This window comes from Peromyscus eremicus, chromosome 16_21 (assembly GCF_949786415.1).
Source record: "Peromyscus eremicus chromosome 16_21, PerEre_H2_v1, whole genome shotgun sequence".
Taxonomy (NCBI): Eukaryota; Metazoa; Chordata; class Mammalia; order Rodentia; family Cricetidae; genus Peromyscus; species Peromyscus eremicus.
Genome location: NC_081432.1, coordinates 10,374,132 through 10,492,430, shown reverse-complemented (window position 1 = coordinate 10,492,430; position 118,299 = coordinate 10,374,132). Strand labels below are relative to the sequence as shown.

Genomic DNA, 118,299 nt, shown 5'->3' with positions numbered 1-118,299 from the left:
GGCCTGGAACTCAGAGATCCACCTGACTCTGCCTCTCCAGTGCTGGGATTAAAGGGGTGCGCACCACTGGCATGCAGAGCAATGCAATATTTCTAAAATGTTTGGGGATCATATTTTATATATTAAAAACTGGGGGACTAGAGAGAGAGCTCAGCAGTTAAGAGCACTAGCTGCTCTTCCAGAGGACCCTGGCTTGACCCCCAGCATGGGATGGTAGCTCACAATCGTCTGTAACTCCAATTCAGGGGATCTGATGCTCAGCTCTAGCTTCTGAGGGCACTAAGCACACATGTGGTGCATATACATACATGTAGGCAAAACACTCATAAGTTTAAAATTTAAAAACAACAAAAACAAAAAAACCTAAAATGAATAAGAGTCTCGGTGGAAATGGCAGATACCCTCAGAGGCCAGAGGAAGGTATTGGATCCCCTTAAGCTGGAGTTACAGGCAGTTTTGAGTTGCCAGGTGTGGGTTCTGGGACCTAAATTCAGCTCCTCTGCCAGAGCAGTAGGCTCTTAACCACTGAACCGTCTCTAGTTCCCGGGGTGAGTGTGTGTGTGTGTGTGTGTGTGTGTGTGTGTGTGTGTGTGTGTAGCTTGGAGCTGGGTGTGGTCACTCAGGCTTATAGCCTCAGCACTTGAGAGACTGAGGCAGGTGGATCTCTGTTAGTTTCAAGCCACCCTGATCTACATAGAGAATTCCAGGCTAGCCAGGGCTAGTGAGACCCTGTCTCAAAAATGAATAAATAATAGGAAATAAAAATATTGGAAGCTGGAAAAAATGGTTTAGTGGTTTAGAGTGTGTCTTAGTGTTAATGTCGCTATGATGAAATACCATGACCAAAAGCAAGTTGGTGAAGAAAGGGTTTATTTGCCTTACATATCTTGAATCACACACAGTTGATTAACTATGGCTGCCTGTGGGACCAGCCTCCAGCATCACAGGTCTCAAAAAGGAATCTATGGTATTAGTACATACTAAGACATCTATCTGAGGGGATAGGAAAAAAGACACTCACACTCTCTCTTGATGGTTTCCTCTTTCGAGACAGGGTTTCTCTGTGTAGTTTTGGCGCATTTCCTGGAACTCACTCTGTAGCCCAGGCTGGCCTCGAACTTACAGAGATCCGCCTGCCTCTGCCTCCCAAGTGCTGGGATTAAAGGCGTGCACCACCACCACCCAATGATGGTTTCCTTCTTTATTCTTTTGTGTTCTTCCCTTGTTCTTTCATTGTTGGTTAAAGAAAAAAGGCACTCCAAGATGAAATTTTAAGGCCTCTGTGACAGCAGGAAGGTCCAGCCTCTCTAATGGACTGAACCCCAAACAGCCATACAATGGTGTATTTATTGATTGTTACACAAAATATTTCCTCATACCAAGATCCTTAATCTTAATTTACGTGTCTTACTGAAGGAGAGCATCACATGTCTCCATGACTTTAGTCCTTTATTATGTATCGTGTGTAATACACAATAATACAAGAGCCTCAGGTGTGTCTGAGGCATCTTGTGACCAAAGTCATGAGGTGGCTGCAAAGCTCCTTCAGCAGAACAGCTACTGTTTTCCATAAGGATTCCTCAAGGTCAAAGCACCTCTTTAAAAAAAGAAAAAAAAAAAAGCTGTTCATTCTAATATCTATACAGGGGTTTTGTTTTGTTTTGTTTTGCTTTGTTTTTTGGTTTTTCGAGACAAGGTTTCACTGTAGCTTTGGAGCCTGTCCTGGACTAGCTCTGTAAACCAGGCTAACCTTGAACTCACAGAGATCCGCCTGGCTCTGTCTCCTGAGTGCTAGGATTAAAGGCATGTGCCACCACTGCCCGGCTACCCTATACAGTCTTAAAGGAATCACAAACCTAAACTTTTATACATTAAAAAAAAAAAATCAGTCAGCTGTACTTTAGATCTTTAGGGTGCATACCCATTCATCAATAGTTTTTTATATCAGGAGATTGAGGGCAAGAATGGGTACAAGGAATTAATCATCACCTTGAAAGGGAAAAATCAGTAGCCATCTTAAGAGATGCTTCACCCTCCCCTCCTCCAAAGGTATTTGCTGACCAGCAGCTTTAGAAGTGATCAGAAGTTGAACTTAAGGCTGGGACAATAAATCTATGTATCCTGGACTTGGCAAAACAAGATATGGCGAGTAATGGACTCAACTGACCAGAAATTGATCTTAGAGGAGAGTAGGACTGCAACAATAAATATGAATGTATCAACAAAAACAGGACATAAGGAATAAAAATTTATGTCTCTATAGATACCCTGAATCCTGTTAGCAATTAGTAACCTTATGCTTACCTCACCCCTAGCCCCCTCGTCGAATCCCAAGCTGCATGTAAACTTTTCCTATATAAACCCCTTAAAGTGAGTGCTCTGGGCTGTTCTCCATCCGCTGTGTTGGATGCTGGACTGCGGACCAAGCTTGCTTGTTTTTTTGTTTTGTTGTTTTGTTTTGTTTTTAAATGAAAACCTCTGTGTACTTGCTTGGGGGTCTTGTGACCTGGGCACAACAACCTTTGATCACCAAACAACCCTAGCAAGAAAATGTGTCAGCTAATAACAGTTGGGCTGTTTTATATTTTTGACCTCAGCTATGTGTCCTTGTGAAATGTAAATTTTTTTTTAGGCTTTTCATCTTAAGGCTCTTATCAAAACATCTGATTTAACCTGAAGTTAGTATAAGGCTTTGTTTCAGCTAATGATGCACACTGAAACCTGTGACTGTGTCTTTTAACATTAAGGTTAAAGGAATTTGAGCCAGCCTGGCTCGGGGACTCTACTGTTTCTCTTAATCATCAACTTGAGCTACAATCCCTGCAGCTCCCTAAGTGAAACTCATAGGCCCCAGCTGTGCAACACCTCCCTGTATCCACCTTCACTCATCAAAACTCTGCATAAGCCAATACCACCACTATCAATCAGTACAAGCCATCCCCACAATAACAATCCACAAGTCAAAAGACATTCCAGGGTCTGTGGTGCCCATGTCCCACCCAACTGAGATTGGGGTGGGTTGGGGCACCTTCCTGTGGGCTGACATCTCCTAAACTCAACTGCCACCCACTGTTCCTCTGACATGGCCACTGGCAGCTAACAGAAGCCAAGGCAGCAACTGAAACCGGATCCTGGGAGCAGGAGCTGATGCAGGGGTCATGGAGAAGTACTGCTTACTGGCTTGCTCAACCTGCTATATAATGCAGGGCCTTCCCCCATCACTCACTTATTAAGAAAATCCCTCCTGGGTGTAGTGGCACATGTCTTTAATCCCAACAGCGGGAAGGCAAAGGTAGGTGGGTCTCCGAGTTTGAGGTCAGCCAGGCTCCATAGAGAAATCCTAACTAAATAAAAAATAAAGACCTTCCTGCTTACAGCCTAATCTTATGGAGATATTTTCTCAACTGGGGTTCCCTTCTCTCAGAAGACTCTAGCTTGTACCAAGTTGACATGAAACCAGGAGCCAGAACCGATTACTTACTGCTCTTGCAAAGGACCAGAGTTTGGTTCCCAGCACCAATGTCAGGTGGCTCACAACTGCACACATATGATGCCAGCTTCAGGAGGAATTAGATGCCTCTGATCCTGACAGCACAAACTCATGTACAGACACATACATACACATAATTTGAAATGATAAAAATAAATCTTTAAAATATAACTAAAAAATAAAATATTCAAGGCTGAGCAATGCCTCAGGGGTTGGGACACTTGCTGTTCTTTCAGAATGTTATAGGGTTCTGGGGTAAGGGGTAGTCATCAAGGAGTACCACTCAGTTCAATCCACAGGATGGATAAAGAATTGAATGTCCTGGGAAGAAAACCAATGTGAAGAAAACGAAAGTGTAAGACTTGAGAATGGGGCAGCATTCGAAGCCAGGAAAGTGAGAATAACATACTGGAGAACAGGAAGTGGCTAGCTTCTTCCTCCAAGGGGTGAGGGGAAGAAGAAACCCCAACATCAAGCCGCAGCCACTCTGTTTTTGTTTCGTCTGACATTCTTTTGTTATATATGCAGAACTTTTAAATACACAGGATTATCCTGTCAAATAATCAGAACAAGGCATTCTACAGGCAATCTTCCCCACAAACAGATTTAGGTAAAACTTCATGTAGCACTCCACAGGCTATCAAAACTTAAGACTTCGGTATTGATTTCAGTTCTGAGACCACACACAAATAATTCAAAATACTAAATGCATTAAGGTGACAAGTGAGCAGAAAGACTACTTAGATGTGTATTTGCCTACATAGAGTAACAATGTGAATGGTGGATACTGTGCATTTCTTATAGTTCTTTGATATGGTGTGAGGGCAGCTGGATGTTCGGGTGAATGCATGTCAAGGAAGCAGCTGCTGTGACTAGCTGGAGCTTCACCAAGGACTCACTGCTTCTCTGTCTCTTGTAGGTGGAGTTTTCCTTTCCTGACCACCTGTTCCCAAATAACTGGCAGCCACTTCCCAAATAACTGACTTGGAGACTTAATATAAATTATAAATGCTCGGCTGATAGCTCAGGCTTGTTTCTAGCTACTGGTTACATTTAAATTAACACATATTTCTTACCTATGCTTTGCCATGTGGCTCGGTACCTTTTCTCAGTATGCCATGCTCATCTTGCTTCTCTGTGTCTCCTCATGACTCTCTTGACTCCCCCCTTCATCTCAGCATCCTTAGTTTGGTTGCCCTGCCTATACTTCCTGCCTGGCTATCAGCAAATCAGCTTCTTATTAAACCAATTTGAGTGACAAATCTTCACAGTGTATAAAAGGATTATTCCATAGCAACCTCTCCTTTCTTGGAGCCTTATTTCAGTGTGTAATCAGCCAGGGAGGCCTTGATGGGGTCCGCTGGTATTGAGCGCTGTAGTTTCATGAGTGGAAGGCAGAGCTCCTGGGCAGTATCTGTGTTTTTAATGATCAAATCTTCCTCCACTGCCTTTACTCTCGCCCATTTGGAGGCTACAGAGCTGGAGGCAATTGCAGAAAGGCAACCAAATGTTTTAAACCTAGCATCCGAGATCTTCTTTTCATACACTTGAATCTCCAATGACATCGCTGTTAGAGCCAAAGTCGGCCCCCAAGATGGCAGTGCCATTCACAATCTCGTAAATGACAGTCCAGGCTCAGCTCAGGCTGGACTCTGACCAGGTAAACAGAAGGATTGCTAGCAGTTAAAGAAAAGGCCTAGCTGGGCAGCGGTGGCACACATCTTAACCCAGCACTCGGGAGGTAGAGCCAGGTGGATCTCTGTGAGTTCAAGGCCAGCCTGGTCTACAGAGTGAGATCCAGGACAGGCACCAAAACTACACCGAGAAACTCTGTCTCAAAAAAAACAAAAAGTAGAAGAAGAAGAAGAAGAAGAAGAAGAAGAAGAAGAAGAAGAAGAAGAAGAAGAAGGGAAAAGAAGGAAAGGAGAAGAAAGAAAGAAAGAAAGAAAGAAAGAAAGAAAGAAAGAAAGAGCCTGAAAAAAAATAATTTCTCATAAACTTGTGAAGCAGGTTTGTCAGAGAGAGCAGTTACTTTCCTTGTCCACCCCTATAGCCATACCTCCAGCAATGGGGTATCAAGTTTCCTATTAACACATACCTGTAACCCCTGTCACAAGCTCCAAGGCTCTTCTGGCCTGCAAAACACCCCAGACCCTCCTACCCACCACCGTTCTAACTTATGGGCTATTCCCACTTACATGCTTCCTCACACCACAAACACACCCCTTTAAAACTGGCAAAGCTTTCTCCAACTTTTGCTATTTTCTGTCTCTCAAGAGATTGCCATCACACCATGAATTTCCCCAATAAACCTTTCTTTGCACCAACAGTGCCTAGTTCCGTGATTTCACTGTACCCTCCCTTACAATCAATACAGAAAAAAGGCCCTCTTTTTTTTTTCTTCTTCTTCTTTTTTTTTTTTTTTTTTTTTTTTGGTTTTTTGACACAGGGTTTCTCTGTGTAGTTTTGGTGCCTGTCCTGGATCTCACTCTCTAGCCCAGGCTGGCCTCGAACTCACAGAGATCCACCTGGCTCTGCCTCCCAAGTGCTGGGATTAAAGGCGTGTGCCACCACCGCCTGGCTGAGGGTATGGTTTTTAAAGTCAAAGGTCTATAATCACATCACACCTGGTGCAGTTGAGGGGGTAAAGACCTTTGATACTGTAAACATCACATGAAGCCATACCTTCAGACTGTTTTTACATATCAGGACCCTTTCTCAGCAGGGAAGGCGGGTCCTTTTGGTGTTGCAAAACACTTTATGAAGAGGAATGGGGAGCCATTTGTTTATTGGCAAGTGTAGTTCCTAGGGCAGGAGGGGTGGAGTCTGGGCACCCAACCTTTTTTAAGCTATTTCAGTACCTTTTGATGGTTTCCCAGTAAGGGAAAAGGTGAACATCCACAAAACTCAACCATGCTGCAGCCCTGGCTGGTGAAGCGAGCAGGGTAGCACAGCCCCCTATATGTCTGTAGTTAGATGACCTCGAAAGAAAGATGGGGGCACAGGAGGGCAGGCCTGAAATTTTTCCTCTCTTATTTCTTCAGATAAACCCCACTATCTTAATGCATTGAACGCCTTCTTGACAGTAGATCAGTGGGTTTGGGGTACTTTCCGCTCAGTTTACCCACACCTCCGGCTGAACACAGTTTGTTGTGGAGGTCTGCATGACTGGGTTTGCTCCCTCCTCTCAGACAAAAGCAGAAACAATTCCTTCCCTTAACGCACAGGAGTAACACTTCACCAACAGACTTGTCAGGCGGCCTCAGTGGAAACCACGCACCTAAGTGACTGCAATGTAAACAAAACCTGAGGAGGTTTTGGAAACCACAAAGAAGTACTCCTCTCTGGGCCGAATCGCAGTCCTCCTTGGCGAGTGGAATCCTCTCGACTCCCAGATTCAGAATTGGCAGTTGTGTGAAATGAGAGAGTAGACTCATTAGAAGAAGGGGCCAGAAAGACAGCAAGATCAGATTTCCCAAGAACCACCGAAGCCCTGAGTCATACCAGAATCTCGAGTTTTAAAGTTATTTTTTATCCATTTACTACTGGCAATGGGGGAGCATGTGCCCAGTTCACCTGAGCCAACGGCCGCAGAAAGCCGTTTATAAACGTGAAAGCAGTTCTGCAAGAACAGCACTTGGATCTTGTTTCAATTTATTTTTAGTATTAAAAGCTATTGAAGTGAGTTACACGGATGCTCTCACAGGCATTAGACATGGCTCCCTACCCTGTAAACATTTACTGTGCCTAGCAACTTCCAACCAGAGAGGCCAGTACAGAAAGAGGATGCGCATTTTGCAACAGAGAAACAGGTTAGCTGCTTCTCGGGTCAGCAGGGCAGGGCTAAGTTGTGTTGATAGGTTATGACTTCAGTACAATGTCATAAGAAAGGCACTAACTCCCAGAGAGCCACAGGCCAAGTCAAACAGAGGGAAAACATCATAGATGTCCCAACTGAGGATAGTTCCTGCTTTCCCTTATCGGAGTTTATGATACCCACTCCCATGCCTTGCTGTTTCTCCTAGCAATGTCTTCTGAGAAAAGAAGCCACCATCTCAGGGAGCCTGCTTCTGCTTTCCTTGTCTATGTCTGCCCTCTAACTCACCTTCAATCGGATGCAGTTTCCAGAGTTAGCTGGGTTCTGGGGGTGCTGACCCTACCCTGATTGTCTCTTAGGTTCATAGGGCTTAGACCCTGCTATGGCCTAGCTTCATCTCCTTCCTCAAGAGGAGGCACTGATTTACACCCCATTTGGTTTAGAGCCTCCACCCCCATATGTGACCTCCTTTTCTTTACTCTTGTCTGTACCCTCTGGCCGGGTGTCCCCTTAGGAGGTGCACTTGACCCATCTCTGGCCAAAGCCTCTGCTACAAAAAAATGTCCTGAAACCCCCAGGACGCTCCTTTCCCATGGTCCTCCTGGTGTCCAGCCACACTGCCTTTTTTCTTTGAAGGTTCCAAGTAAGGACAAAGTGTCACAGAGGCAGCTTTATAGGGCTGTGCACCAGAAGTACACTTGCTGGTAGGTACAGCCTGCCTCCCGACTTTGGAAACTGCTAGAACGTAGTTAGTTCTACGCTGTAGAAAAAAAGCAAACAAGAAGTCATAGCTCCTCCTTGTGAAGCCAGACCGGGGGGTGGGGTGGAGGTGGAGGGATGGATGGCTTGCTCTGGAAGCAGGAACTTCTCCTGGCAGTTTGCAGGGGCAGGAGATTAGCGAAGAGCAACAGGGATTGACTGTAACAACAGTGGGTGTGGATCTCAGGGAGATGGGGAGTCCTTCACTCATTCTTTTGCACTACTTCCCTGGGTAAGGAGGCTGGAGGAATCTGAAGTATGTCCCCCTGGCCTTTTACCTCCCCGCTGATATGTGCCTGGCCACACCTGTGGATCAGTGTTTACAGGCAACCCATTTACTGGACACAGAGCCCAGGAAGGACTCCCAGAGGCATCCTAGCAACCAACCCAAGACCTCCCTTCCACAGAGTGGCAACTGTCACAGACTCCAGGGCGGGCTCTGGCACTGGAGTCCAGGGAGGCACAGTCAATCTCTTACTTACTCTTCTCTTGTCTTGAGGCACCATGACCCCTAAGGAGGCTCTTTGCTGCATGTAACCGAGGGCCAAGGCAGAGTGGGACTTCAGCTCGCACTTCTCGGTGGCCTCTTATACAGTTGTTAGGATGCTGGACTCCTCGGTGACAGAACAGATGACCCGGCTGACATTGCAAGTCCTGGAACAGGTAAGACAGAGCCTACCCACTGCTGTTGTCAACCCCTGTTGCTCGCTCTCATCTCCTGCCTCAAAGTCAGGAGGCAGGCTGTCCCTCCAGCAAGCGTACTTCTGGGGCAGATCCCTGTAAAGTTCCTGTACCTCCAGACTCGTGTTTAAAGGAATACTCCTCACTGTGGAGATAGAGCCCAACATCCCCAGGGAAAAACCCGGTCATGCCGAGTCTTCTCCACCTTTTCGACCATCTATGAAATTCTGAGTGATCAATGACCAACATGCCTGCCCTGGCAAGCAATGAAGCATAGGGCCCTTGGGGACCCATGCTGGCCATGGTCAACTTCTCGGCATGCTCTGTCTGCATTGTTCCTCTTCTCCTTCCTACCTATTACCAACCCTGGAACCCCTAGTTCAGGGCCCCGCTGGCCCTGGATACCAACTGAGGGTTGTCTCTGCAAGGGTTGCTACTCAGAAATCTGTCCGGAGCATCCTTCTTGGAGCCCTTCAGGATGTCCCATTTGGGTTCCAGCAGGGAAACCCTTTGGTGCCCATCAGTGTACATTAGGATGTCCTACTGTGTCTCAACAGATCATCACCCCTTAAAGCACTTTGGGTTTAAGATGGATGGCATGCATTATGTTTGAGAACATGACCAGAATAATCCTTAATAGAATGGTGACCCTTGCCCCATCAACTCACTTGGAAGGTGCCTCTTGCCCTCCATACTTCCTTTGGGGTGCTGACCACTCCTATAGCTTTTGGAATATCAGCTACACAGGCAGGTGGGCAGCACAGACTCCACTCACCAACCTGGAGCCAAGTCACCATCGCAGTTTCCTCCTCACAGATGCTGGAACAGGAACGTGAAAGCATGGACAGAGCAGGTAAGAGCTTTAAGATGCTTGGGCACATACAAGTAGGAAGGAGAATAGACCAGAGGTGTGGCAGGCAGAGCACAGAGCAGGCCTTGGCTTTTGTTTTCACCTGTAAAACAGCACACACACACACACACACACACACACACACACACACACACACACTGGCATGCACACATGCTGCACCCTTAGCCAAAAGACTCTTAGGGGAAAGGGAATACATCTTGTAAATGAGGAAATATAGGCACAGAGGGGTCATGTGACAGATTGCTTGGTGTAAAAATTGTCCCAACCAATTCAGATTCATATTGCTCTGACTCCAGGGATGGGCAGGAGCTCAGTCTTATCCTTCTCAGTACCTGGGACCAGAATATGGGTTTATGGACATCTGAATGAGGATCCAAGGCCAGAGGAACATGTCTTATTCTTTAAAACATGGAGTATTCATACTGTGGGTAACTCTGGGAACACTGACTGCAGCTGGCCAGACCTGGGAGCCTCAAATCTTGATGGAAGTTGGCAAACCAGGCCACATGATCCAGGGCACCTCTACACAACCCAATGGCCACACATGTGCCAAAGGGTGTCCCAGGTAAAGCTTCCAGAGAAGCCTGTCCAGGCATCATTAAAATCCTAGCTCCAGTAGGATGCCAGGGTAAGCACGCTCTTTCCAGAGCTTTCTCTGGAGTAAGACCTTCTCCCTCCAGTTGGTGAGCATGCCTGTCTTTTCCAGACAGCTTGAGGCCAGGGCTATGGAGGCATGACTGGGCCTGTGGAGGCCTCCTGCAGTACAGAATGCTGGAGCACTAAGAGAGATCTGTTCTACTGACTTTCAGTGCCTTTCAGGACCAAGAAAGTGCACTGGGCTGACTAACCAAGTCCTCCCCTCTCTACCATAGCCCCCTCTCTCCCTGCCCCAGCCCTGGTCCCTCCTTCTTTGGAATGGATGTTAATGACAGACATGAGCTCAGCAGGCTCCAGACTACTCTGAATCCCAGGGTGCCGGGAAGTTGGGGCACTCCACCAGAGCTACCAGCCAGGATATACTCCTCAGTGATGTGTGCCTTCTCCATCCAGGACAGCAGGAAAAGCCAGACACTGCCCTGCAGAGTGCTTTGAGGAGAAGGAAAGACCTTCTACAGAAACTCTGGGTAGGCCTGTCCACCTGCCTAACCCGGGGCCTAACTCTCCATGGGCTAATACACTGGCTAGGAGACTCCAACAAATGCTTGTCTGTACTCCTGAGGTCAGTTAGCTAGTGCTTGCAAATTGGGGGCTGGTAACTGAACTGTGAGCATTTAAGAGACTAATACTCCCAGCCCATCACTTCTCTGAGGAAATCAGAGAAGGTAAAATGTCAGGTATAGGCAGTATGTGAGCTTAGAAACTGCTTAGGTCATTGTCACAGAGCAGGCAATGAATGAGTCAAGGCCCATTCCCACAGGACACAGAGCTCACATAAACTAAACTGGCCAGCAGCAAGAAGCGGCCCTGCGTAGAAGCATCCGTATGAATGTCATCCCCACAGTCCCATGGGACAAGAGGTTTGCTCTTTCTACAATGGGGTTGATGCCGACATGCATGAAAAACCATTATATCGTTGGCTGGGAAATAATAACAACCAGAAACTTATTACAAGTATTTGGTACACGTTAAGAGAAACAGAATTTCCAAGTATTTCCTAAGGAGTATTATTAAACTTGGGGTCATAACCTTTGTCCCAAGTCCAGTTTGGCCACCCATTCTCAATAAGCCAATTAGAAGTCAAATTAACAGTGGAGAGCAGAAAAAATTATTTATTCGATATGGTCACATTGGGAAGAGGGACAAAAAGATCCCTAGTTCCAGGGACTCCGCCCTGAACATTTGGGTGCCATAGTCCCTGGCAGGGGTGAGGCATGGGGAAACCATACTGGTGAGAGCCTGTTCACCCAGTGAGGTCCATAGGTTGAGTCAGGGTCCTCTGCTGATGGCTTTATAACCAACAGGGCTGTCAACCTTTTAGGAACAGCAGCTGATGAATGAGCACTCCCCAGCCCATGCCTGGAGGAGGACACACGAGAGAACCATGGTACCAGCCCTGAACCCAGAGGTGCCTCCCGTGAATGCCTTCCCGGCTGCTTCCCCACCTTTGCCCCGACCACCAGAGCCACCAAGGATCATCCAGGCCCCGGTAGGGCTCTTGGGTAACAGCAGCTTCTAGTGGGGTAGGAGGGTCAGAAGTGAGACTTCATAGCCATGCAGAAGTGCACCGTATTGCCAGCAGGCCATCCAGTCAGGGAGGCCAGAGGTGTCTCTCTCTTCCCTCCTACTTCCAGAAAGGGAGGCCGAGGACACTCTCATTTCTTTTCCAGGAGGTCCCAGCAGGATGCCAGAGCTCTGGAGAGGTTCAATCTGTTAAGAGCCAACAGCAGTTTCATTTGCTGCCCATGGCACCATGGGTCATCCGGGGAAATACATGGAGGACTGGCTTAGGGATGGCCAACTCTCAGGATGGACTCACCTCCTACTAGACCCACCTAACAGCTGCATTGGAAGGATCAGGGGAGTTTAGCACCAGTGGGCTCTGAATTCAGAGAAGCACAACCCTTTAACACATCCCTCACAGTGACCAGGGATGCTTAAGCCCTTGGCTTAGGGACAGAGTTACAAACAGCAGGGTATACCATTCTGAGAGCTTTATGTGGTGTGGCCTACACACAGCATTCTGAGTCACAAGCAACAGAAATCAACTGACGTCTTGGGCAAATGATATATACTTTTTAAATTGTATGTACTGTTAGTGTGTGTGTGTGTGTGTGTGTGTGTGCATGGAATGCATATGTGGGACACATGCACCACAGTACATATGTGGAAGTCAGAGAGCAAAACTGTGGAATAGGTTCTGTCTTTCCACCATTATATGGGTTCTGGGGATCAAAGTCAAGTTGCCAAGTCTCTTGGTGAATACCTTTACCTGCTAAGCATCTCGCTGGCTCAGAAAGAATATCCTTAAACAGAGGACTTAGGAGGCCCAGGTGAGACCTTTGTTTGGGACTTGGCAGGAATAAGGAGAATAAATAGGCACAAGAGAAAAAGTTCTGGACATGTTGATGACCTGGAAGACATCTGTCCTGTGGGCAGGAAAACAGGCAGCAGCACTTAGTGGAGGGAATGGATCCCACAGAACTCCCTTTGCTGGTGAGTTATCTGTACCCAGGTTCCAGATGTTTCTATCTGTTGTCAGGACCATCGTGTTTGTTTTTAAGACAGGCTCGGCCTCACTATGTCTGAGCGGGCCAGGCGGGCCAGGACTCACTCAGGCTTACCTCACTATATAGATCCTGCCTCCCATCCCTGCCTCCCAAGTGCTGAGATTAAAACCATGCACCACAACCTGGCCAGTTTCATGTTCTTACATGTTTGCAGAGAAAAAGAAGAGAAATACCTTGTAACACAGGAGGATGCATTTTGATTTTCATGAAATGGTTACTGATAAGGATGCATGTTGACATCTGTCTCTAGCTGTTCTCATTTTTAACAACTGAGCCCACGTGGTCCACGAGCCCCAGTTCACTACATCTCTGTGGAAAAAGCTCCCAAGTATGGTCTAGGCCACTGACTCCATGAATAGAAAGAAGGGGCAAGTTCATTCTAGACTTTTTTGTTGTTTCTGTTTTTCGAGACAGGGTTTCTCTGTGTAGCTTTGGTGCCTTTCCTGGATCTCACTCTGTAGACCAGGTTGGCCTCGAACTCACAGAGATCCGCCTGCCTCTGCCTCCCGAGTGCTGGGATTAAAGGCGTGCACCACCACTGCCCTGCTCATTCTAGACTTTTAAGGAGGATTAAACAAGTCTCTCTGGCGTTTGCTTGAAACTGCTGCACATTGACTTCCCTCAGAAGAGAATCCAGAGGTTATCTGTGCACAACAGGGTCCACATATGCCCTGCCGTGTATGTGAGAGCTGTAGTAATTAGCAGAGTTGGTGGTGGCGCTACAATAGCCAAGACCCTGGAAGATTTGTCACCTGGCTTGCATCAAGCAGGTCTACCCCTAGACTCCCCACACCACGAAATTCCACTACACATCTGCCCACATGCATAGAAGTCGAAAGACACATCAACTGTTAAATCTATTAAAGCAAAGTTAACCAGGCATTAACTACATTCCTGAAGGTAGGAAACATGAGAAACATTAAAAATATCATGTACCTGCTGGATGCAGTGGTATATACTTACATCCTATACTCTGGAGGCAGAGGCAGAAGGACCACCACAAGCACAAGGCCAATCTGGTCTACATAGTGAGTTCTATGCCAGTCAGAGCTACACAGGGAGACCTTGTCTCAAAAACAACAACAACAAAAAAAACAAGACCAAGTCCTAATGATAACCAGATGTAAAAAATTTTCTATTCAATTGTTTATTTAACTTAGAGTGTTAATAATTTAAATTTCTCTTCAGGAGGATGATAGATGGAGGGATGGGATGGGTGGATGGATGGGTAGGTGGATAGGTAGGAGGGCAAATAAATGGATGAGATATGTAGATGGATAAATGATTGGGTGGATGGATGGTTAAGTGTGCAGATGGATGGATGGAGGATACTTGTGAAGACTATACATTTATGTAACTAATCAACTGGCCTTTCTTAGGCCCCCCAGCCTCCTGCCACCATCATTCAGCAGCTACCCCAGCAGCCACTGATTGCACAGATTTCTCCTCCTCAGGCCTTTCCCACTCAAAGATCGGGAAGTATCAAGGAAGGTGCGTATGTGTTCTAGATTGCTATTACCTTAGGTTTGTGAAATTATATACTGAAAGGGAAAATATTTTTGTAAGTAGGTGTTGGGTGACACTTTACCTGGTGAGATGCAACATAAACATCTATTCACCCCAGATAGAGAACCAGTAACAGACAAGGGTAACAATACCACTAAAGTCTGACTTGGTTAATCAGTGAGTTTATTAGGGTTACTTACAGAAACAAGGACAACAGGCAGCCAGATCACCAGAAGTCCACCCCAAGGTGGATAATGACTCATGAAATCTGGAATCCCAGAGCTCTGCAAATCAACAGGCCAACTCTTCCAGGCGGCTTGGCTGGTCTGAACTCCTCAGCATTCCTTACTGCTTATATAACTGTGGAAGGAGGTACTTTGTATATCTGGTAGGTTTCAAAGACTTCCTGAGACTTGTGAGTTGTTTATTTTCTGCCTCTGTGGGTCTTTGATCGGCTGGAGCCTCGTCTGAATTAACAAAGAACTAGATGCCCTTTCCAGAGACTGAGGGCTGTAAGAGCAGATAAGAAATGGCTTTTTCAGGCTTAGTGGCACACACCTTTAGTCCCAGTGCTTGGGAGACAGAGCAGGTAGATCTCTAGCAGTTCCAGGATAGCCAGGGCTACATGGAGAGACCCTGTCTCAAAACGAACAAACAACAAAGCACACACAAACTATTTGTTAGATGTTGTCTTAGCTGGGGTTTCTATTGCTGTGAAGAGACACCATGACCACAGCGACTCTTATAAAGGAAAACATTTAATGGGGTGCCTTACAGTTTTAGAGGTTTAGTCCATTATCATCATGGCGAGACATGGCCCCATGCAGGCAGACGTGGTGATGGAGAAGGAGCTGAGAATGGAGAAGTAGCTAATTCTTGATCCCATAGACAACAGGAAGTAGTCTGAAGTAGGTGTAGCTTGAGCATAGGAGACCCCAAAGCCAGCCCTCATAGTGACATGCTTCCTCCAGCAAGGCCACATGTACTTCAACAAGCCCACACCTCCTTATAGTGCCACTCCCTGTGAGCTTATGGTAGCCAGTTACATTCAAACCACCACAGATGTACATTTCCGTGGTGTGAATTAAATGGTATTGTTGTACTACAACGAATAATTAAAAGAGTTTTTGTTTTTCAAGACAGGGTTTCTCTGGTAACTCTTGCTGTCCTGGAACTAGCTCTGTAGACCAGTCTAGCTTTGAACTCAGAGATCTGCCTGCCTCTGTCTCCCAAGTGCTGAGATTAAAGGCATGCACCATCACTGCCCAACAAGTTTTTTAAACACTTGAAATTCCCCCCTCCCCCAGTCTCTGTAGCCACCATTTTGCTTGGTTTTTCTGAATTTGACATGTCTGAGTATGTAGCTGGAGTCATGTAATTTTTGTCTGTGACTGGCTTAGTGTAGTTAGTATACTGTACCTAAGGCCAGGACCAACACACTGTAGCCAGTGATGGATTGAACGACATCACAGAGCATGGGTGATGACATCTGGTATCTATCTAGTCCTGCTAGACTCTAACAAGGGCGTCCAAACAGCTTGACTTAGGCGACCTTCCCTTCCAGAGCACCTCCCACTGCTACTGCTGGGTGGGGCCTCACCCAAAGCTCCCAGAGTCTTTGTTCTGAGTGGGACTGTCACTTAGCCTCTTGACTTGTCTTTGTCTTGCAGGGGAGTCACAGCAAAGGTCTGGCTTCCTACCTTGCTCCTATGGCCTGGGCTGGGCTGTCCAGGTCCTGGTGCTTCTGTTTGAGCCCCACCCTGAGACTCTGGGCTTGGTTGTTCCTTTGGTTGAGAAGGTGGCCCTGGGGGATGTTCCTTTAGAGAGGCTGACAGAGTCCCAACACTCTGTTTACAGAGTCTAGTTGCTGTGGGGGAGAACTAATGTTTGTCCATTACGTTGTCAAAAGTTAGAATGTTGCCAGGCACGTGTGTCATTGAGTGATACGCACTCTGTACTGTAGTAACAAATCACTTCAGGGCTGGGCAGGGCTATCCTCCCTCTGGAGACTAGGAGATCTTTTCAGCTTCTTTCTATTCCACCTGACCTCCCTTGTCTTCTCTACCTCTAACCTTCCCTTTCCTCTTTAATAAAAACACAGACCCATTTGCCCCAACACTCTCCAGTGTGGTCAGGCTCCACACCTGCTTTTAACAAGCGTAAGGGGCAGTTTAGTTTCGGAGTAGAGCCTGTCATCAGGTGCCAACATATGAATAAGGACCTGACTCTCCTTTCAGACATGGTGGAGATGATGCTAATGCAGAATGCACAGATGCACCAGATCCTCATGCAGAACATGATGCTCAAAGCTCTGCCACCTGGGCCCACAGGGCCACGTGCTACTACCCTCCAGGTAGGTTTGGATGCTGAGATTTAGTCATTGGCTGGGGGATGCTCCTGGGTACCGGTGCAAGGGTTTCTCTGGCTTGTGGGTATGTGGTGAAGACAATGTCCCCAGTCCCTCTGCATGAGGAATAAGTAATGTAGCTGGGGCACAGAGAACTCTATGTCCAGGTTGTACTCCCATCATATTCTGCTGCCCTTCCCAACAGTTTGGGCCCAGGTATAGGGAAAGTATGCTGCAGTCCTGACCTGGCTGTGTACTCTGCCAGGACCAACGATGGGCGCACCATGGAGTCTTGCGAGCTGAAAAGCAGAAGCTACCCCCAGTGCACCACCACCACCACTATGCACCCCCCACCCAGCTGCAAGCTGCCTCCACAGGCGCCCCTTCAGGATATTCAGGGTGGCCTCCAGTGGTTGCAGCCACTGCCCTCCCACATGCAGCCAGCTTCTTGCCCACTGTGAGCCACCTGACTGAGCCGACTACTTCCCATCCCAGCTACCCCTAGCATGGAAGTCTAGAGGGAGGAAGCTAGTGTCTTGCAGCAGGTAAGTGGAAAGATGGGCCTGGTCACCACTCCTCAATGTGTGCTGAAGAGCACATGCACCCTGTGGTTAGACCACTGAACTGTGGCTAATTAGAAGGAGCCAGAAAAAATTTCAGTTGCAGGTCTCAGCCCCAGTTGCCTGTCAATGTGGAGCCATGTTACCCTCTGGGAAAGCTGTGTCTTAGATCTTTTGACAGCCCAGCAGGACTGGTCCCATAGAGTGACCTTCACCCCAGCCCAGGTCCCGGGGCACCCCTCATTTGACACCCTGGATTTTCCCCGGGACCTGCACTGAAAATCGTGCTGCCTTTCCAGGTGGGTTGGGCCATTCGCCTATCTCAGGAAGCATCATGGTCTTCCAGCCTCGATTACTCTCCAGGGCCCTCTGGGAAAGCTAGGCGACCAAGGCCTCACCCAGGTGAAACACATTTTATTATGGAAGACTTGTAAGAAAAACAGTTCCAGATCAGAATAAATCATTAGAGCTACATACACACTTTAACATTCCTATGGAAGGCTGGAATGAGAGTCAAATTGAGGCCGGAGACAGAGCTCAGTAGCAGACAGTCTGTTGAACACGTGTGAGGCCCTGATGTGCTACACATGCCCACACACAAACCAGGAGAAAGTCAAGTACAGTAACTGGGGAAGACCCGATTGTCATGCCTGGAACGGTCACGTCACTCTAAAGTGAAAGAAGCAAGCTGAAGAACGTGTGATGTGGTTTCAGTTAAAACATGCAGGGCCAACAAGTCTGCTCAGCAGCTAAAGGTGCTTGCTGTCAAGTCTGATAACTGAGTTTTATCCTCAGGACATGGCGGTGTGACCAACTTCTGCAGGTTGTCCCTCTGGCCTCCACAACTGTACTGTGGTGTGCATACACCCCATCTCCATGGCTGATTGATTACATGTAATTACAAATAAAATCAGCTGGGCATGGTGGCACACACTTTTAGTCCTAGTACTAGACAGGCAGAGGCAGGCAGATGACTAAGTTCGAGGCCAGCCTGGTCTACATAGTTAGTTCCAGGACAGCCAGAGTTGCTCAGAAAGACTCTGTCACATAAAACAAACAAACAAGAAAGGGCTGGAGAGATGGCTCAATGGTTAAGAGTTAAGACCGTTTGTTGCTCTTGCAGAAAACCCAGGTTCAGTTCCCAGTACATGGCAACTCAGTACGTCTGTGACTCCAGTTCCAGGGGATTCAATGTCCTTTCTGATTTCCATGGACATCAGGCAAACACATGGTATACATATACACGTGCAGGCAAAACACGCATACACATATAAAAATCACAAAAAAAACACACCTTTAATCCCAGCACTGGGGAAGCAGAGGCAGGCGGATCTCTGTGAGTTCGAGGCCAGCCTGGGCTACAGAGTAAGTTCCAGGAAAGGCTCCGAAGCTATACAGAGAAACCCTGTCTCAAAAACACCAAACAAACAAACAAAAACCAAAAAAAACACAAAAAAACCCACAAGAAACATGTATGAGGTGTGAACACACGTGTGGCCTGCAGGCTGTATATATAAATATGGATGGATGCACACAGTTTACAAGGTATTTTCCTAGAAGACACACACAGACTGAACCCTGGCTCCTAGAGGGAGGATGATGGCTTTCCCTGTCCCACCTGTCCCCTGGTCCTGTCAGGTTCTTTTCATGTATGTGTGCATGCTCCTTGACTTCCTGGTGTTTTCTGTTGTTTTGGTAAAATCGGTTCCCTTCTGGTTTCAGTTTCTTTGTTGCTTGGTTTTCCAGCACAGGCTGACAACAAACTTACAGTCCTCCTGTTTCATTATGAGTGCTGCTAGGATTTCAGGCATGTACAATCACGCCTGTCTCCTTTTTCTGTTTGTTTGTTGAGACAGGGTCTTACTGTGTAGTCCTGGCTGACCTTGAACTCAAGTTCAATGAGCTCCACCTGCCTCTGACTTCGGAGTGCTGAGACTAAGGGTAAGGCTAACCATGTCTAACTTGTTTGTTGTTTTAATGGCTTTTGTTTGTTTGTTTTTTTGAGAGGTCTATTATGTAGCTCTGGCTGTCCTGGAACTCACTATGTAGACCAGGCAGGCCTATGCTCACCAGGATCCACCTTTCTGTGCCTCCTGAGCGCTGGCTGGGAGTGCGCCACCACACCTGGCTTAATGTTTTATTTTTAAAGATTTATTATTTTGTGATACTTGATTGAACCCAGGGTTTTGAGCACACTAGCCAAGTACTCTTCCATTGCGTTAACATTCATGGCCCTTTTACCACTTTGAGACAATATTTCACCCAGTTGCTCAGGCTGGCCTCAAACTTGTAATTCTCCTGTCTCAGCCTCTCTAGTAGTTGGGATCACTGGAGTGCCACATTCCACCTGCCTCTGCAGATACTATTTTCAAGTATTATGGTAACTTTCATTTGCTTGAGGTTAAGCTTTTTCATTTGCTACATTCCCAACCAAAAAGCTGGTCTCTGCTTTTGAATCCTTGGAACCCCACAGGTCAGAGGCAAGATGGTTCCGAGTTGCCAGTTAACCCCGCGTGGACCTTCCCTGTGGCTGACCTGGCTTCCACAGTGAAGACAGTGATGAGATGTCCATGTGGATCAACAAGACAAGGCAACACACTCCCCAGGGAGCTTCAGGGTGGTGACATCCCCTTCCTACAGAACCACTTTCAGTGTGCCTTCGTGTATGAGCTCAGAGAATCTAGTTTTTGTTAAAAGCATCAATTAAAGACCTCCCACAATTTCCTTTTTTTTCCATGATGATTTCTAACATGAGTTTTCTCTCATATAATTATTAATTTATTGATAGAGGGAAGACATTTGACAGATGTTGTTTGTCTTGGACGGCCTGGCGTTGCTGGGTTAACAAGGAGGAAGGATGCCAGCACTCCGAGTACCCTGGCTAGATGAGCACCATGCGTTTGGGGAAGCAATGGGGAAGTGTGCGTGGACACACCCTCGCATTCAGTCTTCCTAGTTCCCGTCAAGCCAGTTGCTTGAGGCCCATGTGTGGGAGACTGAAGAGTCTGAGCAGCCTCTGGGGCTTAGGGTTCCCTAGTGACTGGGGGAAGAAGCTTTTCCTGGCCATGCCCCTTAGCTGTGGTGATGGGGACTGAGGGCACGTTGTGCACACCTGTAGCCTGAGAAGATGTACAGCACTCCCCAGAGATTTTAAAGATGGCCCAGGGACGTGAGCAACCAGGTCCACGCATAGGCTGGAACTTTCACATTAGCAACCAATCCATAGATTTCACGTAACTCTGATCAGAATCTTAGATCCTTGGCAGAAGTGGGGGATTGATTCTGGAACAAACACAAAGTAACAAAGTAACACAGAGGACCTCCTGGAGCAGCAAGACAGAACCTGCCCCCACAGGGTGGGAGCCACCCCAGAGTGGCTGGGCTCAGGTATAGCTGCTGACCAAATCACAGACCAAATCACAGATTTAGGTCAGCAGGGCAACGGGTTGGGAATGTGGTGGAGCACTTGCTAAGCATGGCAAGGCCTTAGATTCCATCCCTGGCACTGCAAAACCAAACCAAACCAAAAAAAAAACACCCACCAAACCAGATCCGAAATACCAAACAGAAGAAAAAGAAACGCAGAAGCAATCATTGTCCAAAGATGATAAACCAGTTAGATGACGGTGAAGGAGAAAACAGGCCGGCACAGGTAGATGAGGGTAGACACGGCAGAGGGGTCAGAAAACCCTATCTAGAGCCAAGGTTATTGGCTACATGCTGGGAAGACAAGTGGTCCAGACTTGCACAGGTATTCAGCATGTCCAGGAAAGCTGAACTTCAAGTCGACCAGAATTCCACGCTCCAGGGCTTGAGCAGATATCATGCCTCTAACAGCCAATAGGAGGAGCCCCAGCAGCAGGACCACAAGGGCCAACGAGATGTCAGTGGGATGGCTCAGACAGTAAAAACTTTCTGTCAAGCCTGACAACCTGAGTCCAACCTCTCGGACTCACATCATAGAAGGAGACCCATCTTCTCCCAGTTGTCCTCTAACCTACACGTGCATGCTGTAGATGAACAGTCTTATTAAATAAGAAACACACAGCCAATTGCAGAGTTAAAAGCCCAAGAGGTCAGAGCAGCAGCTGAGAGCTGAGACTTAAAACCGCCTTTCTTTGTTTTTTTTTTTTTTTTTTAGAGACAGGGTTTCTCTGTGTAGCTTTGTGCCTTTCCTGGATCTCGCTCTGTAGACCAGGCTGGCCTACCACCACGGCCCAGCTAAAACTGCCTTTCTTACCCTTAGCTGCCACTGTCGTCCTTCCCCTCAGAAAGAGGACTACCTCCTGTGTGTCTGTCCTTTTATTGACTTTCTGTTCTGCCTTCTCATTGGTTGTAAACCCAACCACATGACCTCCTAGTCACTGCCTGTCTGTACAGACCTCCAGGTCTTCTAAGGTTGGCATTGAGATTAAAGGCGTGTGTCTCCATGCTGGCTGTGTCCTTGAACACACAGAGATCTGCCTAGCTCTGTCTCTCAAATGCTGGGATTAAAGGCGTGCGCCACCACTGCCCGGCTTCTGCTATGGCTTGCTATTAGCTCTGACCCCCAGGCAACTTTATTAACATATAAATAAAATCACATTTCAGTACAAATAAAATATCACCATAGCATGCTGTGGAATATGTGCACCCATACACATACACATACATCAAATTAAAATAACAACAATGATAAGGCGATTGGAGATGGGCCTGACTGAATCTCTGGCCCCCGGAGGACGGGCTTTGTAGGTCACTGGGCTTTCTTATGGTGTTTGTAGCCAATGACTTAAGAAAAGTGAGGGGATACAGTAGCTCTTAGGAGTGGCGCAAACAAGGTTCAGGTCACAGAGTTCCTGAGGGCTGGGGTGGGAGCCTTGCCCTTTGGAGTCTGCTTCTCTTGCAGGTACCCGGTCTCCTAGGAAGAACAGATTTCAGTGTTCTGAGACGTGGGTTCCACTTCAGGGAGACAGGGCAGTCCACCCAAACTCTACCGCTAGAAACCCAGAGAAGCATACAGAACTTACGTGTTTCTTCTCTTAGAAATGGCCTAGAACTACTGTTTACAATAATCAAGACAGTCTTCTGAACAGAGCAAGAACCAGTCAGACACCTCTTCGGTACTTTCTGAAGCCAATTTCCACTCACGGGACTAAGCTTTAGTGTGGGCTGATGTCATCCAGGACGGCATGACTGGCAGAGAGCCGCCCTGGAGGGGCAGGACTCTGTCCATCAACTTTGCTATCTCAGGGCATCGAAGCATTAGTAGAGGCCCCTGCTCAGGGGCTGGAGCCTGCTTCCGGTGCAGCGATTTAGTTCCTCCAGCACCAGCTTCTCCTGGCTGTACATCTGGAACACAGCAGCACACAAGCTGACAAGAGGGCACTCCTGGGACCCTTGTCCCGGGCCAGACTCCACCCAGATTTCACCCTCTGCACAAGCCCCCATCTCAGCTCTGCACAAGTCTAAGGGTAGCACCTGAACAGAGACGCAAAGAGCTATGGGTGGACAGGAGGGACAAAGGAGTAAGGACAGCAGAGAGTGGGCCCTCAAAGGGTGGGGGAGAAGCTGGGATACCTAAGGGGACCAGGGAAGTGTGGAGCAGTGAGAGAGTGGGCATAGAAAGGGCTGGGTGGTAGCAGAGCCAGAAGGGGATCTACTTTTAATTGAAGAAAAAAAAAAGTTTATTCATGGGGGCTGGAGAGACAGCTTAGTAATTAAGAGCACTTACTGCTCTTACAGATCGCCTGGGTTTGGCTCCCAGCATCCACATCAGGCAGCTCACAACCACTGCAACTCCAGTTCCAGGAAATCAACTCCCTCTTCTGGCCTCTGCAGGTACCTGCACACACATGGTGCACATAAACTCATGAAGGTACACACACATAAACAGAAAATCTTTTTTTTTTTAAAGTTCATTCTGAGCAATAGAATATTTGCCTACAAACATAACCTAAGCCTATTAGACACTGTAGAGGACTTTATAAATGTGGTACCCACTGGCCTTTAGAAAAAGAAGAACTACTGCTTCACATTACCTGTAGCCAACTGACAGGTAAGTTTTTTTTGTTTGTTTGTTTTTTGTATGTGTGAGGTTCTTCTAAATATTAAGCATCTCCTGATCCCCATCAATAAAGCATTTCAGGGAATTTAGTTTTTAATCTGTCTGTTCAGGTGACTTTCAGCAGGGAACTATACAAGTATCATAAGGAACCAGGTACTTAAAAACACTACCTCAGCTTTCTTTTTTTTTGTTTCGTTTTGTTTTTTGTTTTGTTTTCGAGACAGGATTTCTCTTTGTAGCCCTGGCTATCCTGGAACTCACCTTGTAGACCAGGCTGGCCTCGAACTCACAGAGATCCTCCTGCCTCTGCCTCCCCTCCCCTAGTGCTAGGATTAAAGGTGTGGACCACCACTGCCCAGATACTACCTCATCTTTTTAGGCCACACAGATGGAGGCCATAGTTCCTGTCTCTCTCTCTCTCTCTCTCTCTCTTTTTTTTTTTTTTTTTTTTTTGGTTTTTCGAGACAGGGTTTCTCTGTGTAGCTTTGCGCCTTTCCTGGAACTCACTTGGTAGCCCAGGCTGGCCTCAAACTCACAGAGATCCGCCTGGCTCTGCCTCCCGAGTGCTGGGATTAAAGGCGTGCGCCACCACCGCCCAGCCAGTTCCTGTCTCTTGGGATGAGATGAATGGGCCTGGGCAATAGCCTAGGGGTTAGAGTTACATTGTGGGTAGCACGAAGCCCCTTGCACGGGTATTGCTCTTACCTTTTGCCACTCAGCCTTGGAGTTGTGGGTGAAGCCCAGAAGGTGACAGAGTCCATGGGTGGCTGTCACCTGTTAGAGTAAATGAGAAGTCAGCTCAGGGGATAATCTACCAGAAAGCTGCCCCTTCAGGGTCACAGACTACCCCTGTAAGACTGAGTTGTCCTCTGCCAGGACACTGGAGCAGGACGTACGGTTGCTTTACTGCGCAGAAATTAAAATACCTCAGTTCCCTCCTGTCTAGGCAAGTGCTCACCATTGAGCTACATTCTAACCTCAGTTGCTTCCTATCTTAAAATAGAACATTTCCCACAGTTCACTTAATTAGTGTGGAGCAACACTGTTTGAGCCTGGGCATAGGTAAAGAGAATTGACTATCCCTGTTGAGGCAGTATTGGGAATCTAATTAGAATTAAGCAGGAAGGAAGAGTGGCTCATGGTTGTAGTCCCAGATCTAGCAGGATGAGGGGAAGTATTAAGTGGACCAAAGAGTTCAAGACCAGCCTAGGCGATGTGGTGACTACATATTTTCATTTATTTATTATTTTAAAATTGTGTGCCTGTGTCTGTGGATGTGCATATGAGTACAGATGCCCTGGGAGGCCAGAAGAGGACATTGGATTCCCTGGAGCTGGAGTTACAGGCAGCTGTGAAACACCCCATGGGTGTTGGGACTAGAACTCAGGTTCTCTGAAGAACAGTGCATCCTATTAACCATTGAACCACTGAGTCATCCCTCTAGCCTGAGCCTATATCTCTTAAAAAAAAAAAAAAAAAAAAAAAGGTTACCAAGCAAGGAGAGGCTAAATACAAGAAAGGGGAGTGAGTAATACAAAGGTACCTGTGGATACTAGTGTGCACATAGGAGTCTCCTTCTCAACCTTCTCTATGGCTTGAGTTTGGTTAGCAAGCACATGTAATTTTGCATTCCCCGCTTACCGTTAGGATGTCATAGTAATCTTCATTTTCTTTGCACTGCTGGAAGATATATTCCACTCCTAGAAAAACATCTCCCAAATTATAATCATCTGGTGAGTATGGCTGAGGAAATTCACCTGCTTTCAGATTCTGAAAATGAGGAAACAAAGTTGGAGGCCTTTCAAACAGTAGCCCAAATACAAGGACTTGGCTCACTTGTCCAGCAGAGGACAGAGGACTCTTGACCACAGGATGCTCAAACCACACGATGGAGGCTAAGGATCATCAAAGAGTCCGAGGGGGGTGGAATACATAGTTATTACACACAATGGCCCTCACATGCTGTGATCTCATCAAATTATTTACTTTCCATTTCTATTATCCCTACCAGAGTAAGTTGAATTCTATATAGTTAAGTTGGCATATGGACCCAATCCCATTTTTTTTACCTGCTTGCCTGCTTTCATTTTTCTCCCGTTAAGGAAACCAATAAGGTGAACATTTAGACACATGTACCTTCTTTATTCTTTGGATTTACTTCTGTAGGTGTGATACTGGTAGTTATGACATACACACATTTTAAGTCTTTTTTTTTTTTTTTTTTTTTTTTTCAAGACAGGGTTTCTCTGTTGTAGCCTTTCCTGGATCTTGCTCTGTAGACCAGGCTGGCCTGGAACTCACAGAGATCCGCCTGCCACTGCCTCCTGAGTGCTGGGATTAAAGGCGTGTACCACCTCCGCCCGGCTCAAAGGATTATTATAATTTATGCTGCTAACAATCGGTGAAGGTATGTAGTTACTTATAGCTATCACAAGGTAATTTGTTGAAAATGTTTACCAGTTTTTACTTTTCATTTTTCTATCCAAGCATTCACTACTGAGGTACACTTAAAATTGCAGATGCCCTTATTTGAATTCCCTGATAGCACAGAGGGAGGGAGAGTGGTCCCTGCATAGAGGAATTGTGATGTTTAGGGATAGACTGACTAACTTAATGGGCATGGGTCATAGGCCATATTGCTTCACTTCTTTTGTTTTTAATTTGCTTGTTTCTGACATAGGGGCTTGTGATGGCTATTCTTAGTTGTCAACTTGACTATATCTGGATTGAACTACAACCCAGAAATGGAGGGTACAACTGTGATCCAGATCTTGAGGCTGGAAGACACACACCTTTGATCCAGAACTTGAGGCGGGAAGACACACCTTTAATTTGGTCCATGCCTCTACAAGGACTAGGAATAGGAAGGTTTTGTTCTTCACCTGCTTGCCCTTACCTTGTCAGTACATCCAGTCCTTCACTGTCATTGGAGCCTACTGTTTCGAAGACCATCGGAGATACTTAGCCTTGTGGGCAACTACTAGACTCTTAGACTTTCCATTCACGGCTAGTCACTGTTGGATTAGTTGGACTGCAGCCTGTTAAGTCATTCCAATAAATTCCCTTTATATATATATATTCATTCCATCTGTGACTCTAGAGAACCCTAATACAGGTTTTTGTTTTAGGTTTCTTGAGGCAAGGTTTCTCTATGTAGGCCTGGCTGTCCTGAAACTTACTCTGTAGACCAGGCTGGGCTCGAACTCAGAGATCCACCTGCCTCTGCCTCCTGAGCGCTGGGATTAAAGGCATGGGTCACCACTGCCTGGCAGATAGGGGCTTATTATGTGGCCCCGTCTGGCCTTGAACTCACAAAGATGTGATTGCCTCTGCCTCCTGAATAGATGGGAATAAAGGCATGTACACCAGGCTAGATGTCAATGCATTTTCGAAAAATTCCAAAATCAGAGATAATCATATCTGTAATATAACTAACAGGAACCCTTCTGGAAGAAAGGTAGGCTACATGTGAGGAACACATTCTTTTACCTCATGAAATGGGAAAGAAAGCACATCAGTTGGGACGTTTTTCTTCCTGTAGATCCTATTAATGTGCTGAATACTCTTATTGTCAATACAGATGATTCCCCAGGTCAAAATTCTTCACTCCTAAAATACTCCGGACCATATCCATCTTCCTGCGAAGTGGCACTCTTCTGATGGGGACCACCCGCTGCAGATTTTTAATCACCAAACTCATTTTGGGAAGAACATCCAGCCCTGGGTTCAGTCCTCAGCTCCGGGGGGGGGGGGGCGGGGGGGGGGAAGGTTGGAAGGAACCTGCAGTTAGAGTTCAAGAAAAGACCCATCAGTAGTAGAAAGTGATAAATTATGTAAAAATACATACGTACTCACAATAAATCAACTTTATTGCTGGGCTGTGGTGGCACACGCCTTTGATCCCAGCACTCAGGAGGCAGAAGCAGGAGGATCTCTGAGTTCAAGGCCAGCCTGGTCTACAGAGCTAGTTCCAGGACAGCCAGGGCCACACAAAGAAACTGTTTCGAGAAACCAATAAATAAATAAAAAACAAATAAACATACATACAAAAACTTTATTTGATGGAATTAATCGGCAATTCTAAGGGAATTTACATTTACCATAGGAAACTATGAAACACGGTAGACTGGGCACAGTGTGCAGAATAAGGTGGTTTTGGAGCGGTTGCTATGGTGTAGGACCAGGTAAGGGTGAGCGTGGGTGAAAAGATGGGGTCTCTGTGGGTCCAGGGTCTCTCGGACACTTGGCTGGGTAGATCCAAGCACGAACATGGTGCATCTACGCCACACAACAAGAAATCACCACACACTTACCGAAGCAGGTAGCGCGGGAAGCCGGGAACCAGGCGGATCGCCTGCCGGAAAATTAATAGCAGCACACCCCAGAGAGCGGAAGCCGGATGCTGAGGACCGGAAGTCGGTCCGACGGATTTAAAGTCCGCCGTACACATCTAAGGGCGGGCCCCCAGTAGCTTGTTTGATATAGTGGGTTGGGCCTGGTGGTGACCGGATGTTGACTGTGAATAAATACCGGCCCTCGCGACAGGGCGATATTGGCGGAACCGCTCCTGCGGCGGTCTCCGCAGTTCACTGCGTTCCTGCCGAGTTGCTGAAGGCCTGGCTTCGCCATCTTCGCCCGAAGGTCTCTGTCGACCCTGCGGCTTGTTTCTTGAGTATTGCAAGCGTAGGAAACAAAACTTAGATCTAGGCCAGGGCAAGGCATCTCAAGTTCGAGTTACTGGGAGAAAAATGAGATGGTAGGAAACCAAACCAGTGACAGTTTAACAGTATTACATTGTAATTCTCTGGCCTTGGAGATCGCAAGAATCTGGCGTAAGTGATGTTTTTCCTTCTAATTACTGAGATATTTTAGCTGTAGCTAGACCCGGTGGGGCACGCCTGTTGTCCCAACGGTAAGGAGGCTAAGGCAGGAGAAAGGAACATAATGCTGTGCTTGACTGTATAGTAAGTTTGAGGCAAGCCTGGGCAAAGTGAGACATTGTCTTAACAAAACAAACCTTTAAACCTCCATTACACAGTAATTGATTTGTACTCTCTTACCCTGTGTCCAAAACAGGAAGAACCTGTCGGTTCTGTGAGTGGTCGGCCCATTGTGCATTTGCCTTTTAAATTATTTTTAGAAAGATGGGCGGTGGTGGCGCACGCCTTTAATCTCAGCTCTCGGGAGGCAGAGGCAGGCTGATCTCTGTGAGTTCAAGGCCAGCCTGGGCTACAGAGGGAGTTCCAGGGCAGGCTTCAAAGCTATAAAGAGAACCCTGTCTTGAAGAGAGGTAAAAAGAAGAAGAAGAAGAAGAAGAAGAAGAAGAAGAAGAAGAAGAAGAAGAAGAAGAAGAAGAAGAAGAAGAAGTGTTCTTAGAGTATCTGTGATTTTAAGACTTGTAGCAAAATATGCTGGCATATTCTGAACTTTTGTTTTTCAGGTTATCCTGAGGATGAAGGAGAGCTTCCCCAAGCAACAGATAGTTTAAGGAAGTGGATTAATTGTGTACAGAGTGTATTTATTGACTTCAGATAATTGGGTTGAAGATGAATCCGGTGAACCCCTTCAGTGGGCAGCAGTCCAGTGCCTTTGCTGTATCTTCTAGTACCACAGGAACATTTCAGACTAAGTCACCATTTCGATTTGGTCAACCTTCTCTTTTTGGACAAAACACACTGGGAAAGAGCCTTGGATTTTCACAGGTATCAAACTTTGCAGCACCCTCTGGAGTAAGTCATTCTTCCTCATTGCCAACATTTGGACTCACCCAAACCTCAAGTGCTGGACTGTTTACTAGTCTTGAATCCACACCTTCTTTTGCAGCTACCTCTGGGCCTTCAAGTTCATCTGTGCCGGGAAATACAGGATTTAGTTTTAAATCACCCTCTGGTGTTGGAGTTTTCCCAAGTGGCTCTGCTTTTGGGCCAGAAACTGGAGAAGTAGCAAGCTCTGGTTTTAGGAAAACAGAATTCAAGTTTAAACCTCTGGAAAATGCAGTATTCAGACCAATACTGGGGGCCGCCGAGTCAGAGCCAGAGAAAACCCAGAGCCAAATTGCTTCTGGATTTTTCACATTTTCCCATCCCATTAGTAGTGGGTCTGGAGGCCTGAACCCTTTTTCTTTTCCCCAGGTGACAAATAGTTCAGTGACTAGTTCAAATTTTGTCTTTTCAAAACCAGCTAATAGTAATACGACATCTGTCCTTACCTCTGCTTTATCTAACCAAAATGTAGAGGAAGAGAAGAGGGGACCTAAATCAGTATTTGGAAGTTCCAATAGTAGTTTCTCCACTTTCCCCATGTCATCTGGATCTTTGGGGGAGCCCTTCCCAGGCAACAAAACAGGCAACCGTCAAGGATGTGAGGAAGCCATCTCTCTGGTGGAGCCAATTCCTACCCCCTTGAAAGGACTAAAAAGGAAAGAGGACCAGGATCGCTCCCCAAGGAGACACTGCCATGAGGCAGCAGAAGACTCAGACCCTCTGTCCCGGGGAGACCATCCTCCAGATAAACGACCTGTCCGCCTAAATAGACCCCGGGGAGGCACTTTGTTTGGTCGGACGATACAGGACGTCTTCAAAAGCAATAAAGAAGCAGGTCGCCTGGGCAGCAAGGAATCTAAAAAGGAAAGTGGCTTTGTGGAGTCTGGGGAAAGTGACCACATGGCCATCTCAGGAGGAAGTCAGCCTACCCTGGTACCTTCTCGGCTTCCTGCTGTGAATAAAGAGGAAGAAACAGAAGGTAGAGATGAAAAAGAAGGTGAGTTCTAGATGTGCGCAACACAGGATACCCTGCTGCCAAGCTCTTGTGTGTTTCCTGGTGTTAGCTTGATGTAAAGCCCCACCAAATATAAGAGATCTTACCGTAGAGCCTTGAGGCCACCTTCCATCCATGGACACTTGTTTTGCTTGTACACAGTCGTGACTCCTTTTGCTTGGAAGTGTTCTACCCAGGGAACTCACGTGTCTGCTTTCTGAATTCCTAGATTCTCTCAGGGGAACATCTGTGCGCCAAAGCAAAAGAAGTGAGGGCACCGACAGCCTGGGGGGCTTGTCCCCCTCAGAGCTGACAGCCATCCAGTGCAAGAACATCCCTGACTATCTCAATGACAGGGCCACCCTGGAGAAGCACTTCAGCAAAATCGCCAAAGTACAGCGGGTCTTCACCAGGCGCAGCAAAAAGCTTGCCGTGGTGCATTTTTTCGACCACGTGAGTACTCCCAGCTTTCCTCTTGTTGCTCCAGATTTGAACTTTGTGACACATTTTTTTTCCTTTCTTTTTGGTTTTTCTAGACAGGGTTTCTCTGTGTAGCTTTGCGCCTTTCCTGGATCTCGCTCTGTAGTCCAGGCTGGCCTTGAACTCTCAGAAATCCGCCTGCCTCTGCCTCCCGAGTGCTGGGATTAAAGGTGTGCGCCCCCACCGCCCGGCTTTTGTGACATGTTTTCCCTTCGTGCAGAGGATGTTATACAAACACTTTACCACTGAGTCCTTGGTAACTTGAAAATTTTTAAAAATTATTTTTATGTATTAGGTCTTTTGCCTGCATGTTTGTCTGAGCACCACTCGAATGCCTGGTGCCCTAGAGGCCAGACAAGGGCATTAGATCCCCTGGGACTGGAGTTACAGATGATGTGAGCTGCCGTGTGGGTGCTGGGGTGAATCAGATCCAGTCCTCTGGAAGAGCAGCCAGTGCTCTTTAACTGCTGACTCTGTAGTTTCAACTGTGTCACTTCTACACTCCCCCCTTTTGACCCATAAGTTGTTTGCTTGATGGACTATAGGGAAAGCACTCAAGTATCTCATTCTTTGCTCTTTAAATATCTCATTGTAGATTGAAAATTATATATATGGGGGGGTCATGAAATTAGAAAAGGGATCCTAAAAGAAGAGGAAAATATCTGAAGAGGGGGAGGGGGTAATAAAGAGGGTAATGAACATGTGATGTTAATGAAATGGCATAATGAATATTATATATAATACATATATATATAATTTATGTATACTATATATACAACCCATACTAGAAATGCTTACTGAAATAATTTTTTAAGTATCTCATTCTTAACTTGAGGTTGAGATGGTGGTGTTCATTTTCCTGACTTTGAGTGGGCATGTCTGAGGATCTCTATGAGTTTGAGACCAGCCTGGTGTACACAGTGAGTTCCAGGATAGCCAGGACTACACAGAAAAATTATTATTTGTGTATAACTATTTTGCCTATATGTATGTCTGTGCACTACATGCATGCTTGGTGCCTGTGGAGGACAGAAGAGGATGTTGATCCCTTAGAGCTAGAGTTACAGATGGTTGTAAACTGCCATATGGGTGCTGGGAATTGATTCTGGAAGAGCAGCCAGTGCTCAGAACCACTGATCCATTGCTCCAGGCCCTGGCCTAGAATGTTTGACTTTTTTCTCCCTTTTCCTGAGTGGTCTGATTGAAGGTGTGCACTACCATGCCTGGCAGTCATACCACTATCTATTTCCAGAATATTCTCATCATCCCAAGCAGAAATTCTGTAATCACTAAGTATTTCTCTATTCTCTTACCAGCCTTTGGTTACCTCTATTTTTCTGTCATTATGAATTTGCCTATTGTTGTAGAATATTATTTTAAGGTGTGTTACTTTTATTTATGTTGCATTTGTTTAACTCTGTGAAGCTGTGTTACTGTGCCTGTCTAAAACACCTGATGGTCTAGTAAAGAACTGTATGGCCAATAGCAAGGCAAGAGTAAGGATAGGTGGGGCCGGCGGGCAGACAGAATATATACTGGGAAGAGAGATCTAGGAGCCAGAGAAGGAGGAGGACTTGGGCCAGCCACCCAGCTACACAGCAAGCCACGGAGAAAGAGTAAGATACAGAAGTAACAGAATGGGAAAAGCCCAGAGGCAAAAGGTGGATGGGATACATTAAGGAAAGCTAGCAAGAAATTAGCCAAGCTAAGGCCAGACATTCATAAATAAGAATAAGCCTCTGGGTGTGAATTTATTTGGGAGCTAGGTGGTGGGCCCCCAGATAGAGCAAAAACTAACAATAACAGCCTCTTCTAGGTATTCATGTATGTGGAATCATACTTATATAGCTTATTTCACTTGGCATGTTCATCCATATTGTAGTATGGATGAGAACTTGATTCCTTTTGATAGGTGATTACTGTTCTGTTGCCCACATTTTGTTAATATATTCTTTTGTTGTTAAAAATGGGCTGCTGTGAATGATTGGTATATTGGTATCTGTTTGTATCCCTGCTGTAATTTTTTTGGGAGGTGGGGATGGGGTATAGTTTTTTCCCCCCTTGGGCACAGAGTTGCCATATCTTATGATCCACATTTTGAGAAATGGTATATTTGAGGCCAGACAAATGGCTCAGTGGTTAAGAGCACTTGCTGCTCTTAGAGAGGGCCGGGGTTCAGTTGACACCACCCAAATGGTGACACACAACTGTCTGGAACTCCAGTTCTAGTAGATCCAGTGCCCTCTTGTGGCCTCCTCAGGTACTGCATACAAACTACTCACCTATATACATGCAGGCAAAACATTCATGTTCATAGCATAAAAGTAAGTAACACCTTAAAAAAATGAAATGTTATGTGTATCTGCATATATTTTAATTACTGTTGTTTTTGAGACAGTCTCATGTACATGTAGTCAAGGCTGGCCTCAAAATTGCTGTGTTGCTGAGGGTGACCTTGAACTCTTTTTTTTTTTTTTTTTTTAAAAGACAGGGTTTCTCTGTGTATCCTTGGCTGTCGTGGAACTCACTCTGTAGACCAGGCTGGCCTCACATAGAGATCCACCTGCCTCTGCCTTTGAGTGCTGGAATGAAGGTGTGCGTCACCACACCTAGCCTTTTTTTTTTTAATTTTGTGTTTATGTGTCTGTGAGTATGCCCAAGGAAGCCAGAAGAGGGAGGGGGTTGGATCTCTTGGGAGCTGGAATTACAGGTAGTTATGAGCCATCTGATAGTGTTGGGAACCCAACTTGGGTCCTCCAGAAGAGCGGAGCAGCAGACACTCTGAGCCCTGGGCCATCTCTCTAGCCCCTAACATTTATATTCTCTCTCCTGTGTGTGTGTATGGGGATGGGGCAGGGGGCATTAGTGTGCTATGGCGAGTGCATGTGGAGGTCAGGGATCCAGTTTTCGGAGGTCCATTCTTTCCACTATGTGGGTCCAGGAGATTGAATTCCAGTCTTGTGGCATGGAGGCTGCTCAGCCATCTTGCTGGCCCTCCTTCGGTTTTTTTAAGTAGTCTGTTCTCTTTGCAGCATTTGAGTTTTCACTTACATTTTCTCTGGTCTCTACGTGACCTCATATTTGGTGGTTGTAAACTGTTTTTCAGGCTTCTGCAGCCCTGGCTAGGAAGAAGGGGAAAGGTCTGCTGCATAAGGACGTGGTTATCTTTTGGCACAAGAAGAAAATAAGTGAGTTTTCAGTTATTGTTTCCGTGGTCCGATGCTCTCTCTGTGCAGGCCCTTGACGTTCAAGTGTGTGTTCTCCAGCGCGGTGGCTAGCTCCAGCTGCAGCCCACATCTCAGAGTTGTTTCTCTAAACCTTGTTCTGACCCTTGTGTCTTCAGGTCCCAGCAAAAAACCTTTTTCCCTGAAGGAGAAGAAACTTGGTGACAGTGAAGCCAGCCAAAGCATAGAGGACCCTCCCTTTCAGCATTCCCCTCTTGGCAAGCCCATACTGAGGCCTGCAGCCGGCAGCCTGCTGAATAAAAGGTGGGATTTACCTTTCTTAATAACTGTCGTGAAAGAGAAGAGAAGTAGAGGAGAGCTCTGACATTCAAGTAGGCACTGAGGGGCTATGGGGCAGGGACAGGAAGAGCTGCTTTTGAATCCCCGACAGTGAGCATGGTCAGAGGGATGGTTCTGGAACAGCCAATCTGAGCAGTTGCCAGCTTCAGGGGCGATTCTGTTTTATTCTGATATTCCCCAGGAGCTCGGATTTTGAGAAAGCCCTCTTTGGTGCAGGCCTAACTTCAAACAGATTTCCTCAGGGAAAGCCTTATCACAAAGCTACTATTTCCGTCCTAGTCCTTTACTTTAAAAACTATTTAGCTGGGTGGTATCAGTGCACGCCTTTAGTCCCAGCATTCAGGAGGCTGAGGCAGGTGGATTTTGGAATTCAAGACCAGCCTGGTCTACAGAGCAAGTTCCAGGATAGGCAGGACTACACAGAGAAACCCTATCTCAAAAAACAAGCAGAAATTATTTCTTTTTATTTTATGCCTGTGTCTACATGTGTGTATATACACCACTTAGCACAACAGAGACTCTGTCTGTACAGGGCCACCCACTCCATGGGGAGCATAGAATGTGGTGCCCTATTCAAGTTATCCTCATGTCTCCTCTCCTGTCTCTCTCAGTCCCACACCCCTGGCATGTAAATGCACACATGATAACTTTCCCTTTTATATGTCCAATTGAACTGGTTGTGGTAGTGTTTGTTTGTTTGAGACAGGGTTTCTCTGTGTAGCTTTGCACCTTTCCTGGAACTCGCTCTGTAGGCCAGGCTGGCCTCGAACTCACAGAGATCCGCCTGCCTCTGCCTCCTGAGTGCTGGGATTAAAGGCTGCACCACCACCGCTGGCTGCATATTTGTAGTTCTAGCACTTAGGAGGTTGAGTCAGGAGGTTGATGGCCAGCCTGGGTTATGAGAGACCGTGTTTCAAAAAAAAAAGTCTAACTGGCTATAAAAGCACACATCCCTACTAATCACTTCTGATGGTTTCTGCATGATTTTAGGTAGCCCAATTTATCTCAGTAGATGGTTTCTCTTCGGACTGTGGTGCCCTGGCACTTGGTATAGGCTTGGTTGTTTCTCAGTCAGCATAGCCTTTTTGTTTGTCTAAGGAACTCTTTCCCTGAAGCATATCCCCTAGGTGGTCTGAGATACAGGACATCCTCTTTCACACGGGACCTGCTTTGACAGGTCTCTTTTAATCCTGTTAGTCTTTTGGCCAATACCTTGGTTTTCTCATATTCTGGTTTGTAGTCCACAGCGTAGTTGCTGGCCTGCTTTTGCTCATTACTTTGTCTACCTTTCTTTTTTTTGGGTTTTTTTTTTTTTTTGAGACAGAGTTTCTCTGTGTAGCTTTGCACCTTTCCTGGAACTCACTTGGTAGCCCAGGCTGGCCTCGAACTCACAGAGATCCACCTGGCTCTGCCTCCCGAGTGCTGGGATTAAAGGCGTGCGCCACCTCCAGCCAGCCTACCTTTCTTATATTTATGTGTTTGAAGTTTATTTACCATGTCCATGTCTAGAGCCTGTAGAGGTCAGAAGAGGGCGTCAAATTCCATAGAATAAAAGCTGCTATTTGGAACTTGGTGCTGAGTGAGCATGCAGGTTTGACCCCATTTACAGCCACTAGTTCTTAGCAGTTCCTTGTCTAGAATCACCCTGACCCTCATGGCCTTTAGTAACCAGAGTAAAATGCATTAGTTAACTGTGAATGGATGACAGAGCAGATCGGGTCAGAGCCATTTCTCAGAGCATGGGAGTGTACTGTCAGTGGGTTCTCCGTCATCTAAAGGACAATATCCAAAAAGTGCAATAAAAGCCTCCTAACTTCAACACAGGAAGAAATGCTCGATCTGTGCCAAGCTCTGCACCACCCATTTATAATCCTCAAAATAGACATCTCTCTAGCTTTAGTTTTTAATTGCTTGTATACATGTGTACATGTTTTATCTGTATGTATGACACATGTATTCAGTGCTGGAGGTGGCCAGAAGAGGATATCAGACCCTCTGGAATTTAGAGTTACCAGAGAGGTGTTAGCCACTGTGTGAGTGCTGGGAACCAAACTTGGGTCCTCTGTAAGAGCAGCAAATGCTCTTAACCACTGAGCCATCTCTCCAGCACCCTTCCCTGCTTCCCCTCTTTTTTTTTTTTTTTGAGACATGGTCTTATCTCTTTCATACTAGCCTGGGTCTTCTATTGCATCATTTCCCCCACCCACCCCCTTTTTGATACAGGGTCTCACCTACACCAGACTGTCCTAGTATTCATTGTGTAGTGGAAGATGACTTTGGACTCCCCTTATCTCCTGCTTCCACTTACTCAGTAATGGGACTATAGGCATGTACCACCACACCCGATGTATGAAGTGCTGAGGCTTGAACCCAGGGCTCTGCATGCTGGGCAAGCACTCTCTCAACCTGAGTTACATTTCTAATCCCTTGTCTCATTTTTTTTTAAGTATGAAATACTTCAGAATTATTAAGAGCCAATAAATTTTTGTTCTCAACATTGCCCCCCTTTCTTAGGGTCTGGCTAGTTGCTCAGCCTAACCTCAGATTACCGGCTCAAGCAATCCTGTGTCAGCCTTCTTAAGTTGTTGGAGCAACAGCTTTATTTTTTTATTTTAATTAAAAATGAAAGAAATCTCATCACCAACTTTGTTTAGGTTTTGTTTCGTTGTTTTGTTTATTTTGTTTTATTTGAGGGGAGGAGAGTTGAGACAGGGTCTTACCTGCAGCTCTGATTGTCCTAGAACTCACCATGTAGACAGGGTGGCATCATACTCATAGAAATCCCCCTGAATCTGCCTCTCTAGTTCTGGGATTTAAAATCATGTGCACTGTGCCTGGCTGGCTTCTTTGGTTTTGATGCTGTACTTTCTTAGCTTTAGAGGACCAAAAAGTCTTGAAAGATTCAGAAGTGGAAATGATAACAGGGGCCATGAATGTGTTGCTTTCTCTGTAGCTCTCCAGTGAAGAAACCAAGCCTTCTAAAGATCCACCAGTTTGAGGCTGACCCTTTTGACTCTGGATCTGAGGGCCCCGAGGGCCTTGGTTCTTCATGCGTGTCGTCTCTTAGCATCCTGATAGGGACTGTGGCTGAGACGTCTGAGGAGAAGTACCGCCTTCTGGACCAGAGAGATCGAATCATGCGGCAAGGTATGGTGTACAGAGACGGAAGTTCCAGAGTCTCTGACAAGGTTGTGAGGCAGTTTCTGGGGAGCCACAGCGGCTTCATGGCCATTGAGTCTTGGGATTTCTTCTATGCTATGACTGGTATGACTTCCTGGAGGTGGGAGCTATGTGTGTACTAATGTGTGATAAGTGTATACGTTACATATGTATAGGAGTATATGAGGAATTACAATGATCGTTGGTAGAGAGGGAAAAGGTGTTTGTAAGGCAGAATGCTTACATTTCAGGCATTGTTCCCCTTTGGAATGTTCAACTGTGAATGCATTACTTCAAACAATGTTAAATTAACATTCCAAATATATAGTGAAAATCCATGTACTCTTTACAATTTTTCTTTTTCTTTTTTAACTTTTTTCTTTTTAAAAATTTATTTTTATTTCATGTGCATTGGTGTTAGGCCTGCATATCTGGCTGTGTGATGATGTCAGATCCCCTGAAACTGGAGTTACAGACAGTTGTGAGCTGCCATGTGGGCGCTGGGAATTGAACCTGGGGTCCTCTGGAAGAGCAGGCAGTGCTCTTAACCTCTAAGCCATCTCTCCAGCCCTACAATTTTTTTCTTAATTTTCAAGTGTATTTTTTTTTTTTTTTTAACAGCTATATAGCCCATGCTGGCCTAGAGCTTAAAATTCTCCTCTTTCAGCCTCCTGAGTACTGGGATTACACATATCTATCACACCTGGCAGAATTTTCTTTTTAAAAGCTGAGAATAATTGTAATAATCACAGAGCTTTCTTAAGATGATAATGAAAACTGCTGCCATAATTTATAGAATTGGTGGTCTTTACATTTCTAATAAACTTATTGTCTTAGTTAAGGTTTCTGTTGCTGCAGTGAAACACCATGACCAGAAAGCAAGTGGGGAGGAAAGGGTTTATTTGGCTTACACTTCCATATCACTGTCTATCACTGAAGGAAGTCAGGACAGGAATTCAAGCAGGACAGGAACCTGGAGGCAGGAGCTGATGCAGAGGCCATGGAGAGGTGCTGCTTACTGGCTTGCTCCCCATGGCTTATTCAGCCTGCTTTTTAATAGAACCCAGGACCACCAGCCCAGGGATGGTACCGCCCACAATGGGCTGGACCCTCCCCCATTAATCACTAATTAAGAAAATGTTCTACAGGCTTGCCTAGAGCCTGATTTTTGTGGAGGCCTTTTCTTAATTGAGGTTCCCTCCTTTCAGTGACTTTTGTTTGTGTCAAGTTGACATAAAAATATCTAGCACACTTACTACAAGGAAAGCCTGGCTGGGTCGCACATGTCTGCCTTCCCAGAACCTAGGATGATTGTACTGTTCTGCAACTCCAGCCCTCTGGAGGCAGAGGCAGGACATTCTGGTCTACACAGTGAGTTCCAGGATAGCCTGAGCTGTGTAGTGGTGCCCTGTCATAAAAGCAAAAACAAAAAAATTCAAATAAACTTATACTAATTATTGCAGTTTTTAAAAGTATAACTAAAATGTGTATATGGTATGTTGTCAACTTTCCTTCAAAACCTTTCATTCTGTGAGTAAAAATAACGGTATACTTACTCAGGTGGGCACCCCGCTAACTTACATTATATAATTCTGAATACTGAGACAATCTTAGAATACCGGTATATTTTGAATATTTGTATTTAACAATTCTTTTAATTTTTAAATTGTATATATTTATTTTGAGATATAGTCTCACTATGTAGCCCTGGCTGTCCTCAAACTCAAAGAGATCCATCTGCCTCTGCTTCCCAAAGGCTGGGATTAAAGGTGTGCGCCAGTGGTGTCCAGCCCACGAATTTATTCTTTGATTAAATTCCTGTTTTACTACTGAGGCCATGAGAAGAATTACAGAATGCTGGCAGAGCACATATCTTTAAGTGGAAGTGAGGGCATGCTCAGTCTGTTTTTAAAATTTTTTAAATTTGCCGGGCAGTGGTGGCTCACACCTTTAATCCCAGCACTTGGGAGGCAGAGCCAGGCGGATCTCTGTGAGTTCGAGGCCAGCCTGGGCTACCAAGTGAGTTCCAGGAAAAGGCGCAAAGCTACACAGAGAAACTCTGTCTCGAAAAACCAAAAAAAAAAAAAAATTTTAAATTTGTTTTTATGTGTATGAGTGCTTTGCCTACATGTATGGCTGTATACCACTTGTATGCCTCATGCCCAAGAAGGCCAGGTCCCCTTGAAAGGCCAGCTCACAGACAGTTGTGAGGTGCCATGTGGGTGCTATCCTGAACTCATTTGACCCAGGCTGGCCGCAGAATCTCTTGCCTCAGCCTCCTGAGTGCTGGGTTATAGGCAGTGTGTTTGTTTGTTTGTTTGTTTGTTTGTTTTTCTTTTTTCCTTTTATGAAACTACACTTTTGTGAATTCTTAGTACTCATATGGTACATATACCATTGCCTTTGGCTTGCTATCTTTAGCTCGGGTGAAGAGGACTGATCTGGACAAAGCAAGGGCATTTGTTGGAACGTGCCCTGATATGTGTCCTGAGAAGGAGCGGTACTTGCGGGAGACCCGGAGCCAGCTAAGCGTGTTTGAAGTGGTCCCAGGGACTGACCAGGTAGGGCTGTGTCCTAATGAGCTTTGTTATTTTTTTTTCATTGTTTTGATTTTGATTTTTAAAAATATATATATTACTCTGTAAATGTGTATGTGTGTGCGTGCGCATGTGTGCCACAACGTGTGTATGTAAGAGGATAACTTAGAGGAGTTGGTTCTCTCCTTCACTATGTGGGCTCTGAAGATTGAACTCAGGTCATCAAGTGCCCTTACCCATACTGAGCTATCTCGCTGGGTCTCTATTTTTTGCTTGTTTCTGATTTTGTTTTTTGAGACAGGTCCCTCTATATGGTCTTGGTTGTTCTGGAACTCGTTCTGTGACCAGGCTTCCAAGTGCTGGGATTGAAGGCACGCGCCACCACCAAGAGGCACTATTTTTGTTTTTAATGTGGACCTTGAGCTGTGTTCTGTTCCTTGAAGCCCCTTTACGTGTTGAGTCTGTGCTTTGGGGTAGGCAGATGGGTCTTCACACATTCCTGCTCCTGTGATACTCTGGACTCCTTGTTATATTTACCTGCATTTATATTATCCTTAAAGTTTGTTACCTTTAACAGAGCATTTTCATTTAAAAACTATATTCCCACGCCGGGCGGTGGTGGCGCACGCCTTTAATCCCAGCACTCGGGAGGCAGAGGCAGGCGGATCTCTGTGAGTTCGAGGCCAGCCTGGTCTCCAAAGCGAGTTTCATGAAAGGCTCAAAGCTACACAGAGAAACTCTGTCTCGAAAAACCCAAAAAAAAAAAACAAAAAAAAAAAAAAACCCTATATTCCCAAGCATTGATCTCATGTGGGTGTGTATGTGATTTCCTCCTGCATTTTAAGGTCAAAAAACCTGCCACGAAAGTTTGTCCCCACTCCTTGCCCCCAGGTGGACCATGCAGCCGCTGTGAAGGAGTACAGTCGGTCCTCTGCAGATCAGGAGGAGCCCCTGCCACATGAGCTGAGGCCCTCAGCAGTTCTCAGCAGGACCATGGACTACCTGGTGACCCAGATCATGGACCAAAAGGAAGGCAGCCTTCGGGACTGGTACGACTTCGTGTGGAACCGCACTCGGGGTATACGGAAGGTATCGTCTCCCTCCAGTCAAATGGCTAGGAAATCCATGTATATTCACAAATTGAATGTTTAACTTGTTGTTGTATACAGTTATTTTTGTCTGAAACAAAAATATAATTTTATTTGAGCCATTACAAACTGTATTTGGATTGTGTTACGTGGGGTTAGTCTCAAGTTGAAATGTTGAATTACTCATCAGCATAATTTTTTAACAAAGTTGACTTTTCATGGATCGTGTGTGTATGTAGCTTGTGTGTAGTGATCAGTGCATGTGTGCATGTGTAATCCTCCCCTCTAATCTGAACAGGACATCACACAGCAGCACCTCTGTGATCCCCTGACGGTGTCTCTGATCGAGAAGTGTACACGGTTTCATATCCATTGTGCCCACTTCATGTGTGAGGAGCCCATGTCCTCCTTTGATGCCAAGATCAACAATGAGAATATGACCAAGTGTCTACAGAGTCTGAAGGAGATGTACCAGGACCTGAGGAACAAGGGTGTTTTCTGTGCCAGTGAAGCAGAGTTCCAGGGCTACAATGTCCTACTCAATCTCAACAAAGGAGACATTTTGAGGTGTGTTTTCAGATTCAGAAGTTGGGCTTTGATGTATTAGAAAGTCCATGGTGCAGTTGCCACACTGAGCCAGGGGTAAATGAGTGCCAGCATGTACTGAGACCAGCATGCCATATGTAATCCCTTCACGTTCATTCTGAGAGGGACCCTCTCAGTGACACAGCTGGGAGACTAGGACATGGAGGCAGGCAGTCCCCTTAGTGTCGTTAGCAGTTCAGTTAGAAGGAAAGTTAAATGAAATCAAACTGGATAAGTTACTGGAGTGAGAGAATTTGAAATACTGGGTTGATATTTCAGTAGACCTTTAGAGAAGAGAGAAAAACTGTAGATTTGTCTGCACCCATGTTTGGTAAGCTAAACTCTGGTAACCATTGCCGCCTTTTAGTTGCAAAAATCCCTTATTTATATTGAAATTAGTTGTTTTGTGTTTTTTTCCCTCTCTCCCTTCTTCCTCCTCCCCTCCTTTATTTCCTCTCTCTTCCTTTTGACATAATCTCACTGTGGAGTGTGACCCAAATTGGCTTCAAATTTGAGATTTCTTGCCTCTGCCTTCTGAATGCTGGGATTATATCTGTGCACTGCCATGCTTAACTGCAATTTTGTTTTTTTGGTTAATATTTTCTCCAGGAACCTATTGTTATAGGCCTATATATATGGTTGATTTAAGCTTTACAGCAGATAAGTTATAGAAATTGGCTGGTAGTCTCTTCATATATGACAAACATTTGTACCCAATTTGAATAATGCAGTTAAAAAAAATTGTTTGGTCGGGGAGGGCAACTCTTTTTTGAGACTGGGTTTCTCTCTATTTCTGGCTGTCCTGGAACTCACTCTGTAGACCAGGCTGGCCTCGAACTCACAGAGATCCGCCTGCCTCTGCCTCCCAAGTGCTGGGATTAAAGGTGTGTGCTACCACGCTCGTCTAAATTTATTTCACTTAACTAATGTTACTTTATTTCTATCTTTTATGTGTATGGGGGTTTTGCCTGCTTGTATGTCTGTGTGCCATGTAGTCTGGTGCCCAAGGAAGCCAGAGAATGGCATTGGAAGCCCTGGAACTGGAGTTATTGTCAGTTGTTAGCTGCCACCTGGGTGCTGGGAATTGAATCTAGGTACTCTGGAAGAGCAGTCAGAGCCATTAATAGCTATCCATCTCCAGCTCCTAGTTATATTTTTGCTTCTTTTTGGGGGTGGGGGTTTGACAGGGTCTCATTGTGTAGCCCTAGCTGGCCTAGAACTTGCTTTGTAGACCAGTTTGGTCTTGAACTCACAGAGATCTGCCTTCCTCTGTTCCTCAAGTGCTAGGATAAACAGCATGTGCCATCATAGCCCATTCCCTATTTTATTTTATTTTTCACTTTTTAAAATTTTTCGAGACAGAGTTTCTCTGTGTAGCTTTGGTGCCTGTCCTAGATCTTGCTCTGTAGACCAGGCTGGCCTCGAACTCAGAGATCTACCTGGCTCTGCCTCTCAAGTGCTGGGATTAAAGGCATATGCCACCATCGCCCAGCTATTTTTCATTATTTCTTCTTTTTTTTCTTTTTTGTTTTTCGAGACAGGGTTTCTCTGTGTAGCTTTGCGCCTTTCCTGGAACTCGCTCTGTAGACCAGACTAGCCTCGAACTCACAAAGATCCGCCTGCCTCTGCCTCCTGAGTGCTGGGATTAAAGGCGTGTGCCACCACCGCCCGGCTTATTTATTTATTTATTTATTTTTTTCCCGTTATTTCAAGACAAGGTTTCTCTGTGTAGTGCTGGCCGTCCAGGAACTCGCTCCATATACCAGGCTGGCCTTGAACTCAGAGATCTGCCTCCTAAGTGCTGGGATTAAAGGTGCATCCACCATACCCAGCTGTTTATCATCTTTTTAAGATCTTCGATTATTATTATTATTGATTGTGTATAGTGTGTGTCTATGTGTAAGCATATGCATGTGAATGCAGGTTCCTGTAGGACTAGAGAAGGATGTCAAATATCCTGGAGCTAAAGTTACAGGCAGTTGAGAGCCACCTGACTTGGGTGCTGGGAACCGAACTTGAGTCCTTTGCAAGAATAGCAAGTGCTTTTAACCTTTGAGCCATCTCTCCAGCCTCACAGTTTATTATCTTTTTAAAGAAAAGCTCTTAAAACCACACCTGTAATCCTATCCGAAGTTTAAGGTCATCTTTGGCTGCAGAGTGAATTTGAAGCCCATCTGGGATACATATGATTCTCTCTCAAAAAGAAAAGAGGAAGAAAGATAGAGGAAGGAGGAGGACCCGTGTGTATCAGTTGAGTGTGCAAGTGGCAGCTCTGATTATGGAACTTAGATTTCGGTGGTTGTCACCATTCAGACTCCCCGTCTCGGTATTGCTGAAATCTAGTTGTTTTATCAGAGTGACTTAAATCACCATTCTAACGCTTGTGCCTCCTTACCTTACAGGGAAGTTCAGCAGTTCCACCCTAATGTTAGGAACTCCCCCGAGGTGAAATTTGCTGTCCAGGCTTTTGCTGCACTGAACAGTAATAATTTCGTGAGATTTTTCAAACTGGTCCAGTCTGCATCTTACCTGAATGCATGCCTGTTACACTGTTACTTTAATCAGGTGAGTCGAACCACTGCTAGCAACATAGGAACAAAAGCAGTAACTGTTGAGGTGTTGACATGCTTCCCTTTTCCTGTACTCTTCCAAATGGGCAGGCAGCAGTCAACTCATGGAGCCTGTCACAGCCCAGCAGGGTATTTCTGGTTTAACCATGGATGATGGGCTACCATGGATCTCCACTAAGAGCGACCATGCAATGGGAATAGTTCTGTGGCTCACAGAGATCTTTTAATGACAGGTTGAGTTCAACACTATCATCTTTCATGAAAACCAACCCCAAACCACAAATCCTATAGTGTACAAAATCCTTAACCTTGAAATTGTTGGTATTAATAAAAATTTTGAGTGGAAAGCCAGGATAACCTAGGAAGACTATTTGGAAAACACAAAACCAACCAACCGTTTTTGAGTGTTAGGCTGCTGATGCTGAGTTCATTTCAGTAAATATTCAAGTCCTGTTTTTCCACTCTGTTCTGTGCTTTGCCTTGGGACTACAAAGGCATTCAGAAGATCACTTTATTTTATTTTTTAAATTAAGGAATTTCTTATAAGTTCTTGGTCTTAGTTCCAGTCAGTTTGTTAGCTCCAGCTCTTTGAATTGGCTTGGAGATTCCGGTAGAGGGCCAGCTTAGTCTTCTACAGGTATTGGCACAGTGAGAAATAACCGATATAGATATTGGCACAATGAGAAATAACTGGTACTGTGACTCTTCCCCCAGTGTGCCCTTCCCATGAACATACTATTTCAGTTGGGCATGGAGTGATTCTGCTTGGCCTCTGCTGATAGGGGAGGGGCTGTCTGGAGGTCATTGTCTGTATACACACACACTCCTAAATATAAGGCCAGCCTGCTCAGTCTGGGTAATTTTACTTGTATATACGTTTTCAGGGCTGATCATTGGTATTAAGTAATCAGTTGGTATGCTCTTCTTGAGGGAGACTGTTTCTTCCCTCCCACTCTTAGCATTCTTTAGTTGCCTGTAGTTCTTTGTATAGGGTTGAGGCCTCCTCGGCTTTTCCCTGTGCACATTAGTGTATCTATTGTCGTTGTTCAGCTCATGTATAATAGTCATGTTGGGGAGACTTCATGTAGCTTCTGCTGTCTGTAGTAGACACAATCTTGTGACGAACTCCCCATTCCTTTGGCTTTTACAACCTTTCTGCCCCTTCTTCCACAATGTTCCCTGAGTGTGGGATTGGTATTGTAGATGACCCCTTGGGACCGGACTCAACAACTTTGCATTTTGATTGGTTGTGGTTTTCTATAATTGTCTCTGTCTGCTGCAAAGAGAAGTGTCCTCGATGAGGGGTGAGGACCACCCAGGACAAATATTTAGTAAAGCAGCAGTTATGGGTTCTCCTCCAAGATCCATGACTACTAGCCCTAGGTAGTTGGCTAGGTTTCCTGACCAGGCATGATTTCTCTTTGACTGAGCCGGCCTTAGGTCAAATTAGAGCGCTGTTGGTTACCACCAAGGTGTGTGTGCCTCTACTGCCCTAGGGTTATTGGTTCATATGTGTCATAGCTGAGTAGGACTGTTGGTTGCTTTTGGAAGCTTGTAGGGCGCCTTCTGGTACTATGAAGGCTAGTTCTCAGGGAAGAAGCATTCAGGTCAGTTTCAGCTCAGGGGCCTCTGGGTCCTGTGTCTAAACTGCATGGTGTTTTCAGCAGTAGGGAATTAACCATCCACCTCTGGGGAGCAACCAAGGGCAATAGCAATAACTTGTAATGTTTTGGGAGTCTCTTGGAAAACCCTGACCAACAACTCCCAGAAGGGCTTTTCATGCCTGGTGCTGACGTTTCTATTGTGCTCTTTGGTTCTTGGAGGGAACATTGTAAGCTCAGATGGGAAGTTTTTACTTAAGCTATATATGTTTGTTTATACACTGACTTAAGTGTATTATAGGTATTTCTACTTTTGTTAAATAAATAAATATTTATTTATCTATCTATCTATCTATCTATCTATCTATTTATTTATTGAAGTAGGGTCTCAATGTAGCTCTGGCTGTCCTGCACCTCTCTATGTAGACCAGGCTGGCCTTGAACTCACAGAGATCCACTTGCCACTGCCTTCCAAGTGCTGGAATTAAAGATGTTCACCTCTCTGCCAAGTTTTTTTTTTGTTGTTGTTTTAAAGATTTACTTCTTTTTGTATTTTAAGTGTATGAGTATTTGCATACATGTATGTCTGTGTACCATGTGCATGTAGTGCTCATGGAGGGCAGAATGGGGTCAGATCCCCTGGAACTGGAGTTTGTGAGTTGCTACATGAGTACTGGGAACCAAACCTGGGTCCTCTGGAAGAGCAGCCAATGCGCTTAACTGCTGAGCCATCTCTCCAGCTGCTGTTAGAGGTATTTTTAGGTAGATAGTTGATAGTTGGATTCCTTACAACTTTTTCAGACATTTTTTTTGTTGTATGCTCTTTCTTCCCTCCTCACTAATTAGAGTTCCCATTCTCTTCCTTTTCTCCCATCTGTACCTGTACCCGGTCATTCCCCTCCCTATTGCTCCTGCACACCCTACTCCTGCAACGCTCTCGTTTGCTTTGCCGGTTTCTATGGTTACTGTGGGCTGTGTACTCACACCTGAAGATTTGGAGCCGGGCTCCTCAGATGAGAGAAAACATGCAATGCTTGTCTTTCTGAGTCTGGGTTACCTCACTCAGTATGATCTTTTCTAGTTTCCTCCATTTGCCTGCAGAGTTCTTTTTTTTTAAAGACTTTTTTTTTTTGGTTTTTCGAGACAGGGTTTCTCCGTGTAGCTTTGCGCCTTTCCTGGAACTCACTTGGTAGCCCAGGCTGGCCTCGAACTCACAGAGATCTGCCTGGCTCTGCCTCCCGAGTGCTGGGATTAAAGGCATGCGCCACCACCGCCCGGCTTTCCTACAGAGTTCTTAATTTCATTTTCCTTTATAGCTTAATGGTATTCTGTAGTGTATATATATATCACATTTTTATTATCCATTTGCAAGTTGAAGGACATTTAGGTTGTTTCTTTTTCTTAGCTATTGTGAATAGGTTAGTAATGAACATGGCTGAATAAGTATCTGTGGAGTAGGATGTCAAGTCTTTGGGCATACGGTAGGTTTATTTTTGAGACTTCTCCACACTGATTTCCATAGTGTCTGCAACCTCACCAACAGTGAATGACAGTTCCTTCCCTCCACATTTCCTCCAGTATTTATTGTTAGTTATTTTGTTGATCTTGGCCATTCTGACTAGGGAAAGATGAAATCTCAAAGTTGTTTTGATTTGCATTTCCCTAATTGCTAGGAATGATGAACATTTCTTGAGATATTTCTTAGCCATGTTTTTTTTTTCGTTTTTTGAGGACTCTCTGTTCATGTTCCAGGCCCATTTTTTTAATGGGTCAATTTTTTTGTTGTTGCTTTTGATTCTTTGTGTATTCTAGATATTAGTCCTCTGTCAGATGTATGGCTGGCGAAGATCCCCTCCCATTCTGTGGCTTCCTCTCCATCCTGTTGATTGTTTCTTTAGCTTTTAGTTTTATGAAGTTCCACTTGTCAGTTGTTGACCTTAATTCTTGGGCAGGTGGAGTCCTGTTCAGAATGTCCTTTCCTACATCTGTGTCATGTAGGGTCCTGCTTATGTTTTATTCTAGCCGTTTCGGGTTTCACATTTAGGTCTTTGATCAAGCTGGAGCTAGTGTTTTTTTTTTGTTTTTTTTTTTTTGTGTGTGTGTGTGTGTGTGTGTGTGTGTGTGTGTGTGTAAGGTGATAGTGACAGGTCTAATTTCATTCTTTTGCACATGGACATGCAGTTTCCTCAACACCATTTGTTAAAGATGCTTTCTTTTCTCCAGTGTGTGCTTTTGGCATCTCTGTTAAACATCCAGTGGCTGAAGTCACATGCACTTAATCTTGTTCCATTGTCTACATGTCTACACTCTAGCTCCAGCAAGGAGTCTTTGACCAGTTTGCTTGCTGTTGTTAGATTTGACTGTCACCAACATAGCCGAAATTCTGGGACAAATGAAAACATTACTAATGACCTACCTCTTAGGGAATTCTGTGCATTTGTCAAGTGGAACTTACAGTTACTATTTTTTTTTAACTGAATTTTTTCTTTTTAAATTTTTTGCAGTTTATTTGTCCTCTCCTTAGAAATTTGCACCATCACAGCAGATCAAGTCATTGCAGAATCTCCACTCCTTTTGCTGTTACCCAATCTCCGGGTCACTTTTTGCCAGCACCACCATTGGCCTTTGCAGCCCCCCGACCTTCCTCATCATGTGTTCCTCCCTGTTTTCTGGAGGTCCTTTTCTTCTCATAAGGGCCGTGTCTCTCAAGTCTGTGTATAGGCTCAAGCTTCTTTACATAATTCAGAGAATCATACATCAAGCCAAAGTCTTTCCACTGCACAGATGTTTTGAATCCAAATGTAGTGGTGATATCTGGTGTTGTTTTGTACACTTTGGCTAGCTCTTCCTGACTTTTTGTCTTTGATACTGTTGCCTTCCCAGAGGGGAGGACATTAGTGATCGTTTGTTTCCTCTGAAGCAGTTGGTTCGCCATTAACTTCCTGGTCCTGGTCATTACTGTGTCATTCGTGGTGGTGATCCTCGAGCAGCCAAGGAGGCAGAGAGTAGTTATTATTTTTTATTTTATTTTATTTATTGTGCAGCCAGCTGGGTTTCCCTCTAAGCTTACATTGCCATGGCTTCTTTCAGATCCGTAAGGACGCCCTCCGAGCACTCAATGTTGCATACACTGTGAGCACACAACGCTCTACTGTCTTCCCCCTGGATGGTGTCGTACGCATGCTGTTGTTCAGAGATTGTGAAGAGGCAACCAACTTCCTCAATTACCATGGCCTCACTGTAGCTGATGGGTAAGAGCTGAGACTGCACCTGTGCACATGTCTCTTCTGCCCCGCCCCCCAACACACACACACACACACACACACACACACACACGCACGCACGCGCACGCGCGCACACACACACACACACACACGCACGCACACACAGAGACACACACACTACTTTTTTAAAATTCTGATAAAGGACTACTTGTTGGGCCTTTGAGAAGGCCTATTTTGTGTACTGCTTCCCTACTGTGAACTAGGGAATATTCCCAAGGCACACATGGGTCCAGACCAAGTTCATTCTTTTGTTTTTTGTTTTGTTTTGTTTGAGATAGGGTCTTGCTATGTAGTCCTGGCTGGCCTGAAACTTGCTATGTAGACCAGGCTGGCCTCAGACTCACAGAGATCTGCCTCCCAAGTGGTATGATTAAATGTGTACACAGCCAGGGATTTGAGAATAAAAAGAACCAGACCAAGTTCTTTTTTATTCCCAAATCATTGCTTTTCATCCGTTACCAGAGAACCTAAAGATAAAGGTTGGGACTTTTCTCCTCTGCTCTTTGAAGATTACCTTTGCCCACCTCTGTTCGGCCCCTGCACCCCTGGCAGCAGAGCTGGGAGTCCAGTAGGCTGTGTCAAGGTACTCTGTACCTGTAATCAGGGCTTGGATGCCCTTGATGCTCACAAACTTTTCCAAATAATGGCACCATTACAGTGGACATTTGGTTGTGTTTCCTCAGCCCACTGCAGTTCTCTTTCTAGTTCTGTCCTCAGGGAAGTCGTGTGACTTTGACTGAGTGGGCTGCCCTCACTGAAAGAGGAGCACACTGGTTTGTGTCATTCCACACATAACTGTTAATGCTCTGGGTCCGGTGATTCCCCCAGGCTGGAAGCTTTCTCTTCTCATATCTGTCCAGTCTTGCTCTAATCAGGGGATCCAGTAGCTGGGTTTGGGGAGGCATAGCTGTCTTCTTTGCCTGCTGACTTCTCTCTGTGGGCTCTTCCTGGTCTGGGTAGCTGTGTTGAGCTGAATCGGTCGGCATTCTTGGAACCAGAGGGATTATCCAAGTCCTGGAAGTCAGTGTTTATTGCCCAGAAGCTGACAGTGTCAGTTGGAGAAGTCGTGAATGGAGGGCCACTGCCTCCTGTACCTCGCCATACACCTGTGTGCAGCTTTAACTCGCAGAATAAATACGTTGGAGAGAGCCTGGCTACAGAGCTTCCCATCAGCACTCAGAGATCTGGTGCAGACCCAGCAGGTGAGTGAACTCCAGTGTGTTTCCCTCTTGAAGCCTCCCTGTCATCAGAAGATTGTGAGTGTTTGGAGGCCTGGCTCTTGGCCAGATGCTTAGATAGCTCTCACTTTGCCTGGGTTTGGAGTTTTGATGCCCTTGTTTATGATACCATGATACAGTTTCTACACAAAGCATGTATCATCCTCTGCCATATACCCTTAGGATGGTTGTCAAGAGGGCAGTCTCCTCCTTCGGGTTTGGATAGCTCTGGTCCTTTCGTAGAGATTGTAGTTATGTGGTTCTGGTAACAAGCAGCGGTGTGTTTTCTTTCTAGGTGGTGGGAGAAGAGAGGAGTATGAGGCCGAGGTAGATGTGCCACCATTGCCTCTCCTCGCACAGCCTCCTCCTGCACCCTCATCCACACCAGTGCTTCACGTCCCATCGCTGGCCCCCGTTGTGGCACCCGGCCTTTTCCAGTCCTCCATGCCGCCTGAGCTGCTGCCTCCAAAGCCTGCACCTATGTACTCTGAGTCGGTAGGGTCTTCTGCAGTAAAGCGTCCTGGAGTCTGTAAACGTTTGTGTGAGGGGGCTGTGTTACCTGGTCTCACTGGATAGGAGCCAGAATCAGGAAGGTGCGGGAGAGGGCCTGTCCAGGGTCATAGCCTCAGGTGGCAGACGTAAGGCCATTCCTTCAGGGTAGCTGCAGAGACCCCGTCTTCACCATAGCAGTCAGAACTGCACTTAAGTGGTTCCTACCACAATCCCGAGCTGAACCTGGCATGTCTCTTCTGACTGTTGAGTACTTGCTCGTGTGTGACACCGGTGGCTGAGCTGACCAGGGCCTGTGGGGTCACAGCACTGCTTTGTGCCTGTAGACAGAGGGTGGCTTTCGTTTGAGCAGAATTTGTCCACTGCACAAGTGGGGGACTTGATTGTGTCTCACTAGACCTACTGGAGGATCGGGGAGTCTTGAGGGAAACCCTAAAGGTCACAGAAATTGAGGATTTTGATGTGAACTGGAAATGATGTATAACAGTGCTGTTGTGACCACCTACAGGGCAGTCATGAGCAGGCTTGCCCTTTTCTTCCTGAATAACTGCACAGACCCTGCACTAAGGTCCCCGTGCTTTACCAGGAAAACTGAAAAACTTTCACAAATGTCCACTGAGAAGGCTTCTCCCAAGATGTCTGCCTTGGCAGACAACCTGGCCCAACTCCTGTGCTGGTCTCTCCTTAGGACCTGGTGCAGGTGGTGGATGACCTCATCCAGGAGGCTCTTCAAGTGGACTGTGAGGAAGTCAGCTGTGCTGGGGCAGCCTACGTAGCTGCAGCTCTGGGGTGAGTGGGACCTGACCTGCCAGCCTGTCTTGCTCGGCTGTTATTTGATCTCTGGGGACAGTCATGCCCTTCCTTATAAGCTGTTCTCATTCATCAGCAAGACCCAGTTCTATGTGATTAAGATCCACAGTGCCAAGTCCAAGGGCTTCGCGCCTCTCCAAGACCTAAATATTTCCTTTATTCTCTAAGCGAATGTAGTTTCTCTTGTTGCCTCACCTTTCTTTTTCTCTTTTTCTCTCCCTTCCTTCCTTCCTTTCCTTCCTTCCTTCCTTCCTTCCTTCCTTCCTTCCTTCCTTCCTTCCTTCCTTCCTTCTTTCCTTCCTTCCTTCGACAAGGTTCTCTGGGATTAAAGGCCTGCACTATCACCGCCCACCTCTGACTTTTCTTGTTAGCATGTGATTTCCATTTGTGATTCCTTTTTTAAATGTTTTGAAATTTATTTATTTACATGTTATTTATTTATTTACTTGTTTATTTTAAATTTTATGTGTTTGAGTATTTTGCCTGCATGTATGTGTGTGTATTCCATGCATGTAGAGGTCAGAGGAGGGCATCAGCTCCCCTGGAACTGGAGTTATAGACAGACCATTGTGAGGTGCCATGTCGGTACTGAGAGTCAAATTCAGATCCTCTGGAAAAATAGCTAGTGTTCCTAACTGCTGAGTCATTTCTCTAGCCCTACCTCTGAATTTTTTGTTTTTTTTGGGGGTGGTGCTTTTGAGATAGGGTCTTATTATGTAGACCAGGCTAGCCTCCAACTCATAGATCTGCCTTCTTTAGCCTCCCTAGTGCTGGGACTAAAGATATGCTCCACCATCCCTGTCCCATAGCCTTGAGTACCTGGTCTATCTTCCTTAGCCTCCTGAGCACTAGGATTGCAGGCGTGTACCACCACGTCCGGGGTATTCCTCCTCCTCCTCCTCCCATTCTTTGCTGTTTGTGCTTGAGTTGTAAGAGTTTTCTTATATTCTGGATGTTAATCTCTTATCAGACATAGAATTTGCTTGTATTTTCTTCCATTCTCTGGATTGTCTTTTTTTTTCCCCCCTCCTTTTTTGGTCTAGCCTCTGCCTCCCAGATAAAGAGATTATAGGCATGTAGCAACATGCCTGCTGTATGCAGTATTGAGGCTTGAGCCCAGGGCTTTGGGCATGGCACGTTAGATATATGCGCTCTATTAACTGAGCTACATCCCCGGCCCTGGATTACCTTTTTATCTCTTAATAATGTCTTTAATGCACAAAACATTTAAATTTTCATGTAGTCTAATTTTTCTAATATCCTTGTGTTGCCTGCGCTCTTAGGGTCTTACCTAAGAAATCGCTGCCAAATCCAATGTTACAAAGATATTCATGTTTTCTGCTACAAGTTTTGTATCTTAAATTTAAGTCACTGTTTTTTTTTTTGTTTTTTTTTTTTTTTTTGTTTTGTTTTGTTTTTAGACTGGGTCTCAGTTTGTAGCCCTGGCTGGCATTGAACTCAGTATGTAGACCAGACTGTCATGAGATGCTCAAAGGACCAATAGGGCTTGGGGATGTAGCTCAAATTGTTTGTGACTCTAGTTTAACCATGTTAGGGCTTCTCTCTCATTCCTGAATCTGAGTAGTATACTTTATAAAACTAGTTTACCATTTCATTTACAAAAGTGAAATTATTTATGGTAAGAGATATAATAAACCCACTCATATTTTTTTTACTTAGTTCTACACTTGATTACTCTTTGTTCTACACTTGATTACTCTTTGAACCCCATTATAAATTAGATCCTTAGAGTTATATAATTTTAAAAACCACAAAGTCGTATGTATGTCATATATACTATATATATTCTTCTTCATTGTAGATGCTTCTTTTTAAAAGAACTTTATTATTTATGTATTATTATTATTCGGGTTACAATACTTGGCATATTGAATGCCTTAATTGCTGAGCCATCTTCCAGCCTGTGATTGGTTTTCATGTGTTGAACTGTCTCTGCGTTCCAGAAACAAATCTCACTTGGCAAGAGTGAATGGTGGCTTACTTTTCTCTGAGTTTGAATGCCGTCTGCTTTGTTTTGTTAAGTGTTTCTAATGCTGCCGTGGAGGATCTGATAACAGCTGCAACCACAGGCATTTTGAGGCATGTTGCCGCTGAAGAAGTATCCATGGAAAGGCAGAGAAGAGAGGAAGAAAAGCGACAGGCTGAAGAGGAAAGGTGGGTGTGTCCTGTTCCTGTAGCTGGGCACGGAGGTCAGTTTGTACCAGCCCTCACCTATGATACCCCTCTTGCTATTCACTGTGTGACTGGCCATTCACTATCTGACCCATGAGCCATTCAGCACCCTCATGATTTGACTAAGAGAAAGCTAGGGTGTGTGTGTGTGTGTGTGTGTGTGTGTGTGTGTGTGTGTGTGTGTGTATGTGTATGTGTCTGTTGGGAGGTCAATGGCATATGTATGTGAATGCAGGTTCCTGTGGAGGGCAGAAGATGGTGTCAGGTACCTGGAGCTGTAGTTACAGGCAGTTATGAACAGTTCCATGTGGGTGTTGGGACATGAACTCAGGTCCTCTGCAAGAGCACTGTGCTTTCTTAGCCATGACCATCTCTCTGGCCCTCATTTATTTTTATTCTTAAGTATTACCTTTGTGCTATTTTTCTTTTGCCCATAGGTTGAAGCAAGAGAGAGAACTGGTGTTAACTCAGCTGAGCGAGGGCCTGGCTGCAGAGCTGACAGAGCTCATGGTGACGGAGTGTGTGTGGGAGACCTGCTCTCAGGAGTTAAAGTGAGTGACGTGCTGGGGTCCTCCTGAGGGCCAGGAGTGTGGTAGGAGGAAGGAGGCACCATGGCCAAGCCGGTTGTGGTGTGTGTATGTATATCAGGGTTACTTTTTGTAGCCCTGTCTGTCCTGTAGACAGGCTGGCCTTGGCCTCAGACATGCAGAGCTCCATCTGTCTGGCCTCCCAAGTGCTGGCATTAATGCATGCACTACCATGCCCCATGAAAAGCTTATCTTTTAGATAGCCAAATGTAATATGCTGTTCTAATAGAGAGGCCCTCTGCTTCAGTCTCCTTATCGTGGACCCTGCATAAGGCATGGGCTATGTCTGTTAGTAAATTTACTGGTAGAATCCCTTCTACACCAGGCCATATGCTATTATTTTTCAAGTAAGAGAACCTTTCTATTTGTATATGTTAAGGTTTCTTTGGACTTTTCACCTAAGAGTTTTAATCATTTACTGTTGGGCTTCAGGAAGGGAAGGGTGCCGGTTGTAAAGGAAAACCTGTCCTTGTGCTTGTGTTTCCCTGAGATAGCGTGAAGGTGGTGGACCACAGCGTACCTTACAGCTCCCAGTAGGTGGGGAGCCCACCCAGAGGTGGGGTATTTTCAGTTGATGGCTCTTTCTATTCTTGCTAGTTGGGATCCTGTTTCTCTAGTTCCTAGAAGGAAGAGATTTCACAAAATGATGGCAAGTATGTCTGTTCTTTGAGGCAGGGTCGCACTTAGTAGCCCAGAATAGCCTAGCACTCACTATGTAACCCATGTTGGCCTTGAACTTGTGGTTGTTCTTCTACATTACCCTCCCATGTACTGGGATTAATTTAGTATGTTGGGTTGTTTTGTTTGTTTGTTTTTGTTTTGAGACAGGATCTCACTGTGTCTCTTGGTTGGCCTGGAACTCACTTTGTAGACCAGGGGAGCCTCAAACTTGGAGAAAGTCACCTGCCTCTGCCTCCCAAGTGCTGTAATTAAAGGTGTGTGCCATCATTCCCAGCTAGTAGATTCATTTTCAATCCCAGGAAGAAATGTTAGGATAGATAAAAACCAAGGGCTTGATGACAATGAGAAAAGTGCCCATGGTTTTGGCTGTCCTAGAGTTTAGCTTAGTCCTGAACTGACTCTAGCACCACAGGGATGAGTTACTGGAAATGAGTCTTCTCTATTTAAGCTTACTTCAATTTTGTGACTTATGTGCTTGATAGTTTTTGTGTTGTCTTGCTTGATTGAATTTTTTTAATTAAACATTGCTTTTTGGGGCCAGAGAGATGTCTCAGTGGTTAAGATTGCTTGCTGTTCTTCCAGAGGACCCATGTTTAGTTCCCCGTATCTACATCAGATGCTCACAGTCACTCATAACTCCAGCTCCAGGGACTTGACACCCTTTTCTGGCCTCTGCAGGTACCCACATACATGTGGCATACACACATGCATCATTTAACATTGTCTTCTTTTTATGTCTCAGTACAGTGGTACCTGCTTGTCATCCCAGTACTTGTGAGGCTGAGGTAGGAGAATCATAGGTTTGAGGCCAGCTTGGGCTACAAAGCAAATTCTAGGTCAACTAGGGTTAGCTAGTGAGACTCTGTCTTTAAAAAAGAGAACCGTCTGAGAGAGTGATTTATCTGAGGGAAACCATTCCTAGGGCCACTAGTGTTTAGGGTGCATGTAAGGTACATCTAATTGTAGACACCTGATATTGCTGATGAGACTTTGGATGGTCTCAGTGGTCATTTAAAATTCAAATTCGAAGGCACTTGTTGCCAAGCTTGGTGACCTGAATTCAATCTCCAGGACCACATAGTGGAATAAGAGAACTGACTTCCGGAAGTTGTCCTGTAACCTCCACATGTACCTGTGGCGCACTGGAATCCCCCTCCCCACTGAATTAAATAGAGTATGTGTGTAGGCTTGGAGTGTAAGCTCTTGCTTTGTTACTAATGCTAGTTCAACTACTGGGTTCAGGTGGTGCTCTCACCTCAGGTTCCTGGGCATTAGGAACTTTTGTGTAGGCTACCGTACCTTGATGGGTTAAAGGTTTATTTCCCAGTTGGAACAGTGGCCTATTTGAACTTGATCCGGCACCCTGTATGATAGTTTTCTTTTTTACTTACCTTTTCAGATGTCTACTTGTATATAAAAATAGAAGTCTTAAACTTCCTCTTATAGTGGACATGCTAATTATATTTCCATATAAAAGTAGACTCCAGCTCTTTTGGAGTGGGTACATCAGTCAAAACGAGGGTCTTGCACATGCTAGGCAGATGCTGTTCTAGTTGGGTTTCTGTTGCTGTGATAAAGACCATGAGTGAAAGCAGTCTGGGCAGGAAAGGGTTTATTTGGCTTACACTGCTACGTCACTGTTCATTACTGAAGGAAGTCAGGACAGGAACTCAAGGCAGGAACCTACAGGCAGGAATTGACACAGAAGCCATGGAGGAATGCTGCTTATTGGCTTGTTCCTCCTTGTTTGATCAGCCTATTTTCTTATACACTCCAGGAATATGTGTCCTACATGGCCTAGCCAAATGGCACCAACTCCATTTGGCTGGGCTCTCAACATCAATCATTAATCAAGGAAATGCTCTATACACTTGCCTATAGACAATCTGATGGAGGCATTTTCTCAATTGAGAAACTAACCAGGAGAGATGCTCTACCACATTCCCAGCCTAGACGCTTGCATTTTTAAAGCAAGCCCTTAAGTTTCAGTAAGCCTTGGTGCAGCAGCGTCTATGATAATTGCCCTGTATTCCAGGAGTGCAGTAGAGACAGACCAAAAGGTCCGCGCAGCCCGCTGTTGTGAAGCCATCTGTGCACACCTGGTGGATTTGTTTCTTGCTGAGGAAATTTTCCAGGCTGCAAAAGAGACTCTGCAGGAACTTCAGTGCTTCTGCAAGTACCTTCAACGGTGAGTTCTTTGTTCTTACAGAAGTTAGCTACCCACATGGAAGTCTTGTATCAGATTCAATATCTGTGAGCCGTCAATTCCATTAGCCTGTGATGAAAGGCTCACAGCATATTCTGTAAAGAATGAGTATCTGAAGTAGGCTTAGACTTTCAGAAACAGTTGGTTATACGTGCGTGTCTTATGTTCTCAAGGCATTTGATTAGGGGAAGGGTGGCTGTCCTGTATTTGAACGGATATTTATACAATACTTGATGTTGATTGCCTGTACTAGACACAGGAAAATGTCTGTGAATACGTTAAACAAATAAATCATGGATGAATTTCCCAAACCTAAGTACTGATACTCTCTTTAAAAAAAACAAAAAACAAAAAACACTTGCCAGGCAATAGTGGAGCACACCTTTAAATGCCAGCACCCTTAAGTAAAAGGCAGGTGGATCTCTGAGTTTGAGTTCCAGGACAGCCAAGGCTACACAGAGAAACCCTGTCTAGGAAAAAACAAAAAACAAAACGCTTAGGTTTTAGATTTATTATTTTTTATGTATATGAATGTTTTGTCTGCATGTATGTATGTGCACCACATGCATGCCTGGTGCCCAAGGAGGTCATAAGAGGTGTCACATCTTCTGGAACTAGAGTTACAGACAGTTGGGAACTGTCATGGTGTTAGGAACTGAACCTGAGTCCTCTGCAAGAGCAACAAGTACTCTTAACCACAGCACTAACTCTCCAGCCCCCAGCACTGATATTTGTTATGATGGGTTACCATATGATAAATTCACTGTAAATTGAAAATGCATTTACAGGGGTGGGGAGAGGTGGGAGAAGGAACTGGAAAGAGAGGGGGGAAGGGAAACTTTGGTTGGGATGTAAAAACAAAAAAATAAATAAAAATGTATTTACTATTCCTGACCTTCCCAGTCATAGCCTAGCAACATAACACACGCTACAGTGTTGGGTGTTTGCTTTCGGCTAACTGGGTAGTAGCTAGTTGTACAGGATTTTCTAGTGATACTGAGGAAGCATTGTGTAGCTGTCACTAGTCTAGGGCAAACTTCTTAAGTGTGGGGTTGTATACCTGACTATGAGGGCTGTAAAAAATAAAATAATGGCAGTAGTCAGAAGGTTTCTGAATGGGCCATGACAAACTCGATTTGAAACCAAATGTGGAATAAATCTGAGGTGAAGTTGGCAGCACACCCCTTTGCCTGTGACACCTCACTGCAGGTTCGGTTTTGAACACAGCGTGTATTTCCACTGCCATGCTGTCGGGCCAGTGAGACTGTCTGAGATTCAGGACTGTTACATGTGATGCCTTGCAGTGCCTTTACTGTACAGAGCTTTCTGTTACAGAGAGAAAATAGTTTAAAGATTATTTCTTCTTTTCTGTGGGTGGGTCTTTGGCCTGCATGTGTGTCCGTGTGTGTGTGTGTGCGCATGCGTCCTGTCTGTGCATGAACAGTCTGGAAAAGGTCAAAGGAAGGCTTGGTTCTCTTGAAACTGAGTTACTTACAGACTGCTGTGAGCTGCCATGTGGGTGCTGGGAATTGAACCTGGATCTTCTGAAGAGCAGCCATCTCTCCAGCCCATAAAAAAGCTCCAGAGTCTTAGTATTTTCTTATCATTATCCTGCAGCTTTTATTGAGTTGGTATAACTTTGGGTTGTATTGTGTTAGACAAACAAGCATATCTGTGTCCTTAGTATGAAAATTTGCTTTCATGGTAGAATTATATATATATATTATATATTATATATATACATAAAATAAAAAGTTGTTTTAAAATAAATTTCTTTATAATTTATTATCAGTAAATGGTTGATTTGTATAACCATTTCATTTACCTATGTACAAGGGATTACATAAAAATTTCTTGGGTGAAAAAGGATTATAAATAGAAAAAGTTTAAGAAATCTTAGGCTAGGAAATTAAATCTGAACTTTTTTCTTTACTGAACTCATACCATTTTTGAAATGTCATAAAGTAAAAAAAAATTAAGTCTAGCTATTAACTTTGAGTCTCTTGATAGCAGAAAATCATCAGTTTATGGAGATATATATACAAATAGAATATATTCAAACTAAGCAGAGTAGAGTACCCCAGATCTGTTGTAATGACCCCAACAAGAAGAATGAGCATAATCTCAGTGTGGTGGGGACAGAAAAGGTCGTCATTTAAGGCAGTGGCCCAGCAGCACAGAAGCACCTGTGTGTTTGTTACTTAAGCTTATCGTTTAGGTGTTATGTACGTTGCAGGGTGACTCATTGTACAGTGAAATTTAAAGTAAGTGCTAGTGTCCTTGACGGTGGCAACAGCATAAAGAGGACCACATGAGGAGAAGAGCTCCCAGGCCAGAGCCTGTCCGTTCCCCAGAAGTAACCGCCACTCACCCGGCTGGAGACTTCTTCTTGGCAGCCAGCAGTGATCCAAGTCTTTATTCTCCCTGGTAAAAGGTGGAGGCCCAACCTTGGTAGCATGTCAAACTCCCCTGTCACTGTTGGTAGCGGTGCGTTGTACAGGTGGGAGTATTGGTGTCGTAAGTGACTGGTCCTCTGTTGAATATCACATGGCTCTCTGTGGCTGTGACGGTGCTTTAGTGACTTCCTTTGTATCAACATTTTACACGTCTGTTCACATGCATGTTGTTGGTAGATACATTCCTGTTTGCTGGGCTAAAGGGGTCACTTTATATTAAATTTGTATCCAAATTAGCTTTTAGAGATAAGTCAGTATTCTAAATTCTGCCAGTTTCAGTGCTCACGGCTTTTTTTTTTTTTTTTTTTTTTATCATGCCCACATTTTAATTGAAATTAATTTTCATTTTAAGCACTCTTGCTGAAAAAAAACTTAGATTGTTAAACTACATTTCCAGGCTGGAGAGATGGCTTGGTGCTTAAGAACATTTGCTGTTCTTGCAGAAGATCTGGATTCCATTCCCAGCCCCCACATGGTGGCTCACAAGTATCCACAGTCATGCACAAGGAGCACATACATGTACACAGGCAAAATACTCGTACACATGAAAATTAAATCAATGTAAAAAATTTATAACAAACAATAACCACGTTTCCATGTTATTATAATGGACTTTGCATTTTCCCCCATGGAATGAGCCTTACACACACCATCCAATAACGCTATGCTGGTTTGTCTGTAGGTGGAGGGAAGCTGTTGCAGCCCGGAAGAAACTCCGGCGTCAGATGCGGGCCTTCCCAGCAGCACCATGCTGTGTGGACATGAATGACCGACTGCAGGCACTAGTGCCCAGTGCAGAGTGCCCCATTGCTGAGGAGAACCTGGCCAAGGGCCTCTTGGACCTGGGCCATGCAGGGAAAGTAGGCATCTCCTGTACCAGGTCAGTGCTCAGCGTCAAGTCCTTGGGACTCTGTACCCCAATTAGTTTCAGCATGAGTTAGGCTGATGTATTTGTGGATGAAGATGGATGGAATCAGAAAGTAAGGACAGACATAGGAATGCATCTTGAGGGTTGTGTTTCCCATGGTTGGGAATGTGTGACTTGTCCACTGATAGGAAAGGAGGCTTAAGTCTCACATGACCTTGAAAGACTCAGGTTCTGTTGGTATACTTAGATCAAATCAGTGATTCCTTTTTTTTTTTTTTTTTGGACACTGTCTATAGTAGTGTCCTTTCTTCCGTGTTTCCCTCAGCCAGGCCCTCCCTGCTGCTCCTCCCAGTTCCTGAGCAGTCCAGTTCCTAAGCTCCAAATTAATTGTCCAGTCATAGCCATCTTGGGCTTGGTATTTCTCTTCAGGTCCAGTGTCGATGTCATCTTTTGCTAGGGGCCTTCAAAGCCATCCTGCCTCCCAGTGGGCAGGCCCTAGGGAGACAGTGTGGAGGTGCCATAGGCACTGCCTGGATGGGATCTGGTTCTTCTTCCTCTGGTCACCACAGGATGTTCTTTCTCTCTGAGCATTTCCTTCTAAGGTTTCATCTGGTTCATCAGATCCCATGGTCATCTCTGTGTGCTGTATGTAAATGGGGAAGATAGGCACATACTCTGAAGTCAGGGATTAGGGTCTTTACTCCGACCCATGGCTGCTCTGACACATGGTCTGGCTTCCTGAAGTCATTGTTTCTTGTGAGTTCCTTCCCAATCCTGCTTTTTCTTCTCAGCTTCAGTCTTCATTGGTATTACTAGCCTTTTTAACTTTGCCCTCTGTTCCTTTGTTTTAGTTTTTCAAGACAAGGTCTCTCTGTGTAGCCCTGGCTGTCCTAGAACTCACTCTGTAGACCAGGCTGGCCTCAAACTCATAGAGACCCACCTACCTCTGCCTCACGAGTACTGGGATTAAAAGCAAGCCTGGTACCCACCTTTGCTGGTCATAATCCTAGGCTTGATTTTGTTTTTAAGGTCCACCCTCCTATAGTGCCATCCTTCGAATGTACCTCGGGTCAAACCAGGTCTCTCTTTCTGCCATAGCCTTTCCCTAGATTATGGCTAGAAGCCAGATTCCTCCACCCATAATAAAGGGGTCCTCTGATATACCCATTGATTGTGTCACCTCTTGTTAATGTTCCATGTACCTTGAGCTAGACTCTACCCCCACGTTGAAGATTTTTTAAAAAATATACTTTTATTGTTTTCAATTATGTGTGTGTGTGTGTGTGTGTGTGTGTGTGTGTGTGTGTGTGTGTGTGTACTTGAATGCAAGTGTGCACAGAGGCCATACGTGTCAGATCCCCCTGGAGCTGGAGTTACAGATGGTTGTGAGTCCCCTGATGTGGGTGCTGGCCACTGAAATTAGGTCCTTTGCAAGAGCAGTATATGCTCTTAACCACTGAGGCAGCATTCAAGCCCCCTAAACACTACCTCTCAGCCACCCTCCATTGCTCTTTCCAAACATGCCAGGCTTGGCAGAGCTGTATCATGGCTATCCCTACTTTCTGCTGCCCTCCAGAAGTTGTTATGCCTTCAGTTCTTCAAATCTTTGCTCATGTTTCAGTTTCTATGGCCCCTGGAATGAGACAGCAGCTCCAGTCATGGTTCTTCCTCACGTGTTATGTTGTCCACTATATTGGCATGTTCTGTTTTTTGATTTGGTTTGGTTTTTTGAGATAAAGTCTCACTGTGTATGTAGTCCTGGCTGGCCTCCAACTCAAAGATCCACCTGCTCTGCCTCTCAAGTTCTAGGATTAAAGGAGTGCACCACCATTCCCAGCCTATAGGCATGTTCTGTGAACTATACTAGCCATCACAGAGGCTCTTCTCTCCCATGAGAGCATGTTCTAGAATAGTAGGACTTTTGTCTGTTTCCCATAGCCAGCTCACTGTGAATAGTTCATCAGATATTTGGTGGGTTTGTATGACCTGTTAGTTTATCAGAGTCTAAATGCTCTCCTCCAGGAAACATTGACAATTACTTTTCACTCAGAAACATCAGTAAATACTATTTATTTATTTATTTTTAATTTTTTGTATAGTATATTTTGATCATATTCTTTCCCCTCTCCTCACTTCTCCCTGATTCCACCCACCATCCACCCACCTTCATGTTCTTTCTTTTTCTTAAAAACAAAACAAAAGATAACAATAACAAAATAAAACCCTTAAAGTCTGTTTTTTATTGGTCAACTACTCCTGACCATGAGGCCTGCCCTGGAGTATGGTTGATTTACATTGTCACTCCATTAGAGAAAAATGATTTTCCCTCTCCCACTAGTTATAAATTACAAATAGCCTCTTGATCAGGAGTTGAACTTTGTGCCCACTTCCACTTCTCCATGCTGGCATTTTGTCTGGCTTCAACTTGTATAGGTCCTGTGCATGCTGTTACGGTCTATAAGAGTTTATATTTGCTATCAGTCCTGTCCATGCCTGAGAATTGCTGTTTTCTCAGTTATTCATGACCTCTGGTCTCTTAACAGTCTTCCCACCTCCTGTTGCATATAGTTCTTGAGCCTTGAGGGGAGGAAATTGATGGAGACATCCCATTTAGAGCTGAGGGTTCCAGTCTCTCATTCTCTGCTTATTGTCCAGTTGTGGGTCTCTATGAATTACTACCTACTGCTAGAAGAAAGCTTCTCTGATGAGGACCGATTGATGGACTGATCTATGGGGATAGCAGTATGTCATTAGTCATCATTTTATTCCTATATTCATTTTATAGAATAATAATAGTAGACGTTTTCCTGCCTGGCCCACAGTCAGGACAAATCTCTCTCACCTGCCAGTCCCACAGCCATCAGACCCAACCAAGTAAACACAGAGACCTATATTGGTTACAAACTGTATGGCCGTGGCAGGCTTCTTGCTAACTGTTCTTACAGCTTAAATTAATCCATTTCCATTAATCTATACCTTGCCACGTGGCTCGTGGCTTACCGGCATCTTCACATGCTGTTTCTCATCATGGCGGCTGGCAGTGTCTCTCTGACTCAGCTTTCCACTTCCCAGCTTTATTCTCCTTCTTGTCCCGCCTACACTTCCTGCCTAGCCAATGGCCAATCAGTGTTTTATTTATTGACTAATCAGCAACACATTTGCCATACAGAACATCCCACAGCAGACGTTCCCCAAGGGCCCATGACCTCTGTAGTCTCAGGTTCTTGGCCTCATTAATTGTGCTGGGTATGGGTTCTTTCTCATGGAGCAAGCTTTAAAGCCAAGCAGAAACTATTGGTTACAGCCACTACGTTTGCGCCACTGTCATGCCGTGGATGTATCTTACAGGCAGGTTGCCCTTAGAGCCACAGAGTTCGTAGCTTGTTAAGATTGGTGATTGCTTTTTCTCCTCCTGTAGTTTATATAGTACCTTCCAGCACTATTTTACTAATCAGTAGGGGTGAAGTTTCAAGTTGAGCACCAGCTCCGTTTCTCCATGTTTGAAAAGTATGTGGTGTCTTTAGCAGTAGGTCTTACCATCAGGTTTGTGGGGGCAACCAATAGCACTGGCAGTAGCCTATAATGTTTGAGGGAGGCCTATGGGATCCCTTTGGCCAGTGACTCAAAAAGATGTACTCTATTCCTGGTATTGGGGGAAGTAAACACTACTGATTTCTTCCTGTGGGTTGAAATAGCCTTTTGTCGTCCTGGTGTCTTTGTTTTTGTATTCGTTGTAGGTTGAGGCGGCTTAGAAACAAGACAGCTCACCAAATGAAGGTTCAGCACTTCCACCAGCAGCTTCTGAGGTCTGTCGTTGGTTCTCACTGTTTGTATTGTTCCTGCTTGGGGACTGCATAGTAGCTCACTCACCGTGATCTGTTTCTTCCAGTAACGCTGCATGGGCACCTCTGGACCTACCGTCCTTTGTGGCTGAGCACCTCCCTGTGAAACATGATCGAGTATTTTGGAAACTGGTGCTGGTGTTGCCTGATGGAGAAGAGCAGACAGCAGAGAGTCCTGGCAGGTCAGGAAGTTTTCTAAGTGGAGAGTTTGGATGCTAGTACGGAGAAGGACTTCTCTATTGAGAGTTGTAGACAGGCAGAATTGTGGTTCTTGGTGGGGCTGCTTGTCTCATTGTATGTATGAACACTAAAGGTTTATGTTTTAGTCTGTTTCGCTCATGATGTTTAGGTTTTTGTCATTATTCCATATATAGTCTTAGTCCCAAAGCTTTAAGAGTTGAGGATTATTTAAATCTATGGTATGGTATCCTGACTCGTATCTACTTCATTTAAGATTTTGGAAGGAATTAGTCTGTACTTTGTCTGCCATACTTTATCTGTTTCATCTTAGGAAAAAATGTTTGACATTTTAAGAAATTGAAAAATGATATGATATATTTTCTTTTTTCTTTTTCTTTTTGGATTTTCGAGACAGAGTTTCTCTGTGTAGTTCTGGCTGTCTTGGAATTTTCTTTGTAGACCAGGCTGGCCTTGCTACCACTGCCCAGACATGGTACTATTTTCTATAATCAAATAGCTTCCAGAAATTATAATCTTAAGGCAACTATGATGCTGGTATAGAGTGCCTTATGCCTGTAATCCCACCACTTTGAAGGCTGACAGAAGAGAATTGCCACGAGTTTGAAGTTAGCCTGGGTGAGAGTTAAGAGACCTGTCTCTGAGAAACACCAAATAGAGGCTGTGGAGAAACCTGAACTGAAATGTGCGGGCATGAGTACCTGAGTTTGGGCACCAGACCTCATGTAAAAAAGTGTAGTAGCCACACTCTTATAATCCCAGCACTGGAAAGTGGTGACAGTCAGTTTCCTGGGGCTTACTAGCCGCTTACCCCAGCCCATGTTGAAAAACCCTGTCTCAAACCCTTGTCTCAAACAAGGTCCAAGGTCATGTGGGAAGACCCTGAGGAGTGATAACCAAGGTTGACTTTGGCTCTCCACATGCATGTATACACGATAACACAATATATATGTCAGTGTGGACATACTCACATATACAGTTCCCAAACAGAACAGAAACCCTCCAGCTGCAGGTTAAGTTATTTTTATTCTAATAGCTATATTGAAATGTAACTCACATGTTATAAACTTTATTCACAGTGATTTTTATTCATGGGGCTTTACAACCATCACCTTTATCTTATTCTAGAACATTTTTTCTCTTAATATAAAACCTATGTTAAAAGTAATTGAATGATACATTTTTTAAACTAACAATCATCCTGTTTGCTGAGTTCCTTAGGAAATGTGTGTCATGTAGCAATTCTTAAAGACTCAGGCATGAGAATTTTTTAAACTATGTGTGTGTAGGTATTCTGCCAGCGTATGTGTTTGTGCACTGTGTGCTTGCCATGCCCACAGGGACCAGAAGAAGAAGAAGGCACTGTGTCCCATGGAACTGGAGTGAGCTGCCTTTTGTTTGCTAGGAATTGAACCCAGGTCCTTTGGAAGAGCAGCCAGTGTGCTCTTGACTGCTGAGTTATCTCTCTGGCCCTGAAGAATATTTTGTTTGTTTGTTTTGTTTGTACACTTGTGTGCCACAGGGCACATGTGGACATCGGAGGACAAACTTGCAGGAACCTGGTCTCTCCTTACACAGTGGTTCTCAACCTTTTTAACACTGTAATCCTTTAACACAGTTCCTCATGTTGTGACCCCCCTCCAACCATAAAATTATTTCTGTTGCTACTTCATAACTGTAATTTTGCTACTGTTATAAATTGTAATGTAAATATCTGATATGCAGATGGTCTTAGATAACCCCTGTGAAAGGGTCATTTGGTTCCAAAGAGGTTGTGACCCACAGGCTGAGAAACACTACCTTACAACATTTAGGTTCTAGGGATTGAACTCAGGTTGACAAGGTTTGGCAGCAAGTGTCTATCTACTGAGCTGTATCGCAGGCCCATTGTGAGAAGTTTGATTCTGTACAATAGTTTTTCATTGTTGTTGGTGGTCTTTTGAGGCAAGTTCTCACTATGTATGTACCCTGACTGGGCTAGAACTCACTCTGTAGCCCAGGCTGACCCCAAACTCACAGAGATCCACCTGCCTCTGCCTCCAAAGTGCTGGGATTAAAGGCTGCACCACCACACTTGGCTGCAGTGGGTACTTAACTCCAGGGGTGGTTTCAGTTGCTCAGGTCCTTTCCCTTTTGTTTCACCATTTTAAATCACACTAGAACAAGCCAGTTGCATGGTGTCTTTCCACTTTCTCAGATAACTCAGTAGACGTCCAAACTCCATTTTAAAGTAAAACCTGTTTTTTACCAGGTCAGCTTCACTGCAAGATTTGATGTCTCACTCTGTATCCATATAATATTTTTCTTGTTTCCCTGAAGATTTCTGTAGTTTATTTTAGAATTACACTTTCATTCAAATGGTATTTTCTTTTATCTACAGAATACTAGAAAATTGGTTAAAGATCAAGTTCACGGGAGATGACAGCCTGGTGGATAATATACATGATAATGTTGGTGATATCCAGACACTCACAGTTTTTAATGCATTCAGTAGTAAAGGGGACCAAACAGTTTCTGTCAATGTGTGTATAAAGGTGAGTGACAGTCCCTTCATGTACTTATCATCATGATTTCATCCCTTTACTCAGACAGTACTGAATTATAAATTACTGTTTATTCTCAAAAGTGGTTTTAAATGACTTTGAGAAGATCAAGAGCAAATGCCATTATCTGTTTTTCTTTACACTTGATAATATACCATAGCCATCCGCTTGTGTAAGGTTTTAGTTTATATTCTAAGAGAGCAGAATATTCACTTTCTGTCACTTAGAAATGTCTGAGATGATCAGTTTTTTAAGAGAGGAAGTTGACTTTTGCTGGTAGTATTGAAGGTTTCAGTCTCTGACTGATCTTGTTGCTCTTTTGAGGAAGCACATCATGGTAGCAGGGTGGATGGGGGGGCACACAGCGGAAGCAAGACCGTATACTTGACAGCCAAGAAACAGAAGAGAAGAGAGGGAGGCTGACATGTCTCCAGTGACCTAGAATCTCCACCAGACCCCAATTCTTCAGGACTCCATCACCCCCAATAGTGCTAGGCTGGAGACCAAGCTTTAAATTCATGGGCTTCCGAGGGGCATCAAGATTCAGACTACAGCATGGAGCCCTGGCTGCCACAGACCTCCTTGAGAACATGATACAAGCTATATTATAACTTTATATTTTATTTTTTTGCTTGACTCAAGGTGTCGCTTCTGTCCAAATAGCATACCTTAGAGCCATTTTTTTTAAATGAGCATTTATCCCTGTTACTCTACTTCTGATAACTCTTTCATCTTGAGAAGTGTCTTAGTATCCCTATGCCACTTAAACACAATATTCTCACTGTGTCTATTTTACCGAGAGAAATAGTTAAATTTTCCAACACTGTGTACTTACTATGCTGTGGCTCTGTTCATCAGGCCCTTGAGTTTGAAGTAACTTTGTGTATATAGCATGCTTAGAGCAACGCCTGGCAGACATCTGGGGCTTGTCAGCTGTTGGTGTTGGCAGCAGTAGTAAAACCGTTTCTTGGTTTTGTCCCTTGCCTGACACTATGTGTCCTCTAACTGCTTCTGAGGAAAGGGTATGTAGGAGGGAAATTTTCTGATTCCTTTCCTCTCTGAAAATACACTTAGTTTATCCTCTCCTTTTTTATTGTTGCTCAGCTAGGTTTGTAGAATTATAAGTAGAAAATTATTTTACTTCTTGTTAGTATCTACCACTGCTGTTGTGATTTTCCTTGGGAACCTTTTCTTTCTGTCCATGGGGTTCTGAAAACTGTCTTGGAAGTGCCAAGTGTGCCAGATTCCCTCATTCATTGTGTGAGCTTAGCAAGTCCTTGAGGTTGGAGACTTCATTTTTGGGCAGTGGTGGAAATGAACCCGGTGCCACATGCATGCTAGGAAAGTGCTCTGCCTCTGAGCTGCGCACCCAGGCTTTTCTAAGGAGTTTTGTAGGTCTTAAGGGTCTTAGTGAGTTTTCTGAGCTGCCTTGAACTTGTGGTCTCCTTGCCTCAGCGCCCCTGAGTAGCAGCTCTGATTATAGCCAGTTTTAGGCATGTAATCTCCTGACATGGAGACTTATTTTACTTCTGGGCCAATTTTATGAGTTTTTGTTTATTTATTTGTTTTGCTTTTTAAGTTGCAGTAAAAAACGATGGGGTGTCATTTTAACGTTTTGTATGTAGATATCATTGTACTATTTATATTTGCCCCTTTGGACTCCCTTCCTCTTCCCTAATAGTACCTCATGATGCCTGCTCTTCTTTCCTTTACCTTTTTATTAGACAGATGTTGAACGACAAGAATTGATCCTCTGAACATCTTTTTTTTAAAAAATCTTATTTATTTTTATTTCATGTGCATTGGTGTTTTGCCTGCATGTATGTCTGTATGAGGATGTCGGATTCCCTGGAACTGGAGTTACAGACAGTTGTGAGCTGCCATGTGGGTGCTGGGGATTGAACCTGGGTCCTCTGGAAGAGTAGCCAGTGTTCTTAACTACTGAGCCATCTCCCCAGCCCGATCCTCTGAACATCTTATTCTTTCTACCCTGTGTCTCTCTTGTGTCTATATACTGTATTCTGAAAGATAGTCTTGGTATAGTACATTCACCAGATGTATCCCCTTATTTCTGGAGGGGTCTAGTGGTTTTGGTTCTAAGGATCTAGATGTTAAGAGCTTCAGCTGTCTCCTCTGGGTCTCTTTTATGTTGGAAGCTCTTTCTTCAGACATCTTAGCTGAGGCTGGCTGGCTGTACCCGAACAGGGCCCTTAAAAGTTGCCAGAAGCTCTGTTTGTGTAGGAGTAGATAGTCACTGAATGGCAAGCAGACCTTTATAGGGGGATTCCCAGATGTCTGGATCTGGGTATCTATTCTGTGGGCTATTCAGTTTCTAGAAAAGCCTCATTCCATTCCTCCTCAATGAAGCTGCTAGTACTCAGGTCAGGGTCAGAGGTGACCAGTACCCCTGTAGCCTTGTTGTGGCTTCCTCTGCATCATTTATCCAGAGATTGGTCCCATTTCCTCAGTGCTATTAAGACATATGCCTGAATCTCTTGTCTGCTGCAGGCTTGTTTCATTATGGATTGAACCTCTTTATACTTGTTCAGAGTTGTTAAGGTTACAGTTAGGTGGTCAAACATAAATGTAGCTGGAGGCTTTTCTATCTGTTGACTAGGCAGTTTCATGGTCTCATGAGGGGCTGGCCCAGCTGTGTCTTTTTTTTTTTTTTTTTTTTTGAGGCAAGGTTTCTTTATGTAGAATTCACTGTGTAGATCAGGCTGACCTCGAACTCACAGGGATCCTGCCTGCCTCTGTCTCCTGAGTGCTGGGATTAAAGGCCACCATCCCTGGCCCAGCTTTGTCTTTGAAGGATTTTCAGGGCGCAGTGAATGCATGGTGAATGGAACATTTTAGTTGTTCTTGCTATGTCTTGTTCTCTGGTACAGTCATCCTGATGTCTTTGATTCCGTTGCAGGTGGCCCGTGGCACCCTTAGTGACAGTGTCCTTGATGCTGTGAAGAAACGGAAGGACCTGTTGGGAGCCAGTGGGCTCATGCTGCTGCTTCCTCCCAGAGTGAAGAGTGAGGACGTAGCAGAGGAGGATCTGTACTGGCTGTCGGCCCTGCTGCAGCTCAAGCAGCTCCTCCAGGCCAAGCCCTTCCAGCCTGCACTTCCACTGGTGGTTCTCGTGCCCAGCTCCAGAGGAGACTCCATGGGGAAGGAAGTAGAGGATGGTTTGTGAAAGAAGTCTCATTCATGGTGTTCGTTTTCAATAAGTGGGTGGAGCTTGAGTTTGATGGATGGCAGGCAGTACAGGGTTGGGAACCTTTGAGACTAGAACCTAATTTGTTCTGTCCACTGCATGGTGGGCCAAGACTAGCCCTGGGATGTGTCACAGATGCAAGTGAATGTTATTACATGGGACCTTCCTCTTTTTCTCTTAAAGGTCTGATGTTACAGGATTTGGTTTCAGCTAAGCTGATTTCAGATTACATTGTTGTTGAGATTCCTGACTCTGTTAATGATTTACAAGGCACAGTGAAGGTAAAATTCTATCATTTTAAATGTCTATTGGCATACTTATTTTTCCCCTCTTCTGATCTATCTTGAAGTTTATTATAGGTGGTTTGGTTGGTTGGTTGGTTGGTTCGTTTTTGAGATAGTATCATGTAGGGCAGGCTAGCCCCAAATTTACTAGGTAGCCAGGGTCATCTAGAGCTGATCATTCTGCCTATTCTTCTTCTATTGGGATTATAGGCATGCACCATCATGTCCAGCTTATATTAGGGATTTCCATTTTAATTGCATGTTTTATATATACATATACCTTTCTAAAGATATAGGCAGGAATAAAAATAAAATTTAAAAAATGCCCATAGTTATGCTTTCAATAATATATTAAATTGCTCACATAAGTTTTTTGACTTTGCTTTTGTGAATTTAAAATGTCTTATATCTGAATGTCATATTTATCTAATTTTTTTAGAGTGATTGCTCTTAGAAAATATAGAGAAATAATATTACTTGAGATTTCCTAAAAAGGTCTGCTGAAAATTATTTAGGAAAAGAAGTATAGGGATTAGTAAAACTAACTATATGGCCTGAGGATGTAGCTCAGTGGTACAACACCCACTTGCCATCTCAAAGGTCCTAGGTTGTATCTCCAGCACTATATGAAAACCAAACCAAACCAAGTACTACAGGAAGAGCTAACTGCAGGTTGTGAAGCATCCTGGAATTCTGAGAAGCTGCTAATTCTAGGAATAAGGCAGTGTGGCTCTGCTTCAGTGGGTGAAGGAAGACCTGGTGAGGTCCTAGGTCCTTCCAGGAGGGCTCTGCAGCCTCTACTTACTAGCTGGATAATACTCATGGGACTCCTCTTTGGTACCTCAGTGAGGCGTATCTCCAGGGCTCTAGAAATCCAAACTCAAGTGCAGAGAGGGCTGTGCCCCTTCTCTGCAGTGGCTGAGATTTTGTTCTTGTGATGCTTTTCTTCTACAGCCATGGGAAGAAGGCTAAGCCCCCTTAGAAAACTGTTTTTCAAAATGATCGAGTTGTTTGACTATCTCCCCCAATTGTCTTGTTCCTCAGGTTTCTGGAGCAGTCCAGTGGCTGGTCTCCCGATGCCCTCAAGCCCTGAACCTTTGCTGCCAGACCCTTATTCAGTATGTTGAGGATGGCATCAGCCGTGAGTTCAGTGGTCGGTTTTTCCACGACAGAAGAGAGAGGCGCCTGGGTGGCCTGGCCTCCCAAGATCCTAGCACCATCATTGAGCTGTTCAATAGCGTGCTGCAGTTCCTGGCCTCTGTGGTGTCCTCTGAGCAGCTGTGTGACATCTCCTGGCCTGTCACAGAGTTTGCTGAGGTGGGGGGCAGCCAGCTGCTTCCTCATCTGCACTGGAACTCACCAGAACATCTAGCTTGGCTGAAGCAAACTGTGCTTGGGTTCCAGCTTCCGCAGATGGATCTTCCACCTGCAGGGGGTATGTACCCACTCTGCGGGAGGAGTGGAGGACTACTCATGTTCCCTTCTTGTTTTAGTGACACTAAATGCATGAGGCTTGTGTGACTGGCTCTGAGCTGCTGATGCTGCTAGGGCCACAGCACTTACCTGCTGGTTTACATCAATGTTCCTTTAAAGCCTGACTGTGCCTGGGGGATGAGGCCTGTGGTCTGTTTGATGCAGACTCCACAGGTAGCCCAGGCTGGCTCAAACCCGTGTTCTTTCCTATTTTAATGGCACTGGGAAGGATGGAGCCTGCTTACTATTTAGCTGGCAGAGCTTGGATCCTTACGTAGATATTCTCCATATTTCTTAACTACACAGTAGCCCTCTACTAAGGAAACAGAGCATTAATAATAGTTCATGTTCACTGATTCTTGGTCAAACCTGTAACTTTCTCTGCAGCGCCCTGGCTCCCTGTGTGTTCCATGGTCATTCAGTATACCTCCCAGATTCCCAGCTCAGGCCAGACGCAGCCTGTCCTCCAGTCCCAGGTGGAGAACCTGCTGTGCAGAACATACCAAAAGTGGAAGAGCAAGAGCCTCTCTCCAGGCCAGGAGTCAGGGCCTTCAGTTGCTGAGATCCCGTGGGATGACATCATCACCTTATGCATCAATCACAAGCTGAGTGACTGGACACCTCCCAGGCTCCCCATCACAGCAGGTAGTTGTCACTCAGTGACATGGGGGCTGGGTCTTCATGAGACTTTCCTGCTCTGATTTTAACAAAAGAGGGAGTTGAGTTTGTGTTTGCTTTCTTTCTAAATAGGGTCTCACTAGGTAGCTCTGACAAGCTAGGAAATCACTAAGTAGATAGGCTGGGCTGGCCTTGAACTTAGATCCACTTGCTTCTGCCTCCTGTGTAGAGAGATTAAAGGCATGCATTACCATCCCTGGCTGAAAGAGGTTTTCTTGACACTCTTTCTTTTCCCTGTGTCCCATCTTCCCTTTCCTTAGCACTTCTCTTTAAGGGCAGTGATTGCCAGGGGACTTAACTTGGGGAAAAGCTAAGGTTTGACTGGGCATGGTAGTCCATGTCTTCAATCCCAACACTCAGGAGGAGCTCTGAGTTTGAGGCTAGCCTGGTCTACATAGCAAGTTATAGGACATCCAGGACTACATAGAGACACCCTGTCTCAAAAAACAAAAACAATGCCAGGCATGGTAGTACACATCTTAATGCCAGCACTTAGGAGGCAGAGGCCGTCAGATCTCCTGAGTTTAAGGCCAGCCTGGTCTATAGAGTGAGTTCTAGGACAGCCAGAGCTACACAGAGAAACCCTGTCTTGAAAAAAACAAAACAAAACAAAAAACAATAAAAAAAAATTTAAAAAAGGTTCTAGGAGAGCATAAACTCCGTTCCCTGAAATAGGCATCCTAGGTTATTACTTAGAGGGGTTCCCTGGTTCTGAGAGTTATTCCTAGCCCTTCCATAGTCTGCATGAATGAATAGTCAAGTATGCATGAATATACATATATATGGATATTTACATACATTTTAAATCTGTTTTTGTGCTGTTTTCTCAGAGGCGCTGAGTGAAGATGGTCAGATATGTGTATATTTTTTCAAAAATTATTTAAGAAAATATAATGTTCCGCTGTCATGGGAACAAGCCAGAATGCAGACACAGAGGGAACTACAGCTGAGTCCAAGACGGTGAGGTCCATGTTCTGTGTGTGTTTCTGTCACTGTTGTAAGCCATACTGTACCACATCGAGAACACTAAATCTGTCCTGTTATGGACCAGTTCTGATAACTCTGCAAAGCACAAGTCATTCCCACAGCATAGACACGTTTTAGAGTAGTTACAGGCACCTCCCTCCATTTATCAGATGAACTCAGGTCAACCCTAATTGGAGAAGGCAGAAAAAAAAAGCTAGTTTCTCATCTCATAAACCTAGTTCACAGACACACAGGTTACATTCCCAAGTAGCCTTTGCCCCAGGATAAACAGTTTCAGCAGTAGAAATCTGTTAATAAAATTTCCTGCTACAATAGAAAAGCAGGTGGTCATTTCAGAAAGTGTTGAAATAATTTTTTAAAGTTTTTATTTATTTTGTACATACAGATGTTTTGCCTACATGTATGGCAATGCACCACTTGCATGCCACCGTTGTATTCCCTAGAACTGAAGCTACAGATAGTTGTAAGTTTATGTGCAGGTGCTGGGAATAGAACCTGGGTTCTTTGGAAGAGCATCCAGTGCTGTCAACTGCTAGCTCATCTCTGGGGCCCCCAAAGTGAACTTCATAACTTAAACGCAGGGTCAGATAGATCCTCAGTAGGTGAAGGTACTTGCTGTTTAAGCCTGGCACCCTGAGTTTGAACCCTGGTGTCCACTTCAAGTTGGAAGGACAGGATTGACTCCACAAAATTGTTCTCTGACGTCTACATGTGTACCATGATACTTGCTAGGCTACTGTCTTACTTTCATTTCTATTGCTGTGGTAAAATACTAAAAGAAACTTGGAGAAAGGGGACATCTTAATTTCTTATTCCAGATTACAGTTTATCATTTGGGGAAGTCAAAGCAGGAACTTGAAGCAGCCGTCACAGTCAGGAGCAAAGAATGAATGCATGCATGTTGATTCCTTCAGTAGAGTGGTGCTGCACATGGTGGGTTGAGTCTTCCCACAGCTACTGATGGAATCAAGACAGTCCCCCCCAGACATGTCTACAGACCAACTTGTTCTAGACAGTCCTTCTTGAGACTCTTTTCCCAGAGGAGGCTGCATTGTTTCAAGCTGACAGTTCAAACTAACCACCACAGCTACCTACCATAAAGCTGACAAAACAAACACCCCAGTAAAATAAAAGCAACAACAGAATCATGTTCTTCAGTACAACATTAGACATGAAACCAGAACCGGCCTGTGCTGTCCATGTTGTCACTAACAGTGGTTAAGAACACTTGCTCTTGCAGAGGACCCAGGTTCGATTCCCAGCCCCCATACGGTGGCTCACAACCACCCGTAACTTCAGTTCCAGGGACCTGATGCTCTCTTCTGAACTCCTTGGGCACCAGGCACATACATAGTACACATATATACATACATACATACCTACGTACATACATAGGCCAAACTTGAGTGTTTGAGTACAGATAAAATAAATCTTAAAAAAAAAAAAAAATCTGCTTATAGCCTTACTATATGGAGCTGAAGAGATGGCTCAGTAGTTAAGAGCATTTGTTGCTCTTCTGGAGAACTCAAGTTTGATTTCCAGCACCCATGATGGTCCTCTGTAGTTGTTGTTTTACTCTTTGAGGGGCCCGCCACCCAGCTCCCAAATAAATACACACAGAGACTTATTATTACTTATGAATGCCTGGTCTTTGCTTGGTTTATTTCTAGCCAGCTTTTCTTAAATTATCCCATCTATCTTTGCCTCTGGACTTTTACATTTTTCTATTTCTGTAAAATATCTTTCTTTCTTTCTTACTCTGTTGCTGGCTGTGTAGCTGGGTGGCTGACCCCTGATGTCCTCCTCTCCTCCTTTCCTTGCTCCTTGATCTTTTTCTCCCAGATTTCTCTTCCTATTTATTCTCTCTGCCTGCCAGCCCTGCCTATCCTTTCTCCTGCCTTGCTATTGGCTGTTCAACTCTTTATTAGACCATCAGGTGTTTTACACAGGCACAGTAACACAGCTTCACAGAGTTAAACAAATGCAACATCAAAGAATGCAACACACCTTTGCATCTTAAACAACTGTTTTACAGCATAAACAAATGTAACACATCTTAAAATAATATTCTACAACAATCTGCAATCACCTGGAATTCCAGTTCTTGGGGATTTGATGCTCTCTTCTGGCCTCCATGGGCTCCTGCATGCTTGTGGTATACATAAACTCAACACAGGCCAATATACATATACATAAAATAAATCTTATAAACACATGAGAGAGACAGACAGACAGGTATAAGAAACAAAGCCCTAGGTTGAAGCAGCTCTAAGCACCCAGTGCCTCTAGATAGTGCAACTTTTGAGACCAATAGTCTCTGTCTCGTTCTTCTGACCTTTTTTTTTTTTTTTTTTTTGGAGACAGAGTCTTACTATGTAACCCTGGCTGGCCTGGAACTCATTATGTAGACCAGGCTGGCTTTGAACACAGAGAACTGTGTCTCTGCTTCCCAGGTGTTGGGATTAAAGGCACACGCCACCATGCCTGGCCAGCAGTGTCTCTTGATGTGTGTGAGAATCACTGTGTAGCACATAGTTTCAGCATACTCCCTGACTTGAAGGAAGTCCAGGGCAGGCACAGGACTGACATGGGCATAGACCACCCAATACAGTGCATGGATCTTGAGCATTTGTCCATAGAGGGAACACGCTGTGTCTGTGTGCTTTGCATCTGTCTTGACCAGAAGGACTCCACACTTGTGCTTTCAGTTCGGGGATGAAATCTTTTCGTCCTCCTACAAGCAGTTTTTCTACTCCACTGCCTCACGTGCTCCATAAAGGGAAGAAAAATGAAGAGAGTGGCCGAGAGGGGGCGCTGAGCACAGAGGGTCTGATGCGCGGAGCTTCTGCAGAAGAGCTACTGGCACAGTGTCTGTCCAGCACTCTGCTGGAGGAGAAGGAAGAGACCAAAAGGTGAGTGTCCCCTTCCTGTGCATGTGTGCCCTTCGTTCCGCTTCTTGAAGGAGAGGGAGACTGACTGCTGTTCAGTTAAGTCAGACAGCCAGTGGTAGAGAGGAGCAGCTGGGCCAGCAAGGCTTATTATAATGATGAGACTTTAGTTCAAAAAAGAAAAGGAAGGAAGGAAGACATTTATGAAGTAAAAGCTTGGAGCTAAAGAAATGACTTAGAGGTTAAGAGCACTTGCTGCAGCCGGGCGGTGGTGGTGCACGCCTTTAATCCCAGCACTCAGGAGGCAGAGCCAGGCAGATCGCTGTGAGTTCGAGGCCAGGCGAGATCCAGGACAGGCACCAAAACACCACAGAGAAACCTTGTCTCGAAAAAGTTTTGGTACCCACACCCACATCAAATGGCTCATAACTATCTGTAACTTCAGCTCCACGAGATCTGGCACATCTGACTTCACTGAGCATTCATGCATACTCACAGATGTATACACACACACACACACACACATACACACACACACACACACACACACACACACACACACACACACACACACACACCCCTATACATAATTAGAAATAATTTTGTTTTTGATTTTTTTTTTTTCCGAGACAGGATTGTTTGTGTAGCTCTGGCTGCCCTGGAACTAGCTCTGTAGACCAGGCTGGCCTCAAACTCACGGAGATCCACCTACCTCTTCCTCCCAGGTGCTGGGATCAAAGGCGTGCATCACCACTACCTGGCTCTGAAAATAATTTAGCTTTATATCCTATGGCTTCCCTTGGCTGGTGGCTTAGTTCGCCTCTGCTCCTTCCAGGCTTTCAATAAACTCTTAAAAGATGACTATGCTCTAGATAGAATAGAATGTTTCTAAGTTTTATCACTTGATAAAATTGGCTTCACTGTTTATTATTTTAAAAGTCTGTGTTAAGTTTTCTAGAGGGAAATATGTGTAGCTAAGTCTACTTAGCTTAATCTACCATGGCTGGCCACTGCCTTTTTGCCCTTGGGGAGCCTGAGACTTCAGCGGATCTTTTCATACTAGGTGGGCAGGAGCTGGTCCAGACCCTCCTCTGCATAACTGACTCCCTTCCTCTTGTCCCTTCCTCCTCTGTCCTCACTGGATGCTCAGTTTTACTGAGAAACAGAAGTTCATAAGGGCTGTCTTCCCACCACCACTGCCTGCCACACTTTGCAGCAGCGGAGTACTTAGGTGTCCCTGCTCTACCTCTCCCCGCTGCTGCTCTACCTCTCTCCGCTGCTGCTCTCCCCTGGGTTGCAATTTCACCTCCAGCCTACTCCCAGCACTCCACCCATAGGACTCTTGAGACATTGCCACCTCCCACCCCCTATCATGCATGTCAGCACACGAACCTGCAGGCGTACTGACCCATCTCTCTGATGTGGTCTCCTTGTCTCTAGTCACCACTGCGGGCTTCTCCTTTAACAGTAAGACTCGTTCAGAACAGCTGTGTTAGTCACTGTTCTGTCCCTTTTGTCTTTTGTAGCCCACACACTTGAATCCCTGTCAGTGATCACATCCTAGCTTCTCATCCTTGTTTCGAGCCCCCTTCAGGGACTTTCCTGTTTTTCTTTAGCAGTCAGACCTGCTCTCTGGACTTCATCTTTGCTCCTTATGTGCCTACCCACTCCTCCATAATTTCATCCAGTTTCACAAGTATTTAAATACTGTCAATCTTGTAATAAACCTCCAAATTCCACACAGTTGTCCTCTGACCTCCACGTGGGCATCTATATCCACATCTATACATGAACACACAGAGCAGTAAGTTTAATCAAAGTAAGTTTAATAAAAGTAAAATGACATGAGCACACAGAGCAGTAAGTTTAATCAAAGTAAAATGACATGAGCACACAGAGCAGTAAGTTTAATCAAAGTAAAATGACATGAGCACACAGAGCAGTAAGTTTAATAAAAGTAAAATGACATGAGCACACAGAGCAGTAAGTTTAATAAAAGTAAAATGACATGAGCACACAGAGCAGTAAGTTTAATCAAAGTAAAATGACATGAACACACACAGCAGTAAGTTTAATCAAAGTAAAATGAGCGGTCGTTACGGTTTTGCTTTTCTGTGCTCTGATGTTTCTCACTTTGAGATCTCGTACTGTTTCAGATTTGAAGATCAACTTCAGCAGTGGTTGTCTCAAGACTCTCAGACCTTCACAGAGTCAACTCGCCTTCCTCTCTACCTTCCTCAGACACTTATATCTTCCCCTGACGCTATCAAGACTCAGACTTCGGTGAAAACATCTCCAACAAGAAGTCCTCAGGTGAGAAAGGGGTGCACTTGGCATGTATAGAATTAAAGACTGAGAGAAGGTGCCAGCCTCAGTGGACCATACCTTTAATCTCAGAACTCCAAGAGAGTCTGAGGCCAGCCCGGTCTACACAGTGAGTTCCAGGCCAGTCAGCGCTACACAGTAAGACTGAGAGACTGTCAGATTCATCATGTGATGCATTAACACATGGAAGTTAGACCTTTAAAACTTGATATGCCAGTGTTACTGACAGCCAACTATTTCTGAGTTCCTACCTGTGAAATAAATGGAGAGTAGACCTAAACACAATAAACTGAGTAGGGGGCTAGGAATGTAGCTCAGTTGGTAGTGCTTACCGAACATGTAGAAAGCCTTGGGTTCATTCCCTAGTGCTGAATAAACTGCTTACCTAAAAGCCAGTGTTGGAGGCAGGAGGATCAGAAGTTCAGGCTCATCCTTGGCTATATAGTTCACTGAAAGAAAGAACGAAACAAAAAAAAGAAAGAAACGAGCAAAAACGTACTAATGATGTGCATTAAACAGAGAGTAACCAAGGCCGGGTCTTAGCTATTTTTCTATAGCTGGTGGATTTCTGGTTTATAGAGTGAGTTCTAGGACAGCCAGTACTACCCAGGGAAACCCTGTCTCCAAACAAACAAACAAACAAACAAAAACCAAACCAAACCAAACAAACAAAAAACATGTCAACATTTTTAAACCCTTTAAAAGTTCTGTCTATCTGAAGGCTATCCAAAGGCCCTCCTAAAATACCCAGAATCACTGTAAAATATACAAAGTTTCTGTAAATATCCAGTCTTCAAAATTCCAGAGTCTCTGGAAGTTAAAAAAGTCTCTGAACTTTGGGCACTCATAAAATAGGAAATAAGTTATGTGCTCCTTATTCCAAGAAGGAAGAATAAGGGCACAGTCATAACTGTCAGGTGAGCCCAGAGTCGACAGACAGTGAAAGCTTGCTGTCAGACTTCTGCATTCACTCACAATCTTCTGAGCTCCTTGGAAGTGCTTAGACAGCTGTCTACAGCACATGCAGCTTGTCTTGGAGGCTCAGGCTGGCTCCACTCCACAGCTGCTGCTGTCCCTAGTGGTCATCTCCACAGTGCTTGGGTCTCCACTGCAGCCGGGCTGCTCCTTCACCAACAACTTCTCTTGGGCTCTCTTCAGGGACTCTAACCCTGCCATATGGAACCAAGCCTTATCTCTCCATAACCCCTTCAATCCTGGGCCTTTTACTGTGGTTGAGAGCACCAGTGGCCTGCCCCGCTCTCACTGTGCCAAGCCTCCCTCAGCTGCTCTTCATGACCCCTTCATGCCTTTAAACAGTACGACCTGGGAGAGTCTTACACTACCAAGTTCAGCTGCCAACATGAGATGCAGCCTCAGCTTCCTCTGGACCACAGCTTCTGTGTGCTGATCCTGAGTAAACACTTCCCAGATTTCCTCTCAATGAAGCTGGTCTCTTCTTAATCACAGCTGATTCTTCAGCCCCAGCTGACCAGCATCCATTGTCCCAGCAAAGCAAAAGTTTCACTATATCATACAGACAACCCTAATAGAGTATTTGAGGGACTCTCAAACTTTCCTCTCCAACTTCACAAGCCAGGCTTTCATCTGCACTACTCTCAGCATTATTTTCTAAGTTCCCAAAGCAGTTCATTAAACTCTGAACACAAAGGCTTTTCTAGTCCAAGTCCCAGAGTATTTCCACAATCCTCCAAAAATTATAAGGTCACATCTGTCACAGCAATATCCCAAGGCCTGGTAACTAATTTCTTAATTAGAGTTGCAGTCATAAAACACCATGACCATAAGCAACGTGGGGGAGGAAAGGATTTATTTCCTCTTCAGTTTGTAGTTCATCATCCAAGGAAATCAGTGCAAGAACTCACCCAGGGCAGGAACCTGGAACCTGATGCAGAGGCCATGGAGGAAGCAAGCTGCTTACTGGCTGCTTCCATGGCTTGCTCAGCCTGCTTTCCTTCTTTCTTTCTTTCTTTCTTTCTTTCTTTCTTTCTTTCTTTCTTTCTTTCTTTCTTTCTTTCTTTCTTTCTTTCTTTTTTTATTTTTTATTTTTTTTGAGACAGGGTTTCTCTGTGTAGCTTTGCGCCTTTCCTGGAAATCCCTTTGGAGACCAGGCTGGCCTCGAACTCACAGAGATCCGCCTGTCTCTGCCTCCCGAGTGCTGGGATTAAAGGTGTGCGCCATCACCTCCCAGCTCAGCCTGCTTTCTTATAGAACTCAGGACCCACAATGAGCTGGGTCCTCCCCCATCAATCACTAAATAAGAAATTATTCTACAGGCTTGCCTGTAGGCCAGTCTTGAAGGGACATTTTCTCAGTTGAGGTCCCCTCTTCCATAATAACATTAGCTTAAAACAAACCAGCACAAAAGGGAACAATAACTCCTGTCTGTGGGACCACAAAACTCTGAACCTTGGCATTGACCAGACTCAATTCTGCTCTTAACTCTTCATAAGGAAAATTAATAAATGAAGAAGGTAAGCTCACAGAAGTCAAATACACCCTAGAATAGTTTTTCAAAGCCAGATCTTCCGGGCTCCAAAGCCTCTCCATGTTTTTCTTGGGGTTAAGAAAGCAGAAGCAGCTTAACAGAAGATACATGCTGCGGGACAGGTGAGGTGTTTCTGGAGTGGTTTAGGAAGCGTCTCAATAAGGAAGGCAGGTCAATTAAGACAACATACTGCTTCCACTTGTAAGTTTGGTTAATACTTTAGTCTTCTCTTTGACTTACTGTGAGACATGGTGATGTACACTTGTAACCCTAGCACTTTGGAGATGGAAGCAGGAAAATCATGAGTTCAAGGCCAGCCTCTACTACATAGCAAGTATGAGGCTATTCCAAACTACATTCAAGCCTTTCTCAACTACACACACACACACACACACACACACACACACACACACACACACACCCCAAAACTATTTATACTCTTTCACTAATTCTCTCTAAAGAAATTGACAGATCATTACAAAATTTAATGTACAAAAGTTTCACTGTGTTATTGATTATATGTATAATCAACAAATGTCCCAAGGTGGGAGCCTGGTTCACCAATCAGTCCATAGAATACTGGCTCTTTATGTGTAGTAGATGAAGCTAGAAAAATGTAGGATAGATACCAAGTGGGGATTCTGTTGAGTCCAACAGGCTCCAATGATGTAAACATGAATCAGATGTAATGTTTTCACAGATAACTACTTTTGGCTTCTTTTTTATTCATCTAGAATGCAGGTGCAGGAGAGCAATTGCAGTTCTCGGAGGCATCGGACATGTCTCTAACTGGAAGGTTGAAGTACCTGGAAAGGCTGATCCGAAGTTCAAGGGAAGAGGAAGTTGCCTCTGAGCTCCATCTTTCTGCACTGCTGGACATGGTGGACATTTAACAATCTGACACAAGAAGTGTTGTTTTCTTCATAAATCGTTTCTTTTTATTCAAATTATGTTATGCTCAGATGCTTCGTGTCCTGTTGGAAATGAGATTATTAATTAAGCAAGTAAACCATTTGAATCATCTGAGGTCCTTAGTTTTTGAATGAAAGGCTGTGTGATGTCTTTAATAGTATTTGGTTTTTTATCTTATTAGACTGTCACTCCCCAGGAAATACTCTAAGGAAGTTTTTATAACTTTCTGGTTTTCTATACAAACACATTTTGAGAATTTCATGTATAAGAATACTGTATTTACACCATTTCTACCCCTCCCCCCTGCACACTTTGGAATTCATGACCTATTCTACTATAATTGTTGTTTACACACACACACACACACACACACACACACACACACACACACAATTTACTGAGTCTATTTAATGTTGCTGATATAATGTTGCTGATATGTATATGCATTTAGGGCTGTCTATTTGGAATTGGAGAACCTATTCCAGGTCTACTCCCTGGAGAAATGTGGGAGCCTGTTTTCAGGTTCCTCGTGGCTTTACCCAGCAGGTCCTCATAGAGAGGATGATTTAGGACCACAGGCCTGAGTGCAGGTGTCTGAGATGGTCTGCACTTGGCTGTGCTGGGGGGAGGTCTTTTGCTCCACCCCTTGGTGTCTCTATAAATACCCTGGGGCAGAGACAGTCAGGGCCCTCTCAAGGCTATCCTTTATTTTCTATCTGTTTATCTCCACAATATTCTCTGCAATATAAATCCTTCTATCTAATATTTCCTGCTGCTCACACTCAAGAAAACTCTGGGGAGCTGTGGGGTTGGTGGGTAAACGCCCCACAGAGAAAACGGATTCTCCCTCCCTTGGTAATCCATTGACTGCTTGTACTGTTTGTGATAGATGATTAATTCTCTTAGTAAAGTCGCTGTCCCTGATATGCTAGACATCAGAAATACAGGGACAAGGTCAACTCTGATCATCAGAACCAACAGACATATATATATATATATATATATATATATATATATATATATATATATATATACACACACACACACACACACACACACATACACACACACTGTGGTGGTTTGAAAGAAAATAGCCCCCAAAGGGAGTAGCATTATTAGGAGGTGTGGCTTTGTTAGAGTAGGTATGACCTTGTTGGAGGAAATGTGTCATTGTGGACCGCATAGGCTTTGAGGTCTCATATATGTTCACGCCACACCCACTGATTTAGACTACTTCCTGTTACCTGAGAGTCAAGATGTAGAATTTTAGCTGCTTCTCCAGTGCTACGTCTGTTTGCACACCACTGTGTTCTACCCTGATGATAATGGACTCAACTTCTGATACTGAAAGCTAGCCCCATTTTCCTTTATAAGAGTTGCCATGGTCATAGTGTCTCTTCAAAGCAATAGAACCCCTAAGACATACATACATACATCTTGGAAGATGTGTATAGGTACACATAATGCAGGCAGATTGTGTTTTGAAAGTGTAGTATACATGAGAGGGCATGATGAAAGCCTAGAGGCACTAGTTGGAACAGGCCAGCAGGCTCAAACTATATTCAGAGGGCCATGAGACTCAGTTGTGGAAGAACATTAGGCAGAAGTGACCTGCTCTTATTTACTCTTAAAAATAGCATATGGGAGCCAGCAGTGGTGGGGCACACCTTTAATCCCAGCACTCAGGAGGCAGAGGCAGGTGGATCTCAAAGTTCAAGGCCAGCCTGGTCTACAGAGCAAGTTCCCAGAACAGCTGTTACACAGAGAAACCCTGTCTCAAATAAACCAAAACATGTAGAAGAGGTTGAAGAGATGGCAGTTAAGAACACTTGTGAGAGAAGGAAAAAAAAAAAAAAAAAAAAAAGGAACAGTTGTTCTTGCAGAAGACCTGGTTTTGGTTTCCAGCACCCAACCATCTGGAACTCCAGTTCCAGGAGATCTGACACCCTCTGTTGACCTCTGCAGGCACCATGCATGTGGTGCACTACATAAATGCAAAACATCCATTCACATAAAATAGCATTTGCAAGGAAGGGAAGGAAGGATTAATAAACTTGGTGAAGTTCACCTTTCTTAAATTGTGCACTAAGCATTTTCAGATTATCACCCAATAGCTCCCAATACTATACTCGAGAAGAGTATTTAATATCTCTGGTTCTCTTCAAACCTCTGACATAGATAATGACCCTGCCACCACACCTGGTTCTTATTTAGTTCGCTGAGGAAGAAAGCACTAAGAAGGAAGCTTTTCTCACCATCATCAAAACCACCAGCAAGTCTCTCTCTTCCCCAAGCACACACTACATCTTTAGGCTTTAAAACTTTTAACCGTCTTCCTTGTTAGTATAGTGGTGAGTATCCCCGCCTGTCACGCGGGAGACTGGGATTCGATTCCCCGACAAGGAGGCTAATATTCTAGGGGTTGGGGATTTAGCTCAGTGGTAGAGCGCTCACCTAGCAAGCGCAAGGCCCTGGGTTTGGTCCTCAGCTCCAGAAACAAAAAAAAACAAAAACAAAAAAAACTTTTATTGTTGCCGGGCGGTGGTGGTGGTGCATGCCTTTAATCCCAGCACTCGGGAGGTGGAGGCAGGCAGATCTCTGTGAGTACAAGGCCAGCCTAGTCTACAGAGTGAGTTCTAGGATAGGATCCAAAAGCTACACAGGGAAACCCTGTCTCAAAAAACCAACCAACCAACCAACCAAACAAACAAAACCCTAAAACTTGTATGTATTTTAATAACTTTATACTTTGTCTGTACATGTATGGGTAAGTGTGGAGATCAAGTTGTCCCTCTGACTTCCACACATGTGTGGCACACATCATAGGACAGTTTTCAGGATCAGTTCTCTCCTTCCACCATATAGGATCTGGGAATTGAACTCTGATTATCAGGCTTGGAGGCAAGCACCTTTACCCACTGCTGAGCCACCTTGCTGGCACAAATATATCTGTATGTGTGTGCGCATGTGTGTGTGCACTTAAGGCCATGAAAGGCTCAAAGAACAACTTTTAGGAGCCAGTTCTCACCTTCCATCCTTGTTGAGGCAGGGGCTCTCATCTGTGGGGGTATACAGTGTATCCTAGGCTAGCGGACCCTTGAGCTCCCAGGCAATTCTTTTTTGTTTTTATAGTTATTTTCATTTTATGTCTGTGTGCTTTGCCTGTAGTATGCCTGTGTACCATGTGCATGCCTATTGTCCATCGAGACCAGAGAGGGTGTGGGATCCCCTGGAGCTGGAGTTATATATGGTTGTAAGCCACCACCTGTGAGTTGGGACTCAAATCCAGGTCCTCTGGAAGAGCAGCTAGTGCGCCTAACATCTCCAGTCTCTTTCAGAAAATTCTCTCCATTTCTAATCTCATGATAGGAGTGCCAGGATTACAGATGCGCACCACTGCTTCCTGCCTCATGTGGGTTTGAGGGATCACACTCAAGCTGTAAGTTTATGTAGCAAGTGCTTTCACCTGCTGAGCCATCTCATCAAGTTTCCCCCCTCAGTGATTCATTGTTTATCAATAAAGACTTGCTGTTATTTTTTAAATGCTCATTTATTGTGTATGTGTCACTTTTCTATTGCTGTAATAAGGCACCATGACACAGGCAACTTATTAAAAAATCATTTATTTGGGGCCTTTAGAGGGTTGGAGTCCCATGACACCATAGCAGGGAGCATAGCATAGCAGTAGGCAGGCAGGCATGGCGCTAGAGCGGTAGCTGAGAGTTTACATCCACAAACAGGAGTCAGAGAGAGCTGACTGGGAATGGCCTGGTCTTTTGAAACCTCAACGCTCACCTGAAGTGTTATACCTCCTCCAACAAGGCCACACCTCCTAATCCTTCCCTAACAGTTCCACCAACAGGGGACCAAGTATTCAAATGCACACCAGGGGAAACTTGCAGTTTTCTCTTTCCATGTGGGTTCTGAATCAACCTAAGGCTTTCATGGTTGGTGGCAAGCATCCTATCTGTGAGCCATCCTGTAGGCTCCTTAATGTTATGCCTTAACTTTAGTTTAATCATGACATTTTTCCTACAATAAAAGAAGACCATCGTATCTTCCCTATAATATATATCATACATACATAGATACCTATATTTGCTTTACTAGTTGCCTCCTTGAACAGTTTAATATTGGCTGAGTTCAAAGTTCAGTATTACTAGACATTTACCGTTAGCTGCTGGATCTATACTGATTGATGACTTTACTTCATTTTGGTACAATTTTGGCTTTTCCTGTCTTGTTTTATTTGCTTGTTTTCCTGTGTTCTTGTCACTACTTCACCCAAAACTCTCACTCCATCTAGCACAGTCATGTTTGTAAGGTAAAGTTCCACTTCCACTTTCTCTTGAAGATGGCCCTCTGGGAGCCCTGTCTCTCTGTAATGGCTTGAACATTTCCTGGGTTTTGAATAATATCCTCCTCTTCCCTAGTTCGTTTTCTCATTTTATGAAACACATGCTCTAGGAGCCTGCTGAGCTTTTACATCTAAAATGTTTTTATTTCTATCCTTATATTTGATTCAATATTTCAGTGAGAATAACATTTTAGACGGGAAATCATTACCTTGTATTCTTGTTTGTTGTTTTGTTTCTTGAACAAAAAGGTTTAAAACTTTTAAAGTTAGTGTGTGTGTGTGTGTGTGTGTGTGTGTGTGTGTGTGTGTGTGGTGCATGATGTTTGAGGCATGCATGCCACCAAGTGCCCATGGAGGTCAGAGGACAACTTTTGCAGCTGGTTCTTTCCTCTACCCAAGCTTGCACATCAAGTGCTGTTACCCACTGAGCCATCTTGCAGGCCCTTTCTTGACACTTTTAAGATCACTTCTGGGGGGTGGTGGGTAGACTTGGAGAAGTTGGGGGAACAGCGTGAGGGGTGATTATGATCAAAATCCACTGTATACATTTATGAAATTAAAATTTAAAGTATTTTATTACACCTTTATCCATGATATTCTCAAATTTCTCAACTCTCTGCCCTTTACTAGTTTTTTTCTAATTTGTACTACTATTAAACAAATTTATTCTAAACATAACAGCTTAAAATGTGGAATCACCTGGGCAGCTTTTTCTTCACATTCCTCATGGAGTTTAGTCAGGTAGTGGCTGAGGTGCAGCCACTGATGGTTGTTGGTCTTCATGTGCATACATGGGCAGAGGTGTTTTTGCAATGTTTTCTCCTGCTCCTGCTGACACAGGAGCGCTGAGTCAGTGAGCAAAGTCTGCCTGCTGATGGTTTTCTCCTAGATCCCAGTTACCAAGGCTTGTAGGTCTTTTTTCTTTCTCCTTTTTGTGTGTGTATGTGTTCAGGTGGTTATGTGCACGTGGATATGTGGATACATGTGGGCATCCATATGTGTATGAGGATCAGAGGCAGACATTGGGGTCTTCCTTGATTGCTTTTTTTTTTTTCTTGAGATAGTGTTTGTCACTGAGCCCAGAACTAGCCAGTTCTTTTAGGCTGGCTATCTAATGAGCTCAGGAGTTTTGTTTCTGCCTCTCCAGCACTGGGTTTACAGACTGGTGCCACTCTGCTTGGCTTCCGCGTGCATGCTAGGGATCCAAACACTTTACTGACTGAACTATCTCATCAGCCCTTGCCTCCCTCACTCCCCCCCCCCCCCCCCCCCGTCTCTTCTCCCTCTCTCAGGTGGTCCTGCTATGTAGCTCTGGGTGGTCAAAATTACAATTCTCCCACCTCAGCCTCTGAAGTTCTGGAAGTACCACCATGCCCAGTTGCCTCAGAGAAATTTTTACTCCTGTCTCAAGCTATCTGTTGGAATGTGAGAGGTAGGACCGGATTCCCCTACAAGTGTAGACTTCCAATCCCTCTGCTTTTGGTGACACCTAGCTGTGTTTCATGCCCAGTTCTTATCTGCTCTTTACTTGGCTGTTCAGGCTGCCACCTGGGCAGGAGAATGAAACTGTAATAATGTTCCTCCAAGTTTTTCACCTCGCCTCCCAGTTTCTGTACTTCGAGGCTTCATTGGCAAGAACTGTCATTTTCTTGTTGGCTTTACCTATGTATATGGTTTGCTGAGTCAGTCACTCCTCCATCTGTCTCTGGCCTTTATACTTTTTCTCTTTGACTTTACAATCTTTTCTAAAATTGAGAACTTCATACATGCGTATACTGAGTTTGGATTAAACCACCCCTCATTCCCTCCCCTCCAGCTCCTTGCCTATCTTGCCTGTCCCTTCCCACTTTTGTTGTGGGTTTTTATGTCTTTGTCTTTTGACGAGGATGTGGATAGGAAATAGAGGTCAACATCTACGTCCAGCCTGGTGTTTTTAACTAGAAATTTCTTTCCCCTGTCATTAGATTTTTCTCTCTGTCTCCTAAGATAGCTCCTCAGTCACTAATTATTTTCCCAGTCCATCAACAACTCCCATCAACTTCATTTTATAATCCCTTCAGAGTGTCAATACAATCAGGTCTTCACTTGGCTTCCTTGCCTCATTCCTTCAGTTTTCCTCCTTGACAGACTAGAAAAGATCGGTACCTCAGGGTTTTCCCAAGGGCTTCTCTAGTGGGTTTCTAGTTGGTCCCATCTCTTGATTCCAAATGCCACCTGATCAGATTCCTCTCTCTAGAGTTGTTCTCTTTTCTGAATGACAGTCTACAGAACACTTGTTCTCCCAAGTTCACGAAATAAGGCACTCTCCACTTGGATGGTTAATATTTGTCATACCATATCCCCAGTGTAAAAGTTGACATTTCCAAACAAACCTTACCTATTTTCGTACACGACACTGGCTCCTCCGATCTTTTCTTACTTCTACACATAGTTAAGGCCCTTTCCCTTGGCCTATCTTGAAATCCTTAGGCTCCAGGATCTTTGTCAGCCACCAAAGCTCTCCCAGTCTTCATACAGCTAAGGAGGTAACATAGACATTGTCTTCCTTGTCAAGGGAAGCTCACTCTCTACCTAGTTGTCCAGGCCCCAAACTTCAGAGTCTTATGTACTTAGTTTATAGAATAAGCTAAAAGTGGTATAAGTTGAGACAAACATTTCTTTCTGATGATTGTCTCTAGAAATTTATGTGTGAATATGCAGATGACTTTATGTTTTTATTTCTTAGATGTTAAAAAAGCATATTCATAAGATGTCTAGTCTAGTAAAATATCAATCAAAATTCCTTTGCAGCTGAAACTGCTGTCATCTACTTAGCTTTGCCATTCTTCAAGTCTGAGATGCCGTACAGACCGGAATTCTTCCTACTTTTCATGCTTTAACATAGAAGAACTTCCCTGGAAAAAGTTCTGGCTTCTCCTGCTCCAGGGAAACAGAGTGACTTATTTAGTGAACCTGGGAGAACGAGCAGGGTCCACTATGCTAGGCTTCCTTGGGCAACTTTTTTGAGGTCTTCTCATTGGCATACTGTGCTTGCATGGTACTTGGGTGGGTCAACTCCCAAAAGCTCTAGTTGTTCACCTGGGTCACCTGAGACACGTGTCCAGGAAAGGCAGTCATTATGAAGCAGCTAGCTAGCTCTCTTACTTCCCTTTAAGCCTTGCTCTCCAAATCGACTTTTCCATTTTGAGGTTTTTGTTTTGTTTTGTTTTGTTTTTTTGTTTTTTTGAGACAGTGTTTGTCTGTGTAGCTTTGCGCCTTTCCTGGAAATCACTTGGTAGCCCAGGCTGGCCTCTAACTCACAGAGATCCTCCTGGCTCTGCCTCCCAAGTGCTGGGATTAAAGGCATGTTCCACCACTGCCTGGCCCATTTTGAGTTTTTAAAAATTTTTCTTATGTGTACGAGTATTTTGCTGGCATACAAGCATGTGCATCACCTACATGCCTGGTGCCTAAGGAAGTCAGAAGAGGGCATCAGATTCCTTGTAACTGGAGCTATAGATGGCTGTGAGCCACCAGGTGGGTGCTAGAAATCAATTCCAGGTCTTCTTCTAAAGCATCAAGTAGTCTTAACCACTGGACCATCTCTCCAGCCCTCAAACAAACCACCTGTGGCAAGGCTGTCATATGTCATGATGCCTACTCATCATGTATCTTTAGAAGTTTCTAAGCTGGGCTAGGAAGAGGTTAGTGTTCATGACCAGCCATCTAAAAACTATAAGATTCCATGGAGGGAAGGTGCGTGGGTGTTCTCTGCCTCCAACTTCCTCCTCTGACTTGTGGTTCACGGGCCCTTCAAGTTTCACCGGGGTAAGGTTTTGAGGGCTAGGTGCATAAGGCTATCTGGTTTAGGTAGTTGTAACAAGGTCTGCACTCTGTAGGATAGATGAAGCTCAGACATAATGCGCCGCTGTGGGTTCTTGTCTTCAGTAGTTCTCTGGTTGTCCCTGCATGCCAGCAATGCTTCTCAAGTCGTCTCCATATCTCCATTGTTCCTCACTACTAGTTTCTGCCTGTACACCACAGGCTTCCCTCCCTACTTTCAAACATAATCAAGGCCTTTCCCCCTTTAACTAATGGGACCCCAAACCCCCAGTATCCTAAGACTAGTTGTGTGGCTAGGTAGGTGGAGCTCCACCCGTTGTTGGCAGTCAGGAAGTTAGAGCTGCCTTGCCAGCCTTGACCACGCCCTTCAGCGAGTCCCTATCAGAAGCCTGTGCTTAGTTTCGAAGAACACCGTCCTGGCCCTCTTCCCAACCGCGTCATTGTAGTTTCCTCCTCTCCTCACCGGAGTCAAACCCCTGCCCCACGGTGGTCTCATCCTCTGTCGTGGCACCTTGGCTTCCTGCGTGGCTCCTGTTGATCACCGAGCCACTCTAGTTTCGGCTCTCACCTCAGGCCAGTCTAGCGTCCTCGGTGCTTCTCCGGAAGCACCCGTGGCTTCCGCGGCCTCTTTCCTGCAGATGTCGGAGGGGCCGTTCTTCACCAGCCCTGGAGACATCTCACCTAGAACATCCAGAGCAAGAAGCCCAAGGCCACGCCCCTCCCATAGGCCCCGCCCCACGCGCTTCCCGCCCCCGCAGGCCCCGCCTCCTGGGAGCCTTGCGGTGTGGGGCGGCGTGCGCCCAACCACTGCGGTTGCGGTGCGACTGCCGTGCTCCTCGCGTGGATGCTCTGATTGGCCGCCCTAGCATCGGCCCACCCAGCTGTTCCGGTCGGCCGAGGCTGGCGCCTGCGCAGAGCGCTAAGCTGTCAGTCAGGTAAGGTGCTAGCGAGCCGGCGGCAGGGAGTGCGGTGCTGTCATGACTGAGGGCACGTGAGTCCCGGACCCTGAGCCTCCCGCGGGTGCTGCTGCGAGGGACGCGGCAGGGGGGTGGCGGGGAAGGGTCCCGGGCGGCAGGGTGGCATGGCGGGTGGTCCTGCACGCCTGGGTTGCAGGCACCCCCACCTGGGCGGAGCCTAACGAACGCTGCTTACTGTCGCTTGGTGCGCTCAGGTGTCTGCGGCGTCGAGGGGGACCCTATAAAACCGAGCCGGCCACTGACCTCACCCGCTGGCGGCTCCGCAATGAGCTGGGTCGGCAGACGTGGACGTATTACCCAGCGGAGGACGACCCTGGTCGAGAGCAGACCGGGCTAGAAGCCCACTCCTTGGGACTGGACACAGTTAAGTGATGGGATTCCTCAGGTACCATTTCACCCCGTGCCTGGAAGGGACCACAGACCAGCCTCTGCCCTGCTTTTCCTGAGCCAAAGCCCTGAAACCGTAGACAGCCTTGTTCAAAAACCGGGCATCTCGCCAGGAAACAAATGTACACGGGCTTGTGGTGTAACACAAAGAAAAGCTAAGTATACGGGGATGAGGAAGGACTGAGTGCAGATAATGGATGTGAGTTATGGAAGAAGGTGTAAAGCCAGCTGTTTTTCTAGTTCTGATCCTGTCATGGGGTTTTTGTTTGGGGTGGTGGATTAATGCACACAATGCATTGGTACTGAAGTATAGAATTTAAGGTTACGCTTCACAGCTTCCTTTTCAAATGCCAAGTTCATTAGAATAGACTTCGTGTCTGGTTAATTTTGGTGTGTGATGTTTTTATTTATTTGCAAGCTTGTAATTTTTTATATAATAAATAAAGCTTATATTTTTAAAAAAAAATAATAAAGCTTATAATTTTTTTTTTTTTAAAAAGAGGTGTGAACTTGGACATGGGGTATCTCTCTGTAATTCCAGCCACTCAGGAGGCTGTGGCAGGATCTAAGTTCAAGATATGCCCTGGCAACTTAGTTAGACCTTGTCTCCAAAAAAAAAAAAAGTCAAGAAGCTGGGTGCGGAGGTGCAGGCCTTTAATCCCAGCACTCAGGAGGCAGAGGCAGGTAGGTCTCGGAGTTGGAGGCCAGCCTGGTTTTACACAGCAAGTCCTAGGCCAGACATGGCTACGTAGTGAGGCCCTATCTCAACACAACAATGAACAAGCGAAGAAAAAGAAGCGGTGAGCAGCTCAGTGGTTGACTGTTTACCTAAGTTCAATCTCCAAAGCTGAAAACAACAACAACAAGTGTGGTGCCGTGGGGGCCATGCCTCCTTCCAGAGACATGAATTACAGCAGCCCTGGTTGGTGCATCAGTCCCTTCATCCAAGAGACCCGTGGAAGAAGTTGCACCAATTTGCTTTTATTTTGAGTACTCTCCTTTGATAAAAATCTTTGATTTGTAAGATAATTACAAGGATGGGTGTGATTTTGTTTATAAGTACTTTGATCTGATGTTCTGGTAATGTGCATCTGTGTATCCATATACGTATGAAGTTCAGCTAGTCATAGACTAGTTAGCTACAGGCTTCCTGTGAGTCCTGACTGTCAGCAAACCTTCTCTGGGGATCCACTATGCTATTGTGTGGGCCCTGTCTGAGAAAGGGAGAAAGTACTCCCTCCACGCCCCCCCCCCCCCAGTATCAGTTGGGCATCAGTGCCCTGCCCTATGTTAAGGTGTTTTGAAGCTTTGAAGAAATTTGTAGATCAGTAGCTGGAAAGTAAATTATGACAACATGGAATTGCTTTTTTTTTTTTTTTTAACTTTTCTGGGGTGATATTGTCATCAAAGACTCATTTCAGATTGAAACAGTTCAAAAATTTAAAGTAAATTAGATTCGATATTTTTACTTGGATTGTGAGTGAGGAGGGTTCCAGGCAACCTCAACTCTCATTTTTTCTTTCCCTTTGCAGAAGAATTATTTCAAAGACTTACCTAAAGCTCAAACAGCCCATGAGGGGGCCCTGAATGGAGTAACATTTTATGCCAAGCTGCAAGCTGAGGATGGACACTGGGCGGGTGATTATGGTGGTCCACTCTTCCTCTTACCAGGTAGGAGCATGCCACCCAAACTCAAGGAGGAGGCTGTTCTGGATTGTTGGAGGGTGGGGTGGGGGGCTTGACCTACCCTGGTCAAGCAGGCTAGAACCCAGCAGCATACTGGAAAAGCTCTGGGGGAAGGTGGCCTTGTATCCCAGTCATCCTGCTGCCAAGATTAGGGAATGATGTTAGCTCAGGATAAACTGGTAAATACTCTAGTAATGGAAGCAAAGGGTTCTCTAGGAGAGGGGGATGGGTGCTCTTGAATCCCAGTGCAAGATGGCATTCTAGGTTTGGCCCAGCCAGTGCCAGGGTACTGTAGATAGGCAAGGTTATAGGTGAGAAGCTGGTATCCTTACGGGTGCAGTCTGAGCATTACAATATCTCTTGTGAACTTGCTGTCAAAGGGTGACTGAGGGGGTTCTGGCAGGGAAACCACAGGTCCAGGTTGGTGAGTGGTAATAGGATTGCATTTGAACACACTGGTCTGGTCTCTGATCTAGTTTGGATGTGTAAGACTTTTTGCATCCTGGTAATGTTTCTCTAAAGAAGCTCATATTCATACATCAAGACCCTTTTCCTCCTTGAGTTTTAACTCTTATCTCAGTAGCCTGAATTCTTACGAAAATATAGGTTTGCTTCTGTAGTAGCTGCCATATGATACCCTTCCTATGCCTTGCCGTGGGTGTATGATATGGAACTGCTCTGAGTGATGAAGATAGGAGCTGTACACCCAAAAACCAGGCTTGGAACGAAGGTTTCTTGTCTCATGTCATCTCTCCCCATATACAGTAGCACATACGTGTAAAGAGTTTATAAAAAGAACAGTAAAATCTAAGCAATAACTATTATCCTGTCTAGGGTTGCCATTTTAGTATTTCAATCCTAAGCAGGTGTTAAAGCAAGACCTGATCGTCCCCTGTATTCCCACTGATCTTGAACTGCCTCTTCTTAGGCCTTCAGGGCACTTGTGGGAGGCCTCTTCAAGGCTCTGCAGTGTTTCTCTGACCCAGAATATGGTATGGGTGCCAGACATAACCACTTGGGCTCTGCAGCCTTGGCCTGGCAGTGTTAACTGTATTCTTCCTGGTGTTTCCAAAGTCATTGGGCCTAGGAAGAATGGCCTTTGTGGGCTTGATTGCATGGGAAGGAAAGCCACAGGACAGCTATGTGTCAGGATTAAGGTCCTTAAGAAGAGCTTGGTGGATTGGAGAGATGGCTCAGAGGTTAAGAGCACCGACTGTTCTTCCAGAGGTCCTGAGTTCAATTCTCAGCAACCACATGGTGGCTCACAACCATCTGTAATGAGATCTGGCACCCTCTTCTGTATACATAATAAATAAAACAAAACAAAAAACAACAAAAAAAAAACTGTCCTTAAAAAAAAGAAAAGCCGGGTGGTGGTGGCGCACGCCTTTAATCCCAGCACTCGGGAGGCAGAGCCAGGAGGATCTCTGTGAGTTCAAGGCCAGCCTGGTCTCCAAAGCGAGTTCCAGGAAAGGCACAAAGCTACACAGAGAAACCCTGTCTTGAAAAACCAAAAAAAAAAAAAAAAAAAGAAGAGCTTGGGCTTAGCAATGCTGAGCACCCGTTCCTAATGTGGGACATCCTTCTCACCACCCAGGTCTCCTGATTACATGTCATGTGTCACATATCCCTCTGCCAGCTGGATACAGAGAGGAGATGGTACGGTACCTGCGATCAGTGCAGCTCCCCGATGGCGGCTGGGGCCTGTGAGTGTGCCCAACTGCACATTTGTACACGTGTGTGCTTGCATGTGTTGTTACGTAGCTCTTGCTTGGGTTTCCAGGCAGCTGTTGAGAAGTGGGATAACTGCAACCATGGACCTGGGGTGGGCTGGGAGAAAGTCTGGCAGAAGGAGAGCAAGCTGGTACCTATGTGAAGCCTGGCCATGGGTTTGCCTCTAATGCTGTGAATGCGTCTCATGGTTGGGAGCAGAGGGGTAGGCAGACCCTGCCCAGCTGGTTTTGAAGCGATTGGATGTCTCCTGTTGGGTGGACTAAACTTTGCCTGGGTGTTCCTACAGCATGCTTCCTGTGTTGTCATGTCGATGGGAGGTATTACAGCAATCTTTTCTAGGCAGACTTCACTGCCAGGATGGTTTTATTTCGTAGAAATAGTGACAGATGACAAAAGCCCTTTTCCAACCAGTCTCATATTTCCATTAGGCATATTGAGGACAAGTCCTCAGTATTTGGGACCGCCCTGAACTATGTGGCTCTCAGAATCTTGGGAATTGGGCCTGATGATCCTGACCTTGTACGTGCGCGAAACATTCTTCACAAAAAAGGTAAATCCTCTATGGTGTGTGGAGTTTGTGTCGTACTGACATAATGACTCTTGTAAATGGGAATTAGTAAGATGCACCTGTAGTTGAAACACTGGGAAAAATACATGAGTATATAGAAACTGTTGAGCTGCTCAATAATTAACAGTATTAATAATAGTGATTCATTTTAATTATTTTAAAAGACTTTTTTGTTTTGTTTTGTTTTTTGAGACTCTGTGTAGTCCTGGCTGTGTAGACCAGGCTGGCCTTGTACTCAGAGATCCACCTTCCTCTGCCTCCTGAATTAAAGGTGTGTGCCACCACTGCCAGGCTGGAAACTTATTTATTTTTATGTATATGAGTGTTTTGCCTGTGCGTATGTCTGTACACCACATGTATGGTATGTAGTGCCCATGAAGGCTAGAAGAGGGTGTCAGATCCTCTGGAATTGTAGTTACAGATACGGACCTTTGCTAGCTACCATGTGGGTTCTGATAACTGAACTCAGGTCCTCTGCACTATGTGCTTTTAACCTCTTGGCCAACTCTCCAGCCCTAATTTTATTATTTTTAATTAATTAATTTCTGTGTGTGTGTGTTTATGCCACAGTGCACATGTAGAGGTCAGAGGACAACTTGGTAGAGTTGATTCTCTCCTTTCATCTTTGCCTGAGTTCCATGGATCAAACTCAGGCTACCAGGCTTGTGTGGCCAGTTCTTTGCCCACTTAGCACAGCTGCAACTTGAGTGTTGTTGTGGTTTTGTTTTTATTGTCATTGTTTATTGGGGGACAGGGTCTAATGTAGCCTAGGCTAGCCTTGAACTCACTATGTAGCCAAGATTGGCCTTGAACTCCTGGTCTTCCTGCTTTCTCCTCCTGAGTGCTGGGATTACAGGCATGCACTACCATGCCTGATTTATGTAGTGTTGGGGGGGATTGAACTCAGGGCTTTGTGCCTGCTAGAGAAACACTCTACCAATTAAGTTATATTCTTAGCTCAAAGTAATTTGAATTGGTAAAGGTTTAAAGGCAACATGCTAATACAGTACGTATGGGACATCCATGAAGTCTGCCTTCTGGAGGCAGCTGAGCTACAGGCGAGCATTTCCAGTGAGGGCTCTGCTCATCCTTCCACACTTGCCATCTCTGGACCTGGGCACAGTTACTTCTCTCCTGTGGGCTTTGAAGACTATTCCAGCCCTCTGCGGGCTCTGTGTCTCCCACTACTCTTAGAACAAAGCTTATCTTGCATTGCTGTTCTGCAGCTTCTCGTGTGGTCCCGTACCCTGCCTCTCAAAGGCATGAACTCCTATCTTGCTCTTTGCCCCAAGATCAAGGGCCTCCTTTCATTTTGTCAAAATCATTTCCTGCCTTGGGGCTCCCATGCAGTATATCCTCTCGCCCCACTTTCCACCTTCACCATGCTGTCTTGGAAACTCCTCTTCACACTTACAAATATCTTAAGCTTCACTCCTTCAGGATTTCTCTCTGACTTTCCAGGCTAGATGAAGTGTTCCTTATGCCTTATGAATTCTGCAGTCTTCTTTCAAGTATTTGTCCCTATTGTGATTAAGTAAGTCATCATCAACCTCTGATGGTATTATCATGTACTCTCAAAGTAACTCTGTTTCCCTGTTGCTGTCTTGTTCTGAGGTCTGCCAAGAGGAGGAATGTGCTTCACCACACTTCAATTAGTAGCTTTCTCGGTCTTTTTAACTTGGATACACTTGGATTTAGGGCAGAACTCATGAAATGTGTATAAATCAGTGTTGCCATGTGCTGCACAAAAGACTAACTATTGCTTGGTAGGGGCAGGGATGGCTCTGAATGCGGGGCTGCATGTTAGACTGCCTGCAGTCACTTGTGCCAGGCTGTCTGCTGAACGGGAATCACAGGTGCGCAGCTTGGTCTAGGTTGGAGAAAGAGCAGCCAAACATCGGCCTCTTCCCTCTCTCCAGGCCCATGCCACTGTGTATATCTGGGCCCCTCTCTCCCTGAGCTGCCTTCACAGGGAGCTGCCTTCATGTGCTCACTCTTGGGGATAGGGGCTGTAAACAGCCCTTCTGAGGTTGGATACACTTGTTTCTGGCTGCAGTTTCTACCCAGTGGCTCTGGTGTCCTGTGACATCTCACCTGGGAGTTATAGGACCCATGGCAGTCTGACCCTCAGTTCATACAAGAAGGGGTACAAGAGATAGCTGCACGCCAGTATTCACACGTAACGGTAGCTAATTTTTCCTTTTCTTGTTCCAGGTGGTGCAGTGGCCATCCCCTCCTGGGGGAAGTTCTGGCTGGCCGTCCTGAATGTTTATAGCTGGGAAGGACTCAATACCCTATTTCCTGAGATGTGGTATGCCTGCCCTCTGCCTGTTGTACTGCCTTCTAGTGGATGGATGGGACCTAATGGGGTGGGTTAGCCTCTCACTAGAGGCCCTTCATGTGCTCTACAGATATATAGAAAGGGGACTCTCTGTTAGGTAAGAGCAAGCTGTCAAACCACCCAGCTCTGTAGCAGGCTGTGGGGCCCTGTAGTGTAATTACAGAAGCCATTGTGTGGCTTGGGCTTTGTGAGGATAGACAACAGAGCATACCTGGCAATTACACAAACTTGTGTATTTAGGAGTAAAGGAAAGAGCCTCTCCCATCCCCGTATCTTGTTTTCTTAACTGATTTGTGGTGAATGTTTAGGAAGTCCTAGGTAATCATTTCACCAATGAAGACTTCCATGTGCATCTTTAAATTTTGTTTTGTTTTGTTTTTGTTTTCAATATTTACTCAGCAGAATCAATCAATGCCTATTCCTTACTAACTGAAACCGATGGTCAGTGTCTTTATCTTTTTTTTTAATATCTTATAAAGGCATTGGCCCCATATGTAAGGCATATATAAATTTACCCCCAGATTACACATCCTGGTAGGTAAGCTCTCCAGAACTATCCAGAGTTCAGAAGAGCCTGCTTTCCTTCTGAAGACAGAGTTGAGGGTTCCTGTAGTAGGTAACTTTCGTATGCAGAAAGATAGGGTGTGAGGGGCCACTTGAAAGAGGACAACGGAGTCCTGAAGCAAGGACTGAAAGGCTTTGCTCTACACCTGGTGGAGTGGGGATAAGTGGAAGATGTGGCAAACGCCTGAACCAGTGAGGGGTGTGGAGAGAGCGGTCCATGTGTGGGGCAGGGTGGGTGTACTGTTACTCGAAGTATGGAGGTATACTAGAATTGTGCTGTCATCCCATGGCCCATCATTGGCAGCTCTACTGGCTAGATGCTATACTTGCCTGGGGAGATGCAGGCAGAGGAAGGCTTTGCCGGGGTAGAGTAGGTTGCTCAAGCTGGGACTGGAGAGGCTTCTGGTCCATGTCCCTACATTGTAGGCTCCACACATGACTCCACATATGTGGAACACAAGCTCCACAGTCATATGGCATTAGGATGCAGAATGCAAGCGTGCACAGACATGGATGGATGCACTCATAGCAGCATGAGTGTCCATGCTTGGGAGGGCCCAAGGCCTCAGGGCTGTTAACATGTAGGCTTATGTCCTCTGTCCTGCTGACACATGCTCTCCTCTAGGTTGTTTCCTGAGTGGGTACCTGCCCACCCCTCCACCCTCTGGTGTCACTGTCGGCAGGTCTATCTGCCCATGAGCTACTGCTACGCCACTCGGCTGAGTGCCTTAGAGGACCCACTGGTTCAGAGCCTCCGCCAGGTAAGCCTTATGATCAGTCTCTAGGGACCTTGTAAGGAAATGGCACATAGTCTCTGGAGCTTAAATGCATCTCGGTACTCTAGGGTCCTGAGGAGTCCCTGCCTTCTCTCCTGTAAACAAATGATAAACTGCTCATGGGGACCTGAAAGGTGTCTGCCATTGTTCAGTGTCTCAGTGCGGCTTGGAGAGTTCACAAGCTGCAGTCTTAACCTATGCTTGCAGTTATTGTTCCTGGGAAAGAGCCCTGAGATGGACTTTGGAACAGGGTTTGTACTAGAGTGGGACTTAGGCTCTTAGGGCTGGGACAGCGCCTCAGATTAGCTGTGGTGTAGCTGGAGTAACTGGGACTCACACCCTATAGTGGTGGTTCATTGGGTGTCTCCACCCCTGAGAAAGGCTGTGACCCAGAACCCTGAGAATGTACAGCTAGAGACCACTCCTGGTTAGAGCCCATCCATCTTCCGTGTCTGGGAGGCAAGCCTGTTGCTTCTACTAGGCACTCAGGTATCCCCCTGCCCTTTAGGAGCTCTATGTGGAGGATTATGCCAGCATCGATTGGCCAGCACAGAGGAACAACGTGTGCCCCGATGAGCTGTACACGCCACACAGCTGGCTGCTGCATGTGGTGTATGGTGGGTGCCTGCTGAGGGTTGGGGGAGCCTGGGTAGCACACAGTTAACTCATTCATTCTGGCTCACTCTGTCAACGCAATAAATGGCCTCTGTGCTGCGCCCTGGAGTGGGAGCTGGAAAGACATAACCTTGCTCTGGTCCCCCAGCAAGGACCAGCTACTGTTAGGTGATATCCCCTCACCTAGTGTCACCTAGGTAGGGCAGGGCAGGGTCACGGTGGGAGGTGTGAAGTAGCCCTTCTTAGATGGGAAGGGGGAAGCACAGATGAAGCAGAGTGAGTGGGAGGAGGGATCTCAGGGGGAAATGAGAGGCCAGATGCTGGACTGTGCAGGACCCACTCCCGTCTGAAGGACTAGGGCACAGCCTATCCAGGAATGCCAGGTGTCACTCCTGTTGCTGAGCATCCATTAATGCCTTCTCCCCTGCAGGGATCCTGAACCTGTATGAACGTTTCCACAGTACCAGCCTGCGGCAGCGGGCCATCAAAATGCTGTATGAACATATTGCCGCCGATGACCGGTTCACTAAGAGCATCAGCATTGGCCCGGTCAGTGCCCCGACCCCCTAGTGCCTGGAGCAGCTTTGGTGGCAGTGAAATCTTGTCAGATGCCCTAGGAGCTGGGCTCTGTAGAGTTAGGAATGAGGCAGGGTTATTTCCTAGATCCTGGCACATCTCCGTTTGGGTCAGTGTATTGGAAGCATGACATATATTCTTTTTCTGGGCTCCTGTTCTCCTGCCTGGCTCATGTCTAAGACTCTGAGTACCTCCTGGATGACCGCTTCCTGAGCTTTCTGGCCAACTGGGTGGGGTGTGTTTTTTCCTCTTACTCCCTCACAGATCCCACCCTAGATAATCCACCTTACACCCCTTCTGTAAGGTTTATAGGTGCCTAGGAGTGCATTGAAAACAGCAGGGTCCTCATGTTCTACTTCTGGCCTCTCCCATCCAGCTGGAGAATGCCAGGCCTCTAGTTTCTGATTTTGCTTTGCTTCCTGGGCCTGGCCAACTGTGCATGTGCTTTGCTTTGGGACCTTAAGGAGCACAGGCCTGAGGCTGGAAAGTCAGCACATACTGGCTAGAGCTAGTAGAGACCCAACAAGGAAGCTGTCCTCACAGATGGGAAACAATCAGGATGTGGGTTGTAATATTGGTGACGATACTGTGGTGGGTTGACCATGAGTTCTCTGGATAAACTGAACTTCTTTCTTCCTCTCTGTGGACTCTTGGTCCTTCTTAGTCACTCCTTAGGCTGGCCCAGAATCTTGAATGACATTACCTTCAGTTTGAATCTGGGGACGTGAATGTATAGAAAACACTTAGGAAGGTCCTATTAGAACAGATGGGACCCTGCCCCAGAGTGAATTTGCATGGGTCCTGATGGCCACGTATCCTGCAGATCTCAAAAACCATCAACATGCTTGTTCGCTGGTCAGTGGATGGGCCGTCCTCCTCTGCCTTCCAGGAGCACGTCTCTAGGATCCCAGATTATGTTTGGTGAGTGTGACTGGGATGTGGTGCCAAGTGCTGACCATAGGCATGCAGCTATAATGCTGGGCCCCTGTACCTCATCTAATTCGGGGTACCAGGGTGTCAAACTTCTGAGACTATTTTACAGAATCAGAAGCACTGCCAATTAGTTTGTCTTTGGGAAGATTTTTTTTTTTTTTTGCCTAGTAGTAGCTGTGGGTGATTCCAAGAGCCAGGAAGCCTGGAACAGTCTTAGATTGTTGTGAAGGCCGGTGGAAAAGAGGCTTGTCATCCCTGGACTGTGCCCAAGGTGGGGACTATCACAGAGACCATAGCAGGAAGCCATGTTCTCATAGAAGCCGTCTTCTCTCTGGCGGTGTGGTGTGAGATGAGGATAGCAAAGCAGACCTGGCTGTAGAAGCTTCTGCTTACCCTGGCACGGGCCAGTGCCCCCTGGGTAGGCCACCGTCTTGTTCCTGCTGGGTGTAGGCCTTGTGCTTGTGAACCCAGCTGCACAACACTGAAGTCAGCGTGGGGGCGGCAGGTTGTGGGGACGGCGGGTTGTGGGGGCGGCGGGTTGTGGGGGCGGTGGCGGGTTGTGGGGGCGGTGGCGGGTTGTGGATGCTCCCAGCAGAGACTCGTGTGCTCTTGCTTGTGTGTATCTCCTGATGGACAACTAGAATTCCAGCTGTCACATGGTCCTTGACATCATCTTTTCTTATCCCCCGTAGGCTGGGCCTTGATGGCATGAAAATGCAGGTAAGGGCTGGAGACCTGAGGCTGCTGGCTCTCTTTGTAACCCTCTCTGCTTATTTATTATGATTCAAAAGTGACAGTCAGGCATGGTGGTGGCACTTGCTTGTAGTACCGCCACTCAGTTGGTTAAAGCACAAGGATTGAGTTTGGGGCCAGACAGTGTGGTACAGCAAGACCCTGTTTCTGAATTTAAAAAAGTGTGGGGGGTGGGCAGGGTTGAGAAACCATCTCCAGTACAGTTCTTGTGGTAAAAGGAGAGAGGCAGAATCCCCCTTTAACCCTCATGTCTGTGGGGCTTTGAGTACCTCCTGGTCTCTGGTTGCTGTGTGTTCTTACATGTCCATTTGTAGTCTTTCATCAGGGTGGACGAAACCATGACAGATCCAGGCTTGGCTCAGACCTTCCAGGAACCTTCATCCTGTTACTGTGATAGAAAAATGGCTCTGGGTTGTCATGGGCCTCTCTGTGAGGCCGTCTGGAGGCTCCTCTGGCAGGTCTCTGGGAGCTGTGTGTTCTCAGCTCATAGGATAACCCTAGAGAGTGCCCTCTGTAGCCACAAGTACAGGAGGAGCCTCCAGGTCAGAGGGGTGTGCTCAGGCCTAAAAATTGATCCTTTCTTTGGTATCTAGTGGTAAAGAAGGGCACATCTGTAGTTTTTCAGAGTAAAGAGGAAGTGGTTTGCTAGGGATAGCACATGATGTATGGCCATCTTTTGCCTAGATCCTTCTAGGGCTCTGGCCAAAGGGTAGTCAGTGAAAATGCTTCTCTCTGGTCAGGTGTTTTGCTGGGATCTTTGGCCTCCAAGGAGCTATGAGAGAGCTTAGGGTCTGTGATTACCCTATAGTGTTGAGAGCTGGAGTTTCTGTCAAATATTTAGAGATTCCTGGACAAAACCCACTGTGGATTTGACCATCCATTTCCTGCACTGAGACCCAAGAGTGTTGTCCAGAAAACCAGGGTTCTGGGTGGGATTTGAAGTGGACCTTCCTTACTCTGTCAGGGCCACAGTGATGTATCAGCTGGGTCCCTGCCACCTCAGGCATACTTGGAAATGGAGGGGCTTTGTTTCTGCTTGTCCCATGACTGGGGTACCCTGCTGTCATGGGGTGTTGAGGAGCCTTCAAGGGATCACATGATCCTGGCTATGTCCTGAGAAAGTGCTGTTCTGCTGGGGCCTTCTCTGTTACCCACGTCTGCCTGCGAGGTTTCGGATTCTCTCTGACCTTTGTCCGCTGCTACAGTGCACAGTGCTCGGACTCTAGTATAGGGCATTAACTGGGTACTTCCCTGACACCCTCAGATTCTAAGAGTCAGTGGATGGGGTTGCTATAACAGCTTGTTCTTTGTGTCCAGGGCACCAATGGATCACAGATCTGGGACACCTCGTTTGCTATCCAAGCACTGTTGGAGGTACGTGGCTCTCTTTCTCTGTGCAGGCCCCATCTGATCTTCCTCTGTGTGTGAGCCACACATTCACCCTGAGAAAAATGATGCTGCTCTCCATGTTTTCTGTCCCCGGAGCTTCCCATTTGCCTGGTTTCCAATCACCTGTTGATATGGAACCTGGACACTAAACTGGAGTAGGGCTTTGGGAAATAAACCTAGGGAGAGAGTGAGCAGGGTGGTACCTGGGCTGGGTGCGCTTGAGGCTCTTAGAACATTAGCTGCTACTTGAGCTAGAGGGGAAGAGTGTTTCTCTGCAGGTGGGAATGAGAGCAGTGAAATCCTGAGGGTGTCTTTGGACAACCCAGGGCCTAGGCCAAGTTGGGCTGCCTAAGGTAAGGCCTGATAGAACAGGTGGAACTTTAGTAACTATCCAGGGCGGTCTCTTCTGTCCATTCCAGTGTTTAGCTCTGCCTCACTGTCTTTCTGTCTGTCTTTAAAGCTGAGAACATCAGGAAACCCTAGAAAACTCTAAGGTGTGTCATTTTCTTGGGGGGGGGGTAGCAAGATGTTGCCAGGACATCTTGGAGAACCGGTTTAACTATGCTATCCTACTGTCTTCTAGGCAGGTGCACACCACAGACCTGAATTTTTACCCTGCCTGCAGAAGGCTCACGAATTCCTGCGGCTTTCACAGGTGAGGCTTATACCCCTCCGCATCTGTCCTGGCGCCCCCCCCCCCCCCAAGCTGGCTTTCTTGGTTGGTTCTGCCCTGCCTTGCACCATGTTGGTGCTCTGACTGTGGCCTGTGGTAGCCCATCACTAGCCAGTGATTTCTGTTCTTCATGCTGAAACATGTGTGCAGAGGGGCAAAGCCAGCCTGGGGCACAGTCAGGAGTTGTGTCCTTGAGCACCACAGCCTGTTCACATCCTAGTCATCTTTGAGGTGTCTTGGGCCAGTAGAATCTCTTCACCCTAGCCTGTGGCCACCTTCTGAGACTGTACAGCCATCTGTCCTGCCAGATCAGTGTCTCTCATTCCTGCCTTCTGTATCCACCTATGGCCCCCATCATGTACTGCTTTTTTTAGGCTGGCCTTGCATGCCCTGCTTCAGACACAGTGGATGCCTCCAGCCTTGATCCCACTGACCTCCTCCTGCTTAGAGTCCTCATGTCCCTAACTCCCTGTCCTCTGAACCCACTAGGATGCAGCTTCCTTAGGATCCTCTGTGTAGCTCATGTCTGTGTCTGTCTAGGGCTGTTAGGGAGTGAGTCAGCAGTGTCTTCCACAGCAGGGCCTGATCCAGGCCCTGCACTGCATGATGGGTCTTTAGCCTGTCTGAATGGGCCCTACTGCACATGCAGAACTGTTTACTTTCTCATTGAACTGAGTCCTGCAGCTCAGCAGTAGTGAGTAGTCCCTGAGCCCACGAAGCTGGGCATGAGAGTGGATTGTTTAACCCTCTCTGGATGATCTTATTTCCTAGTAGTGATAAGGTGATGGTCTCATGGGTGCCATGCTACACTCACTTAGGCTAGCAGTATATCCAGCTCCCAGATGGCAGCACAGGGTCCCAGGTGCCAACATGTTTCTGCTTTCCACATATGCTCCTTGCTGCTCTCCAGGTCCCAGACAACCTTCCTGACTATCAGAAGTATTACCGCCAGATGCGCAAGGTATGTGTGGGCAACCCACCCAAGCCCAAGTTCAGCTCTCTTCCCTCTGAGGCGGGATTTCTGGCTTTTTGCTGTGCAGATGCCTCACGGTAGGGGCTTCATCATCCCTTGAGACAGACTATGCCTCTGTGGCCATGCCTCAGGATAGTTCAGTTATCTAGCGCACAGAGATGCTGAGCACAGAGCTGAACAGTGAGCTGGAGTGTTGAAATCAAGGCAGAGGGTATAAAGGACTCATTATTAACCAGCATTAACCTCCTTTGCTGTAAGGGCCTGCTTATAGGTGCAGGCTGTGAAATGAGACTTCGGCACAGCTGCTGCCTTCCATAGTGGGGTCCATAGGGCACCTGTGCTGCTGTTTAGGTCCCAGATCACTGCTGAGATCTGAGGGCAGTCAGGATGGGCATGAAGTCCTAGATAGTCCCTGTGCTGCAGCTCAAGTCTATGGAACTGTGCAGGGGAGGAGCACTCTTACACGCTGTCTCTGTAGGGCGGTTTCAGCTTCAGCACACTGGACTGTGGCTGGATCGTTGCTGATTGCACAGCCGAGGCTTTGAAGTCTGTGCTACTCCTGCAGAAGCTGTGCCCCTCAATCACTGATCACATCCCCCGAGAGCGGCTCTGTGATGCTGTGGCTGTGGTGAGTATCCTACTTTGTGTTTACTTCCACTTCTATGGTTCTGTCTTAGCAGACTTAGGTTAGGGTGTAGGAGCATCAGAATCTAAGACTGTGAACTGGGATAGAGCCAGGGTTAGACATTGGCCTGGTATGTGCATAGGGCTCGGTACTGTAAGAGATGGTGCCCAGCCAGTCCCAGAAGTTACAAGGAGGCTGTATGCTCCCTGGGGCTTTTCTTCCTGGCTTTAGAGCTCAAGGAACTTCCCACATCTGTGCTGAGATTTCTGCAGGTCTCATTTGGGAGGGCTGGTGGACTTTGCTGGATATCTGAAGGAAAGTTGGAAATGTCTGTTCACTTTTGTGCAAAGTCCTTTTAGCACCTCTGCTTCTTGTGTATGTTCTACTATGGAGATGTGCATTTTCTTGACATTGGAATATGTCTCCAGATGTTGTGCCATAGCAGCTGCATTGAGTACCTAAGGGCTCAGCATGAAAACTGGCTTTTTATCCCTCATTCCCATCCTATTGGTTGTCAGTCTTGTGGTGCTTTGGGAAGGTCATACTGTAAGTTGTGTGCTCGGTTCTCAGGTCATTCCCCTCTTGTTACATTCCCCTCTAGTTGTTGGAGATGAGGAATTCTGATGGAGGATTTGCTACCTACGAGACCAAGCGTGGGGGGCATTTGCTGGAGTTGCTGAACCCCTCAGAGGTCTTCGGTGAGTGGTTGACTAGCAGTTTGGTGTATAGGCCAGGCCTGGCATGCTGGCAGGTCCATGCAGAGCCCTCTGCGAGCCTCAGAGTATGGAACACCTGTATCTTGATGAATGATTGAGGTTCTGTCTCAGGCCGTGGAGACTGTAAGCTGGGTTTACACTCTCCTGCTTATTCACAGGGCCTTGTGCTGTGTGGAGGCTGCCATGTGCCTTGCATATGCTCAGTGACTCCCAGCACTTGTAAGGACCTATGTCAAGGGCTGCTGGGTCATGGCTGTGCATTGTCACTGAGGTTCTAGTCTGTCAGGTCAGGTTCTTTCCTCACTGGTTCTGGCACCTGCTCTCCCCTTCCTTCATGGCTTCTAATTATCCTATTCTTTGGCCTGTCAAACATGTTTTTTTGGGTGGTGGTGGCAGTAGTAGCCCGGCTGTTTTGTGTGTGTCTTGTAGCATAGGTGTGTAGTCCCACTCTGCTCACTGTAGCCACATTGCCCAGGTTGATCTTGGGATAACATTCAGATGTTAGTACTGCATGCTTCTACACTCCTGCTCACCACATTCTGGCCTGAACTATAGACCCTGGGCCATAGTAGAGCTCAGGTGCCTCCTTCTTTCCCTTTCTAGGAGACATCATGATTGACTACACATATGTAGAGTGTACCTCCGCAGTGATGCAGGCTCTGAAGCATTTCCATGAATACTGTCCAGACCATAGGGCCCCAGAGATCAGGTAAGGAAGGTGAGGCCAGGACTGAGCAGGGGGGTCACAGCTCAGCCATAGCATTCTCTGACAGTAGACCTTGGCTTCCCACAAGGTATGCAGAGCTAATCCATCAAGTGTGTGTGAGTGTGGTGTGTGTGTGTGTGTGTGTGTGTGTGTGTGTGTGTGTGTGTGTGTGTGCGCGCGCGCGCTCTGGTCTGGGGAAGACAGTACAACTGTAACACAAGAATGGGTTAGTTTTCCTATCTTCTTGAACATCTTCTAAACTGAGCATTCATGTCTAACTCTGCCATCAGTGTCCAGTTAAATAGCTGCTAAGTGTTCTCAACCTTGTTTGTGATGGTTCTTGAGTCTTGGAGAGGTTGGTGTAGCTGTTCATTTCTCCCCATCTATGGTTGAATATTGGGCCGTTATGACATAGCAACAATTAGTTTGTCTCAGGAGCATGACTATGAGTCTCGGTGGTATACCTCTCATTATTAAAGTTTCCTTCCATGATAATGAAGACTGAGGGCAGCAGTAATGTAAGGGTGTAAACGCAAATTTAGAAGGCAATTTGATAGGCATATCATATCCATTTAATAAAACAATAGCAATAGCTTCCTCATTTGGGCCTATGATTTCCCTAGCCATGAGCTTTGCTTTGGCTTAGAATATCACATGTGAGTTTCCTTCTGTAGAGGGAGCCTTACATCACACAGAAAGCAGTAAAGAAATTAGTTGCTTTCTATGGCTGAAACATCATGACCAAGGCAACTTATAAAAGAAAGGGTTTAATTGGTCTTACAGTCCCCGAGGGTGAGACAGAGGAATTGGACTGATGTCTCATGGGGGCAAATGAGATCAGTCTGAATGCTGTTAACTGAGCCATCTCCCCCAGCTTACTCGTTCTTTACGTGTATTGTCTTATCATTTGTTTTTTGTAAACTGTCTCAATGCTAGGAGTGGGCTACCTCCCTAGAGCTGTTAGGCAGGCCCCTCAAACCACAAGGCTATCGCCACTGTTGTTGGCTGCAAAACAAGATAGTCCTTAGTGTTAAAGACACCATATACTTTGGCAAAATTAGGCTAAGACAAAAGTAGAAAATCCTTCCCTGCTAGCTGGCTTTCATAATACTGGAAGATGGCATGCAGGCTGTTGTTGTTGATGTTGTTTTTTAATCTGGTTCATTTTATATGATTTGTTCAGCCCCGTGACACTAGTGTTGTTTTATTGTCAGTGGCTTTGATAGTTTTTCAGAGCTACTTCCAATGTGGTCTTCACCTCCAAAGTCTGTTTTCCTTTCTGTTTCCTCTGAACTTTGACAGGCTGTTTGCCCCTTCTGTGTCCTATAGCTTTATATATATATTTTCTTCTTTGAGCATTTGTTTTGATCTGTTTGAAGGGGAGGCCATTCTCACTTTTCTGAGACCATTGTGGGGGCAAGGCTGGGGAAGGCATTTTGTCTGCAGTGTTCACTGGGTTAACTACCCGTGTTGCAGGGAGACCCTCAAGCAAGGCCTGGAGTTCTGCCGGAAGAAGCAGAGATCTGACGGCTCCTGGGAGGGGTGAGTAGGCACCTGGGCTCACCTGCGGAGGGGTTGGTGGGAGGTGATAACGTGCACGTGGGATTGGGAGTCTGCCCTTGCTGCCTGCTTCCTGGGGTCTCAGGAAGTACTTCCTGGTTGGTCATGTTCCTTGGCTGATGCTTGCTCTTCCCTTATGCTGGGAGCTTGTGTTGTAGGGAGCAGTGGGTTACATATGGAAAGGGCTCTGCAGCCTAAATGTGGTTTTCCACCCTCTTGTGTGCGTCAGCAGTTCTTTTGTGTCTTGCGTGGAGGAAGCAGTGGCTGAGCCAGGTGAACAGCGCCACTTTAAGCAGTATTCACATTTGCACTGTCTGGGGTGTATGTGAACGCTGCTTTTAGCAACTGCCAACATCCCTTCCCCCTCTTTGCTTCCCCTTCCCAACACTCTGGCCTCTTCTCTCTGTCTCTTACTTTGTCTTTGGTTTTGTGAGACAGGATCTTGCTGTGTATCTCAGGCTGCCTTTAATTAGCAATCCCCTGTCTTAGCCCAGTGCTGGGAATGCAGGGATACACCACCATGCTCCATCCTAGTTCTGCCCTCCCTTCTTGAGGTTGTCCCAGCACCTGGGTAGAGTACCTGTCCTCTAACTTGGAATGCAGACTGAGGCTGACCTTCTCTTTTGCCTCCCTCTAGCTCCTGGGGAGTTTGTTTCACCTATGGCACCTGGTTTGGCCTGGAAGCTTTCGCTTGCATGGGGCATACCTACCGAGATGGGTGAGTGTAGCTTCCAGGCTGATGGCAAGTGAGGGCCTTGCCACGACAATTGTTCTGGCCAGTTTTTCTATTGCTGTGATGAAACACTGACCAAAAGCACCTTGGGGAAGAAAGCGTTTACGTTAGGCTTGTCCTTCTAGGTCATAATCCATCACTGGGGGATGTTAGGGCAGGAACTGAAACTCAGCCAGCTTTCTTACACAGTGGGCTAGACCTTCGCACGTTCTTTAGTTGATGATCTCTCTTCTCAGGTGACTCTGTGTTAAGTTGACAGTAAACCAGGTCATTAATGCTCTGCCGTGTATTTTTTCCCTTTGATATTTGATTTTATTTGTTTAATATCTTTAAACAATGAGGTAAGATCACTGATAAAGAAAAAGGGAATTCTAAGGACATATTTTCTTGGCTCATAAGCCTTGGCTAGGCATTACCTCAGAGTCTTAGAAATCTCTGTTTCTCATCCTGAGTGGGAAAGGACTGGGGTCTAGACCAGGAAAGGAGGGCTTGCTTCAGGCCCTGTCTGGCTGCCTAGCCAGTGCTTCTAGATCTAGTTGGTTTGGGGAGTAGGGATGTTGTACTAAGCAAGATGCAACCCAGGAATCCTGGGTCTGTTTCCATGTGCCCACATTGTCAGCCTGCATGTGTCTGTAGCTGCAGAGTATTTTTCTCTGTGCCCAGTAGCTCTGTGAGACATGTGCACCTGTATCCACTCACCTCTGCAGGCCCCTCCCATGACCCAAAGGCAGCCTGTCAGAGTAGGATATAGAGGCCTTAGATCCTCCCAGGACATGATGTCTCAAGTGTCTTGTCTTGCTCTCCACAGGACTGCTTGTGCAGAAGTGTCTCAGGCCTGCAACTTCCTTCTGTCCCGGCAGATGGCAGATGGAGGTTGGGGGGAAGACTTTGAGTCCTGTGAACAACGGCGTTATGTGCAGAGTGCCAGGTCCCAGGTCCACAGTACATGCTGGGCCCTGCTGGGCTTGATGGCTGTCAGGTAAGGGCAGTGGCACCCATCCTCGGGCCTGTATACTAGGTCGCTCAACTTTGAGGAGGTGGGACCGGGTACGTACAGATGTGGGGAGCGGTGAAAGGAACCACGGGACTGAGCTGTTATTCCTCTGTAACTGTGGATAGAGGCAGCTTCAGAAACCACCTACCCTATTCCTAGGCTAAGTAGCAGCCAGTCTGGCTGAGTGGTACCCTGTAGAGAGACTTACCTCTTAGACATGGTCTGTCTGTCCATTGGCAGTCAGTACCCATTGGCAGAGCAAGAGAAGCTGGGGCCCAAGGCAAACAGATGAGTGATATGGGCAGTGGTGGGGCAGCTGTTTTCCAGGGTGGGGAGAAAGTGCTGCCTCAGGATCAAGAGCACAAGACTGTAGCTGCTTTTGGTTCTCTTGTGTCCATAGCTTGTACTGCGCCACATGTATTGCACTAGAGAACACAGGTGTACACATGTAGGTGCATATATATATATATATATATATATATGTGTGTGTGTGTGTGTGTGTGTGTATGTTTAGGTATATGCATGTATGTGTTCGCACAGATACAGGTATACATGCACACACACACACACACACTTGCACACACACACGCACACTCACACACACACACATTTGTATGTGTTGTCTTAGCCTGTGTTGCCACAGTACACTTGAAACCATTTGGAGATCTTCCTAAAATCCCCTTAGTCAGCTTATACAGGGACCCCAAGAGCAGGGTAGTCATCGGTCTGTCCCGAGTCAGCCCCCCACTGCTGGCCTTGCTCTGTCAAACCCTTAGGCCTTTTGGTGTCTCACTCTTGCCAGCCAGTGCATCGGAGCACATAGCTTCTGTGGTTTCCAGGGAGCAGAGTAGGCACCAGACCTCGTTGGGAATCTTATCAGCACCTTGTGCCAGCCATGTCACCTTGTCAACCACGTCTTCTAGGGATAGAATCAAGTGTATAGGAAGTGTATGCCCCACCTGACCATCCCCATGCTTGCCCACGCTCTGCTTCTCAGGGCTCCTGGAAAGACTGCAGTCGGAGTCTCGAGTATTCTGGTTGTTAAGGTTTACCTGTCATTGCCACAGTATTTGGGGAGTTTTTGTCCTTCTCCTGAGATGCGTGTTTGTTCAAGCCTGTCTTCTTGTCCCTCAGGCATCCCGACATCAGTGCTCAGGAGAGAGGAATCAGATGTCTGCTGGAGAAACAGCTCTCCAACGGAGACTGGCCTCAGGTGTGTGAGGCCCATGGGATAGTGGTTCCAGCATGGATTTCCATTAGTTTTCACACACTTTCCTTTGCCCATGTTCCACTCAGGGTGTTTTGGAGATCTAGGATATGGACACTGTCAGCCAGAGGCTTGCCCTGGTTGTAGATCTAAGATGTGTTGCTGGGTCTTGAAGTGTTAAGCACATTTTGCTATTTGTAAAGGGACTGGTTGGGGGAAAGGGCTGGATAGCTGGGGTTTTCTGCAGAACCTTGGCTTTACCATAGTGCATGTTGTGTGTGGTTCTTCACTGACAAGACGTGCGGATGGGTTTCCATCTGTCCCTGTGGTTACGGGGACTGTTCGAGACTACTGTTCCAAGGAAGAGTGTTTTCTTCAGCTCTAGTCTCTGAGCGGGGACCTGTGCTTCCCTGTCTTTCGTTCATCAGCTCTCCCCAAGCAGCCTTGCTCTGGGGCTGGGAAGTTCAATAGTCAGGACCACCATGTGGGGACAAGCTTCTTAACTGCTCTTTCTTCTGTGTTCTTCCAGGAGAACATCTCTGGGGTCTTCAACAAGTCCTGTGCCATCAGCTACACAAGTTATAGGAACATCTTCCCCATCTGGGCCCTGGGCCGCTTCTCCAACCTGTACCCTGACAATGCCCTTGCCGGCCGCCTTTGAACTCATGTCTGCCTGTGCTGCAGCTGGCCAGCATCATCACCGTACAGGTCCAGGCGAGACTGGGGCTTCTTAGCCCCACTCTAGGCCTTGTTCTCCATTTCTGTAGACCTGAGGCTGGGACTAGGGTCAGGGTTGGTATCTTTAGGCACTTGTCAGTATAGGCTTAGTTCCGAGACCAGCTTCAGTGAGAAAGGGAACCAGATAAACCTTGAAATCCAGAGAGGCACACTGCACCCTGCAGCTCCTGGGTACATCCTTCTTGAGGGACTGAGGCTGGGGAGTTTTCGTGTCCAGTGACTTCCCTGTGAGGGGAGCAGTGGCTTCTTCCTCTCCTCCTCTGTCTACCGTGTGACGGGCCTCTGACCAGACTTCTGTTTGCTGGGCTGGCGGAGGTATGGCGACTCTATGGTGCTGGTATGCTCAGAGAAAGGCTCAATGGGGAGTGAGGCGGGGCCCTTGTTCACTGTGCCCTGAGCATGGCTGTTACCTGATCACTGTAGGAAATACCTGTTTTCCAGAAAGGAAATACAGACTCGCTTTATACTAAAACTGTCACTAAAAGTCATTTAAATGATCACCGACTCCCTTAATAAACAGACATTTTGGGGCTGGAACAGTGGCCCAGCAGTAAAAAACATGGACTGCTCTTTCAGAGGACCTGGGTTTGATTCCCAGCACCCACTTGGTGGCTAACAACCTTCTATAACTCCAGTTCCCAGGGACCCAATGCCTTCTTCTGGCCTCTGCGGGCGCTGCATACATGGTGCATAAACATACATGCAGGAACAACACCCATACACATAAAATAAACATCAGTCTCTAAAATAAACTCTTAAAAACAAAACCCCCAGGCATTTCATACTGGGGTGTCCTGCGGCTGTGTGGCAAGGAGCCAGATGCAGCATCCGATTCTGCCCCTAGATTGTGAGCCCATACACATTGCATTTGTTTCTGGGATATCAGCATCCTGCTCTCCTGTCATCTTGTTGAGATAGAGAGGCACACGTGGGAAGCCACACATAGGGGTGAGCTCTCAGTGCCTGATTTCTAACTCTGTGTGTCTGTCCAACATGCAGGCGGAGTTCGGGGCTGATAAAGTAGTAGCTTCTCCTTGAAGTTACTGCTTTTCTTCCTGGCCATGGTGAGCAGGGTCCAGCCTGGTGCCTTCTCAGTCTAATGCTCCCTACCTCTCTTACATTCTGGACTGGTGGTAACACCAACCTCTCCCTGGCCCGTGGTCTTCCCTCAGATAAACGGAGAGCTGTGTCTGATCCCCTTTCCCTGCGCAGGACTCTCTAGGCCTGCCTTCTGCCATGGTGCAGATTCCCTGAGGCTTTGTCATCTGCCGCCTGTCCACCTCCCACCACTGTCACCTTGTGCCGTGATCCCCAGGGCTTCCCTCCCTTAGATCGTAACCTGTGCTATAACACACAGTTCTTAGCCTCTGCCAGTAGCAGAGCAGATAAATGGTAAATTACTAGGTCTGACCCTAGCAGCAGCAACTGTCCCTTGGAATTCCCAGTCAGGACCAGATCACTATAGAAAATACACTGACACTTACAGGGCCAATTCCCCTAGTAAACAGACTTCTGATAACACATGCTTTAGACTGTAGTGTGTCATTCTTATTTTGTTTTGTCCTGCAGACCAGTCATGCTGTAGAGCTGTCAGTGTGGGGTGTGCAGGATTACTAGTCCCAGTTCAGAGAGTTCCCCAGGCTCACCAGATAATGGTCCAGAAGAAGCCCTTAAAGATCCTTGAAATGAAAGTTTTAGCTTGTAAGGAACAAATTTAGAATGTGCTGCAAGCTTTTCCTGTGGAGTCATAGTAGATTTCTGGTGTTCGCTGAGATGTGAACCTCAACACTCTTTCTTGAGGGGTTCTTTAGTAGGAAATGTTGACACTTTTTCCCTCATGAAACGATTTTATATGTGGTACTCACTATGACACGATACTACATAGTCCAGAATGGCCCCAGGCTGGAGGGCCATCCTGCCTCCATCTCCTGAGGAGTGGGTTATAGGCATTGCTACCATGCCCTGCTGAAGGACTGGATGGAAACTCCTCTCTGACAAAGTATTTTTTCTTTTCTTTTTTCAATAAATTCTTGCTGATGCCATTTTCTTATTCTCTAATTTATTTACAACCACAGCAAATACAACTATATGGTAATATATAGTTAGTCGACTTGATTTATTATTTTATTTTTTAATTATTTATTTGAGCTCACTGTAGCTCTGGCTGTAGACCAGGCTAACTTCAAACTCACCGAGATTCACCTGCCTACCAAGTGCTGGGATTAAAAACTTGTGCCACTACACCCAGCTTTCAACTTGATTTATTTTTATCTCAACTTTATTTTATCTCTGTATTTTATACAGATACTACTGCTATATACCTATAGTATAAATTACTATTTATTAAAGTTTCAGATGTTTTTATTTAAAGGTTCTCAAAAGAAGTAAAATGGAAAAAGCTAACAACCTGATCAAATGTACAGCCTTTTCGCATCTAACAAGTCCTAGGAAGGGAACTGCAGTCATCTTGACCCAGGAAATAGGTCACCTGGCAAATCCACAGCACTAGTAGAACCAAATTATTAGCTCTTGATCATATGGATCACTATGACAATTTTTAAAAATGTGTACAAAAGGTCTTTGTAAATTAATTTTTTTTAGAATTTAATGGCTGTCTTTTAAAGTTTATGTATAGACTTTTTAATTTTGTGTACAGAGGCTGTATTTCCCAAATTTGACCCAGATGAGTCTGGCACTCAGTTCAGATGTACCTAACAGCAGATTTTCCCCTTTCTTTTTGACTGAAGTACCAACTTTCTGTCTTAACTAATGCAAAAAATATCAAGTAGTGAGAGATCCAGGCTAGTAAATGTGCCAGGTACATGGATGCTGCTGCATTCAGTCTGGACTTCCACAAAGCAGAATGTTTTATGATGTGTAGACCCAATAATACCATAATTTCTTGAAAAAAAGAAAAAAACAAAAACTCATCTATGACTATGTAATTTTCACTAGAATCTACACTTCTCAGCAGCAACGGCATTTGAAACTGAAATGTCACTGACATCTATCAAACAAGCAATAAAATTTAAGAACTAAAAAATATTCAAATAACTGCTTAGCCCTAGCTCCTGAACTGGGAGGGGACGTTGGTTGATGGAAACAGGGAGGGCCAGCCACCTGTCCCAGCACAAAAGAAAAATAGTCCCTGAGGTGGGCAACTGATCATACAGGGCTGACCAGACAAGTGCACAGTCTTGGGAGACAATTTATCGTTACTTTTAGAACTTACACAATTGCCTTAATAAAAGAACATTAACAACAGTGAATTATTTCATATGTACTAAAGCAGAAATAACTATGTTTATGAATCAGGAATTTCATAGTCTCAAGGTTGGTTTTCTTTACACTTGAACACCTGTAGTGGTGATGTAAATAAAGTGTGGCACTGCCTGAATTCAAATCTTCCTTTTTTTTTTTTTTTTTGGTCTGTGTATCCATATATCAAAAATTATAAATCCTCTTGGACGATGACATGAGATTGTAAGCCAAGTGACACCTTTCCTCTCATAAGTTGCTTTTGGTCAAAGCGTTTTTTATCAACAGAAATGAAACTCTGACAACCTGTTAAGAACAGATTCTAATGCCAGCCAATGCAAGCTCATTGGCATTTGTGAATATGTCACCCGATCAGTGGAGAATAACACATCCAAGGGCGCCTGCCTCATTCACCGAGATAAACACTCGGCTGCATCGTGAGAAGGATCTTCAGAAATTGAAAAGTATATTCTTGGACCACAATGGAGTTAAATGAGAAATAAAGAGATTTGGAACCCACCCCACCCCCCAAAAAACCTTGGGAATTAAGCAGCACACTTCTAAACAACTTTTGATAAAGATAAAGGCAAGAATAGGGTTGATGACATTACTCATGTAGGGCTATTTCTAGATTATGACTTTGGGAAGGTAGACTTTGGTGATATGGCCAATAGTTCTCTGTTTTATAGTCTCTTCTCAGTTCTTTGATTTGTATCTACCTGATCATATGTACCGACAATGTCAGTACCCAAGAAAACTAGTGTCTATTCGATTGGCTTTAATTTCTGTTTGTGCGCAACATAATGTTTCTGCTTTCTCTTAAGGTACTGATAATTAATGTTAGAAACTTATCTCAGTTTTGCTAGAGATACTCTCTTTTTATAAAAAAGACTTGGGCACTAGGGATATGGCTCAGAAGGTAAAATTACTAGAAACAAGCCTGACACCTGAATTTTATCCCCAGGACCCAGGTAGAAAGCCAGATGCTGCAGCATCTGTCTGTCATCCCAGCACCCTTAACAGCAAAATGGGAGGCAGGAGAACCAGCCACCCTGAAACTTGAGCCAGTTAAACCTGAATATGCAGCACAGTAGCAGAAGCAGACCCTGTCTCAAAGTGGAAGGTGAGAACCAACTCCCCAAAGTTCTCCTCCGATCTCCACAGGCACACACGCGCGCACACACACACACACACACACACACACACACACACACACACACACGTGGGGACCTTTATGTGTACATTAGGATTGTATACTACATGGTTTCAGCTCTGTGGCAGAGTGAAGGATAAAGATAATAGATAATATATATACATATATATTTATTTATTTTATGTCACAACTCAGTTTCTCCACCCTCCTCTCTTCCCAGTCCCTCCTCCTACCTCCCCTCTGCCTCCTCCCCCATCCACTCCTTCTCGGTTTCTATTCAGAAAAGGGCAGGCCTCCCATGGTATCAACAAAACATGGTATATCAACACTAGGAGTTATTGGTGAAATTATTAAGGCCACTCCACGTAGTTAAAAGGAGATTTATTTAATGGCGTAACTTACAACTTAAGAGATAGGTAGGTCGCAGGGTCTGGGGAAGGTGTATCGCAGTCCAGCGGTGTTCTCTGGAGCTCTGCTTGGCCCACCTCCACCGTCCAGGGTCCCGGAACCGAGAGCCAGCGCTGGCCCATCCAGATCTGGGGTCTCCAGGCACCTCCCTTGGCCCCGCCTTGTAGGCGTGACAGTTGCCGAAGTCTCAATGGGGGTTGGAACTTCCAGATCAAAGCTGGAATGGCTACCCACTACAAGGAGTAGGATCTTAAAAGCCAGCAAAAGAGTAAGAGACAGCCCCTGTCCCCACTGTTAGGAGTCCCACAGGAAGACCAAGCTACACAACTGTCACATATATGCACAGGGCCTAGGTTAGTCCCATGTAGGCTCCCTGGTTGTCGGTTCAGGCTCTGTGAGCTTCTTTGAGCCCAGTTAGTTGATTCTGTGAGTATTCTTTTGTTTTGTTTTGTTTTTCGAGACAGGGTTTCTCTGTGTAGCTTTGGTGCCTGTCCTAGAGCTGGCTCTGTAGACCAGGCTGGCCTCGAACTCACAGAGATCCGCCTGGCTCTGCCTCCTGAGTGCTAGGATCAAAGGTGTGCACCACCACCGTCCAGCTGTGAGTTCTCTTATAAGTGAATACATACTATGTTTCTCTTTCTGGGTCTAGGTTACCTCAGTCAGGATGAACTTTTCTAGTTCCATCCATTTGACTGCGAATTTCCTTGTTTTTAACAGCTGAGTAGTACTCCATTGTGTAAATGTACATTTTCTTTATCCATTTTCAGTTGAGGGGCATCTAGGTTGTTTCCAAGTTCTGACTTTTATGAATAAAGCCGCT

At 45.6% G+C, this 118,299-nt stretch overlaps 4 protein-coding genes across 4 annotated transcripts; 3 read left to right on the top strand and 1 right to left on the bottom strand.

The window, feature by feature from the left end:
- Nucleotides 1–8,173: 8,173 nt before the first annotated feature.
- Nucleotides 8,174–17,520, top strand: C16_21H21orf58 (chromosome 16_21 C21orf58 homolog). The gene is made up of 7 exons (XM_059282351.1): nucleotides 8,174–8,729; nucleotides 9,564–9,600; nucleotides 10,669–10,742; nucleotides 11,597–11,764; nucleotides 14,225–14,336; nucleotides 16,589–16,704; nucleotides 16,964–17,520. The coding sequence occupies exons 1-7, from the start codon at nucleotides 8,670–8,672 to the stop codon at nucleotides 17,201–17,203; spliced, it is 807 nt and encodes a 268-aa protein (XP_059138334.1). The 5' UTR covers nucleotides 8,174–8,669; the 3' UTR covers nucleotides 17,204–17,520.
- A 4,302-nt stretch (nucleotides 17,521–21,822) lies between these two features.
- Ybey (ybeY metalloendoribonuclease) lies at nucleotides 21,823–27,037 on the bottom strand. The gene is given in 5 exon segments (XM_059281758.1): nucleotides 21,823–22,589; nucleotides 24,010–24,078; nucleotides 24,946–25,074; nucleotides 26,794–26,892; nucleotides 26,894–27,037. Coding segments are annotated over 5 exon segments (495 nt in total). The 5' UTR covers nucleotides 27,005–27,037; the 3' UTR covers nucleotides 21,823–22,502.
- A 730-nt stretch (nucleotides 27,038–27,767) lies between these two features.
- Nucleotides 27,768–82,365, top strand: Mcm3ap (minichromosome maintenance complex component 3 associated protein). Its single transcript, XM_059281370.1, has 29 exons — nucleotides 27,768–28,136; nucleotides 28,745–30,063; nucleotides 30,290–30,513; nucleotides 33,647–33,728; nucleotides 33,884–34,028; nucleotides 37,018–37,211; nucleotides 39,645–39,784; nucleotides 40,652–40,849; nucleotides 41,147–41,415; nucleotides 43,836–43,998; nucleotides 48,695–48,855; nucleotides 49,849–50,090; nucleotides 50,401–50,600; nucleotides 51,304–51,404; nucleotides 53,469–53,600; nucleotides 54,056–54,169; nucleotides 56,922–57,074; nucleotides 60,231–60,428; nucleotides 64,154–64,222; nucleotides 64,306–64,440; nucleotides 66,837–66,990; nucleotides 69,917–70,175; nucleotides 70,388–70,485; nucleotides 71,533–71,923; nucleotides 72,349–72,606; nucleotides 73,470–73,599; nucleotides 76,335–76,538; nucleotides 78,671–78,827; nucleotides 82,080–82,365. The coding sequence occupies exons 2-29, from the start codon at nucleotides 28,851–28,853 to the stop codon at nucleotides 82,236–82,238; spliced, it is 5,943 nt and encodes a 1,980-aa protein (XP_059137353.1). The 5' UTR covers nucleotides 27,768–28,136; nucleotides 28,745–28,850; the 3' UTR covers nucleotides 82,239–82,365.
- An 8,949-nt stretch (nucleotides 82,366–91,314) lies between these two features.
- Lss (lanosterol synthase) lies at nucleotides 91,315–112,809 on the top strand. Its single transcript, XM_059282059.1, has 22 exons — nucleotides 91,315–91,427; nucleotides 91,608–91,776; nucleotides 93,333–93,471; nucleotides 95,084–95,192; nucleotides 95,649–95,770; nucleotides 98,003–98,099; nucleotides 99,319–99,454; nucleotides 99,978–100,086; nucleotides 100,515–100,633; nucleotides 101,484–101,581; nucleotides 102,286–102,313; nucleotides 103,664–103,720; nucleotides 104,319–104,390; nucleotides 105,319–105,369; nucleotides 105,860–106,009; nucleotides 106,608–106,704; nucleotides 107,326–107,431; nucleotides 108,905–108,970; nucleotides 109,626–109,706; nucleotides 110,530–110,700; nucleotides 111,850–111,928; nucleotides 112,452–112,809. Exons 1-22 carry the CDS (start codon nucleotides 91,414–91,416, stop codon nucleotides 112,581–112,583), a joined length of 2,202 nt encoding a protein of 733 aa, XP_059138042.1. The 5' UTR covers nucleotides 91,315–91,413; the 3' UTR covers nucleotides 112,584–112,809.
- Nucleotides 112,810–118,299: the final 5,490 nt, after the last annotated feature.

Bases quoted from the DNA above. Each gene is read 5' to 3' on its own strand.
- Lss (XM_059282059.1), top strand. The intron at 91,777-93,332 runs GTTAAGTGATGG...TTCCCTTTGCAG, and splicing joins ACTCCTTGGGACTGGACACA to AAGAATTATTTCAAAGACTT. The intron at 95,193-95,648 runs GTGAGTGTGCCC...TATTTCCATTAG, and splicing joins CCCGATGGCGGCTGGGGCCT to GCATATTGAGGACAAGTCCT.
- C16_21H21orf58 (XM_059282351.1), top strand. From the start codon at position 8,670: ATGCTGGACTCCTCGGTGACAGAACAGATGACCCGGCTGACATTGCAA. The intron at 10,743-11,596 runs GTAGGCCTGTCC...TCAACCTTTTAG, and splicing joins ACCTTCTACAGAAACTCTGG to GAACAGCAGCTGATGAATGA. The intron at 16,705-16,963 runs GTAGGTTTGGAT...GTACTCTGCCAG, and splicing joins CACGTGCTACTACCCTCCAG to GACCAACGATGGGCGCACCA.
- Mcm3ap (XM_059281370.1), top strand. From the start codon at position 28,851: ATGAATCCGGTGAACCCCTTCAGTGGGCAGCAGTCCAGTGCCTTTGCT. The intron at 33,729-33,883 runs GTGAGTTTTCAG...TTGTGTCTTCAG, and splicing joins TTGGCACAAGAAGAAAATAA to GTCCCAGCAAAAAACCTTTT. The intron at 41,416-43,835 runs GTGTGTTTTCAG...CTTACCTTACAG, and splicing joins AACAAAGGAGACATTTTGAG to GGAAGTTCAGCAGTTCCACC.